General features: G+C 44.4%; 1 protein-coding gene across 4 annotated transcripts; it reads left to right on the top strand.

The window, feature by feature from the left end:
* Positions 1–26,628: 26,628 nt before the first annotated feature.
* LOC138648573 (4-galactosyl-N-acetylglucosaminide 3-alpha-L-fucosyltransferase FUT6-like) lies at positions 26,629–106,382 on the top strand. Of its 4 annotated transcripts, none has more exons than XM_069738353.1 (3): positions 26,695–26,738; positions 83,882–84,092; positions 103,965–106,382. In XM_069738353.1, the coding sequence occupies exon 3, from the start codon at positions 104,021–104,023 to the stop codon at positions 105,074–105,076; it is 1,056 nt and encodes a 351-aa protein (XP_069594454.1). In that variant the 5' UTR covers positions 26,695–26,738; positions 83,882–84,092; positions 103,965–104,020; the 3' UTR covers positions 105,077–106,382. The 4 variants fall into 4 exon arrangements, with proteins under 4 accessions (XP_069594453.1, XP_069594454.1, XP_069594457.1 ...); XM_069738356.1 differs by lacking the exons at positions 26,695–26,738; positions 83,882–84,092 and adding exons at positions 77,809–77,828; positions 85,620–86,336; XM_069738354.1 differs by lacking the exon at positions 26,695–26,738 and adding an exon at positions 78,615–78,692.
* The last annotated feature ends 37,797 nt before the right edge of the window (positions 106,383–144,179 follow it).

Genomic DNA, 144,179 nt, shown 5'->3' with positions numbered 1-144,179 from the left:
CCTTTTTTTAGAGCACTTCTTCCACTGTGGCAGAGGGTGAGCAGGAGCAGCGGGTTCACGGTCGGGTGGCAAGGCGTCAGTGTGTAAGTTTACCTGACTGACTGTTTACTGTATCCTCACTTTAGTATTCTTGAATGTTCCTTTCTTTACTTTCCTCTTTCTTTACATTTTTCTTCTGGACTCCTTTTTTATTTTGACTTTCATTATTCATGACATTTCTCAGCCTCTGTTTTTTTTCTTTTCCTTATGTTAATGTATCCAACATTAATGTGTTTGTTTATTTTTTAGGTTCCAGAACGGGATGAGGACCTCATTGACAACGATATCCTCATCTCCCTGGTCCATGAGCGAGTCCCGCTGTGGGACACCCGGGTTCCGCAGCACTTGGACAACGTACCGATCTGGCGGCTATGGAATAAGGTGGCCAAAGCGATGTGACATGGCTAGGACAACGCCCCGACTCGGGTCCAAAATGCATTTTGTAAGAATTGCAATGCAGTGTGATGCAGCAGAGACCTTGGCCCTGATCACTAAAACTGTGTGTGATGACAAAAACTCTCAGGAGTTTCACTCATCACACACAGTTGTGTGAGCACGGCCAAAAGTCCATTGTCTAACCCTTATTTTTTGTTTTTTCAACAGTGCTCAAAGTCAAAACACGTTGGCGTTCGATGAAGGACCGCTTCAACAAGGACCTGCGTCAAGAGAGCAGTGTTCCCAGTGGTTCTGGAGCAAGGATCCGAAAGTATAAATACCACCGCATTCTGGCATTTTTAAGACCGGTCCTTGCCCAGAGAAAGTAAGTATTTTTTCGGTGTATTAGGTTGAGTTGTATTGCCATAATCTGTATGTTTCTATTCAACAGGAGTTGGCGTTTTGTAATTTTTTGGCATTAATTTTTTGTTTCCTTTTTTCACAGCACATGGAGCAGCACTGTTGACCCAGGTTCTGGAGTGGTCCTTCATCAGACAGCCATGGACCCGTCCCAGCCATCCAGCAGTGCTGCAGCAAGTGGGCCTGCCACACTAACTGGAGACCAGGAAGCTGGTCCATCAGATGTTCCCCTTCCCCAGTCCTCTGCCTCTGCCCCTTTTTTTTGGGCTCCTCCCGGCAGCGGCAGAGGGCTTCGGACAGGTCACTCATGCCCGAGTTTTTGCACTTGAGCTCGGTTTTCACGATGGACTCAAGGCTTTGGATGACCGACTGGATACTGCCATTAGCCATATGAATACACGTATCCAGGAGGTCACCAAAAGCCTTGACCAAGTAAAAGCCGACCTCCAGAGGACAGCACATCATTTTTTAAATCAAATTGAACAGGGCATGTCGGAACACCTAACTCCTGATCTCCAGCTTAGTGTCATGCAGGCCTGCAATGCTGCTTACGTGCAGGCTATGCAGCAGAGTCGGTATTTTCAGCAAACAGTGGCAGCATATCCCCCTGTGCCTACACTATCATGCTTGACCTCAATGCCGACCTCTGCTGCATACCACTGCACGGCCACCTCCATTCCAAGCCCTGCCGGACACCACTACAGCACCACCACCATGCCGATTGCTGTAGGACAGCCCACCGCCACCACCATGACAACTGCTGCTCCTGCTTGGACCTCCTCCACTGCAGAAGTGGTGACGTGTTTCCATTATACTTTTCCTCTGATTGTTCCACTCCTGGTTTCGGCTTACAGATACTGAGGTAAAATACTGACCAAATACTGCTAGTGTAATGGCAGCCTAAGGGATCATTAGCAGCTTTCACCAGAATCATTCACACATGCACACACACTGATGTCATGATCTATACTAGCGCATGGCCATGTGGACGTGAGATCCTTTTAGGCTGCCGTCACACTAGCAGTATTTGGTCAGTATTTTACATCAGTATTTGTAAGCCAAAACCAGGAGTGGGTGATAAATACAGAAGTGGTGCATATGTTTCTATTATACTTTTCCTCTAATTGTTCCACTCCTGGTTTTGGCTACAAATACTGATGTAAAATATGGACCGAATACTGCTAGTGTGACGGCAGCCTTATGGATGTCAGCCTGCAAGGACCTTGCTAGTAAGCCAATCCGGAGTCACTTGAGGACCTGGGCATGTGACCTCCAACCACAAATGAGTGGTCTTCTCATGGGCATGCTCAGAAGGGCAAAAGCTGGACTTAGTCCCAGGAACGTCTGCTCACAGCTGCGTGTGCTGGTTGCTATAGCTGGACCTGTAGAGGCAGCAGCAACCAGACGCACAGCTTGAGACTGAGCAAGATGCTAAGACTGACTTCTTTGCTGAACAGAGTCCTCTGCAGCTGAGACAGAATGGGAGACCGCAGAAGACATGGCTTGGGATTCCCCCTGTGCAGCAGGAGAATCCTGACGCCTAACAAAGTGTACCTACCTAGCATTTCTGGATGATTAAATATTTTTACAGGGCTGGTTAAGTGTGGTAGCACTTTTTTATAAATTAAGTAAATGTTATACTTATGTCCAAAAAAGTATGTTGAATGGAAGAAAAACTGTCACTGGCAATGGACATGTGTGACGCTGAGTCACTTTAAAAATAGAAAGTCGAGCGGGCACCACTACAATATCATTTAGAATATACACCAGGTGCTACCAATGCGCCTATAGCAGCAGGTCTCAATAAAGCATTTTTCACATTTAATACCATGGCTGTGTGTGCACCTTTATTGCGCTTCTTTCCTCTTTTTCTATTGCACGCTGAGTCACTTCTCACAGACAAACTGTGAGTCGGGATAGTCAAGGAATCCGAGGTTAATAACCAGGAATTTACGTCATAAACAGAGAGAAGAGAAAACGGCATAGTAAGGTAACAGTCCAAGGTCAAAATACCAGGAGTGTAGCAGAGCAAAGGTGTTAACAGACAGGGGGTCAACAAAAGTCCAGACAATGGAAGATCATCACGCAAAATGCAAGGCACAGAGGAAACCAACTACACTTAGATGAAGCTACAGTTGACTGCTATCTGAGACTGCGAACTCAAATATCTGAGCACTCATAGGAACTCGGAGCACCAGACAAAAGCTCAGCACCTCCTTGTCTCAGATTGGACAGCCGAGCTGTCAATCAAAACAGACAGCTCACCACGCCCTTGTACCAGACTGGACAACTGAGCTGTCAATCACTGCACAGACAGCTCAGCCCTAAGGGGTGGAATTGTTATAACATGGAAATCCTACTCTGCCCTTATTCACACTGAGGTCATTTTTGACACATGGTAAGTAGTTTTGATAATAGAGAGAGTATAGGATCATCCCGATTTGTGTACAACTCGACGCAGTAGAATAGTGGTTATGCTTTTTTGATAAAAAAAACCTTGTTTTTCGAAGTGCTTTATGTTGTTTATATGCACTATTTCTTATTACTCACCGCAGGGTTTTTGTTCATTTTATTTCTATCTTAGTTTTTCAGTAGAGAGGAAGATGGAGAGCATAATGGAATATGTCACATCACTTGTCTCAGTAACAGCAGAATGATGTAACCTCTGACAGAATCACCCTCAGCTTGGATCAATGTTCTATACTGGATGATTCTGTGGTGGACAAGGCTTGGGAGCCAAATGGATACTGAAGTTGTGATGTCATTAGAGATTGAAGTTATTGGCCTTGTTAAAGGGAACCTGTCACCCCCAAAATCGACCGTGAACTAAGCCCACCAGCATCTGGAATGCTGTAGATAAGCCCCCGATGTATCCTAAAAGATGAGAAAAAGAGGTTTGATTATACTCACTCAGGGGTGGTCCCGGTCCCCGTCCGGTCCGATGGGTGTCACGGTCCGGTCCGGCACCTCCCATCTTCATCAGATGACGTCCTCTTCTTGTCTTCACGCTGCGGCTCTGGCGCAGGCGTACTTTGTCTGCCCTGTTGAGTGCAGGGCAAAGTACTGCAGTGCGAAAGCGCTGGGCCTCTCTGACCTTTCCCGGCGCCTGCTTACCATGTGGTAGCTCTTTTGCCTATTGCAAAACATTCGACAATGCTTTCCTAATTCTAGGTTTAAGCTTACAACAACCTGTTCTTCCAGCATAACAAAACCCACAAGGGACATTATAAAATATACCATGCTGGAGTCTTCACAGATAATATGGTTTGAAATTTCAAATTTCTTTTGAGAATATGATTGCAGGAACACTTTCCTAACAAATTTTGTTTTTCTTTTAAGCTCCTTCGTCTCTACATCCTTTACATTTCCCATAAGTAAAGAAACTTTTTACTCCAAATTGTGTTTTTTTTTTATATTGTCCCTCACATAACTTTGCCATGTATTTCAAATTTGATGTCCTGTGGAAAAGTTTCTGATGTGTCTAATAAAAAGTGACCAAAACTGGATCATTCTTTACTATAGTCCAGTGTTGTTCAATAATTTTCTTTACTTTTACTGCCTATTGTAAAAAGTTAGATACACAAAGAGGTTTTATCTGGTAATCCACATACATGGCTTTTCATTTTTGCTTCTGTAGTCTTAAATTCATTTTTAACTTCTATTGTTATTCCCTTGTTGTATCCTCTTTCTAAGAATCTCCGTTTTATTATTTCAATTTGATCTAGTAATACTTCTTCAATGATGCAATTATGTTTCAGTCTTTTGAATTTTTGCTTTGGGATATTATTAATCCGTGGGAGGTGTTGAAAACTATTATGCTTCATATAAGTATTCACATCAGTTTTTTTATTTCATTATCTTCAAGCCATATCTCAAAAACAAATATTGTTTTCATCTGCTTCATGTGTGAATATCCAGTTATACTTATAAATACACTTAACATTTCACTATTGCCACTCTATAATATGAAGCAATCATCCATCTCTGATATATTGTTGGATTTTTAAGAAAGGGATTTATGTCAGGAAAAATATTAATCTTCCAATTTTACATATAAAGGCTTGCAAAACTTAGGGAGGGGGCCAACTTTGCCCCCATTTTGGTCCCATTTTTTAACACAAAAATTGTCTCCAGACAAAATTTGATAACATTCCAAGATAAAGATGTTCTGTTTGTCTGTCAAATGTCCTGTGAAATCCTTTTATCTATTGCTTGATCTCCACCTCATCTGGATACTAGTATAAAGTAAAATGATATCACAAGTATAAAATAATATGGAGCCCACTGTCATGGATATTCACTAGGACTTTAATTATGTGCTGTTAGTGACACAAATAGGAGTTCAGTGACATTACTTATTTTTTAAAAAAATTGTGGGTTAACATAGCAGGAAGCTCCGTCTGCGGCAGTGGGTGTGCTGTGCTGTGTATTGTTCGTTGCCATCCTGGTGTTGTACCATACAATACACCATGATGGAGAAATCGGTGTTGACCAGCTCGGGGCAGATTTAGCTTTCTCAGTGGGTGCCCTTTCCCCCATATGCCATAGTACAGCTGAACCGGCTGCACCGGTGACGTCCATGGCTCAGTACATAAAAAAATGGTTATCTAAATTGCATTTTACCATATAAACCTGACATTGTAAATGCGCACATCCAAACTAAAAGACATTTACGAGTTTGGTTATATTTCTATAAGAAAGTAGAGAAAAAGACCAAGGTCATGTGCAGTGCAGTTGTGCAAAGTGTTTGCTTAATATTATGGACATTTTTAAAGCACATCCTTTGCAAGTTGTGCAAAAAGATAGAAGCATCAACAGTAATACTTTGAGTTACAATGTAGAGTGGCTTAAAGGCAAAATCTAGGAATTTTAAATTGATGGTCAACCCTTTAAGCAACATTTACACTATGAGATCAATGTAAATAATCATTGTTAAGAACACTCGTCTCATGATTGTTTTGCAATGTTCAAACCGCCAATCACCCAATGAATGAACTCTTGTTCATTGGATAAAATGACCTTTTACACATTTAAAAAAATAATCGTCCTCAACGGTGCATTGCCCCATGTAAATAAGACTATGGCAGCCTATGCGCTTAGTATAGACCAACTATGGTATAGATTGACTATAGTATAGATCGCTCAGTGCACATATTTACTTTGGACTGCCTGTTTTAATGGGTATTTAAACGACAGCAAATCGGTAAAAGTTTACAGATCAGCAATCGTATCATGCAGCTGGTCAGTCTTTGTAACAGACCTTTAGCAGAGGCCATCAATTTAACCCCTTTTTGACCTCGGACGGGATAGTACGTCCGAGGTCAGAAGCCCTGCTTTGATGCGGGCTCCGGCGGTGAACCCGCACCAAAGCCGGGACATGTCAGCTGTTTTGAACAGCTGACATGTGCCCGTAATAGGCGCGAGCAGAATCGCGATCTGCCCACGCCTATTAACTAGTTAAATGCCGCTGTCAAACGCAGACAGCGGCATTTAACTACCGCATCCGGCCGGGCGGCCGGAAATGACATCATCGCCGACCCCCGTCACATGATCGGAGGTCGGCGATGCTTCTCCATTGTAACCACAGAGGTCCTTGAGACCTCTATGGTTACTGATTGCCGGTAGCTGTGAGCGCCACCCTGTGGTCGGCGCTCACAGCACACCTGCAATTCTGCTACATAGCAGCGAACAAAATGTGAAAAAAATTAAAAAAAGATAAAAGTTTAAATCACCCCCCTTTCGCCCCAATCAAAATAAATCAATAAAAAAAAACAAATCTACACCTATTTGGTATCGCCGCGCTCAGAATCGCCCGATCTATCAATTAAAAAAAAGCATTAACCTGATCGCTAAACAGCGTAGCGAGAAAAAAATTTGAAACGCCAGAATTACGTTTTTTTGGTCGCTGCGACATTGCATTAAAATGCAATAACGGGCGATCAAAAGAACGTATCTGCACCAAAATGCTATAATTAAAAACGTCAGCTCGGCACGCAAAAAATAAGCCCTCAACCGACCCAAGATCATGAAAAATGGAGACGCTACGAGTATCGGAAAATGGCGCAAATTTTATTTATTTTTTTTAGCAAAGTTTGGAATTTTTTTTTCACCACTTAGGTAAAAAAGAACCTAGTCATGTTAGGTGTCTATGAACTCGTACTGACCTGGAGAATCATAATGTCAGGTCAGTTTTAGCATTTAGTGAACCTAGCAAAAAGGCCAAACAAAAAACAAGTGTGGGATTGCACTTTTTTTGCAATTTCACCGCACTTGGAATTCTTTTCCCGTTTTCTAGTACACGACATGCTAAAACGAATGATGTCGTTCAAAAGTACAACTCGTCCCGCAAAAAATAAGCCCTCACATGGCCAAATTGACAGAAAAATAAAAAAGTTATGGCTCTGGGAAGGAGGGGAGTGAAAAACGAACACGGAAAAACTAAAAATCCCAAGGTCATGAAGGGGTTAATTTCACTGTGGGGTCCAACTCACACAGATCATATATTTAAATAGGATTTAGGGTTCTGGCAACTTCATCACTCATTTTTTTTGCCAAGTATGTCCTGTAGTTTTAATCGTGTGCGTTTCCTGTTGTGCAACACGAAGCTTATCAATATGCCAGAAAATTAGATTATTTTCAGAATTAAATCTTTTGCAGAAAAATTTGACTTTTCGCAACTTAAAAGTAGCTGTGTAACCCTTGTCGTATAATTCACAAAATCCACAAAGATCTTACCTCATTCATGATATCTGAAGTGATAGATTTGCTAAAACAAATTTCATTTAAAAGAGGTTATATTAATAAACTTCAGGAGGATAAGTAATAAAAAGAAATATTATCGCTTAGTGTTTATTTACTGTTTATGTACTGTTTATAATTATTGCTTATTGTTCCATACTGTAAAAGTGACTAAGAATAAAGACATTTGCGCCTTTTCTGAAGTCTATTTCATGCGCTCCTCTATTTTATTTTGTTTTCCAATTTGCAGGTTTATTCTAGTAATTTCAGATGTTTTCGCCCAATTCATCGATTTCGACTTTTTAAAAAAATTGCAAAATTTGTCACAACTTCACTCCGGGTCCCCATGTGTATTTTTGAGTATGCCAGTATTTAAGTGTAATTTTTGCTACTTTTTTATTCCAAAAAGCCCATTTTAGACTTTGCACCAAATTTTTGAGTTGTGTGCATGATTTTGATTCAGTTGGCTCTAAAAATGGTAAGTAATAACACAAGACAACATGGGAAAGTGTTTTAAAAAATATGCAAATGATGAATCAGGGCTTATGTATTTATTTAAGAAGCAGTCAATGACCCCAAATCACCATTTGCATGTTTTTTAAGTCTTTTTTTTATCCTGTGGTATTACGGTATTTGTCGTTTTTGGAGATAAATTCATCAAAATGGCACCGACGATTCATGAGCTTGGCGCAAAGTCAGAAATGGGCTTTGTTCCTGTCTTGAACTGTGCTTTTTTTTTTGCATCGTTTAGTGGCAAAAGTTGCAATTTGGCACCAAAAGTTGCAAAAAAATACTGTTGCACTGAAAAATACACAAGAGGGGAACTGGAGCAAAATTGCACCAAATTTTGCAACCTTTAAAACATTGAATTTGCTGAATCAAGCAAAAATATCTACAATTGCTAGACTCAACCCGCAAATTGGAAAACAAAGCAAAACAAGAGAGTAGAAATTAAAATTAAATTGGTTTTAAAAAAAGCCACCAATAAAGTAATGAATTGGGTAAAAACAAAAAGAAGGTGCAAAAACACAGAAAAATAGACAAAAAACAGACACAGGCAATGACAAAATGGGGCTTAGAGAATAAGGGGAATATACTAAAGCCATTAAAAAATAGAGAAAATTACTCCAGAAAAGTGGAGAAGCATCAATGATGAATTGAGGCCTGAGCATCTAGATACACTGGCCCCGATTCATAGAATGTTAGAGTTAGGAGGGAAATCCTGGGTCATCTGGTCCAACCCCCTGCTCAAAGCAGGATTCACTAAATTATCCCAGACAGACGTCTGTCCAGCCTATGTTTGAAGACTTCCATTTCATTGCCTTTGTGCCTATTTTTGTCCAATTTTGAGTGTTTTGAGCCTTTTGTTTGCACACAATTCATTATTTTATTTGTACCTTTTTTAAAAATCTATTTCATATGTGCTCCCCTGTTTTGTTTGTTTGTGGGAGGAGTTTAGCCCTTCCTGATGTTTTTGTGGGATTCATCAATTGGCACTTTTTAAAAAGTAATACAATTTGGCACAACTTGACTCCAGTCCCCACCTAGTATAGTGCAATTTTTGCTACTTTTGGCACCAACTTGCGACTTGTCCCCTCTAATAGTGGTGAAAAAAAGTTTAAGAAGGGAAGTGAGCCAAATTCATGAATTATGTGTGCCATTTTCAAAAATGTATCACCTAAAACGACAACTAATGTAAGATAAAAAAGGAAAGAGACTTAAAGAAGCACTTCTCCCGTTAAAGTTTTTATCCTCTTAATATATTGCAGTCATCATATTATATAGCACTGTGTACTTACAATTGCTCATTTTCCCCTTGTACCCAGTTTATTCTTCCCTTTTCCATTAGGTCTGTGATATCACATGATTAAAAATTGGCGAGCTGAATCCTTCTAAGCGCTATGTAGAAACAGGAAGTACATTTTCTTTGCACAAGTCATGAGTCACTGCAAAAGTCTATAGCATATGGCAAGGGAGGAGGGATTCAGGTGTTGAAGAGCAGATTGATAAATGCAGGAACAAGAGACTTCTTGTTTCCACACAAACCGGAGAAAATAGAATAATTAACTGGGTAGCAAAGCAAAATGAACAATTGTTCATACACAGTGCTATATAATATGATGACTGCAATATATTAAGAAGGTAAAAACTTTGACGGGAGTGTGTCTTAAAAAACCCCACAGATGATGAATCGAGCCTTTGTCTACATATTACTAGATACACAGTCTGCATTTGTTTCAATCTGTTTTTATACTCAATAAAATGGGGCAAGGATAATCCAGGGGTAAGAAAATCCAGCTGTTTTTTGGATACAATTATTATTTTTTTAAATATTGATTGTGATGATTGTGGTAAATTTCTGCGCTGCTGAATCACTAGAATTCCAGAATTATTAGTACATGTGGCTTTATTATTCTACACGTTTCAGAGTTCAAGACTCCTTCACCAGGACCACCACAGGAACCTGTGGTGTTCCTGACAAAGGAGTCTTGAACTCTGAGGTTCCTGTGGTGTTTCTGATGAAGTAGTCTTGAACTCTGCGGTTCCTGTGGTGTTCCTGATGAAGGAGTCTTGAACTCTGAGGTTCCTGTGGTGTTCCTGATGGAGTCTTGAATTCTGAGGTTCCTGTGGTGTTCCTGATGAAGGAGTCTTGAACTCTGAGGTTCCTGTGGTGTACCTGATGAAGGATTCTTGAACTCTGAGGTTCCTGTGGTGTTCCTGATGAAGGAGTCTTGAGCTCTGAGGTTCCTGTGGTGTTCCTTATGAAGGAGTCTTGAACTCTGAGGTTCCTGTGGTGTTCCTGATGGAGTCTTGAATTCTGAGGTTCCTGTGGTGTTCCTGATGAAGGAGTCTTGAACTCTGAGGTTCCTGTGGTGTACCTGATGAAGGATTCTTGAACTCTGAGGTTCCTGTGGTGTTCCTGATGAAGGAGTCTTGAGCTCTGAGGTTCCTGTGGTGTTCCTTATGAAGGAGTCTTGAACTCTGAGGTTCCTGTGGTGTTCCTGATGAAGGAGTCTTGAGCTCTGAGGTTCCTGTGGTGTTCCTTATGAAGGAGTCTTGAACTCTGAGGTTCCTGTGGTGTTCCTGATGAAGGAGTCTTGAACTCTGAGGTTCCTGTGGTTTTCCTGATGAAGGAGTCTTGAATTCTGAAACGCGTAGAATATTAAAGTCACATGTACTAATAATTCTGGAATTCTAGTGATTCAGCAGTTCAGAAATTTACCACAATCATCCCTTTCTGTATCTAAGGGCTGTTCCTTCCTGGACTTGTGGATCTGCTGCAGCAAATCCTTTCAATGCTTCAACTCAACTACATCTGGTGAGTGCAATCCTATGGATTAACCTTTTAATCATCTCAGATAAGACACTATTTGTGCTCTTTCCTTCAACAGTTTTCTTAAAAAATAAAATTGTTAGAACTGAATAAAACAGAACGTTCCCAGTACTATAGAATTAACTATATAAATATTAAATGTTAAAATATAAATATTAAATATGTCTACAGCTGTGTGATTCCTCACAGATATATATATATGTGTATATATATATATATATATATATATATATTAGCTGTTTCCAGCCAACTAACGCTCGGCACGCTCATTGCTATCTAATTAGCGCTGCTGGTGATTAAACTAAAGTAAATAATGACAACATTTAATAGCGCTTACGCAGGTGGTAAATTAACTTAAAATGAAGTTAATAACGATAATAATCATTAAAAATCAGAATAATACTAATAATACATTTTATTCACAGTGTAAAATAAAAAACAAACTGTATTCAGTAAGATGTGCGTTTTTTATTCATTCCAGCATCTAAACAAATTTCATAACGAAACGTAAATTAACCCCTTAGCGACCGCCGATACGCCTTTTAACGGCGGCCGCTAAGGGTACTTAAGCCACAGCGCCGTTAATTAACGGCGCTGTGGAAAAAGTACATAGCGCCCCCCAGATGCCGATTTTCTCCGGGGTCTCGGCTGCCGGGGGTAGCCGAGACCCCAGAGAACATGATTCGGGTCGGTTTTCACCGACCCCGCTTTTGCGATCGCCGGTAATTAACCGTTTACCGGCGATCGCAAAAAAAAACAAAAAACGCGATTAGTATTGTGTTTCTCTCCCCTCTAATGTGATCGGACATTAGAGGAGAGAGAAATAGGGTCCCCCGAGCCCCCCACGGTACCTTATGTACCGGAGAAGGTGCCCCCCCGGTCCCCGACCCTCCTCCTTCCTGCCCGGGCTCCAAAATGGCGGGCGCATGTGCAGATGCGCCCGCCAAAGCCTAGCTTCCCCCGGTGTATTGGGGTCTGTTTTTACAGACCCCCTGGAGCGATCGCAGACCCCCTGGAGCGATCGCAATCCCGGGGGTCTTTACAGACCCCCGGGATTGTGATCGCTGCAAATAGTTTGTAAAAAAAAAAAAATGCTTTGCATTTCTCTCCCCTCTGATGTGATCGCACATCAGAGGGGAGAGAAATAGAGCCCCCGAGCCCCCCACCATACCGCCTGCTCCTGTCCCCGGTCCTCAGTAGTGGTCCCCGATCCTCAGTAGTGGTCCCCGGTCCCCAGCCCACTGCTCCTGGCCCCCCTTCTTCTTCTCTGCTGGAAGAAAATGGCGGGCGCATGCGCAGTGCGCCTGCCATGATCTGCCAGCAGAGACCCAGCAACCTATGAGAATTTTCTCATTGGCTGCTGGGTTTTGATTACTGTAATATGTCCAATTACAGTGATCAAAACCCCTAATATTTGATAAACATGGCAGCACTTGGGCTGTACCTTTCTCTTCTCTCCTTGTAGTTGTTCTAGGAGAGAAGAGAGAGAGACTACAGTTCAAGTGCTGCCCTGTCAGTGACAAAAAACATAATATCTGCCTCCGCCAGCATCCCATTTACCCACCCCCGTTCTCCGTAATCCCTGCATCACCAGCAGAGGATTATAAAAAAAAAGAAAAAAAAAATTATAATTTTTTTTTTTTATTTTTTTTAGGGTTAGGGGAGGAATTAGATAAAATGGCTCGCAGAACTTTTAGCGCGGAGCAAGCTTACAGCCTGCTTTGCTCCGGCAGCGAAACAGATTCTGCCCCTGAAGTTGAGCAGTTTTCAGACAGTGATGACGACTCTTCCTCCACGGGATCCCCCAGCCCGGTGGTAGCGGAGTCGGTCGTCACTGCTGAAGCTTCAGAGGCAGGACCAAGTACCGCAGTCCCCCCACCGCTGTGGTATAATGACACCTCATTTTCCCCTCAAATTCCCCCTTTTTCTGCAGTCCCTGGAATAAAAGTAGATGTCGCCAATTTTACCCCCATTGATTTTTTTGAAATTTTCATTAGCCCCGAAGTCCTGCAATTAATCGTCCACCAAACTAACCTATATGCCCGGCAATATATTTCCCAAAAACCCACTGCCTTTCATTCCCGTTCCTGGATCCCCACAAATGTCCCCGAAATTAAAACATTCTTAGGCCTCACCCTGAATATGGGTATAGTAAAAAAACCCACTCTCCGCTCTTACTGGGCAACAAAAGCTGTCCACTGCACCCCTGTATTTGCAGCCATCATGTCCCGAGCCCGTTACGAAGCCCTGATGAGATTCCTCCACTTCAGTGACAATGCCCAAGCTCTCCCAAGAACTGACCCCAACTACGATCGGCTAAATAAATTAAGACCCCTAATTTCCCTTCTAAAAACTTCCTTTCTAAATTCCTATACCCCAGAGCAAAATATGGCAGTCGACGAGTCCTTGATGAGCTACAAGGGCCGTCTTTCATTCCGCCAATTTATTCCCTCCAAGAGAGCCAAATACGGCGTAAAATTATATAAAGCTTGCGAGAGCTCATCAGGGTACACGTCCACCTTCCTAATTTACGAAGGTAGGGACCGCCAAATAAACCCCCCAAACTGCCCCCAGACAATTGGTATCCCAGGCAAAATTGTCTGGGAGCTAATGACGCCCTTTCTCAATCAAGGGTACCACGTGTACACAGATAATTATTACACGAGTATCCCCCTATACAAATCCCTCCATGCTGCAAGTACAGGGGCCTGTGGGACAGTGAGGAAAAACAGAGTGGGGTTTCCGTCACAGTTGGTGTCCAGACGTTTGGAGAGGGGGGCGTCATTTTCACTTGCAAGCGACCAACTTCTTGCAGTGAAGTGGAAAGACAGGAAGGACGTCTATATGCTTTCCACACTGCATACGGACACCACTGTGACGGTCAGAGAGAGGGGTGCCACCAGGGACAAAGAAAAACCTGTCTGCGTCACAGAATATAATAGACATATGGGTGGCGTAGACCTGTCAGACCAGGTTCTGCAACCATACCTGGTCAAGAGGAAGACCAGGGCGTGGTATAAAAAGGTGGGAATCTATCTAATTCAGACTGCCACCTACAACAGTTTTGTCCTATACAAAAAATCTCAAGGACCACTAACTTTCCTGCACTTTCAGGAAAAAGTAGTAGAGAGCCTCATATTTGAGTCCATGGCACCGGGGGAAGCCTTCGACTCTGAGGATTCCCGGAGACTGTCAGAACGCCATTTTCCTCACCCTGTCCCTGTCACTCCCACCCAAAGGTATCCTCAAAAAAGGTGCCGAGTTTGCAGAAAGCATGGCAGGCGGAGTGATTCCCGATTTTATTGCCCCACATGCCCATCCCAACCAGGCCTTTGTATCTCCCCCTGTTTTGAGACCTACCACACCACCTACAATTATTAGTTTGTTTTTTTTTCAATCATTTTTATTTTCTGCTTAGTGGCCCCGGTAGTACAATTTGGAACAATTGATAAATATTTTAATTAGTAGATCCCATTTTACCCCATTTCACAATTAATTCCAGAATTTGATCAATCCCATACCAAACTACTATTCCAACAAATTCTCGTCCACGTACCTATGTCAATAAGCGTTAGAATGTGGACCCCAGAAATGATCTTGAAAAGTGAGATTATCTGAAAATGAATTCTAGGACTTTATTACTCAAACATTTTTGACCATTTATCTAACTTTGACTGTTTTTATAACTGTCTTGCTACACAAAACTTTGGCTTCCATTTATATTACTTATATTTATGTTGATGATACGGGCATGATCATTTTATTGTAGGATTTCTAAAAAATGAGGAAGTTCCGTACTTATACACTATGGGCTTTACTTTATGGTTCTTGCCGAACCTCTGGTACCAGACAATACTTTCTATAGAGAACTGGTTGTTTTGTGCATATAGCGGTTCTGACCTTGGCGGGTGGGAGCTTGCTATGGTGTACCACGTCTATTGGCACATTCGTCTCTCATATAGGGATTGATGGAGCTAAAAGGGCGTTGTACAACCAGTCTCTGAAAGTGTCTGCCATTCTAGCCCTGATGGTGTTCTTTCATCTTTGGAACAAACTCCGCTTTGCCACATAGTTGGCTGCATTTTCCTACACATTTTGCCCTTCATTCCAGTACAGTTTATTCTTCCTGCTACAATATACGCAAATGCGGCGGGACAACTGTTTTGTTAGCAAGACCAATTTTATAGTCAGCCATTGTGTTTTAGGAGCATGCCTCCCTCTGTGAGTAATAATTCCTGGAAGGATTTTCTTTTTTGCTCAATGTCTCTAGAAGCTTTGAATGGGTCCTGGATCTTCAATTTCAAATAAAGCCAAATTTGTCACATTGTGCCCCTTTCTGTCCAAGCCCTGCCATTTGTCCAAAGAGAACTTTTTTACTACATATGGGATATTGCTGCACTCATAATAAAGTGGGTAACGAATTGTGGGGTCCACTTTTTGATGTTATATCTGAAAAATCGAGACATTCAGGTCTAAAACAAGATTCTCGTGGAAAAAAATGAATTTTTTCAATATGACAACCTAATGTTACCAAACTCTGTGTCATACATGTGGGTTCAAATTGCTCAATATACCCCTGATTAAAATCTTTGAGGGGTGTAGTTTCCAAAACGGGGTCAGTTGTGGGGGGTTTCTGCTGTTAGGCACATCTACAAACCCAAAATGACGTCCGCTCTCACAATTAAGAGATTAAAAAGTCAAACGGCGCGCCTTCCCTTCCAAGCTCCGCAGTGCGCCCAAACAGAGGTTTACCCCCACATACAGGGTATCGACATACTCAGGACAAATTGCACAACAACTTTTGGGGTCTATTTTGTCTTGCTACCCTTGGGAAAATAAAAAATTGGGGGGGAAAAGATCATTTTTGTGAAAAAAAAATGATTTTTAATTTTTTCGGCTCTACGTTATAAACTTGTGTGAAGCACTTGGGGGTTCAAAGTGTTGACCACACACCTAGATAAGTTCCTTAGGGGGTCTAGTTTCCAAAATGGTGTCACTTGTGGGGGGTTTCCACTGTTTAGGCACATCAGGGGCTCTCCAAACGCGACATGGTGTCCGATCTCAATTCCAGAGAATTCTATGTTGAAAAAGTCAAATGGCGCTCCTTCCCTTCTGAGCTCTACTGTGCACCCAAACAGAGGTTTACCCCCACATACGGGGTATCGACATACTCAGGACAAATTGCACAACAACTTTTGGGGTCTATTTTGTCTTGCTACCCTTGGGAAAATAAAAAATTGGGGGTGAAAAGATCATTTTTGTGAAAAAAAAATGATTTTTAATTTTTTCGGCTCTACGTTATAAACTTGTGTGAAGCACTTGGGGGTTCAAAGTGTTGACCACACACCTAGATAAGTTCCTTAGGGGGTCTAGTTTCCAAAATGGTGTCACTTGTGGGGGGTTTCCACTGTTTAGGCACATCAGGGGCTCTCCAAACGCGACATGGTGTCCGATCTCAATTCCAGAGAATTCTATGTTGAAAAAGTCAAATGGCGCTCCTTCCCTTCTGAGCTCTACTGTGCACCCAAACAGAGGTTTACCCCCACATACGGGGTATCGACATACTCAGGACAAATTGCACAACAACTTTTGGGGTCTATTTTGTCTTGCTACCCTTGGGAAAATAAAAAATTGGGGGTGAAAAGATCATTTTTGTGAAACAAAAATGATTTTTAATTTTTTCGGCTCTACGTTATAAACTTGTGTGAAGCACTTGGGGGTTCAAAGTGTTGACCACACACCTAGATAAGTTCCTTAGGGGGTCTAGTTTCCAAAATGATGTCACTTGTGGGGGGTTTCCACTGTTTAGGCACATCAGGGGCTCTCCAAACGCGACATGGTGTCCGATCTCAATTCCAGAGAATTCTATGTTGAAAAAGTCAAATGGCGCTCCTTCCCTTCTGAGCTCTACTGTGCACCCAAACAGAGGTTTACCCCCACATACGGGGTATCGACATACTCAGGACAAATTGCACAACAACTTTTGGGGTCTATTTTGTCTTGCTACCCTTGGGAAAATAAAAAATTGGGGGTGAAAAGATCATTTTTGTGAAAAAAAAAATGATTTTTAATTTTTTCGGCTCTACGTTATAAACTTGTGTGAAGCACTTGGGGGTTCAAAGTGTTGACCACACACCTAGATAAGTTCCTTAGGGGGTCTAGTTTCCAAAATGGTGTCACTTGTGGGGGGTTTCCACTGTTTAGGCACATCAGGGGCTCTCCAAACGCGACATGGTGTCCGATCTCAATTCCAGAGAATTCTATGTTGAAAAAGTCAAATGGCGCTCCTTCCCTTCTGAGCTCTACTGTGCACCCAAACAGAGGTTTACCCCCACATACGGGGTATCGACATACTCAGGACAAATTGCACAACAACTTTTGGGGTCTATTTTGTCTTGCTACCCTTGGGAAAATAAAAAATTGGGGGTGAAAAGATCATTTTTGTGAAAAAAAAATGATTTTTAATTTTTTCGGCTCTACGTTATAAACTTGTGTGAAGCACTTGGGGGTTCAAAGTGTTGACCACACACCTAGATAAGTTCCTTAGGGGGTCTAGTTTCCAAAATGGTGTCACTTGTGGGGGGTTTCCACTGTTTAGGCACATCAGGGGCTCTCCAAACGCGACATGGTGTCCGATCTCAATTCCAGGGAATTCTATGTTGAAAAAGCCAAATGGCGCTCCTTCCCTCCTGAGCTCTACTGTGCACCCAAATAGTGGTCCCTCCCCACATATGGGGTATTGGCATTCTCCGGACAAATTGCACAACAAATGATGTGGTTCATTTTCTTTTTTTACACATGTGAAAATAAAAAAAATTGATTCTGAAGTAAAATATTTGTGAAAAAAAGTAAAATGTTCATTTTTTCCTTCCACATTGCTTCAGTTCCTGTGCAGCAACTGAAGGGTTAATAAACTTCTTGAATGTGGTTTTGCGCACCTTGAGGGGTGCAGTTTTTAGAATGGTGTCAATTTTGGGCATTTTCTGCTACATAGACCCCTCAAACTGACTTCAAATGTGTGGTGGTCCCTAAAAAAAATGGTTTTGTAAATTTTGCTGTAAAAATAAGAAATTGCTGGTCAAATTTTAACCCTTATAACTCCCTAATAATTTTTTTTTTTTCCAAAATTGTGCTGATGTAAAGTAGACATATGGGAAATGTTATTTATTGACCATTTTGTGTGACATATCTCTCTGATGTAAGGGCATAAAAATTCAAAGTTTGAAAATTGCAAAATTTTCAAAATTTTCGCCATATTTCCGTTTTTTTAATAAATAAACGCAAGTAATATCGAAGAAATGTTACCACTAACATGAAGTGCAATATGTCACGAAAAAAACAATCTCAGAATCAGCGGGATCCGTTGAAGCGTTCCAGAGTTATAACCTCATAAAGTGACAGTGGTCAGAATTGTAAAAATTGGCCTGGTCATTAAGTACCAAATTGGCTCTGTCACTAAGGGGTTAAGTTAAAATTTCTCTGTAAATGTAGTCATTTTCAAAGATCTTTCCTTGACTTCTACCAGGTACAATTTAATGTGTGGGGACGGGATTGTGTGTGGTAATGTGGTGGGGGGCGGGATTATGTGTGGTAATGTGGTGGGGGGATTATGTGTGATAATGTGATGGGGGGCGGGTTTATGTGTGGTAATGTGGTAGGGGGGCAGGATTATGTGTGGTAATGTGGTGGGGGCAGGATTATGTGTGGTGATGTGGTGGGGCAGGATGTGTGGTAATGTGGTGGGAGGCGGGATTATGTGTGGTAATGTGGTGGGAGGTGGGATTATGTGTGGTAATGTGATGGGGGGATTATGTGTGCTAATATGGTGGGGGCCGGGATTATGTGTGGTGATGTTGGGGGGCGGAACTATGTTTGGTAATGTGGTGGGGGCGGGATTATGCGTGGTAATGTGGTGGGGGGCGGGATTATGTGTGGTAATGTGGTGGGGGGTGGGATTATGTGTGGTGATGTGGTGGGGCGGGATTATGTGAGGTAATATGGTGGGGGTGGGATTATGTGTGGTAATATGGGGGGCAGGATTATCTGTGGCAATGTCGTAGGGGGTTGGGTTATGTGTGGTAATGTGGTGGGGGGCGGGATTGTATGATAATGTGGTGGGGGTGCGGGATTATCTGTTGTGATGTGGGGCAGGATTATGCATGGTGATGTGGTGAGGGCGGGATTATGCATGGTGATGTGGTGGGGGGCGGGATTATGTGTGGTAATGGGGTGGGGGGCAGGATTATGTGTGGTGATGTGTTGGGGGGTGGGATTATGTGTGGTGATGGGGTGGGGGTGGGATTGTGTGTGGTGATTCGGTGGGGGGTGGAATTGTGTGGGGATGTGTTGGGGGCGGAATTATGTGGTGATGTGGTGAAGGGTGGGATTATGTGTGGTGATGTGGTGGGGCGGAGCTACTGTGCAGGGGGTGGGATAAGCGAGTGTGATGTGGGGGTGGGATTATGTGTGGTGATGTGGTGGGGGGCGGGATTATGTGTGGTGATGTGGTGGGGGGGCGGGATTATCTGTCGTAATATGTGGGGGGCAGGATTATGTGTGGTAATATGGTGGGGGGCGGGATTATCTGTGGTAATGTGGTGGGGGGTGGGATTATGTGTGGTGGGGGGTGGGATTATGTGTGGTGATGTGGTGGGGGGGTGGGATTATGTGTGGTGATGTGGTGGGGGGGTGGGATTATGTGTGGTAATGTGGTGGGGGCGGGATTATCTGTCATAATGTGTGGGGGGCGGGATTGTGTGGTAATGTAGTGGGGGCCAGGATTATCTGTGGTAATGGTTTTATGTGTGGTATTATGGTGGGGGGCAGGATTACGTGTGGTAATTGTTATGACCTGGTGGTCAGGACAATAATGGACCTGGTGGTTAAGAGCACACGGAATCACCTGATAGTTACTGATAATAAGGACGAGCTCTGGGACGTGGGAACTCTGCTGACCGCAATCCCTAAACCTATCAAACACACTAGAAATAGCCGTGGATTGCGCCTAACGCTCCCTATGCAACTCGGCACAGCCTAAGAAACTAGCTAGCCCTGAAGATAGAAAAATAAAGCCTACCTTGCCTCAGAGAAATTCCCCAAAGGAAAAGGCAGCCCCCCACATATAATGACTATGAGAAAAGATGAAAATACAAACACAGAGATGAAATAGATTTACATAGTAACATAGTTAGTAAGGCCGAAAAAAGACATTTGTCCATCCAGTTCAGCCTATATTCCATCATAATAAATCCCCAGATCTACGTCCTTCTACAGAACCATTTAGCAAAGTGAGGCCCGACTTACTGAACAGACCGAGGATAGGAAAGGTTACTTTGCGGTCAGCACAAAAACCTACAAAAAGACCACGCAGAGGGCGCAAAAAGACCCTCCGCACCGACTCACGGTGCGGAGGCGCTCCCTCTGCGTCCCAGAGCTTCCAGAAAACAAGACAACAAATTAAATAGCAAGCTGGACAGAAAAATAGCAAACCAAAGAAATACAAGCTGGAACTTAGCTTCTGATGGGAAGACAGGTCACAAGAACGATCCAGGAGTGAACAGACCAATACTGGAACATTGACAGGTGGCATGGAGCAAAGATCTAAGTGGAGTTAAATAGAGCAGCAGCTAACGAATTAACCTCATCACCTGTGAAACTCAGACACACCCACCAGAGGAAGTCCATGGACAGAAACAGCCGAAGTACCATTCATGACCACAGGAGGGAGCCCGACAACAGAATTCACAACAGGTAATATGGTGGGGGGTGGGATTATCTGTGGTAATGTGGTGGGGGGCGGGATTATGTGTGGTAATGTGGTGGGGGGAGGGATTGTGTGGTAATGTGGTGGGGGGCGGGATTATCTGTGGTAATGTGTTGGGGGTGGGATTATGTGTGGTGATGGGGTGGGGGTGCGATTGTGTGTGGTGATTCGGTGGGGGGCGGAATTATGTGTGGTGATGTGTTGGAGGGTGGAATTATGTGGTGATGTGGTGGGGCGGAGCTACTGTGGGGGGGATTATGTGTGGTGATGTGGTGGGGGGCGGGATTGTGTGGTAATGTGGTGGGGGCCAGGATTATCTGTGGTAATGGGGTGGGGGGCAGGATTATGTGTGGTAATATGGTGGGGGGCAGGATTATGTGTGGTAATATGGTGGGGGGCGGGATTATGTGTGGTAATATGGTGGGAGGCAGGATTATCTGTGGTAATGTGGTGGGGGGCGGGATTATGTGTGGTAATGTGGTGGGGGCGGGATTATCTGTCATAATGTGTGGGGGGGGGCGGGATTGTTTGGTAATGTGGTGGGGTCCGGGATTATCTGTGGTAATGGGGTGGGGGGGGATTATGTGTGGTATTATGGTGGGGGGCGGGATTATGTGTGGTAATATGGTGGGGGGTGGGATTATCTGTGGTAATGTGGTGGGGGGCGGGATTATGTGTGGTAATGTGGTGAGGGGAGGGATTGTGTGGTAATGTGGTGGGGGGCGGGATTATCTGTGGTAATGTGGTGGGGGGGTGGGATTATGCGTGGTGATGTGGTGGGGGACAGGATTATGCATGGTGATGTGTTGGGGGGGCGGAATTATGCGTTGTGATGGGTGGGGGGTGGGATTATGTGGTAATGGGGTGGGGGGCGGGATTATCTGTGGTAATATGGTGGGGGGTGGGATTATGTGTGGTAATATGGTGGGGGCAGGATTATCTGTCGTAATGTGTGGGTGGGGCGGGATTATGTGTGGTAATGTGGTGGGAGGCGGGATTGTGTGGTAATGTGGTGGGGGTGGGAATATCTGTGGTAATGGGGTGGGGGGCGGGATTATGTGTGGTAGTATGGTGGGGGGGCGGGATTATGTGTGGTAATATGGTGGGGGGGCGGGATTATGTGTGGTAATATGGTGGGGGGGCAGGATTATGTGTGGTAATATGGTGGGGGGCGGGATTATGTGTGGTAATATGGTGGGGGGCGGGATTATCTGTGGTAATGTGGTGGGGGCGGGATTATGTGTGGTATTATGGTGGGGGGCGGGATTATGTGTGGTAATATGGTGGGGGGTGGGATTATCTGTGGTAATGTGGTGGGGGGCGGGCTTATGTGTGGTAATGTGGTGGGGGAGGGATTGTGTGGTAATGTGGTGGAGGGAGGGATTATCTGTGGTAATGTGGGGGGGATTATGCGTGGTGATGTGGTGGGTGACAGGATTATGCATGGTGATGTGTTGGGGGGCGGAATTATGCGTTGTGATGGGTGGGGGGCGGGATTATGTGGTGATGTGGTGGGGGGGCGGGATTATCTGTGGTAATATGGTGGGGGGTGGGATTATGTGTGGTAATATGGTGGGGGCAGGATTATCTGTCGTAATGTGTGGGTGGGGCGGGATTATGTGTGGTAATGTGGTGGGAGGCGGGATTGTGTGGTAATGTGGTGGGGGTGGGAATATCTGTGGTAATGGGGTAGGGGATGGGATTATGTGTGGTAATATGGTGGGGGGCAGGATTATGTGTGGTAATATGGTGGGGGGCGGGATTCTCTGTGGTATTGTGGTGGGGGCGGGATTATGTGTGGTAATGTGGTGGGAGGCGGGATTGTGTGGTAATGTGGTGGGGGTGTGAATATCTGTGGTAATGTGGTGGGTCGGGATTATGCGTGGTGATGTGGTGGGGGGACAAGATTATGCGTGGTGTTGTGTTGGGGGGCGGAATTATGCATGGTGATGCAGTGGGGTGCGGGATTGTGTGTGGTGATGGGGTGGGGGGAATTGTGTGGTGATGTGTTGGGGGTCGGGATTATGTGGTGATGTGGTGGGGGACAGGATTATGCATGGTGATGTGTTGGGGGGCGGAATTATGCGTTGTGATGGGTGGGGGGCGGGATTATGTGGTGATGTGGTGGGGGGGAGGGATTATCTGTGGTAATATGGTGGGGGGTGGGATTATGTGTGGTAATATGGTGGGGGCAGGATTATCTGTCGTAATGTGTGGGGGGGCAGGATTATGTGTGGTAATGTGGTGGGAGGCGGGATTGTGTGGTAATGTGGTGGGGGTTGGAATATCTGTGGTAATGGGGTAGGGGATGGGATTATGTGTGGTAATATGGTGGGGGGCAGGATTATGTGTGGTAATATGGTGGGGGGCGGGATTCTCTGTGGTAATGTGGTGGGGGCGGGATTATGTGTGGTAATGTGGTGGGAGGCGGGATTGTGTGGTAATGTGGTGGGGGTGTGAATATCTGTGGTAATGTGGTGGGGCGGGATTATGCGTGGTGATGTGGTGGGGGGACAAGATTATGCGTGGTGATGTGTTGGGGGGCGGAATTATGCGTGGTGATGCAGTGGGGTGCGGGATTGTGTGTGGTGATGGGGTGGGGGGAATTGTGTGGTGATGTGTTGGGGGTCGGGATTATGTGGTGATGTGGTAGTGGGCGGGATTATGTGTGGTGATATGGTGGGGCGAAGCTACTGTGCAAGGGGCGGGATTAGTGAGAGTGATGTGGGGGCGGGATTATGTGTGGTGATATGGTGGGGGGGCGGGATTATGTGTGGTGATATGGTGGGGGGGCAGGATTATGTGTAGTAATGTGGTGGGGGGCGGGATTATGTGTTGTAATGTGGTTGGGGCGGGATTATGTGTAGTAATGTGGTGGGGGTGGGATTATGTGTGGTAATGGGGCCGGAGCGGGATTATGGGTGGTAATGGGGTGGGGGGCAGGATTATGGGTGGCGATGGAGCCGTGATATTGGGTGGTGATGGGGTGAGGGGGTGGGATTATGGGTGGGGGGTAAAATTATTGGTGGTGATGGGGTGGGGGGTGGTATTATGGGTGGTATTGGGGTGGGGGGTGGAATTATGGGTGGTAATGGGGTGGGGGGGTGGAATTATGGGTGGTGATGGGGTTGGGGTGGGATTATGGGTGGTGATGGGGTGGGGGGCGGGATTATGGGTGGTGATGTGTTGGGGGGGCGGGATTATGGGTGGTGATGGGGCTGGGGGGTGGGATTATGGGTGATGATGGGGGCGAGATTATGGGTGGTGATGGGGCCGGGATAATGGGTGGTGATGGGGTGAAAGTGGGATTATGGGTGATGATGTGGTGGGGGGGCGGGATTATGGGTGGTGATGGGGTAGGGTGGTGATTTTTCTATGGGTGGTGATGGGGTGGGGGGCAGTATTATGGGTGGTGATGGGGTGGGGGGGCGGGATTTTAGGTGGTGATGGGGTGGGGGGCGGGATTATGGGTGGTGATGGGGTGGGGGGACGGAATTATGGTTGGTGATGGGGTGGGGGGATGGGATTATGGGTGATGATGGGGCGGGATTATGGGTGGTGATGTGGTGGGATTATGGGTGGTGATGGGGCTGGGGGGTGGGATTATGGGTGGTGATGGGGGCGGGATTATGGGTGGTAATGGGGTGGGATTATGGGTGGTGATGGGGTGGGGGGCAGGATTATCGGTGGTGATGGGGTGGGATTATGGGTGGTGATGGGGCGGGGAGCGTGATTATGCGTGGTGATGTTTTTTATGGGTGGTGATGGGGCGGGGGGTGGGATTATGGGTGGTGATGGGGCGGGGGGCGGTATTATGGGTGGTGATGGGGCGGGGGGCGGGATTATTGGTGGTGATGGGGCGGGGGGCAGGATCATGGGTTTTGATGGGGTGGGGGCGCGGTATTATGTATGGTGATGGGGTGGGGGGCTGTTATGACCTGGTGGTTAAGAGGCCACACTGATATGACCTGGTGGCTAAAACGTAACATGGACGAGCTCTGAGAAGGTGGTATCTCTACTGACCGCAGTCCCTAATCCTAACAACACAACTAAAAATAGCTGTGGGATGTTCCTGACTCTGCCTAGACACCTCTTCACAGCCTAAGATATAACTACCCCTAAATAAGGAAATAGAAAGCTATCTTGCCTCAGAGAAACCCCCAAAAGGAAAGATAGCCCCCCACAAATATTGACTGTGAAAGGAGGGGAAAAGACGTACATAGAAATGAAATCAGAATTCAGCAAAGGGAGGCCAATACTAAACTAGATAGGCAGATAGAAAAGGATACTGTGCGGTCAGTATAAAAACTACAAAATCCACGCAGAGTTTACAAAAATGAACTCCACACCGACTCACGGTGTGGAGGGGCAAATCTGCTTTCCCAGAGCTTCCAGCTAGCCTGAATGAGACATAGTGACAAGCTGGACATAAAGAGACATAACTGCAGAGCAATGAAGTCCAAACAAATGGACAAACAAAAACTAGCAAAAACTTATCTTTTGCAGACCAGGACTGGCCATGTGAGAATTCCAAGGAGAGAACCAAATCCAACCAAGAACATTGACAGCAGGCATGAACTAAAGCCCAGAGCAGGTTTAAATAACAAACCCAGGCAAGGCGATTAGTGAAGGCAGCTGCTACAACTACCTAAAAGAGCAGCAGTTCCACTTGAAACCACCAGAGGGAGCCCAAGGGCAGAACTCACAAAAATACCATTAGGATGGGGGGCGGGATTATGAGTGTTGATGGGGAGGGAGGGTGGGATTATGGGTGGTGAGGGGGTGGGGGGCAGGATTGTGTGTGGTGATGTGGTGGGGGGCCGGATTGTGTGTGGTGATGTGGTGGGACGGGATTGTGTGTGGTAATGGGGTGGGGGGGCGGGATTGTGTGTGGTAATGGGGTGGGGGTGGGATTGTGTGTGGTAATTGGGTGGGGGGCAGGATTGTGTATGGTGATGGGATGGGGGCGGGATTGTGTGTGGTGATGTGGTGGGAGGCAGAGCTTCTGTGCAGGGGGCGGGATTAGCGAGTAATCATGATACCTCATATATATATATATATATATATATATATAGTATATAAATATATATCTATATATATATTTATATTGTATTTTTTTGTTTTCTGTAGTACTAGGAATGTTCTTTTTTTATTTAATCCTGCTGCCAATAAACCACAATTTAATTTTTTTTCATCCAAAAATCCCTACCTTTTTGTACATCTACCACTGAGCAAGAGTGTGTTTTTTTTAAATCCGAGATGAGGATTCGCCGGCTACTTCAACGTGGGTGAGATAGATCACACTCTCTTATTTATCGACACATTCTATTTTCAGGGGTACGTCCATAAACAGAAGTTCAACACTAGTACAGTATAAAAGACCGTCTACCAAAAAATGATTGATATGTATTTTTGAATTATTTAATTAAAGTCCAGATGTTAAAAGGATTTACAGGAACCTGTTTAAATGTCAACCTTCCTCTTGAACTGTTTTACAATAAAGAATAAAGTTTGCAAACGGCTTACGTACTTTTAACATTTTCGCCTCCATGGGTCCATGTCACTTTACCTCAACATCCTTCGCTACTGGCACCACCATGTCTTTGAGTTGAAATTCTTAAAAGAAAGCTGTTATTATGTTGGACTGATATCTTTGCTGTTCAGGATTGTCATACCAGTAGGGGATACATAGGGAATAATGGCGCATCTTCTCTGGTAGACAATGAAGTATTGGAGTCATCTGTATTATTACAGCGAAAGTATCATAATTCACTGACTTGCATAAAAGTTAAATGACCCATTCATTATTGCTACATTTAAAATGAACTAGATCCACTCCTTTTATAATCACAGTGCAAGTACTAACAGAGGAGAGACACAAGTTAATGATGGGGTGAATTATAGTGCAGTTCTGTAAAACTCTACAACCAATGTCGATAGGTTTCATCAGGCTTGGCTTAAATGTTAAACAGATTTTATTCAAGCGTTTCCTCCTTTAGGTCCTGCTGAGTTAGTTTCCACTTGATTACCTGTTTCATTACTCACACAGCTCCAGAGTCTGTCATCCAGGTATGTGCTCCTCTTATTAAAAACTGCATAGAAAATCACAATTTATCAATAAATCCTAAATCACCGGATTTTCCAAACACTACAATATTTAACTAATTTTATTTTATTTTTTTATCTTGGATTCTTTTGTATGTTAAGAATTTTATGTAATACAATATTAACATTGCTAATAACTAAAACTACAAATTAACTATGAATTGTTCTTTGCTTGACAAACGTTAAACTGTTGCATACGACTAGGAAAATAAACTCTGCTTTACTATTGCACCAAATTTGGAGCTCTCCTGGATGTCTCCTTTTATGGATTATTTTTTACAATTTTATACCTTTTGATAATAGTTATAAGTTTACATGTGATCAAGATCTTCTGGTGTCTCAGTCTGTGTTTAGTTTTGGATTTCAAATCAATAAAGTTATCATTTTTCCCGTATAATGTCAGAATTGAAAAGGTTTTCAGTAAACGTTAAGAATAATTATAACATTGTGATATTTTAAATTTAAATGATAGCCCTGGAGCGTTGTAATGTTAAAAAATGTATTTATATTTTTGAGTTTTAATTCAATTGTTAACATTATTTTTACTACTTATTAAACTGATTTTTTTTTTAAATCTGCTTTGTTTAAAATCAAGTACACTTACTACCTGCCATATCTAGACTTGGTGATGCTTTAGTTTCACAGTAACATCTAATAAATGCTCAGTGAACTGTAATTCTAATAAACTATTTCAGATATATCTGACAAAGTAGTTCTATAACCGAGCCCTGTGACAAATAGAGATCATAAGAGACCGTGAAAAATGATTGTTTGACTTGTCTGCCTCGACAACATAAAATCACTACACACTAAGCAACCCGCCCCACTTTTTCATGTCGTATGATAAGGAAAAGTTATTTTAAGTTATCAAAACTATACATATTAGAAGGGAATTGTATTTTGGTCTTTAGGTTAAAATAATTATTTTTTTTAGTTGTGTTTTTTTATCACGTTACTAATTTTAACAAATATGACCTAAGGAAAGAACACATCAAGAAAACAGAGTAATACCCCCAAACCAACTCCATATGAGAGAGAGAGAGAGAGAGCTAAAGAGATAAAGAAAGAAAAATAGATAGAGAAAAAGATAGAAAAAGAGAGAGACAGAGAGAAGGAGAGATAGAGACAGAGCATGAGAGAGAGAAAGAGAGATGAAGAGATGGAGAATGAGATAGAGGAAGATAAAGAAAGATAGAGAAAGAGAGAGACAGAGAGAAAGAGAGAGACAGAGCATGAGATAGAGAAAGAGAGATGAAGAGAGAGAATGAGATAGAGAAAGATAGAGAAAGAGAGAGACAAAGAGAAAGAGAGAGACAGAGCATGAGAGAGAAAGAGAGATGAAGAGGTAGAGAATGAGATAGAGAAAGAGACGGAGAAAGAGAGAGACAGAGAGAAAGAGAGAGACAGAGCATGAGAGAGAAAGAGAGATGAAGAGGTAGAGAATGAGATAGAGAAAGAGACAGGGAGAAAGAGAGAGACAGAGAGAAAGAGAGAGACAGAGCATGAGATAGAGAAAGAGAGATGAAGAGAGAGAATGAGATAGAGAAAGATAGAGAAAGAGAGAGACAAAGAGAAAGAGAGAGACAGAGCATGAGAGAGAAAGAGAGATGAAGAGATAGAGAATGAGATAGAGAAAGAGACAGGGAGAAAGAGAGAGAGACATAGCATGAGAGAGAGAAAGAGAGATGAAGAGATAGAGAATGAGATAGAGAAAGATAAAGAAAGAGAGAGACAGAGAGAAAGAGAGAGACAGAGCATGAGAGAGAAAGAGAGATGAAGAGATAGAGAATGAGATAGAGAAAGATAGAGAAAGAGAGAGACGTAGCGAAAGAGATAGAGACAGGGAATGAGAGAGAAAAAGAGAGATGAAGAGATAGAGAATGAGATAGAGAAAGAGAGAGACAGAGAAAGAGAGATAGAGACGGAATGAGAGAGAAAGATAAAGAAAGATAAAGAGAGACGGAGCGAAAGAGAGAGAGACAGCGAATGAGAGAGAGAGAAAGAAATAGAGAAAGAGAAAATGAGAGAGAAAGAGATGGACAGACAGAGAATATGAGGGAGAGACAAAAAGAAACAAAGATAAAGATACAGAGAGAAAGAGATCGAGCTAAAGAATGAGAGAGAGATAAAGAGAGACAGAACATTTATTGGGAATTAGGCAATAATTTTCTCATTATTTTTCTTCCAGAGGTTTTACACCTATATTAAGATTTCACTTTTATAATAACAAAACATGTAAAAAAACAGTGACAGAGAGAACAGACAGCAAACCGAGTGCTTGACTCATGTCCTGCGTGTTGTTCATACATGTACTGGCATATTAGCACTGTATAGACTTTTGTGTTACCAGTACATAGGACCTCTGGGAAGCCCCCCCTGCCTGTAGGCTGTCATCTGCCAGACCGCTCAGTGTAATGTATACTGTATGTAACGCTCACAGCTCTGCTTTATTTATACTCCATTGTCTTCTATTGCTGTACATTGCCAGACGTGCATGTGTCTAAGTTTTATATTGTGCAATCTTTTTGCTTGCTATTTCATGTTTTACTGATGTTATGTAATGCAATTATAATACCTATATGTCTACGTTCACATCAGCGTTGTGCAGGGCAGCGTCGGGGGCAGCCACGGCGATGCATGCGTCATGCGCCCCTATATTTAACATGGGGGGCGCATGGACATGCGTTGTCTTGCGTTTTGTGACGCATGTGTCATTTTGGCGCAACTGTCAGGGTGCAGAGGATGCTGCATGATGCAGTTTTTTCTGCGCCAAAAATCATGCAAAAATGAACGCATGCATCACAAAAAGCTGCGTTGTGCATGCGTTTTTGCATGCGTTGTGCGTTGCGTCACCGACGCTGGTCCGCACATCGCTAATGTGAACGTAGCCTAAGAGAAATGTTCAAATAATTTTGCTACAATTAATTTAAAATAGGAGGCAAGAATTCATTTTAAAAAAAATGTCAGAAATATACAAAACATGTGAATTGTTATCATGGAAGACAACAAGCAGATTAACCCAACTGTAGGGACAATTGAGCTTACTTGCTTATATTCCTCCATACAGAAAAATGCAATATTATTCCTAACTGCTGTGCTCCTATTTACTTAAAACCCTCTCCTAGAGCCAGCGCCGGAAAATACTGTGTTCACAGGATGTGAGGATTCACAAGTGTGCAGTCACATAGAGTGATGCCTTTCAGAAACTGCAACTCTTTGTCAGTGAATTTGCTACCATTGTGTGAAAAACAACCACCACACAATCACCTTGTGTGCAAAGGTCCGAAGGATATATTTACATATGTTTTCTTTTTTACCATTTTGACCCTTTTTACCCATAACCAAAGAAAGGAAAAACAATGACTCCTCTAAATATATCCTTACACCATTAACAGCATGCCTCTGCGATTACCTGCGTCATCATTCATTCCCTTGGCAGACCTCAGTAGATGCTGTTGGTCCTCTAGATCTACGATTCATGCTGAATATCAAGGGGGTCAAAAAGAGGGGCCATCTCTATCACCATTACGGACCCAAGAAGTCAAAAAATAAGAATGTTGCCTGCATGATAGCATGAAGAATTCTTTGTTAAAGGCAGTCAGTTATCCCAAACCAATAGTATAAAGTCTTGTAGGCAGTATAGGACCTCTAAAAATTGCACAAAATGGCCCTGAATCATTATTGTTTTTGTTCCTGTTTATTGTCTAGGGGTTTTAATCCATATCACAATGGCTGTATAATGATGGTATTAAAATGATCCTTTTATGAGCCCAGATAAAGAGTAAGAGACCTCATGACTCATGAGTCCAAGTGTTTTCAGTCTACAAACACCCACCCACCCATCCAGCCTGATTGACAGCTGCAGCTTATACTGAGCACTGTGAGATTTCAGCAGTATCATAGCAGAGGGTCACTGAGTAATTGTCAGTGTAGGTGGGTTTAAACTTTCAAAATGGATCATGCAACAGATTTTCACAATAAGGTAATGTTCACATGTTCGGCATTTGGTCAGTATTTCCATCAGTATTTGTAAGTCAAAACCAGGAGTGGGTGAAAAATGCAGATACGGTGACGGGTTCTATTATACTTTTCTTCTGACTCCTGGCTTTGGCTTATAAATACTGGTGTAAAATACTGACCAAACACTAAACAAGTGAACATGACCCAAGGCCTTATTCACACTTCAATATTTTGGTCAGCATTTTGCATCAGCGTCTGGAACGTCAGCGTTCCATCCCAGTTTGAACAGTCTTTAACTGATCCATTGCTAACAATCGATAAAAACAAATGTTCATACTGTCTACCTACCTGATAAAAAGGATGAGAATAGTAAATGAAAAAAACTAGGACAATACCTGAAAAAAAAAATTGGTCCATTTCTCTGGGATGGTAACACTCACATGGATGTGTAAATATAGCCTTATAGATGTAGAAAAGCCGCCACCATGTGTTTCTCAATGCAAGCAACAAATAGCCAGGTCTTTCACCGGGAAAGAACAACCACGGGAAGGGCAGCGTTCAAAAAGGAAAACCACCTATGCCAAAACATGGTATCCATCCACAGACAGCTGTTTCGGGGTATTTGCCCCTCATCAGTGTGGAGTAGGAAACTGGCTATTAGGAGCAATGCCTAGTAAAAGGACTATAAACATAAGGATGAATGACCTCTGGGAGATCAAAACATCCAACACCGCGGAGACACCATCACGGGTTTCTCAACGCAGTGATCCAGAACACTGCTCCCATCCCTTATGGGAAATATGCAAATGCATGTAGATAAGCCGTGGAGACACCATCACGTGTTTCTCAACGCAAGCAATAAATAGCCAGGTCTTTCACTGGGAAGGAACAACCACTGGAAGGGCAGCATCCAAAAAGGAAAACCACCTATGCCAAAACATGGTGTCCATCCACAGACAGCTGTTTCGGGGTATTTGCCCCTCATCAGTGTGGAGTAGGAAACTGGCTATTAGGAGCAGTGCCTAGTAAAAGGACTAGGGTTGAGCGAAACGGGTCGTTCATTTTCAAAAGTCGCCGACTTTTGGCAAAGTCGGGTTTCATGAAACCCGATCCGACCCCTGTGCGGGGTCGGCCATGCGGTACGCGACTTTCGCGCCAAAGTCGCGTTTCAATGACGCGAAAAGCGCCATTTCTCAGCCAATGAAGGTAAACGCAGAGTGTGGGCAGCGTGATGACATAGGTCCTGGTCCCCACCATCTTAGAGAAGGGCATTGCAGTGATTGGCTTGCTGTCTGCGGCGTCACAGGGGCTATAAAGGGGCGTTCCCGCCGACCGCCATGTTACTGCTGCTGATCTGAGCTTAGGGAGAGGTTGCTGCCGCTTCGTCAGAAGCAGGGATAGCGTTAGGCAGGGTCCATTAACCACCAAACCGCTTGTGCTGTAGCGATTTCCACTGCCCAACACCACCTTCGGTGTGCAGGGACAGTGGAAGCTACATTTTTTTTTTTCCCCCTCAGCGCTGTAGCTCATTGGGCTGCCCTAGAAGGCTCCCTGATAGCTGCATTGCTGTGTGTACGCCGCTGTGCAAACCAACTGCTTTTTTCAAAGCACAAATCCTCTTGTTCCTTCCTTTCTGCACAGCTATCTTTTTTGTTTGTACACACTTTTTATTTAATTTGTGCATCAGTCCACTCCTTATTGCTGCCTGCCATACCTGGCTGAGATTACTGCAGGAAGATAGTAATTGAAGGACACTCCCTGTTTTTTTTTTTTTGTGGGAGATTAAGATTGACATTTCTGCTAGAGTGCCATCCCTGTCTGTGTCATCTCTCACTCAGTGGGCCATAGAAAGCCTATTTATTTTTTTTGCTTGATTTGGGTTATAAAATCTACCTGAAAAAATCACTACATCAATCAGTGGGAGAAAAATATTGGCCTCAGGGCTTGTGTGCCACTCCTGACTCCTGTGTGCATCATCACTCACTCAGTGGGCCATAGAAAGCCCTTTTTTTTTTTTTTTTGCTTTATTTGGGTTCTAAATTCTACCTGAAAAAATCAATAATAATATCAGTGGGAGATTAATATTGGCCTTTGGGCTTGTGTGCCAGTCCTAAGCGTGCCATCTCTCTCTCTCAGATAGTGGGCCATAGAAAGCCTATTTATTTATTTTTTTATTGGGTTTATAAATTTTCCCTGGAACCAAAAAAAAAAAAGTGGGAGATTAATATTGGCCTCTGGGCTTGTGTGCCAGTCCTGAGCGTGCCATCTCTCTCACAAATAGTGGGCCATAGAAAGCCTATTTATTTTTTTGCTTGATTTGGGTTCTAAAATGTACCTGAAAAAATCACTACATCAATCAGTGGGAGAAAAATATTGGCCTCAGGGCTTGTGTGCCACTCCTGACTCCTGTGTGCATCATCACTCACTCAGTGGGCCATAGAAAGCCCATTTTTTTTTTTTGCTTTATTTGGGTTCTAAATTCTACCTGAAAAAATCAATAAATCAATCAGTGGGAGATTAATATTGGCCTTTGGGCTTGTGTGCCAGTCCTAAGCGTGCCATCTCTCTCTCTCAGATAGTGGGCCATAGAAAGCCTATTTATTTATTTATTTTTTTATTGGGTTTATAAATTTTCCCTGGAAAAAAAAAAAAAAGTGGGAGATTAATATTGGCCTCTGGGCTTGTGTGCCAGTCCTGAGCGTGCCATCTCTCTCACAAATAGTGGGCCATAGAAAGCCTATTTATTTATTTTTTTTTGGTTTGATAAATTCTCCCTTAAAAAAAAAAAAGGGAGATTAATATTGGCCTTTGGGCTTGTGTGCCAGTCCTAAGCGTGCCATCTCTCTCTGTCTCTCAGATAGTGGGCCATAGAAAGCCTATTTATTATTTTTTTTATTGGGTTTATAAATTTTCCCTGGAAGAAAAAAAAAAAAGTGGGAGATAAATATTGGCCTCTGGGCTTGTGTGCCACTCCTGACTCCTGTGTGCGTCATCTCTCACTCAGTGGGCCATAGAAAGCCTTTTTTTGTTTTATTTGGTTTCTAAATTCTTCCTGAAAAAATCATTTTATTCTATTATTTTTTTTTCCTAAAAAAAAAATCAGTGGGAGATTAATATTGCCCTTTCTGCTTGTGTGCCAGTCTTGACTCCTGGGTGTGCCATCTCTCTCTCTCTCTCCAATTGTGGGCCATAGAAAGCCTATTAATTTTTTAGCTTGATTTGGGTTCCAAAATCTACCTGAAAAAATCACTACATCAATCAGTGGGAGATAAATATTGGCCTCTGGGCTTGTGTGCCACTCCTGACTCCTGTGTGCGTCATCTCTCACTCAGTGGGCCATAGAAAGCCTTTTTTTGTTTTATTTGTTTTCTAAATTCTCCCTGAAAAAATCATTTTATTTTATTTGGTTTCTAAATTCTTCCTGAAAAAATCATTTTATTCTATTATTTTTTTTTCCTAAAGTCTCCCTGAAAAAAAAAAAAAAATCAAATCAGTGGGAGATTAATATTTACATTTGTGCTTCAGTGACAGTCCTGCGTGTGTGGCATCTCTCTCATTTGTTGCCACCAACAACAGAGTGTGTAACATTGTGCCTGATTTTCGTTGTGGTCTCGCTCACCTGTAAAGGGGTAGCTAAATCATACTGAAGTTATAGCTCACCGTGTAATTTGTGTGACAGCAACAAATACCGTTAGTTTGTTTACGTTTTTAAAACAATGAGGAAGTATGGTGGAAGAGGTCGTGGCCGGGGGCGTTCATTGTCAGCTGGTAATGAGGGTAGTGGTAGTGGTGGAGCATCAGCTGGTCGTGGGAAAAAAAATATTGCACCTAAGTCTGGAGCTGTGGAGCCAGGTTCGTCGTCAGGCTACACAAGGCCTTGAACGCTCCCTTTTCTGGGAGTAGGAAAACCGCTTTTAAAGCCGGAGCAGCAAGAGCAAGTTTTGGCTTATCTTGCTGACTCAGCCTCTAGCTCTTTTGCCTCCTCTCGTGAAACTGGTAAATGTCAAAGCAGCGCGTCGTTAGTGGATGTTCACGGTCAGGGACAAGTCGCTTCCTTGTCCTCTTCAGCAAAAACAACAACAGAGAAGAATGCAGCAGGCGACACAACGGGTTACTCCATGGAGCTCTTTACACATACCGTCCCTGGCTTAGAAAGTGAAGCAGTTAACAGTCAATGCCCTTTACAAGTTGAATCTGACATGGAATGCACTGATGCACAGCCACAGCCAGACTACTATGCTGGTCCTTTGACTCAGACCACAACATTGCCCTCGCAGGGTAATGATCAAGAATCAGACCCTGATGAGACTATGTTGCCCCATCACGAACGCTATACCACCGACCGACACGGTGACACAGACGAAGTTGCACACGAGCTACAAGAAGAGGTAATAGATGACCCAGTTCTTGACCCCGATTGGCAGCCATTGGGGGAACAGGGTGCAGGCGGCAGCAGTTCTGAAGCGGAGGAGGAGGGGCCGCAGCAGGCATCAACATCGCAACAGGTTCCATTTGCCGGGCCCGTATCTTGCCCAAAACGCGTGGCAAAGCCAAAACCTGTTGGAGGACAGCGTGGCCATCCGGTTAAAGCTCAGTCTGCAATGCCTGAAAAGGTATCCGATGCTAGAAAGAGTGCAGTCTGGCATTTTTTTAAACAACATCCAATTGATCAGCGCAAAGTCATCTGTCAAAAATGTTCAACTACCTTAAGCAGAGGACAGAATCTGAAAAGTCTCAATACAAGTTGCATGCATAGACATTTAACCACCATGCATTTGCAAGCCTGGACTAACTACCAAACGTCCCTTAAGGTTGTAGCACCCTCGGCCAATGAAGCTAGTCAGCAACGCAACATCCCTTCCGGCAGTGTAGGGCCACCATTTTCCGCACCACCTGCAGTATCTGTGCAGGTTTCTTTGCCAGGCCAAAGTAGTCAGGGTCGGGGAATCACCAGTTTCGCAGTAGGAAACACTGCATCTAGGGCACCGGCGGCAACAATACCATCTCCCACCGTCTCTCAGTCTGCCATGTCCACCGGCACCCCCGCTAGTTCCACGATCTCCAGCTCTCCAGTCCAGCTCACCCTACATGAGACTATGGTTAGAAAAAGGAAGTACTTAGCCTCGCATCCGCGTACACAGGGTTTGAACGCACACATAGCTAGACTAATCTCGTTAGAGATGATGCCCTACCGGTTAGTTGAAAGCGAAGCTTTCAAAGCCCTGATGGACTACGCTGTACCACGCTACGAGCTACCCAGTCGACACTTTTTTTCCAGAAAAGCCATCCCAGCCCTCCACCAGCATGTTAAAGAGCGCATCGTCCATGCACTCAGGCAATCTGTGAGCACAAAGGTGCACCTGACAACAGATGCATGGACCAGTAGGCATGGCCAGGGACGTTACGTGTCCATCACGGCACACTGGGTAAATGTGGTGGATGCAGGGTCCACAGGGGACAGCAAGTTTGGGACAGTTCTGCCTAGCCCACGGTCTAGGAAACAATTGGCTGTAGCCGTTCGCACCCCCTCCTCCTCCTCTTCGTCTTCCTGCAGAAGCGAGAGCTCGTCCACAGACCGCAGTCGCACAACCACTCCATCCGCAGCTGCCACTGTTGCACACCAGGTCTCCCATTATGGGGCAGCTACTGGCAAACGTCAGCAGGCTGTATTGGCTATGAATTGTTTGGGCGACAACAGACACACCGCGGAAGTTCTGTCCGAGTTCTTGCAGAAAGAAACGCAGTCGTGGCTGGGCACTGTAGATCTTGAGGCAGGCAAGGTAGTGAGTGATAACGGAAGGAATTTCATTGCTGCCATCTCCCTTTCCCAACTGAAATACATTCCTTGCCTGGCTCACACCTTAAACCTGGTGGTGCAGTGCTTCCTGAAAAGTTATCCGGGGTTATCCGACCTGCTCCTCAAAGTGCGTGGACTTTGCTCACATATCCGCCGTTCGCCCGTACACTCCAGCCGTATGCAGACCTATCAGCGTTCTTTGAACCTTCCCCAGCATCGCCTAATCATAGACGTTGCAACAAGGTGGAACTCAACACTGCACATGCTTCAGAGACTGTGCGAACAGAGGCAGGCTGTTATGTTTTTGTGGGAGGATACACATACACGGGCAGGCAGTAGGATGGCAGACATGGAGTTGTCAGGTGTGCAGTGGTCGAAGATTCAAGACATGTGTCAAGTCCTTCAGTGTTTTGAGGAATGCACACGGCTGGTTAGTGCAGACAACGCCATAATAAGCATGCGCATCCCCCTAATGCGTCTGCTGATGCAAAGTTTGACGCACATAAAGGATCAGGCGTCTGCAGCTGAGGAAGAGGAAAGCCTTGATGACAGTCAGCCATTGTCTGGCCAGGGCAGTGTACAGGACGAGTTAGCGGGCGAAGAGGAGGAGGAGGACGAGGAGGATGATGGGGATGATTATATTTTTAATGAGGAAGCTTTTCCGGGGCCACTGGAAATTGGTGGCGCGGCAAGGCCGGGTTCTGGTTTTTGGAGGGACACAAGTGACGTGGATTTGCCTGAAACTGCCCCTCAACCAAGCACAACCGCAGATTTGAGAACTGGAACTTTGGCCCACATGGCGGATTATGCCTTACGTATCCTCAAAAGGGACACACGCATAACTAAAATGATGAATGATGACGATTACTGGTTGGCCTGCCTCCTTGATCCTCGCTATAAAGGCAAATTGCAAAATATAATGCCACATGAGAACTTGGAACTAATATTAGCAACCAAACAATCAACTCTTGTTGACCGTTTGCTTCTGGCATTCCCTGCACACAGCGCCCGTGATCGTTCTCACACGAGCTGCAGGGGCCAGCAGACCAGAGGAGTTAGAGGGGCAGAAATCAGAAGTGGCGTTGGCCAGAGGGGTATTCTGACCAGGTTGTGGAGTGATTTTGCTATGACCGCAGACAGGACAGGTACTGCAGCATCAATTCAAAGTGACAGGAGACAACATTTGTCCAGTATGGTTACAAACTATTTTTCATCCCTTATCGATGTTCTCCCTCAACCGTCATTCCCATTTGATTACTGGTCATCAAAGTTAGACACCTGGCCAGAATTGGCAGAATATGCATTGCAGGAGCTTGCTTGCCCGGCAGCTAGTGTCCTATCAGAAAGAGTATTCAGTGCTGCAGGTTCAATACTAACTGAAAAAAGGACTCGTCTGGCTACCCAAAATGTAGATGATCTAACCTTCATTAAAATGAACCACAACTGGATTTCGAAATCTTTTGCCCCACCTTGCCCGGCTGACACCTAGCTTTCCTATGAAAAGGTCTTGCCTGTGGACTATTCTGAATGCCTTTTCCAATCTCGTAATTTTCTGCACCTGATTGTCCAGCATACGACATGTTTACACCTCACTAAATGGCCAAACTCCCCACACGGGGCCGTGGTATCGACACTTGGCGACAGCACCCGTGAGAGTGCAGTTTCTCTGAAGAGGTGGGTGTGCCCGCTTTTGGTCGACGGCACTGCCACTGGGTCCCTCATAGTACAATAAAGTGTCTCTGGCGGTGGTGGTGCGCACCCAACGTCAGACACACCGTTGTAATATGAGGGGCCCTGTGCCTGTACCGCCGGCCACAAGACAGTTCCCCCCCCCAGCTCAAACAGTGCTCTACCACTTGCAAAATTATCTCACAGCTCCACCAATGTTTAGTCTATGCGCTGACATCCTTCAATGCCTGCCACTGACAATACCATTGTATTGACATTTTTGTTATGTTAGGCCTTCGATGCCTGTCTGTGGTCACTCCTTCCACTAGGCCTCCACTGACCACACCACTGCTGCCCGTGTACCCCTGGAACCAATTTAAAATTGCCTACAGCCATGTGTTATTATTTTAGGCCTTCGATGCCTGTCTGCGGTCACTCCTTCCACTAGGCCTCCACTGACCACACCACTGCTGCCCGTGTACCCCTGGAACCAATGTAAAATTGCCTACAGCCATGTGTTATTATTTTAGGCCTTCGATGCCTGTCTGCGGTCACTCCTTCCACTAGGCCTCCACTGACCACACCACTGCTGCCCGTGTACCCCTGGAACCAATGTAAAATTGCCTACAGCCATGTGTTATTATTTTAGGCCTTCGATGCCTGTCTGCGGTCACTCCTTCCACTAGGCCTCCACTGACCACACCACTGCTGCCCGTGTACCCCTGGAACCAATTTAAAATTGCCTACAGCCATGTGTTATTATTTTAGGCCTTCGATGCCTGTCTGCGGTCACTCCTTCCACTAGGCCTCCACTGACCACACCACTGCTGCCCGTGTACCCCTGTAACCAATTTAAAATTGCCTACAGCCATGTGTTATTATTTTAGGCCTTCGATGCCTGTCTGCGGTCACTCCTTCCACTAGGCCTCCACTGACCACACCACTGCTGCCCGTGTACCCCTGTAACCAATTTAAAATTGCCTACAGCCATGTGTTATTATTTTAGGCCTTCGATGCCTGTCTGCGGTCACTCCTTCCACTAGGCCTCCACTGACCACACCACTGCTGCCCGTGTACCCCTGGAACCAATTTAAAATTGCCTACAGCCATGTGTTATTATTTTAGGCCTTCGATGCCTGTCTGCGGTCACTCCTTCCACTAGGCCTCCACTGACCACACCACTGCTGCCCGTGTACCCCTGTAACCAATTTAAAATTGCCTACAGCCATGTGTTATTATTTTAGGCCTTCGATGCCTGTCTGCGGTCACTCCTTCCACTAGGCCTCCACTGACCACACCACTGCTGCCCGTGTACCCCTGGAACCAATTTAAAATTGCCTACAGCCATGTGTTATTATTTTAGGCCTTCGATGCCTGTCTGCGGTCACTCCTTCCACTAGGCCTCCACTGACCACACCACTGCTGCCCGTGTACCCCTGGAACCAATTTAAAATTGCCTACAGCCATGTGTTATTATTTTAGGCCTTCGATGCCTGTCTGCGGTCACTCCTTCCACTAGGCCTCCACTGACCACACCACTGCTGCCCGTGTACCCCTGGAACCAATTTAAAATTGCCTACAGCCATGTGTTATTATTTTAGGCCTTCGATGCCTGTCTGCGGTCACTCCTTCCACTAGGCCTCCACTGACCACACCACTGCTGCCCGTGTACCCCTGGAACCAATTTAAAATTGCCTACAGCCATGTGTTATTATTTTAGGCCTTCGATGCCTGTCTGCGGTCACTCCTTCCACTAGGCCTCCACTGACCACACCACTGCTGCCCGTGTACCCCTGTAACCAATGTAAAATTGCCTACAGCCATGTGTTATTATTTTAGGCCTTCGATGCCTGTCTGCGGTCACTCCTTCCACTAGGCCTCCAGTGACCACACCACTGCTGCCCGTGTACCCCTGTAACCAATTTAAAATTGCCTACAGCCATGTGTTATTATTTTAGGCCTTCGATGCCTGTCTGCGGTCACTCCTTCCACTAGGCCTCCACTGACCACACCACTGCTGCCCGTGTACCCCTGGAACCAATTTAAAATTGCCTACAGCCATGTGTTATTATTTTAGGCCTTCGATGCCTGTCTGCGGTCACTCCTTCCACTAGGCCTCCACTGACCACACCACTGCTGCCCGCGTACCCCTGTAACCAATTTAAAATTGCCTACAGCCATGTGTTATTATTTTAGGCCTTCGATGCCTGTCTGCGGTCACTCCTTCCACTAGGCCTCCACTGACCACACCACTGCTGCCCGTGTACCCCTGGAACCAATTTAAAATTGCCTACAGCCATGTGTTATTATTTTTAGGCCTTCGATGCCTGTCTGCGGTCACTCCTTCCACTAGGCCTCCACTGACCACACCACTGCTGCCCGTGTACCCCTGTAACCAATTTAAAATTGCCTACAGCCATGTGTTATTATTTTAGGCCTTCGATGCCTGTCTGCGGTCACTCCTTCCACTAGGCCTCCACTGACCACACCACTGCTGCCCGTGTACCCCTGGAACCAATTTAAAATTGCCTACAGCCATGTGTTATTATTTTAGGCCTTCGATGCCTGTCTGCGGTCACTCCTTCCACTAGGCCTCCACTGACCACACCACTGCTGCCCGTGTACCCCTGGAACCAATTTAAAATTGCCTACAGCCATGTGTTATTATTTTAGGCCTTCGATGCCTGTCTGCGGTCACTCCTTCCACTAGGCCTCCACTGACCACACCACTGCTGCCCGTGTACCCCTGGAACCAATTTAAAATTGCCTACAGCCATGTGTTATTATTTTAGGCCTTCGATGCCTGTCTGCGGTCACTCCTTCCACTAGGCCTCCACTGACCACACCACTGCTGCCCGTGTACCCCTGGAACCAATTTAAAATTGCCTACAGCCATGTGTTATTATTTTAGGCCTTCGATGCCTGTCTGCGGTCACTCCTTCCACTAGGCCTCCACTGACCACACCACTGCTGCCCGTGTACCCCTGGAACCAATTTAAAATTGCCTACAGCCATGTGTTATTATTTTAGGCCTTCGATGCCTGTCTGCGGTCACTCCTTCCACTAGGCCTCCACTGACCACACCACTGCTGCCCGTGTACCCCTGTAACCAATTTAAAATTGCCTACAGCCATGTTATTATTTTAGACCTTCGATGCCTGTCTGCGGTCACTCCTTCCACTAGGCCTCCACTGACCACACCACTGCTGCCCGTGTACCTCTGTAACCAATTTAAAATTGCCTACAGCCATGTGTTATTATTTTAGACCTTCGATGCCTGTCTGCGGTCACTCCTTCCACTAGGCCTCCACTGACCACACCACTGCTGCCCGTGTACCTCTGTAACCAATTTAAAATTGCCTACAGCCATGTGTTATTATTTTAGGCCTTCGATGCCTGTCTGCGGTCACTCCTTCCACTAGGCCTCCACTGACCACACCACTGCTGCCCGTGTACCCCTGTAACCAATTTAAAATTGCCTACAGCCATGTGTTATTATTTTAGGCCTTCGATGCCTGTCTGCGGTCACTCCTTGCACTATGCCTCCACTGACCACACCACTGCTGCCCGTGTACCCCTGTAACCAATTTAAAATTGCCTACAGCCATGTGTTATTATTTTAGGCCTTCGATGCCTGTCTGCGGTCACTCCTTCCACTAGGCCTCCACTGACCATACCACTGCTGCCCGTGTACCCCTGTAACCAATTTAAAATTGCCTACAGCCATGTGTTATTATTTTAGGCCTTCGATGCCTGTCTGCGGTCACTCCTTCCACTAGGCCTCCACTGACCACACCACTGCTGCCCGTGTACCCCTGGAACCAATTTAAAATTGTCTACAGCCATGTGTTATTATTTTAGGCCTTCGATGCCTGTCTGCGGTCACTCCTTCCACTAGGCCTCCACTGACCACACCACTGCTGCCCGTGTACCCCTGGAACCAATTTAAAATTGCCTACAGCCATGTGTTATTATTTTAGGCCTTCGATGCCTGTCTGCGGTCACTCCTTCCACTAGGCCTCCACTGACCACACCACTGCTGCCCGTGTACCCCTGGAACCAACATCAGAAAATATAAAAATAAGTATTTTGCTTATAAAAAAGAAAATACTGGAGAGATATCAAATGCAGACATTTTAACATTAAAAACAAACACATACAACAAAAATCTGGTACAGTACTAAAAATGGCCACCAGCTACAATAACTTTCTCCTGCAAGTAGTTAACTGAAAGGTTTTTTCAATTTTAAACACAGATATGGCATCCACCGAGTGTTGTCCTGTCGCGTCTTCTTTATATTATTGCCAAGAAGATGCAAAACAATGAAAATAATAAAATCATTATTTACCAAAAAAATAGAGTAAGTCAAAACCACATTGCAAATAAACATTCATTACAAATAAAGAAGCAGGGCGCGTCCGAGGGTGAGTATATACCTAATAAGAATATAATCACCCTCGGACGCGCCCTGCTTCTTTCCGACAGCCTTCCTTCCTAAGAATCAGCCCTTCCGTGGTGTAGAGAGAGGGTTAGTTACACTCCAAGGTGTTCCCCAGGTTGCCTTTCCTGAGCTTCGATCTTCTGGCTCTCGTTTAGTAGTTGTTGGAAACTACGCTGCATTAGGCCTATAAATTGGGTATGGGGTGTAGAGAGATGGTGTGTTTCACTCCAAGGTGTTCTCTAGGTTGCCTTTCCTGAGCTTCGATCTTCCGGCTCTCGTTTAGTAGTTGTTGGAAACTACGCTGCATTAGGCCTACAAATTGGGTATGGGGTGTAGAGAGATGGTGTGTTCCACTCCAAGGTGTTCCCCAGGTTTCCTCGCCAATGCTTCGATCATCATGCTCTCGTTTAGTAGTTGTTGGAAACTACGCTGCATTGGGCCTACAAATTGGGTATGGGGTGTAGAGAGATGGTGTGTTCCACTCCAAGGTGTTCCCCAGGTTGCCTTTCCTGAGCTTCGATCTTCCGGCTCTCGTTTAGTAGTTGTTGGAAACTACGCTGCATTAGGCCTACAAATTGGGTATGGGGTGTAGAGAGATGGTGTGTTCCACTCCAAGGTGTTCTCCAGGTTGCCTTTCCTGAGCTTCGACCTTCCAGCTCTCGTTTAGTAGTTGTTGGAAACTACGCTGCATTAGGCCTACAAATTGGGTATGGGGTGTAGAGAGATGGTGTGTTCCACTGTAGAGAGATGGTGTGTTCCACTCCAAGGTGTTCCCCAGGTTTCCTCGCCAATGCTTCGATCATCATGCTCTCGTTTAGTAGTTGTTGGAAACTACGCTGCATTAGGCCTACAAATTGGGTATGGGGTGTAGAGAGATGGTGTGTTCCACTCCAAGGTGTTCTCCAGGTTGCCTTTCCTGAGCTTCGATCTTCCGGCTCTCGTTTAGTAGTTGTTGGAAACTACGCTGCATTAGGCCTACAAATTGGGTATGGGGTGTAGAGAGATGGTGTGTTCCACTCCAAGGTGTTCTCCAGGTTGCCTTTCCTCAGCTTCGATCTTCCGGCTCTCGTTTAGTAGTTGTTGGAAACTACGCTTCATTAGGCCTACAAATTGGGTATGGGGTGTAGAGAGATGGTGTGTTCCACTCCAAGGTGTTCCCCAGGTTTCCTCGCCAATGCTTCGATCATCATGCTCTCGTTTAGTAGTTGTTGGAAACTACGCTGCATTGGGCCTACAAATTGGGTATGGGGTGTAGAGAGATGGTGTGTTCCACTCCAAGGTGTTCCCCAGGTTGCCTTTCCTGAGCTTCGATCTTCCGGCTCTCGTTTAGTAGTTGTTGGAAACTACGCTGCATTAGGCCTACAAATTGGGTATGGGGTGTAGAGAGATGGTGTGTTCCACTCCAAGGTGTTCTCCAGGTTGCCTTTCCTGAGCTTCGATCTTCCGGCTCTCGTTTAGTAGTAGTTGGAAACTACGCTGCATTAGGCCTACAAATTGGGTATGGGGTGTAGAGAGATGGTGTGTTCCACTGTAGAGAGATGGTGTGTTCCACTCCAAGGTGTTCCCCAGGTTTCCTCGCCAATGCTTCGATCATCATGCTCTCGTTTAGTAGTTGTTGGAAACTACGCTGCATTAGGCCTACAAATTGGGTATGGGGTGTAGAGAGATGGTGTGTTCCACTCCAAGGTGTTCCCCAGGTTTCCTCGCCAATGCTTCGATCATCATGCCCTCGTTTAGTAGTTGTTGGAAACTACGCTGCATTGGGCCTACAAATTGGGTATGGGGTGTAGAGAGATGGTGTGTTCCACTCCAAGGTGTTCCCCAGGTTGCCTTTCCTGAGCTTCGATCTTCCGGCTCTCGTTTAGTAGTTGTTGGAAACTACGCTGCATTAGGCCTACAAATTGGGTATGGGGTGTAGAGAGATGGTGTGTTCCACTCCAAGGTGTTCTCCAGGTTGCCTTTCCTGAGCTTCGATCTTCCGGCTCTCGTTTAGTAGTTGTTGGAAACTACGCTGCATTAGGCCTACAAATTGGGTATGGGGTGTAGAGAGATGGTGTGTTCCACTGTAGAGAGATGGTGTGTTCCACTCCAAGGTGTTCCCCAGGTTTCCTCGCCAATGCTTCGATCATCATGCTCTCGTTTAGTAGTTGTTGGAAACTACGCTGCATTAGGCCTACAAATTGGGTATGGGGTGTAGAGAGATGGTGTGTTCCACTCCAAGGTGTTCTCCAGGTTGCCTTTCCTGAGCTTCGATCTTCCGGCTCTCGTTTAGTAGTTCTTGGAAACTACACTGCATTAGGCCTACAAATTGGGTATGGGGTGTAGAGAGATGGTGTGTTCCACTCCAAGGTGTTCCCCAGGTTTCCTCGCCAACGCTTCGATCATCATGCTCTCGTTTAGTAGTTGTTGGAAACTACGCTGCATTAGGCCAACAAAATGGGTATGGGGTGTAGAGAGATGGTGTGTTCCACTCCAAGGTGTTCTCCAGGTTGCCTTTCCTCAGCTTCGATCTTCCGGCTCTCGTTTAGTAGTTGTTGGAAACTACGCTTCATTAGGCCTACAAATTGGGTATGGGGTGTAGAGAGATGGTGTGTTCCACTCCAAGGTGTTCCCCAGGTTTCCTCGCCAATGCTTCGATCATCATGCTCTCGTTTAGTAGTTGTTGGAAACTACGCTGCATTGGGCCTACAAATTGGGTATGGGGTGTAGAGAGATGGTGTGTTCCACTCCAACGTGTTCCCCAGGTTGCCTTTCCTGAGCTTCGATCTTCCGGCTCTCGTTTAGTAGTTGTTGGAAACTACGCTGCATTAGGCCTACAAATTGGGTATGGGGTGTAGAGAGATGGTGTGTTCCACTCCAAGGTGTTCTCCAGGTTGCCTTTCCTGAGCTTCGATCTTCCGGCTCTCGTTTAGTAGTTGTTGGAAACTACGCTGCATTAGGCCTACAAATTGGGTATGGGGTGTAGAGAGATGGTGTGTTCCACTGTAGAGAGATAGTGTGTTCCACTCCAAGGTGTTCCCCAGGTTTCCTCACCAATGCTTCGATCATCATGCTCTCGTTTAGTAGTTGTTGGAAACTACGCTTCATTAGGCCTACAAATTGGGTATGGGGTGTAGAGAGATGGTGTGTTCCACTCCAAGGTGTTCCCCAGGTTTCCTCGCCAATGCTTCGATCATCATGCTCTCGTTTAGTAGTTGCTGGAAACTACGCTGCATTGGGCCTACAAATTGGGTATGGGGTGTAGAGAGATGGTGTGTTCCACTCCAAGGTGTTCCCCAGGTTGCCTTTCCTGAGCTTCGATCTTCCGGCTCTCGTTTAGTAGTTGTTGGAAACTACGCTGCATTAGGCCTACAAATTGGGTATGGGGTGTAGAGAGATGGTGTGTTCCACTCCAAGGTGTTCTCCAGGTTGCCTTTCCTGAGCTTCGATCTTCCGGCTCTCGTTTAGTAGTTGTTGGAAACTACGCTGCATTAGGCCTACAAATTGGGTATGGGGTGTAGAGAGATGGTGTGTTCCACTGTAGAGAGATGGTGTGTTCCACTCCAAGGTGTTCCCCAGGTTTCCTCGCCAATGCTTCGATCATCATGCTCTCGTTTAGTAGTTGTTGGAAACTACGCTGCATTAGGCCTACAAATTGGGTATGGGGTGTAGAGAGATGGTGTGTTCCACTCCAAGGTGTTCTCCAGGTTGCCTTTCCTGAGCTTCGATCTTCCGGCTCTCGTTTAGTAGTTCTTGGAAACTACACTGCATTAGGCCTACAAATTGGGTATGGGGTGTAGAGAGATGGTGTGTTCCACTCCAAGGTGTTCCCCAGGTTTCCTCGCCAATGCTTCGATCATCATGCTCTCGTTTAGTAGTTGTTGGAAACTACGCTGCATTAGGCCAACAAATTGGGTATGGGGTGTAGAGAGATGGTGTGTTCCACTCCAAGGTGTTCTCCAGGTTGCCTTTCCTGAGCTTCGATCTTCCGGCTCTCGTTTAGTAGTTCTTGGAAACTACACTGCATTAGGCCTACAAATTGGGTATGGGGTGTAGAGAGATGGTGTGTTCCACTCCAAGGTGTTCTCCAGGTTGCCTTTCCTGAGCTTCGATCTTCCGGCTCTCGTTTAGTAGTTCTTGGAAACTACACTGCATTAGGCCTACAAATTGGGTATGGGGTGTAGAGAGATGGTGTGTTCCACTCCAAGGTGTTCCCCAGGTTGCCTTTCCTGAGCTTCGATCTTCCGGCTCTCGTTTAGTAGTTGTTGGAAACTACGCTGCATTAGGCCTACAAATTGGGTATGGGGTGTAGAGAGATGGTGTGTTCCACTCCAAGGTGTTCTCCAGGTTGCCTTTCCTGAACTTCTATCTTCAGGCTCTCATTAAATTGTGGTTAAACGGAACAACTGCATTTGGCGTACTAGTTGGTTTGGGGCCTACTATCGGTGTCTGCCACTCCTTGCTGTTCTCCTGGTTTCCTGTCCTGAAATTCCGTTTTCAGGCGCTCGTTAATTAGTTGTTAATGTTAGACTGCATTTGGCCTACTAGTTGGGTTGGGGCCTACTATCGGTGTCTGCCACTCCTTGCTGTTCTCCTCCACTGAACAAAGCTGTGCCGCCTGTTTACTACGGTTGCCAATTTTGAACTGCATTTCGACTACTTACTGATTTGGGCCTACTCTCTGTGTCAGCCTCTCATTCCAGTTGTCCTCCACTGCAATGCCCCCTGGTTATTCCTGTGTTACCAATTTTGAACTGCATTTAGCCAACTTTATTCTTTGGGCCTATATCTGTGTTTCCTCCTCATCCTGCCCATTGCCCAGCCAGTGATAGATGAGTCTGCTGGTACATTGACCCATAACGCAACATTCCCCGTGCACGCTACACAACAACATTGTGACCCTGCTGAAAGTCAGGTTGCTCTTCCCGCATACCATACCACCTTACACGGGGACAAAGAGGAAGGTGCAGATGAAAGTGCAGGTTCCTTCATCAGGTGGGGGGAGGAATACTAGTTGGCGACGTCACTGGCACAGAGCCTCTCATAGTACGCAAAAGTGTTGCTGCCGGTGGGAGGCGCCCCCGCCGTGCAAACACACCGCTGTACTTTGAGGGGCCCTGTGCCAGTGCCAATGCCAACGAGTGGGCCCCCCCTGCTTGCTCAGGTTCACAGCACTTGCAAAGTTGAAATACTTACCTCTCCCTGCTCCACTGCCGTGACGTGGTCCAGATTTCTTGGGCCCACTAATTACTTGAACCAGCCCTACCCACCACAACTTTAGCCAAATGAACCCCAATTTCAAATGCCTTCCAATTATTATAAGGTAAATTACGCTTGACAAGCTTCATTAAGAAGAATGGATGGTTTTGACATTAAAATGGGCACTCTAGGTGTTTTCCTGGCCCCCACTCACTGCCGACTATGCTGCCCCATTGACTTGCATTGGGTTTCGTGTTTCGGTCGATCCCGACTTTACGTCATAATCGGCCGATTTCACTCGACCCGACTTTTGAGATAGTCGGGTTTCGCGAAACCCGGCTCGACTCTAAAAAGGTCAAGGTCGCTCAACTCTAAAAAGGACTATAAACATTAGGATGAATGACCTTGGGGAGATCAAAACATCCAACACCGCAGAGACACCATCACGTGTTTCTCAACGCAGTGATCCAGAACACTGCCCCCATCCCTTATGGGAAATATATAAATATAGCCTTAGATTGTGAGTCCCTCTGGGGACAGACACGGATGTGGAAAGTTGACAACCCATGTACAACACTGCAGGAAAAGTTAGTGCTTTAATGCCAAAGTAATTAAAAAAAGCAACCTTTTTCATCAGCTTTAAAAGTTTCCATATCAAGTTTGACATATAGCACTAAAGAAATATTGTAAAACATTATATATATTTTCATATGAGCTGGATATTTCACCGCAGTCTGAGCAATAGCATTTCTGTTAGGTGATATGTTACGTCAATATATACTTTGCTGGAAGTGATCCTCTAAATTCACTTCTCCTTCCTTCTCTGCACCAGAGACACATACACACCATACAACCTACATACATTCTGCTGATGTCTTTTAAAACTTACTAGTTCTCTTCATTTTTTTCTATCTCCGATCAAAACTACAGATGCTAGCAGAAGTTCTGATATTACTTGTGTCAACACCCCAGCCTCCCCCTTCAGGCAGCCTCCCATAGGTGTGTAAGATGTGAGAGCATTAATGGCTTAATAAAAAAAGGTGTAGTAGGGTTATGGATAAAATGTAACTTTTAATATAATTCTTAGGATCCAAGAAGTATCGTTTCTCCTTGTGGAGAGTGACATGATAAGCATGTTGAGATGAGGAGACTTAAAGCTGCAATGCTCCTCTGGGAAATATGCAAATTGTCTCTTCAGAGAGGAAGAAGACTAGAACTCTAGTGCCACCTATTGGAAGTAGCAATCCTAACAGTCAATGTCGACCCTTTGCAAAGTGGAGATCTGGTTTGGCTGATTACTCTCCACAAGGAGAAACGATACTTCTTGGATCCCGGTCAGACGCCTCTCAATCAGCCAAACCAGATCTCCACTTTGCACTGACGAGGGGCAGTACCCCGAAACACAGTGTCTGCAAATTGAGATTCTGGTTTGGCTATTATCCTAACTCATGTGACAAGGCTCGTTAAAGGGTCAACATTGACTGTTAGGATTGCTGCTTCCAATAGGTGGCACTAGAGTTACAGTCTTCTTCGTCTCTGAAGAGACAATTTGCATATTTCCCAGAGGAGTATTGCGGCTTTAAGTCTCCTCACCTCGACATGCTTATCATGTCACTCTCCACAAGGAGAAACAATACTTCTTGGATCCCGGTCAGACGCCTCTCAATCAGCCAAACCAGATCTCCACTTTGCACTGACGAGGGGCAGTACCCCGAAACACAGTGTCTGCAAATTGAGATTCTGGTTTGGCTATTATCCTAAGTCATGTGACAAGGCTCGTTAAAGGGTCGTCGACATTGACTGTTAGGATTGCTACTTCCAATAGGTGGCACTAGAGTTCTAGTCTTCTTCCTCTCTGAAGAGACAATTTGCAATATAATTCTTAAAAAGCTATGATCAAAGCAACAAACACATAACCCCCCAAAAAGGAAAGAAAGAACTCACTTAATCAAAGTGCAAGGTGCATAGGTCAAACAATACTAAAAAAGCTATGGCGTGCATATATAGCGTTATAGCCATGCGGTACTATATTGGACACTAATCTGCCCTTAGTGTCTTATCAAAGCATTACCCACAACTTTGAGTGAGTAAAATCCACTACTATGCTTGATTCAATAGAGCAGTACCAATACTGCCGTCTTGTCTATTTTATGTACTCTCCATGTCATGCTTGTAGTCACAGATCATATCAGGTCCACTATTCTCATGCCTGTGTATATCGTACTGCCAAAGAAATCATGTCCATACGTACATTGTGGCTATTATTTTTGCGGAATACTGAAACACCATTCTGCCCATCCAATTGCCACAAATAAGATCCTCTACTGCATGTAACACATGGTGGAATCACAATGTCAGCAGTAGCACACCCTGGGTGGTATCACTTATTGATGCATCACAAACTTTTTACCATTGCATCCTCTTCAATATGACTATCTCACCTCTCCCCTGAATTCCGAGGGGGGCTGCTACATACTCTATAGACGGCATACTAAATAAATCAGAAAGATCTCACCCGCATCATTTGTAGTCGGAAAGACGACTCCTATCCAGGTTCAGCGGGGGGATACTTTCCCCCTTAACCCCGACGGGTTTTGATATTCTCATCAGGGGATGACTTGGGGCCAATGTAGTCATGCCAGCAGAAGCGACGCTGTCATTGCGCGTGGCCGCACTCGTATCGCTCGGCCTTTTATTTGCGCCTTGCAGTGAGAATACCTCACTTCCGGTTTCGGTCTCACCTGGGTCCCGGATCACGTGTGAAGGTGAACATCCGCTCAGTGAAATGCATATTGCTTCCGGATGTTCCGCTCGAGCTACCCATGGTTACCGTGGAACGCAAACGCTCAATAGTGCACATGTGCCTTTGTACCATATTCCTCCTAAAAGTCCTACGCAGATTCACTGCTGGAAAAAAGAGGAGGGGGAAATACGATCTACATTGCATCTACCCTACCAGTGTTCAAAATATTCCAATATCTGTTGTGCGTTGATTCCAATTACACCCGAAGGATCATAAATCAGGGCCTCTCAGGGTACCACTTAAAATATGTACATGTTCCTCATCACGCACTATACCAAATGATATCTACTAGGCCGCATAGTGCAGACGGAGAAAGGATAGTAAACTTACAGAAAGAAAAATTTATTAAACATCCATCTTAGGAATGTTAACCAATATGTACAAAAGCTGAGTATTGGAAACAGAAGATTGAAGGAAAGATGACTTTATTTTTTATTAATATTGCAGTAGGGATCTTATATATACAAAAATTACTGTATCTAGAGTTTGTTTCAATGGGGCGTATGCATACATTAATACCTCCCGAGATTATTAAAATAAAGAAGACTAGGGATATTTCCTGCCAGAAGGGGAAAAGGGGGTGTATGTGAAGGATAGGAACATCCCTTTGAATAAACTCACATGCGCACACTTAAAGACCTCCCAATATACCTGGACTGCAGGACAAAAGAGATAAGATGGGAAATGTAAATACAAATTTTGGGCCTAGGGTCACCCTAGGATACCTATACTAACTCAACACTACCTCACGCGGAGGTTGGCACCCTAAAACCTTTGCAATGGCGCCCCCATTCGTCGATGGCTGTCCCTTCCTAATGTCTCCAGTTTGTCTTGCACTACAGGAAGGAAGAAAAGGAAAGTTGGTCATTCAAACTTTTTGGATGTACCGTCTGTAGCCAAAAGATCCATTTGCATTCTTTTTGAAGGATCATTTGGTCCCAATCTCCTCCCCGAATAATAATCCTATCGATCCCTACAAATGTGATCTTCTTGTGATTACCTTGATGGGGTCTGTTAATATGATTCGCTATCGACGTATCTCTTTTATTGGCTATATCACAGACATGTTTGCCTATCCTTCTACAAAATTCTCTTCTTGTTTTCCCTACATATTCTAGACCACATTCACACGTGGCTTTGTATACAACTCCTTTAGTATGACAGTTTATGAATTGTCTAATTTGATATACCCTGCCTGTGTTGTTACTCTTGAATACTTTACTAGGTTGAATGGATCCACATGCTTTACATCTTCCACACTTGTAACATCCTACGGGATGTGATCCTAACCAGGATTGATTACTTGAGCTCTGGTAATGGCTGTGGACTAATCTGTCTTTCAAGGATCTGCATAAAATGGACAAGACGGCAGTATTGGTACTGCTCTATTGAATCAAGCATAGTAGTGGATTTTACTCACTCAAAGTTGTGGGTAATGCTTTGATAAGACACTAAGGGCAGATTAGTGTCCAATATAGTACCGCATGTCTATAACTCTATATATGCACGCCATAGCTTTTTTAGTATTGTTTGACCTATGCACCTTGCACTTTGATTAAGTGAGTTCTTTTCTTTCCTTTTTTTGGGGTTATGTGTTTGTTGTTTTGATCATAGCTTTTTAAGAATTATATTGAAAGTTACATTTTATCCATAACGCTACTACATATTATATTGGTTGGATATACCACTGGCTAAATTCACTTAATGAAAAAAGGAAAAATATAATCACTGATACCCCAAATCTATCAGAAGCATCAAATTAGGATAAAGATTTAATTTAAGCATTTTATATGGCTTGCCCATATTAATATTATTATTATTACTTTTAACGTGTGTTAAAAGGGTTTGTCTCAGCATCAATAAGCAAAATGCAAAAGCACTTTAAAAATAATCGACTCTGCAATTTTATTCGTATTAAATATCCTCCTCATTCAGAAGAAAGAAAGGATTTTTACTGTAGGTTTATTGTTTAAAGGGAACCTGTCACCTGAATTTGGCAGGACTGGTTTTGGGTCATATGGGCGGAGTTTTTGGGTGTTTGATTCACCCTTTCCTTACCCGCTGGCTGCATGCTGGCTGCAATATTGGATTGAAGTTCATTCTCTGTCCTCCATAGTACACGCCTGCACAAGGCAAGATTGCTTTGCGCAGGCGTGTACTATGGAGGACAGAGAATGAACTTCAATCCAATATTGCAGCCAGCATGCAGCCAGCGGGTAAGGAAAGGGTGAATCAAACACCTGAAAACTCCGCCCATATGACCCAAAACCAGTCCCGCCAAATTCAGGTGACAGGTTCCCTTTAATGCTCATTGTTTAGTTACCTGCCATCGCGTGAGAACAACCTTTTATGCTACATTCCCACTCTATGAATTGCTGGTGAGTTTTTTACGCTGTGTTTTTTTTTTTGAAAAAATGCAAGTAATTTATTTTACTTAATGGGTGCAGAAAATCTTCAACATCAGAAACTCACCAAAAGCTTATCATGGGAACATAGCCTAAGTTCATGTCCTGTAGTGGCTGCTGCACGCAATGTTCATCGTAAACAGATCAAGCAACTGACAGAATCTATGGATGGAAGGCTGCTGAGTGTCATCATAAAGAAAGGTGGATATATTGGTCACTCATTTTTTGGGGTTTTGTTTTTGCATGTCAGAAATGTTTATTTCTAAATTTTGTGCAGTTATATTGGTTTACCTGGTGAAAATAAACAAGTGAGATGGGATTATATTTGGTTTTTATTAAGTTGCCTAATAATTCTGCACAGTAATAGTTACCTGCGCAAACAGATATCCTCCTAAGATAGCCAAATCTAAAAAAACCCCACCCAACTTCCAATAATATTAAGCTTTGATATTTATGAGTCTTTTGGGTTGATTGAGAACATAGTTGTTGATCAATAATAAAAATAATCCTCTAAAATACAACTTGCCTAATAATCCTGCACACAGTGTAGTTAAATAGTCTCAATACACCAACTTTCTAAGGTGGCATGCTACAAAAACTTTTGAAAGTGACGTCATCCACTTTTACCTTAGTGTTAATCATGTGCTGATTTGCTTCTTAGTAATAAATAAATTATAAAACAGATATTAGAAGAATTTATCATTCTTTATGTGCCAGAAAACTACTGTCACAAGATTTGCTGTAAATGGTGTTTTGTACAAAATTCAGCAGTTTTTTTGCAGCAACCTTCAGATATTTTTTTTTTTTTAAAAAGTGGATTGGTTGTTGCAAAAGTCATGTGGTCTGTTGCACTGTGACAAATTGACTCTAATATTCACCTGAAAACTGCTGTACATTATTGTTGGCATCTACACCAGATGTCATAAGATGCGCCAAATTTCTTAAAAGGAATTCACATGTTAATAAATTTGATGCCCCTCATTCTAGTGGGCTTTGGGTTCAAGACTGGAGTGCAAAGCACCAATCTTCTTGATTATTTCCCTCATTGTCACCAAAGTTTTTGATGTTTTTATAGTATTGTTTTTGTCCTTTTTGATAATTTAGCCAAAGAAAGATGATATTGTTTGTGAATAAGCAGACATTTTTTTAAATGTATTTGAGCTTTGCTGTACTTCAACAGAAAAATTGTATTTTTTTTTTCAATTCTTATTAAATAACATGCCTGAGTTTTAATCCTATCTTCAAAATCAATTGACCATTCCATTGTGAAATGAATGTTGCTATGTTTAGATTTACTGGAAACTTCTTACAATATTCTTTTAGACTGTTAAAGAAGAGGGTTCAAGGTGATGAATATATTAAGACCTCAATTTTATCAAACACCGTATTTTTCGCTTTATAAGACACTCCGGATTACAAGACGCACCCCAAATTTTGTGGAGAAAAATAGGAATTTTTTGATTTAATAAAATGGTGGTGCTTCTTATAATCCATGCGTCTTTTGGAAGTGCATTGAACAGCAACGTGGATTGCTGCTGAGGGGAAAAAGAAAAAAAAATCTCTCTAAATCTTCAGCTTAGCGAGTGTGAGCAAGCTGAGTGTGACCTGAGCGTAAGTGGGAACGGCTGTAAGTGTGACTTGTGAGTCAGTGACTTTGGATTCAGGGAGTTTCCAAGGAAGGAATTACTGAATTGCTGTCTGTATTTTATTAATACTTTGCATTTATTTTTTATATAACTTTTCTGAGCATTTGGAAGCCCAGATTCTGAATCTAAATGTGCAGCTGGCAACACTGAGATCCATTGACAATATGGAGAGGAGTCTTCTGCTCACTGAACAGACACTCAATGGGACAGATGAGGGGGGATGGTAGGATGGAGCTGCAGGACGGTGAAGCAGCAAGCTGGGTGACAGTTAGAAGGCCGGGTAGAGGGAAGAGTGCCAGGGAGGCTAGTCCTGATCTGGCACACCCCAATAAGTTTGCTAAGTTGGCAGATGAGGGGGGTGCCAGTACAGGGGTAGCACTGCTGCAGCCAGGCATGTCCTCTGAAAGCCGGAGGAGTGACTGCTCCAGTAAGGAGGGAAATAGGAGAGCAGGGCAGGCCAGACAGGTGCTGGTAGTGGGTGACTCAATTATTAGGGGAACAGATAGGGCAATCTGTCACAAAGACAGGGATCGTCAAACTGTGTGCTGCCTTCCTGGCGCTCGAGTCCGACACATCGCTGATCGGATGGACAGATTACTGGGAGGGGCTGGTGAGGACCCAGCGGTCATAGTGCACATTGGCACAAATGACAAAGTTAGAGGTAGGTGGAAGGTCCTTAAAAACGATTTCAGGGAATTAGACTGCAAGCTGAAAGCAAGGACCTCCAACGTGGTATTTTCCGAAATACTGCCTGTACCACGTGCCATGCTAGAGAGGCAACGGGAGATTAGGGAGGTTAATAAGTGGCTCAAGAATTGGTGTAGGAAGGAGGGGTTTGGGTTCCTGGAGAACTAGGCCGACTTCTCAGTTGGCTACAGGTTCTACGCTAGGGACGCGCTGCACCTCAATGGGGAAGGTGCAGCTGTGCTGGGGGAGAAAATGGCTAGAAGGTTGGAGGAGTGTTTAAAACTAGGGATTGGGTGGAAGGTATTGATTTTATAGGAGGGGAAGATAGTGCAGACAGAGACCTGGGCACAAATAAGGAAGTTGGGGGTGGCGGTGGCATGGAGGGTGGGGTTAGAACAATTAATAATTTAAGAAAGAATAGAGGTGCAGAAAGGAACATCAAGTGCATGTATACTAATGCCAGAAGCCTCGCCAACAAAATGGACGAATTAGAATTAAAGTTGTTGGAGCATAATTATGACATGGTGGGGATATCTGAGACATGGCTGGATGAGAGCCATGACTGGGCTGTTAACTTGCAGGGCTATAGTCTGTTCAGAAATGACCGTACAGATAAGCGAGGGGGAGGGGTGTGTCTATATGTAAAATCATCCTTAAAACCCATCCGGCGTGATAATATAGGTGAATCTAATGAAAATGTAGAGTCCCTGTGGGTGGAAATAAGGGGAGGGGGAAAAAATAATAAATTACTGAGAGGGATTTGTTATAAGTCTCCAAAAATAATGGAAGCAATGGAGAATATCCTCATAAAGCAAATAGATGAAGCTGCGACTCAAGAAGTCATTATTATGGGGGACTTCAACTACCCTGAAATAGATTGGGGAACAGAAACCTGCAGTTCCAGCAAAGGTAATCGGTTTTTGACAACTATGAGAGACAATTACCTTTCACAACTGGTTCAGGACCCAACAAGAAAGGGGGCACTGCTAGACCTAATATTAACCAACAGGCCAGACCGCATAGCAAATATAAGAGTTTGGGGTCACTTGGGGACAGGGGCTGACTGGCAAATTTTGGCCTGGAGGGCAAGCACACAGCAGTGGCCCATGAGGAGCGGCTCATCCTTAAAGGGGTTGTCGGATCTTATGCTACATGTCTACAATCACTATGTGTGAATCCTCATATCGTGCGCACTGTGCGCTGTGAAGATTCTCTGGTGCCGGCAACAGGTGGTCTTGTGACCACAATCATGCAATATATATATTCCCAGCCACATTTCAACTAGACTGTTTTGGGCCTTGTTCAATACATTTGCGTTCGCCATGCAAGTCTTGTCGGCATGTGACCGCATGTATGCAAATCACAAACTTGCAGCCAGACACCCGCCAAATAACCACAGCTCTGCGAGCAATGTGAGATGCACAAGTCTGCAGTCACATAGAATGACACAGAGTGAATGCACCAATGACACATACACACACAGCCCCACTGTATAATGACAGACACACGCACAGCCCCACTGCATAATTACACACACGAACAGCCCCACTGTATAATGACACACACCGGTCACCTGACCGCTCATGTGACCGCGACGTCATTGAAGGTCCTTCACTCACCGTATTCTCAGGAACGGAGGGAGACGATAGCAGCGCTGTGAGCCAGGGCCCGTCCGAGGGTGAGTATATCCATGTTTTTTATTTTTATTCTTTATTTTTTACATGAATATGGATCCCAGGGCCTAAAGGAGAGTCTCCTCTCCTCCAGACCCTGGGAACCACACGCCGAAATGCAGGATCGCTCCCTTCACACACCGTACCCGGCGTATAAGACGACCCCCGACTTTTGGGACAATTTTTAGGGGTCAAAAAGTCGTCTTATACGCCGGAATATACGGTAGGTAGAGATGAGGCATTAAATAAATACAGAAAATTAAATAAATTCAGTAAAAAGCAAATCAAGGCAGCAAAAATTGAGACAGAGAGACTCATTGCCAGAGAGAGTAAAAATAATCCCAAAATATTCTTTAACTACGTAAATAGTAAGAAACTAAAAAATGATAGTGCTGGCCCCCTTAAAAATAGTCTAGGTGAAATGGTGGATGAGGATGAGGAAAAAGCCAATCTGCTAAATGACTTTTTTTTCATCAGTAATTACACAAGAAAATTCCATGGCAGACAATATGATTAGAGATAACAAAAATTCCCCATTAAATGTCATCTGCTTAACCCAGCAGGAAGTACGGTGGCATCTAAAAATCACTAAAATTGCCAAATCTACGGGCCCGGATGGGATACTGTTATGGCTGGCAATCAGGCAACACAGCGTGCAGTAATCAGCGCACATACAGACATCTGGCAATAACCAAAAACAATAGGACGAGCTCTGAGACGTGGAATCTCTGTAGACTGCAGTACCTGATCTATCCTCACACAACTATAAGCAGCAGTGGATTGCGCCTATCACTACCTATGCAACTCGGCACTGCCTGAGGAGCTGACTAGCCTGAAGATAGAAATACAAGCCTGACTTACCTCAGAGAAATACCCCAAAGGAATAGGCAGCCCTCCACATATAATGACTGTTAGCAAGATGAAAAGACAAACGTAGGAATGAAATAGATTCAGCAAAGTGAGGCCCGATATTCTAGACAGAGCGAGGATAGCAAAGAGAACTATGCAGTCCACAAAAAACCCTAAAACGAAAACCACGCAAAGGGGCAAAAAGACCCACCGTGCCGAACTAACAGCACGGTGGTGCACCCCTTTGCTTCTCAGAGCTTCCAGCAAAAGTTAATAGCAAGCTGGACAGAAAAAACAGAAAACAAACTAGAAGCACTTATCTAGCAGAGCAGCAGGCCCAAGGAAAGATGCAGTAGCTCAGATCCAACACTGGAACATTGACAAGGAGCAAGGAAGACAGACTCAGGTGGAGCTAAATAGCAAGGCAGCCAACGAGCTCACCAAAACACCTGAGGGAGGAAGCCCAGAGACTGCAATACCACTTGTGACCACAGAAGTGAACTCAGCCACAGAATTCACAACAGTACCCCCCCCTTGAGGAGGGGTCACCGAACCCTCACCAGAACCCCCAGGCCGACCAGGATGAGCCACATGAAAGGCACGAACAAGATCTGGGGCATGGACATCAGAGGCAAAAACCCAGGAATTATCTTCCTGAGCATAACCCTTCCATTTGACCAGATACTGGAGTTTCCGTCTAGAGACACGAGAATCCAAAATCTTCTCCACAATATACTCCAATTCCCCCTCCACCAAAACAGGGGCAGGAGGCTCCACAGATGGAACCATAGGTGCCACGTATCTCCTCAACAACGACCTATGGAATACATTATGTATGGAAAAGGAGTCTGGGAGGGTCAGACGAAAAGACACCGGAATGAGAATCTCAGAAATCCTATACGGACCAATAAAACGAGGTTTAAATTTAGGAGAGGAAACCTTCATAGGAATATGACGAGAAGATAACCAAACCAGATCCCCAACACGAAGTCGGGGTCCCACACGGCGTCTGCGATTAGCGAAAAGCTGAGCCTTCTCCTGGGACAAGGTCAAATTGTCCACTACCTGAGTCCAGATCTGCTGCAACCTGTCCACCACAGAATCCACACCAGGACAGTCCGAAGACTCAACCTGTCCTGAAGAGAAACGAGGATGGAACCCAGAATTGCAGAAAAATGGAGAGACCAAGGTAGCCGAGCTGGCCCGATTATTAAGGGCGAACTCAGCCAACGGCAAAAATGACACCCAATCATCCTGGTCAGCGGAAACAAAACATCTCAGATATGTTTCCAAGGTCTGATTGGTTCGTTCGGTCTGGCCATTAGTCTGAGGATGGAAGGCCGAGGAGAAAGATAGGTCAATGCCCATCCTACCACAAAAGGCTCGCCAGAACCTCGAGACAAACTGGGAACCTCTGTCAGAAACAATATTATCAGGAATGCCATGTAAACGAACCACATGCTGGAAGAACAAAGGCACCAAATCAGAGGAGGAAGGCAATTTAACCAAGGGCACCAGATGGACCATTTTAGAAAAGCGATCACAGACCACCCAAATGACCGACATCTTTTGAGAAACGGGAAGGTCAGAAATGAAATCCATCGAAATATGTGTCCAAGGCCTCTTCAGGACCGGCAAGGGCAAAAGCAACCCACTGGCACGTGAACAGCAGGGCTTAGCCCTAGCACAAATACAATTCCTATGCGGAGGTAGGGCATCAGACTTGGACTCTTCAAATACATCCTGAAAGTCCGACAAGAACTCTGGGATGTCAGAAGGAATGGATGACGAAATAGACAAAAATGGAACATCACCATGTACTCCCTGACAACCCCAGCTGGTTACCGACATAGAGTTCCAATCCAATACTGGATTATGGGTTTGTAGCCATGGCAACCCCAACACGACCACATCATGCAAATTATGCAGTACCAGAAAGTGAATAACTTCCTGATGTGCAGGAGCCATGCACATGGTCAGCTGGGCCCAGTACTGAGGCTTATTCTTGGCCAAAGGTGTAGCATCAATTCCTCTCAACGGAATAGGACACCGCAAAGGCTCCAAGAAAAATCCACAACGTTTAGCATAATCCAAATCCATCAGATTCAGGGCAGCGCCTGAATCCACAAACGCCATGACAGAATACGATGACAAAGAGCACATTAAGGTAATGGACAAAAGGAATTTGGACTGTACAGTACCAATAACGGCAGAGCTATCGAACCGCCTAGTGCGTTTAGGACAATTAGAAATAGCATGAGTAGAATCACCACAATAGAAACACAGTCTGTTCAGACGTCTGTGTTCTTGCCGTTCTACTTTAGTCATAGTCCTGTCGCACTGCATAGGCTCAGGTTTACTCTCAGACAATACCGCCAGATGGTGCACAGATTTACGCTCGCGCAAGCGACGACTGATCTGAATGGCCAAGGACATAGACTCATTCAAACCAGCAGGCATAGGAAATCCCACCATTACATCCTTAAGAGCTTCAGAGAGACCCTTTCTGAACAAAGCCGCTAGTGCAGATTCATTCCACAGAGTGAGTACTGACCACTTCCTAAATTTCTGACAATATACTTCTACATCATCCTGACCCTGGCATAAAGCCAGCAGATTTTTCTCAGCCTGATCCACTGAATTAGGCTCATCGTAAAGCAATCCCAGCGCCTGGAAAAATGCATCAACATTACTCAATGCAGAATCTCCTGGTGCAAGAGAAAACGCCCAGTCCTGTGGGTCGCTGCGCAAAAAAGAAATAATAATCAAAACCTGTTGAATAGGATTACCAGAAGAATGAGGTTTCAAGGCCAAAAATAGCTTACAATTATTTCTGAAGCTCAGGAACTTAGTTCTGTCACCAAAAAACAAATCAGGAATCGGAATTCTTGGTTCTAGCATCGATTTCTGATCAATAGTATCTTGAATCTTTTGTACATTTACAACGAGATTATCCATTGAGGAGCACAGAGCCTGAATATCCATGTCCACAGCTGTGTCCTGAAGCACTCTAATATCTAGGGGAAAAAAAAGACTGAAGACAGAGCTAAGAAAAAAAAATGATGTCAGGATTTCTTTTTTCCCTCTATTGGGAATCATTGGTGGGGCTCCTTGTACTGTTATGGCTGGCAATCAGGCAACACAGCGTGCAGTAATCAGCGCACATACAGACATCTGGCAATAACCAAAAACAATAGGACGAGCTCTGAGACGTGGAATCTCTGTAGACTGCAGTACCTGATCTATCCTCACACAACTATAAGCAGCAGTGGATTGCGCCTATCACTACCTATGCAACTCGGCACTGCCTGAGGAGCTGACTAGCCTGAAGATAGAAATACAAGCCTGACTTACCTCAGAGAAATACCCCAAAGGAATAGGCAGCCCCCCACATATAATGACTGTTAGCAAGATGAAAAGACAAACGTAGGAATGAAATAGATTCAGCAAAGTGAGGCCCGATATTCTAGACAGAGCGAGGATAGCAAAGAGAACTATGCAGTCCACAAAAAACCCTAAAACGAAAACCACGCAAAGGGGCAAAAAGACCCACCGTGCCGAACTAACAGCACGGTGGTGCACCCCTTTGCTTCTCAGAGCTTCCAGCAAAAGTTAATAGCAAGCTGGACAGAAAAAACAGAAAACAAACTAGAAGCACTTATCTAGCAGAGCAGCAGGCCCAAGGAAAGATGCAGTAGCTCAGATCCAACACTGGAACATTGACAAGGAGCAAGGAAGACAGACTCAGGTGGAGCTAAATAGCAAGGCAGCCAACGAGCTCACCAAAACACCTGAGGGGGGAAGCCCAGAGACTGCAATACCACTTGTGACCACAGAAGTGAACTCAGCCACAGAATTCACAACAGGATACACCCCCGAGTACTGCAGGAATTAAGTTAATTTTTAATCTTTTAATCTTTTAAGACTCCATAATAACAGGGTCTGTACCACAGGACTGGCGTATAGCAAATGTGGTGCCAATATTCAAAAAGGGGACAAAAATTATAGGCCAGTAAGCTTAACCTCTACTGTGGGTAAAATCCTGGAGGGCATTCTAAGGGTATGTGTCCACGTTCAGGAAACGCTGCGTGTTTGATGCTGCATAGAGACGCAGCGTCAAACACGCAGCGTCCAGATGTTACAGCATAGTGGAGGGGATTTAATGAAATCCCATCTCCACTATGCGTGGTAACACGCACCCGGCGGCCCTGCGACTCCGGACATGCAGTGCGTCTTTTAAGATTGCTGCATGTCCGTATACCTTACGGCGACGCTGCGTCTCCACAAGGTATAACACAGGGCCCTATGTGTGGGGTGCGATGATCCCGGATGTGTGCTATGAACACATCCGGCATCATCGCATCACAGAAGGGGCGGAGCTTAGTGCAGAGCGGGTTTGCCTCTCCGACCAAACCGCTGGCTATCCTGAAGGTGGACACGTACCCTAAGGGATGCTATACTGGAGTATCTGAGGGGGAATAATCTCATGACCCAATACCAACATGGGTTTACTAGGGACCGTGCCTGTCAGACAAATCTGATCAATTTTTATGAAGAGGTAAGTTTCGGACTGGACCAAGGGAACACAGTGGACGTAGTGTATATGGACTTTTCAAAAGCCTTTGATACGGTGCCACACAAACGGTTGATACATAAAATGAGAATAATGGGGATAGGGGGAAATATGTGTAAGTGGGTTGAGAGCTGGCTCAGGGATAGGAAACAAAGGGTGGTTTTAATGGAGCACACGCGGACTGGGTCGCGGTTAGCAGTGGGGTACCAGAGGGATCAGTATTGGGCCCTCTTCTTTTTAACATATTTATTAATGATCTTGTAGGGGGCATATAGAGCAGAATTTCAATATTTGCAGATGACACTAAACTCTGCAGGGTAATCAATACAGGGGAGGACAATTTTATATTACAGGATGATTTATGTAAACTAGAAGCTTGGGCTGACAAATGGCAAATGAGCTTTAATGGGGATAAATGTAAGGTCATGCACTTGGGTAGAAGTAATAAGATGTATAACTATGTGCTTAATTCTAAAACTCTGGGCAAAACCGTCAATGAAAAAGACCTGGGTGTATGGGTGGATGACAAACTCACATTTAGTGGCCAGTGTCAGGCAGCTGCTACAAAGGTAAATAAAATAATGGGATGCATTAAAAGAGGCATAGATGCTCATGAGGAGAACATAATTTTACCTCTATACAAGTCACTAGTTCGACCACACTTAGAATACTGTGCACAGTTCTGGTCTCCGGTGTATAAGAAAGACATAGCTGAACTAGAGCGGGTGCAGAGAAGAGCGACCAAGGTTATTAGAGGACTGGGGGGTCTGCAATACCAAGATAGGTTATTACACTTGGGGCTATTTAGTTTGGAAAAACGAAGACTAAGGGGTGATCTTATTTTAATGTATAAATATATGAGGGGACAGTACAAAAACCTTTCTGATGATCTTTTTAATCATAGACCTGAGACAGGGACAAGGGGGCATCCTCTACGTCTGGAGGAAAGAAGGTTTAAGCATAATAACAGACGCGGATTCTTTACTGTAAGAGCAGTGAGACTATGGCACTCTCTGCCGTATTATGTTGTACTAATGAGTGATTCATTACTTAAATTTAAGAGGGGACTGGATACCTTTCTTGAAAAGTATAATGTTACAGGGTATATATACTAGATTCCTTGATAGGGCTTTGATCCAGGGAACTAGTCTGATTGCCGTCTGTGGAGTTGGGAAGGAATTTTTTTCCCCAGTGTGGAGTTTACTCTTTGCCACATGTTTTTTTTTGCCTTCTTCTGGATCAACATGTTAGGGCATGTTAGGTTAGGCTATGGGTTGAACTAGATGGACTTAAAGTCTTCCTTCAACCTTAATAACTATGTTACTATGTTACTGTGTTATTGTTTACCGTGGGTGGTGGCTGCGGTGAATCGGGGACCCAGGGTCGCTGCTGGAGGATGCAGGACAGAGGGGTGATGCTGCAGGCCGCAAGCTGAGATGAGGAGGTGTTCCGCTGTGCGGCACACTGATGCGGGTGTCTGGTGCTGCTGCTGTGTACAGTGCTGAAGTCTCATCTCTGGAGATCTTGGTACTGAGATTTGCATCTGCGCATGTGCCGGCCCCGGTGGCCATTTTCCCAGAGTCCACCGTACAGGAAACCATGGAACCGGAAACACCCACAGCAGCACCAGCAGCACCGCCGGACACCCCCGCAGTGCCGGACACACCCATAACACTGCCGGGCACCCGCAGCACCGCCGGACACCCCCTCATGCCAGCCCTAGGCCTACAGCAACGGAACTAGTAAGGTATATACGCTTTATAAGATGCACCCCCATTTCCCCCCAATCTTGGGTTATAAAAAGTGTGTCTTATAATCTGAAAAATACGGTAAGTAAGAAGTGGAGGACCAGGGAGTCAATTTTTAAGTTGTGTTGAATTGCTGGAATAAATGATTACATTTCATTCTCCAAAATTTAAATTTTACATTTATTGGGTTGCTGGTAGCTAAAATGACCCTTCTGTAAATCTCCACTACCCTTTTCTAAAAGTGACAAAGCAATAGTAAAGGGAACAATGTCACAAATTTTTCTCAGGTGTGTACCATGATTTAAGGCTTGTGTGCCTTAATGTTTCTATCATCTGAAAATAATTTCTAAGGACACTTTCATTTTTACCTTCGTGCATGGTTATTTTATTTTTCAGGGTGTGGTTTGACATGGGGGAGGAAGGGGATTTATTCAAATAAACTTTTTTATGAGTATTCCCTATGTATTGCACTCACTAGAAGGACCATACAATGAGGACAATATAAATGGAGAGGATATTTCTGCAATAATAACCTTAGATTCCATTTGCATTTAGTTACAATTTTTTACAAGCCTGGTTTAATAAACTAATATCCTAAACACAGACTCTATAAATTATAATTATATGCTTCATTAAAAGGGCAACTATGTGATGAAGGCTATTAACTGGCCGAAACGTCATTTGCTGTCATTTGCCTGTCGCTTCAACAACCACTATAAATAAACCCTCACTTGAAGCATATTTTTTCAACTTGTATGTGTGAAGTGATTTCATGAACTACTATTCTATAAATTATAAAACAGACAGACCATAAAACTCCCACCCTAGATGCCAGACCCCATAAACCGCATTCCAAATTCTTATGCAAATGCTATTTTTCTATGATTTTCCTAAATGTTTGAGGCAAATGAGTCAGTACAATGATCACATCATCAACCATCAGACTATAAATCAAATGTTACTGGACAAACCTCCCAATGATTACAGTAGTTTTTCAATACAAAAAAAAACTGAAAATGCACAGATCCTAATTATTATGCATGACAGAGTTTCCAAACATTTAATAGGTTGTAAAGACGTGAAAATGGTCATTTTTTAAGTTTGTAGAATTAAAAGATCACATTTACTGAAATCAAAAACATCCTAACAGGCCAAGTTACATGATAATATAGAGCCCCTTCTCTGCTGCCCGACTAATCCACCTGTCCCCCCGCTATACCCCCGGCCTCTCCCCTCTGTCAATCCCTTCACTGGCTCCCCATTGCCCAGAGACTCCACTACAAAACCCTAACCATGACGTACAAAGCCATCCACAACCTGTCTCCTCCATACATCTGTGACCTCGTCTCCCGGTACTTTCCTGCACGCAACCTCCGATCCTCACAAGATCTCCTTATCTACTCCCCTCTTATCTCCTCTTCCCACAGTCGTATACAAGATTTCTCTCGCGTATCACCCCTACTCTGGAACTCTCTACCCCAACATATCTGACTCTCGCCTACCATCGAAACCTTCAAAAAGAACCTGAAGACCCACCTCTTCCGACAAGCCTACAACCTGCAGTAACCACCGATCGACCAAACCGCTGCATGACCAGAGACTTTACTTGCAGTAATATATGTAAACCAGACCAGCTCCACCCTCGCCTACTGTATTCTTACCCATTCCCTGTAGATTGTGAGCCCTCGCGGGCAGGGTCCTCACTCCTCCTGTACCAGTTATGACTTGTATTGTTTAAGATTATTGTACTTGTTTTTATTATGTATACCCCTCCTCACATGTAAAGCGCCATGGAATAAATGACGCTATAACAATAAATAATAATAATAATATAACCTTCACAATTCTTGCAGCCATTGAACTGGTGAGTTTTTTTGAATATTTTCTGCTTGTATTTCTTTGCATGAAGTCAGAATAGCCTCCCAGAGCTACTGTTTTCGTGTGAACTCCCTACCACCCTCATATATATTTATCACACTTAACCCCTTCCCTCGAAGCCTCTTTTCACCTTCTGGACACTACCAATTTTTTTCAATTCTAATCAGTGTCAATTTATGAGGTAATAACTGCAATGCTTCAACAAGTGACATTTTAAAGGGACCCCATTTTGGAAACTAGACCACTCAGGTAATTTAGCTAGATGTGTGGTGAGCACCTTAAACTCACAGATGCTTCACAGAATTATACAATGTTGAAGCACAAAAAAAAAAAAAATTAGATTTTTTTTCCACAAAAATGTTGCTTCTTCATTTTCACAAGTGTAGCAGGAGAAAATGGACTCCAAAATTTGTTGTGCAATTTCTCCTGAGTAATGTGGTGGGAAACTAGTGTTTGGACACACGGTTGAACTCCAAAAGGATGGAGCGATGTTTTGGAGCGTAGACTTTGATGGAACGGTCTGCGGTCACCAAGTTGCGTTTGGAGAGCCTCTGATGTGCCTAAATAGTGGAAACTCCCCACAAGTGACCCCATTTTTGGAAACTACATCCATTACGGAATTTGAAGACACAAAAGAGAATAGTAAAACCAAAAACACTGAGTTTGAAAAAATGTTGCAGTAATCCGCAAGTGCTAGTAAAAGATGTAAAAAACAGGGTATTTGGTTGATACGTTTTTTGCAAAAAATGTATACTAAGCTGCTCTACCAATCTTCACGGTATACCCTTATCAGAGCAGTCCTAACTAATGTATGCAATCCCTATCTGATGTATTTAAAAACCTGATCATCTGTATATAACCTGTGTGAACAGGGTTCAGAGAGGAAAAATCCATGTGTGCATACAGGGTAGAACAGCTTTTGTGCAGATAGCCCAAGAGGAGTGGTGGAACTCCCCAGTCTTGTAGACACAAGAGAACAATTATGGAAACAGGAACACATGGGCTACTTGCACAGTGAACAAGTCTGTATGATCATGTTCACACACCACCAAGAAACCTGAAGACACAAAAGAGAATAGTAAAACCAAAAACACTCAGTTTGAAAAAATGTTGCAGTAATCCGCAAGTGCTAGTAAAAGATGTAAAAAACAGGGTATTTGGTTGATACGTTTTTTGCAAAAAATGTATACTAAGCTGCTCTACCAATCTTCACGGTATACCCTTATCAGAGCAGTCCTAACTAATGTATGCAATCCCTATCTGATGTATTTAAAAACCTGATCATCTGTATATAACCTGTGTGAACAGGGTTCAGAGAGGAAAAATCCATGTGTGCATACAGGGTAGAACAGCTTTTGTGCAGATAGCCCAAGAGGAGTGGTGGAACTCCCCAGTCTTGTAGACACAAGAGAACAATTATGGAAACAGGAACACATGGGCTACTTGCACAGTGAACAAGTCTGTATGATCATGTTCACACACCACCAAGAAACCTGAAGACACAAAAGAGAATAGTAAAACCAAAAACACTCAGTTTGAAAAAATGTTGCAGTAATCCGCAAGTGCTAGTAAAAGATGTAAAAAACAGGGTATTTGGTTGATACGTTTTTTGCAAAAAATGTATACTAAGCTGCTCTACCAATCTTCACGGTATACCCTTATCAGAGCAGTCCTAACTAATGTATGCAATCCCTATCTGATGTATTTAAAAACCTGATCATCTGTATATAACCTGTGTGAACAGGGTTCAGAGAGGAAAAATCCATGTGTGCATACAGGGTAGAACAGCTTTTGTGCAGATAGCCCAAGAGGAGTGGTGGAACTCCCCAGTCTTGTAGACACAAGAGAACAATTATGGAAACAGGAACACATGGGCTACTTGCACAGTGAACAAGTCTGTATGATCATGTTCACACACCACCAAGAAACCTGAAGACACAAAAGAGAATAGTAAAACCAAAAACACTCAGTTTGAAAAAATGTTGCAGTAATCCGCAAGTGCTAGTAAAAGATGTAAAAAACAGGGTATTTGGTTGATACGTTTTTTGCAAAAAATGTATACTAAGCTGCTCTACCAATCTTCACGGTATACCCTTATCAGAGCAGTCCTAACTAATGTATGCAATCCCTATCTGATGTATTTACAAACCTGATCATCTGTATATAACCTGTGTGAACAGGGTTCAGAGAGGAAAAATCCATGTGTGCATACAGGGTAGAACAGCTTTTGTGCAGATAGCCCAAGAGGAGTGGTGCAACTCCCCAGTCTTGTAGACACAAGAGAACAATTATGGAAACAGGAACACATGGGCTACTTGCACAGTGAACAAGTCATACTTAGCGGATTACTGCAACATTTTTTCAAACTGAGTGTTTTTGGTTTTACTATTCTCTTTTGTGTCTTCAGGTTTCTTGGTGGTGTGTGAACATGATCATACAGACTTGTTCACTGTGCAAGTTATTATCTGGAGACCTAGTTATAGCAATGCTAACAATGTTTTTAGATTTACTGGTGTAGCTTTTAGATAGACTGGTGTATGAATTTATTATGTGTTGGTAGTGTAAGTTGTACAGACTACTGTATATCAGATTATAAAAGTGTGTTGTGTCAACAGGGAAAAAGCAAACTTTATTTATTGACAGAAGTGTGGAATGTATTGAAACAATCCTTAATGCAAAGGCCATGTTTCTTAGGGTATGTTTCACTATGTCAAATTGTGACCTTTCATGTTCCCTTCTTAGAGCATACGCTGCACCTTTTTTGTGTTCTTTACTTCTTCGCAGTTTGGGGAACCTCACCAGGAAAATGTTGACCTGGTACGATACACACACCATAATTTTCAGAACTATCTTCTTGACTACCATACATTAGGGCCTTGATGACTGCCTCCTTAAACTGAAGGAAGGTCCTGATATTGTCCGCACATCGAAACAGAACAATAGCATTGTAGAGACTCATCCGTACAATGTGCACTGACAACTTTTTGTACCTTAGTTTAGCTTTTTGCATGGCACTGTATGGTTTGAGGACCTGATCTGAGAGATCTACACCCCCATGAATTTATAATCCAGAAAAAAATCTGGTTTTGGGACTTCTGTTGTGGTACCTCGAACAGTGACAAGGGAGTTGTTGTCACAGTGTATGGTGGTCAGGATAAGGACTTCCCCCTTGTCCTTATACTTGACCACTAGCATGTTGCTGCTGTATTTGGCTGTGCTGTTGACTTTTCTCAGCAGTTTCCCAATTACCGGCTTAGGGAGGTCTCTTCGATTTCTTTGCACAGTGCCCACATGCAACAGTACCTCTGGCAGATATTGTCTTGAAGAGTGGGATGTGGATATAAAAATTATCTACATAGAGGTGATAACCTTTATCCAGCAGGGTGTGCAGCAATTCCCACACCATTTTCCCACTTAGCCCCAAAACATGGAGGCATTCAGGGAGTTCAATTTGGGTGTCCCTTCCTTCATTGACCCTAAATCTGTGAGTGTACACTGAGGTACTCTCACACAGCTTGCAGAGTTTAATGCTGTCACTATAATGCAAACATTTTTTGATTGCTTCAAATCGTGCCCTTGCCATGGCTATACAAAAAATGGGGTTCCGAATAGTATATCAGTACTGCTGAAGCTCTGTTTTTTTCACTCTGCTCTTATGCAGTACAATGACCTAAAATTTCATCATTTCTGCTGCATTTTGCAGGAGTCAGTCTGGGGTATGATGATGTGGGATTTTGGCTCAAAAAATTGATGGGCATGCAAATTTATTTTGTCCACCATAAGATGTACTATATTGTCGCTGAAAAAGAATTTGAAAAAGCCAATTTCAGCAAGGCCTGTAATGTCAAATTGGATTCCTGAAATCTTGAATAACAGGCCAATAATTTTTTTTGGGAGTGGGTGGAGTCCATAGGGGATCGATTGCTGAAGAGTTTGCCTCGGTCCCAGGGTGCCTTGCTGTGGGTCCCTCCTCACTAAATAAGGAGGAGAAAGAAAAATGGAGGAATGTGGGGATCTTCATTTCCCTCTCCGTGGGTGGAACCATAATAACACCCTGGCGGCAGGCGCGTTGTCTGGGTATTATGTTTGACTCCATTCTCTCTCGCCCTGATCTACTCCTGCCTGGACTACTGCAACGCTCTATTAATTGGCCTCACCGTTACTCAACTTTCCCCTCTCCAGTCTTTCCTTAATGCAGCTGCCAGGGTTGTCCATCTAGCTAATCGGTATTCAGACGTGTCTGCTCTTCCCAAGTAATTACACTGGCTGCCCATTCATTATAAAATCCAATTCAAAGTACTTGTTCTCACCCACAAAGCTCTCCACAGTGCGGCACCCCATTACATCTCCTCCCTCATTTCTGTCTATCGGACTTACCGACCACTGCACTCTGCAAACGACTTTTGACTAACCTCTGCACTAATTCGTACCTCCCACTCCCAACTCCAAGACTTCTCCCATGCTGAGCCAATCTTCTGGAATGCTCTACCCCAAGATATTAGGACCATCCACAATTTGCATAGTATTAGGCACTCCCTCAAAACACATTTGTTCAGAGCGGCCTATCACATTCCCTAATCAAAGACATTTTATGTTTGTGTGTGTAGCCCATTGACTATCTCCATCTATCCCCCACCCCCTGAAGAGGGCTGGACCATCACTGTAAATACACACCTGTACCTTGTATCTCATCCAACTCATTGTAGATTGTAAGCTCTCACGAGCAGGGTCATATTATTTTGCTTTAATTACCGTATTGTTCACCACAGACACTTGGACAAGTAGACATGGACAGGTACGTTACATGTCAGTGACTGGGTACTGGGTAACTACGGTGACATCAGGAGAAGGGGCTGCTGTCCAAGGCTTGCCGTTCCCACGAGTTGCTCATCGATCCTCTGTATCTAGAGGTTCCTCCACTGCTTCTGCCTCCTCAACCTCCTCTCGGTCCTCCACCTGCACCCAAAGCCTGTCTGGTAATGCCACCCGCATTGTAACTGCGCAGAAGGAATACTACACACATCCTCACTATGCTGTCACCAGGACTCAACGGCATCAGGCAGTGTTTACATTGAAATGTCTGGGAAATGTGAGTCACACAGCTGAAGAGTTGTGGTCAGCTCTGGAGACCGAGTTCCATCAATGGTTGTCTCCACTCAACCTGCAGCCATGGAAGGCTGTGTGCGACAATGCTGCAAACCTGGGTGCGGCCCTTCGCCGGGGCAATGTCACACACGTGCCTTGTATGGCTCACGTTTTGAACCTGGTTGTCCAGCAATTTTTATCCCACTATCCCGGACTAGATGGGCTTCTGCAGAGGGCACGGTCGCTGTGTGCTCACTTCCGCCATTCGCATCCCGCAGCTCAACGACTTACATCTCTACAGAAGTCGTTGGGTCTGCCAGTTCACCGGCTGAAATTCGATGTGCCCACACGGTGGAATTCAACTCTGGACATGTTGCAGCAACTGTGGCAGCAACGACGAGCCCTGGTGCAATATGTTATGGCGTATAGCCTGGGCCAACGAGATCAAGAGGTGGGGCAAATCATGCTGCAGGAGTGGTCTCAGATCAGGGACCTATGCACCCTTCTGCATAGTTTTGAAATAGCAATAAACATGTTTAGTGCTGACGATGCCATTATCAGCATGACCATTTCGGTGATTTACATGCTGGAGCACACCTTACACAGTGTTCGGAGTCAGGTGGTGGTACAAGAAGAGGAGGAGGAACAGGAGGAGTCATATGCGGAAGGGATAATATCTTCAAGGTCAAGAAAGTTGGCAGCACCAAGGCGGCTGGCATTGGAGGCTGGGGGAGAGGGATTACCGAGGGCGCATGGTAGCAGCCAAACTGTTGAGGAAGGTGCAGGAGGTGAGGAAGAAGTGGAGGACGAACTGGCGCTGGGCATGGAAGACTCATCAGATGAGGGAGACCTTGATCAAATTTATGTTGTGCGAGGTTGGGGGGAGAGGGCAGATGAAAGAAGCATGATTCTCGCCACCACCAAGACAACAAAAACTTGGTCCTCCTGGATGCGCAAGACACATGAGTGCCTTCTTGCTACACTACCTGCAACATGACCCTCAGATTGTCAGAATCCAAATTAATGCCGACTAATGGGTTGCCACACTTTAGATCCCCGGTACAAAAGCAAATTTGGCGAAATAATTCCTGCCATAGAAAGGGATTCACGCATGCAGGAGTATCAGCAGAGACTGTTACAGAATCTAACATCTGCTATTCCACAAAACACCAGTGGTGCACGTAGTAAATCTCTGAGTTCTAACTTGCCAACCGTGGGACTATCGAGTCATCACTCAAACCGTAACAGTAACATCGTATCTGGTGGTAACAGCAATTTTTTACAATCGTTTCAAGATTTTTTTAGACCATCCTTTGCAAGGCCACAGGAGACAAGAAGTCTGATGCACAGCCAATGCCTAGAGAGGATGGTACAAGAGTATCTCCAAGTTAACATCGATGCCATGACTGTGGAACTGGACCCTTGCTCATTTTGGGCTTCCAATCTTGAAAAATGGCCTGAGCTCGCCACTCATGCCTTGGAGATCTTGTCGTGCCCAGTAGCCAGCGTTCTCTCTGAACGTGTGTTCAGCGCTGCTGTGGTGTGCTGATAGATAAGCGCACACGGCTGTCCAGTGACAATGTAGACAGACTAACGTTCATCAAGATGAACAAATCCTGGATCCACAAGGACTTTTCTACCCCTGTGTCATCTTGGGGAGACAAAAAGCTTGATGATTTTTTAAAATCACCTCACCAACCTTTTTAAAAAACTCTGCCAAAATTGATGCCACTTAAGTAGTGTCTGTGGCCGAATTTTTGGAAAAAATGGAGACTCTTTATTTAGTCCCCTTGCTGAGTTTTACATGACGTTGCCATCGTCAATTCCAGGTGGGTGGGGTAGTCTGCAGAGTTGTTTACTCATACTATGGCCTGGGATTCAGAGGTCTGCTCCAAAGCTTCATTGTCTGCTAGTCAGCAGAGTAGCCCAGCCACCCACCACCTGTTTACCTAAGTACTATTTTTAACGGCATCTAGCCCAGGAAATCCTTTTGGGCCTAGTAGAATTTAGTGCTACTCAGCAGTGTACCCCACCCATGAAGCAAGCTACACCGCCTGTTTACCTAACTACTATTTTGTAACGGCATCTAGCCCAGGAAATCCTTTTGGGCCTAGTAGAATTTAGTGCTACTCAGCAGCGTATCCCACCCATGAAGCAAGCTACACCGCCTGTTTACCTTTCTACTATTTTGTAACAGCATCTAGCCCAGGAAATCCTTTTGGGCCTAGTAGAATTTAGTGCTATATCTGCAGCGTACCCCAACCATGAAGCAAGCTACACCACCTGTTTACCTAAGTACTATTTTGTAACGGCATCTAGCCCAGGAAATCCTTTTGGGCCTAGTAGAATTTGGTGCTACTCAGCAGCGTACTTCACCCATGAAGCAAGCTACACCGCCTTCTTTCTTTCTCAATCTAACCCCTTGGCTCTGGGGTGTCCACTCTCCCTCCAGCTCTCTCCTTCTCACAGGTGAGCTACCGCGTGTTTTCACACTGTGGCGAATTTTTTGGGCCCAGGCATAAGAAGTCGTCGAGGTAATGGATAATATGTGCCGCCTTACAAACGTCCATGACAACACATTCAAGGAAGCAACTAAACGCCTCAAATAGTGAGCAGGATATGGAGCACCCCATGGGCAAACAGCGATCTATGTAGTATGCTCCTTCACAGAAGCAGCCCAATGGGAGGACACTATTCGGAGGCACAGGTGTTAACCGGTACGCCCCCTCAATGTCTGTTTTGACCATTAGGGTGCCCCTTACCAACTTCTTGACCCGCCTGATTGCCTCATCAAAGGAGGTACAGCACATAGTACTGTACTTGGTTCCACGTCGATGTTGTCGTTTACTGACCTGCCCCTTTGGATATGACAATTGATGGATTAGTCTGAATGTATTGGGTTCATTTTTTGGCACAACTCCCATCGGGGGTACCACTACGTCTTCTAAGGAAAGTGTTCTGAATGGACCCGCCGCCATTCTATCTAAAGATATTTATTTATTTATTTTTTTTGTCAAGACCTCTGGGTGTTGGTAGAGTGAGTTTAGATTTTTACTCCAGTCTTTCTTGATTTTAGAAGGGCATGACATGCCTATATCTGTGTCTCCTCCTCCTTTTACTCCTCCACCTCTTTTCTTTTCGCATGACTATATGTAGTTGTGACTTTTCCATGTGTTTGTGTTGTGTCTTCTGAGCAGTTTGTCAGCTTTTAGACACCTTTTAAGGTGTTTTCTATGTGTTTGTGTTTGCCTGCCATTGGTTTCAATGGGGTTCGACGGTGTTTGTCGAACGTTCGAAGAACATTCATCGAACACGTCCCAGTTCGACGAACCGAACCGAACCCGAACACTAGGGAGGTGGCTCAACACTAGTGTTCAATAGTTATTTCACCCGCTGTACATTAAGTTCCCTCCAAATGCTGTTGAGGGATTGTTCCTGGAAAGAAAATGGCTGGTATTGCTCTTTAACAAATGTGTTGTATACCAATATAAGACACAAATTGAAATTAGGTATACAATACCATACAATATTCCTTACAGTGAATCTGTCATCAGGCTTTTGCTACCACACCTGAGAGCAGCTTGATTTGTGGGCAGAGATCATGATTAGAGCAATGTGTACCTATAAATGGTGCCAAACTTACTGACTGTGCACGTGTTCTGGCAAGAATGTGTGGATTCAATATCATTAGTGTGGCTTACCTCCTCATGAGGAAAGAATCTGTGCTGAAGAAACCTTTAATCCAAACACACCACACAGAAGTGACCCTTGGATAAAAAAAAAGATACATATATCCATGCCAGGCATACACAGCTATGGGGGTCAAGCAGGCTCCATCATTGTTTTTACTTTGTCAAGGGAACACAACTTTGCTGCCTCCAGTCATCAGCAGAATTACAATTATGTTTATACAAGGCCATTACACACCGACTGCAGGTAGCGTATGGCTTCAGGGGTACGGTGTACAGAGCAAGAGGAACAGAGCTATTAAATTTTACATTTACTCCAGAAAGAAAGGCAGTGTTTATAAACAATGTAAAAGATAATACATAATGGGAACAAAACAGTACAATACATACAATATACAGCTCTGGCAAAAATTAACCCAATCTCCAGACCTGCACCACATTGAAAACCTCTGGAATGTAATCAAGAGGATTATGGATAGTCACAAGCCATCAAACAAAGAAGAACTGCTTACATTTTTGCGCCAGGAACAAAAACAATTTACATTTTGCTCAAAATTATACCTATGAAGAGAAAAATCAGACAAACTGAACATTTTGAAGTGGTCTCTCAATTTTTGCCAGCGCTGTGTATACAAATACATAAAATAAAAGGGCTAACAAAAGAAACTTACTAAACCTGGTCATAGAAATGGATCAGAGCTTAGCGGAGAGAAGCACAATTGATTTGGAAAATGGACATTCACACAACTATGTCTTCCCAGAATGACAAAGACCCAAACCCAGTTTCTGATTTTTATGAGCTCTAAGTTACAACCACACATCTCCCCTTGATAACCTCATGTGGGGTCTATGGGAAGAGCTCGGCCTTAAAAAATGTTATGAGATCCCCAACTTAGAGGATATCTTTGCCCCTGGGGATTCCACGAGGGAGATATCGTTGTCATATTTTTTATCCTGATTTTACCTTTACATAGAGACTAAATGTAACCTGGTTTGCATAATCTATCCGACCTTTATGAAAGGAAGCTCTAGGCCTAAGAAAGCATACTTCTCCTCCTGGTTGTCATTTTAAAAGAACAGATCTTCCTGTTTAATTACATGGCCACTGCAAGAGGTCTCTGCCTCAGAAGAGGCTAAAGTGTTATCGCTTTCCCCATTTTCCTTTTTTTATTTAGTTTTTCTCGCGAAGTAGACCTTCACATATGTTCAATGTGAAGGTCTACTTCATGAGATTGAATTGTCAGCTCTTCACCTTTCTCTTTCATTTCATTTTTCTCTCTATAACAATCGATGAAACAAAAACTAAGAAATAAGCACAGATAGGTATTAGTGACAAACCAATCTTTTCAAATTCAAAGTTATCAACTTTGGCATATTTTTTTAAAATTTGATTTGCAGTAAAATGATTTGCCATGAATCACACAATTACAAAGCCTCCAAAATGTATAACACTCTGAGATCTCCTAGGACTTTACTAAACACTTTTCAGTCCAAAAATTATCCCTTTTAGTTTTTTGTGATCAGGCAGACCATTCTATCACTGCCTAAAAGTCCTAGAGCAAGACTATATAGAACTGAGAGTCATCAGTGGTTGTTAACTTTTAATGGTACAAAGCACTACGGACTCTCAGTTCTAAATACTTTTCTATCTATTGGCTAACATGGTACCAAGATATATATTTTTCCTAGTGCAAGACTAAAAATTCCAGGAAAAGGGACTTATGAAGAAGTCCATGCCAATCTTGATTGACCATGCATTCTATAAATGATATAAGCATAGTCTTGGATTTGATGACAACCACCAATTCTTGTGTCACTGACACTGTGTGTCCTATCAACCTACTTTCTGTGCCTAACACAGTGTTCAGACCATGGGAACCATGTGAGTTTGTGACAAAAAAAAATTACCTTACAACAGCCTTTTATGTTCTCAGTCCTGGAAACAGGCCGGATCCTGTGCAGGGTTCTACTGGGAAATTTCACGCCAGTTGAAATAAACATTTTTTTTGCGAAAAATGAATTTGATTAAAGAAATTTGCAGTCTTGCCAGACCAAGAATTTTTGGTCATGATTCATCAAAGTAATTTCGGCAATTGCTTTGAAAAGTCGCAAAATGTTGCCAAAACAGACTTTTTTGTGTCTCATGATATTTTCAGGACAGTTTCTTTTAGCTCCACCAAAAATGGACATAGCTGGGGAGGTACGGTGGCGTGACACCACAGTTGCGGCATTCCTTACTACAGAAATCTTTCTCCAGTTAGGGACTGATATAAGACTTGTGGTGTGGTGCACGGACCCACCCGCCAATTATCAGACACTCCTGATTCATGAATTGCCGATCTTGATGAATCGGGGACTTCATATTTGTAATGTTGTAATTTGTGATGAGGAAATATACCTGGCTACAATTGTACAGTCAGGCTCCGATTCATCCTGTCCGTGGTTTTGGCAGCATCAACCAGCTGTCTGGCCAGCATGAATTATATGACAGGTTCCCTTTAATGGAAATGTTTTCTTTTGATTTGTTTTGCATGTTTATCTTGCTGCGGTCGATGTACACTCTTGTAAATTCAACTGCACTATACCTTATTAAAATAGCCAAATGAAGTTTTCATTGCTGCCTAAGTCTTTAGAAACTAAGAATTTTTATGACTTTTTAAAGGGAATCTGCAGGAAGATCAACCCTCCTAAGCCATCTATATGGGCATGTAGGTCATAGAAAGTTTAAAATGTCTGTGATAATTGGTCTGATGTCGGATCCCTGTGTACGGACTGGTAACACAGCTCCTCACCAGAGCATGACAGCTTCATGGAAATATATGAAGTAGTCACGCTCGGGTCAGGAGATGTGCGGCCATTCCATGTATTGGTTTACAACATCGGACCGATTATCACGGACATTTGAAAGGGCCGTAAAAAGATCATACCTTGATACCTGCAATCCGATGTTTTATTCCAAAGAAAGCCACACAGGTAATAACCACTTTCAATTAAAATAAACTCTGGAGGCAGATTCTCAGGGAGATCTATATCAGACCCATAGATATTAATAGCTCATTTACATTTTAATAAAATTTCTTTTTAACTAAGTATTTATTTAACTGAAATAAGACATCAGATCACAGATAGCAAAGTATCAGTTTATTAAACTTTCTGCACGCCTGTATAGGTTTGATCCTACTGACAGATTCCTTTTACGGCTAGCTAGTCATACAAGTGAGATAACAATCAGGTGAATGCTTAATTAACTTTCTGCTATTTGTTCTGGTTCTAACATAAATATGCACACCTTGCTTGAGGTTTCCAAGTTCAGCTATTGTGTCATGTACAGTCGTGGCCAAAAGTTTTGAGACTAAGAATTACTGCCTTACTGCTGTAGAAAATAAGTTAAAAAATGAAGGTAAATAAATAAATTGGACAGTTCGTGTGAGCCCAACAGCCAGCGACAAGGCGTAAATCTTGGCCAATTTATGCTCTAAGTTCATTTTTTAACTTATTTTCTACAGTAGTAATGCAATTCCACTTTCATATATTTAATGTTTACATGCTATAGCGTGCAGCTTTAATTTGTTAATTAATTTAATAATTTAATATGCTTTGCTTACATAGCGCTATCTTATTCCGCAGCGCTTTACAGAAATTATCATCATTGTCCACAATGGGGCTCACAATCTAAATTCCTTATCAGTATGTCTTTTGAGCTCGGGAGAATACCGGAGAACCAGGAGAAAACCCACGCAAACACGGGGAGAACATACAAATTCCTTGTTAGTTACATATAGCGTGTCTTTCTTAGCTTGCACCTGTTCACATTTGTCTTTCTGTTTGGAAGTGATGGTCAGTATTCTGAGAAAAGTTTTGAGACTGACACAATGTTTGGATTTCACAAACTTTTGCTGCTTCAGTGGTTTTAGATCTTTTAGTCAGATGTTTCTATGCTTATTGAAGTACAATTATCAGCATTTCTTAAGTTTTTAAACTTTTGATGACAAGTACAGTGACAATCGAAAGGGTTACAATGTTTTGAACTTTTGACTTTCAGGCTCCATATCTCACCATCCATTACTTCTTTGAATGTGAGACCACCATTATTTTATAGACAATCATCTTGACTATCTCATACATGCATTTGACTTGAAACTATGCAGCATATAATTAGTTATGCAGATTCCTGTCATGTCACTGCATTGCAGTTTTGCTCCTGGTGGTGGAAAAATAATAGCTCAGTGTGTTATTAGGTTGATTCTCAAGCGGAAGGTCACTGGTTTGAATCAAGGAGCAGCCATGAAGAAGATTTCCCATCAAAAGAGAAACAGCGTCATGATTCATGTGAGTGCCATGACAGTTGGAAGAATACGAAATGAAGGACATCCGTCCATTCAAAAGGTGAATCTCCAGGCAAAATATCAGAGTCAACAAGTTGCAAAATGATCTGGAAGAAACAAGGGAAAAGAGGATAATGGATCGAGAAATTAAAGGAACTGTCAAGATCGGTGGAGGAAGCCTGATGATAGGAGGTTGTTTCAAAGCCAAAGGTGTTGGATATGTGACCAGGATTGATTGTGGTCTCAATGCTGATCTACATGTGATTATCCTACAAGACCAGTTATTATTATTATTATTATACATTTTTATAGCGCCATTTATTCCATGGCGCTTTACATGTGAATACGGGCAAATATAGACAAATACATTAAACATGAGCAGATAACAAGGCACACGAGTACATAAGGAGGGAGGACCCTGCCCGCGAGGGCTCACAGTCTGCAGGGGATGGATGAGGATACACTAGGAGAGGGAAGAGCTGGCTGTACGGCTGTTCAGTAGGTAGGCCAGTTACTTCGTACACTCGAGTACAACCCCTGGCAAAAATTATGGAATCACCGGCCTTGGAGGATGTTCATTCAGTTGTTTAATTTTGTAGAAAAAAAGCAGATCACAGACATGGCACCAAACTAAAGTCATTTCAAATGGCAACTTTCTGGCTTTAAGAAACACTAAAAGAAATCAAGAACAAAAAATGTGGTAGTCAGTAATGGTTACTTTTTTTAACCAAGCATAGGGGATAAATTATGGAATCACTCAATGCTGAGGAAAATATTATGGATTCATGAAAAACAAACAAACAAACAAAAAAACACTCCAATGCATCACTAGTATTTTGTTGCAGCACCTCTGGTTTTTATTGCAGCTTGCAGTCTCTGAGGCATGGACTTACTGAGTGTAAACAGTCTCTTCATCTATCTGGCTCCAACTTTCTCTGATTGCTGTTGCCAGATCAGCTTTGCAGGTTGGATTCTTGTCATGGACCATTTTCTTCAACTTCCACCAAAGATTTTCAATTGGATTGAGATCCGGACTATTTGCAGGCCATGACATTGACCTTATGTGTCTTTTTTCAAGGAATGTTTTCACAGATTTTGCTCTATGGCAGGATGCATTATCATCTTGAAAAATTATTTCATCATCCCCAAACATCCTTTCAATTGATGGAATAAGAAAAGTGTCCAAAATATCAACATAAACTTGTGCATTTATTGAAGATGTAATAACAGCTATCTCCCCAGTGCCTCTACCTGACATGCAGCCCCATATCATCAATGACTGAGGAAATTTGCATGTTCTCTTCAGACAGTCATCTTTATAAATTTCATTAGAACGGCACCAAACAAAAGTTCCAGCATCACCACCTTGCCCAATGCAGATTCGCGATTCATCACTGAATAAGACTTGCATCCAGTCATCCACAGTCCACGATTGCTTTTCCTTAGCCCATTGTAACCTTGTTTTTTCTGTTCAGGTGTTAATGATGGCTTTCGTTTAGCTTTTCTGTATGTAAATCCCATTTCCTTTTGCAGTTTCTTATAGTTCGGTCACAGAGGTTGACTCAAGTTTCCACACATTCGTTACTCATATGTTTTATTGTGCATTTCCTGTTTTGGAGACATATTGCTTTAAGTTTCCGGTCTTGACACTTTGATGTCTTCCTTGGTCTACCAGTATGTTTGCCTTCAACAACCTTCCCATGTTGTTTGTATTTGGTGCAGATTTTAGACACAGCTGACTGTGAATAACCAACATCTTTTGCAACATTTCGTGATGATTTGCCCTATTTTAAGAGTTTGATAATCCTCTCCTTTGCTTCAATTGACATCTCTCATGTTGGAGCCATGATTCATGTCAGTCCACTTGGTGCAACAGCTCTCCAAGGTGTGATCACTTTTTTTTAGATGCAGACTAATGAGCAGATCTAATTTGATGCAGGTGTTGTTTTGAGGTATGAAAATTTACAGGGTGATTCCATAATTTTTTCCTCAGAATTGAGTGATTCCATAATTTTTCCCCTATGCTTGGTTAAAAAAGTAACCAATACTGACGACCACATTTTTTGTTCTTGATATCTTTTGGTGTTTCTTAAAGCCAGAAAGTTGCCATTTGAAATGACTTTAGTTTTGTGCCATGTCTGTGATCGGCTTTTTTTCTACAAAATTAAACAACTGAATGAACATCCTCCAAGGCAGGAGATTGCATAATTTTTGCCAGGGGTTGTGCTATGGGTATGAAAAGAACGACATATTGTTCCACAGGACAACAACCCAAAGCATACATTGAGATTGGCAGATAAATGGTTCGATGAAGTAGAGGCTCTGGATTGGTCCCCAGATCACAACCCAATCGAAAACTTTTGGGTAGAGTTGAAGAAAAAACTCTACATACCCAAGTGAATCGATCAGTATGCACCAACTTTTGGAGTGTGTAGTAGACACATGAGATCAGATTTTGGTCAAAACATGCTTGAATCTGATCGAGAGCATGCCCAGAAGTATCAGGCAGTGCTGAAAGCCAAAGGCGGATTTACAAAATACTAATAAACTTATTTAAAAAAATTGATTTTTATGAGCAAAACAGTAATAATGCAGTGATTTGACAAGAATCTGCATAACTAATCATGTGCTAAATAGTTGCAAGTCAAATTTATGTTTGAGATAGCCAAGATGATTGTATATGAAATGATGGTAGTTTCAATTTCGAAGCAGTAGTGGATGGTGATATATGGAGCCTGAAAGTCAAAAGTTCAAAACATTGTTACCCTTTTGCTTGTCACTGTCAATCAAGTTTATGCAAATACGGTATATACTCGAGTATAAGCCGACCCGAGTATAAGCTGACCCCCCTAATTTTGCCACAAAAAACTGGGAAAACTTATTGACTCGAGTATAAACCTAGGGTGGAAAATGCAGCAGCTACCGGTGAATTTCAAAAATAAAAATAGATGCTCCATACCGTTCATTATGGCCCCATAGCTGTGCCATATAGTGCTCTGCACCGTTCATTATTGCCCCATAGATGTACCATAGAAAGCTGTGCCATATAGTGCTCTGCACCGTTCATTATTGCCCCATAGCTGTGCCATATAGTGCTCTGCGCCGTTCATTATTGCCCCATAGATGTGCCATATAGTGCTCTGCACCGTTTATTATTTCCCCATAGCTGTGCCATATAGTGCCCTGTGCCGTTCATTATTGCCCCATAGCTGCCATATAGTGCTCTGCGCCATTCATTATTGCCCCATAGCTGCCATATAGTGCTCTGCGCCGTTCATTATTGCCCCATAGCTGCCATATAGTGCTCTGCACCGTTCATTATTGCCCCATAGCTGTGCCATAGAAAGCTGTGCCATTGCTGCTGCTGCTGCAATAAAAAAAAAATGCCATACTCGCCTCTCTTGCTTGCAGCTCCCAGCGTCCGGTCCCGGCGTCTCTCCGCACTGACTGATCAGGCAGAGGGCGCCGCACACACTATATGCATCATCGCGCCCTCTGACCTGAACAGTCAGAGCAAGAGGACGCGAAGACAGAGCGGCACCCGGCGTGTGGAACGTGGACAGGTGAATATTACATACTTACCTGCTCTCGGCGTCCCGCTCCCTCTGCCTGTCACACGGTCTTCGGTGCCGCAGCCTCTTCCTCTATCAGCGGTCACCGGCACCGCTGATTAGAGAAGTGAATATGCGGCTCCACCCCTATGGGAGGTGGAGCCGCATATTCATTTCTCTTATGAGCGGTCCCACGTGACCGCTGAACAGGGGAAGAGCTGCAGCACCGAAGACCGTGTGACAGGCAGAGGGAGCTTCAGGATCGCCGGGACTAGGTAAGTATACCTCAGCGCCCTCACCCCCTCACCCGCCGACCCTGCCAGCCACCGTGACTCAAGTATAAGCCGAGAGGGGCACTTTCAGCCCAAAATTTTGGGCTGAAAATCTCGGCTTATACTCGAGTATATACGGTACTTAATAATTACAGTGTTGTTGAACCTTATTTTTCAAAACTGCTGCAATTGTCCTTGACATTCTGGATATCAGTTTCTACCTATTAGTTTTTGTAGTTTATAGCAATTTTTCTGTCCAGCCACTGTTTGAGGATTTACTACAAATTCTTAATTAGTATGAGATTTGGGGAGTTTTCTGGCCATAGAACAAAAATGTCAATGTTTTTTTCATTGAACCACTTGGTTATCAATTTTGCCATGTGGCATGGTCTCCATCAGGCTGGAAAAAAAGCATGGTTCATCACCAAATTGCCCTTGGATCATTGGGAGAAGTTGGTCTTGGAGGATAATTAGATTCCATTCTTCATTCATGGCAGTGTTCTTAAGCAAAATTATGAATGAGCCTTCTCCATGGATGAAAAGCCCCCACACCTGAATAGTCTCAGGTTCGTTTCATGTTAGCATGACATTGGACCCACATTTTCTTCTCCAGACAATCATTCTTCCACTGTAAATGTTGAATCGTTACATAAACTGGATGCACTTTTTAACAAAAGTTTAAAGACTTATGAAATGTTTAGAATTGTACTTCAATAACAATAGAAACATCTGACTAAAAGAGCTTAAACATTGAAAAACAAAATTGATGTCATGACTGTATATATGCTTAAAGGGTTATTCTCAAGTTCTTTAATGAGAAAAATTGCAAAGTGTTTGTAAAACCAATGAAATTTACTTATATCCGCTTTACTCTCAAGAATTTGGGAAGCACAGGGCCCAATGGGATGATGATACACCTGTCCAGCAACTCAATTTAAAAAATGGAGGAATAGGGAACCGTTGGCTCTGTGTACTACCATCAAGCCTGAGTGTAGCAGTTGTGATAACGTCACTAGATCATTCCTACCGCATGGCGGTTCAGTCCACACACAGCACAGACCAGAGAAGCACATCGGTGGCATGGTTGAGGTGAGCAGTTTTTTTTCATCATTAGTACTTGGGGAAACTATGAGTTTCATCATATTTTGTTTCTTGCTGAAGGAGCATAAAACTATGTGGGATGCTGTGGGGATATCATGCAGTATGAAAAGCTATGCCATCATACTGTGTGGGGAGCTGAGGTAACATCATACTCTATGTGGAAAGCTGTGGTAACATATTGTCTGGGGAGCTGTGGGGACATAATACTAAGTGAGGTGCTGTGGCATCATGCTGTGTTAGGAGCTCTGGGGGTGTAATACTATATGTGGGGAGCTGTGGGGTTATACAGTATGGGGAGCTGTGGCATCACACTGTGTGGGGAACTGTGAGGACATCATACTATATGGGGACTGTGTGGGATTATACTGTGTGTGAGCTATAATGACCATCATTCTGTTCAAGGGATCATGGGGCATCATACTCTTTGGTGGAGCTGTTGGAGCATTATACTGTGTGTGTGTGTGTGTGTGTGTGTGTGTGTGAGAGAGCTGTGAAAACATCATTGTGGGTGGGTGCGATGTTGATCAAGGTGCAAGGACTGAATAACAGGAACAGTACAATATACAGCTGTATATAAACTTTACAAAAAGCAGTAAATCGTGTAGTTGTGATTGGTTGCTTTAGATAAGAATACATGTTATAATAAACCCTAACTTAACTTGTACTAGCAGTAGCAGTGAGACATCATACTTCATTTTGCTTAATATTAAGCTTTAAAATTGATATTAATATAAAATAATAAGATAATATTAATATTGAGCAGAATTAATTACAGCCTATAAGTTCAGCCCCCCCCCCCCCACAATAGAAATTGTCTCTCACTTGGTTCCCGATGAAAATGAATCACCCCCTGCTGTAGAGGAAGTGATGCAACAATGCCGCTTAGACGAACTGTCAATCATTCAGGAGCTCACTGCCTCTCAAGCAAGCAGTAACCCTGGAGGTTGGGGAGCCTTGCCCCCCTAAATATTAAACATGAAAATAACCTTTTAAGTAACAATTGTTTAGGAGATTGCTATCTGGCGCCTCTTGGATCTGCTGAATATCTGAAGGATTAAAGAGCATATGTTATAATTTCTTATAAAGCCTAAATGAAATTTTATGAGATCATTTAAATGGCCTTTATTCACATCCTTTGGCAGGTTTTCCAAACCCAATATTCCCTGTCAGGGTATGGACAACCTAATATATGCCTATGATTCTTTTGAGTTTAGGTCAAGAAATCCACGCATCACATACATACTTGGTTCACGAATGTTGGATGTGTAAAAACAGCCTTATGTTTTCTTCACTTATGTAAAAAACTCCAGGAGCCATCATATAAAGTACGCAACTGGACCCCGTCGAACTACATTGCGGTAAACTGATAGATTCTGCTGATGTGTCTGCTGTTTTTATTGGAACAATAATGCATTGCCATCAAACTTGAAATATGAAAATATTAATATATGTAATATAGCCAAAAAGCCACAGATATAAACATAGCTTCATTTTGTGTTATTATGGAACCCGTAGGAGGACCTATGAGGACTAAGAATCTAAGAGTACTTCAACCTACTCAAATCAATGATCACCCAAGATGTAGCAACGACACCATAAGTCAATAGAATAGCTATGGGCAAATCAACAATGAAGTCACTGGACAAGGTCTTCAAATCAAGGAACATTTCACTGGCGATGAAGACATGGCTCATACATAGTTTGGCCTTTTCTGTGGCAATATACGGATGCGAAATCTGGACGATAAAGAAACAAGACAGAAGAAGAATCAAAATGTGGTGTTGGGAAAGCATGTTATCAATATCCATGAATGGCAAGAAAAACAAACAAATACATTTTTGAAAAAATGAAGCCAGACATGTCGCTGGAAGCAAGGATCACCAAGCCATGACTTGCCTACTTTGGACATATCATAAGAACAGAGCAATCACTGGAGAAGAACATCATGGTTGGAAGAATTGAAGGAGCCAGCAACCCGATGGCTTGATATAATTAAAATAATGGTGGAGAAAACCCCTGTGGACCTATCTAGGCCTGCACAAGATCCATCTTTCTACAGTTCGTCCATCCCTCAAGTTGTCATGGCTCCAAATCGAGCGAAAAGTTGTTTAAGAAAAATAAAATAAAAAAGATCTAAAGTAGTATGTATCATAACAAGAAATATCACAGTATGTTGATGGCAAATGGTTCACAGATGAAACTATTTGAATTTGCAGAAAGGCTGATTAAAAGGTTTTTTTTAACACTGATAACAATAGATTTTTAGATAATTTACATGTTCCTATTAAACTATTGATTCTGACACGTCACATGCACCTTAAACAATAGGCGACTGTAACTTTTTCATCTACAATGCTTTTTTGAATAGAACACAACACAATGAATGTTTCTTAAGTCCCGTAAAGAATATTATGACCTATTGTTTAATTTTCAGGTGACACTTAAAAACTAAGGTAAATCTATCTGTAGTGACATTATACAGTAAAAAAAAAATGAGTTATTGCTACCATCCGTGCTTAACCTGGAACTTGAAACAGTATTGTTGACTGAAAAATTCCGCCGCTGCTGTGTGAGACCGGAATCGTGGGCAGAAAGCAGGATGTATCCCTGCAGCTCCGCTCTACTGCCATTTTCTCTTGCAGGCAGCAGAGCTGCAAGGATTGCTTCCTGCCCGCCGCACACGAGGGCAATCTGGCCATGGGCCTCGCAGAGCCTCAGGGTCGGATAAACTGGCCAGATTATTCTCATTATTTGCCACCCTGCAGGGGCTTCCTGGAGCCTCCGGGCTCCGATGCAGCCACATTGGTTGAACAGGCGGTATGTCTGCCCATGTATAGGAAGCTACTGTGGAACAAAAAATTCTGCCATATTGCCTATGAGTCTATGACACTATATTAAGAGAACATGTCTTTCATAAGGTGTTGTATGGGGGCACTACACATTTCATACCAAGTGTCTATGGCTCTGCAGTATGGTGTTGCAAAGGTTTCATGTGTCTGTAAGATTTAGGTGCTGGTTTGTAGGATGGAGTTGAATGGTAGACGGTCACAATGGCCCAATAAAACTTAGCTTAAAAATGTAAAGACTCTGCGGTTGCATCAATAATATGTTTCCAACCAGCAGAATTGTAAGGCTACAGTCTATCAGTATGAGGATGCATATTACTTGAATAGTTTCTCATTTGCTTGCTGCCAGGACAAGATATGAGGTTCAGTGTTCAGTACAAGGCAACTGTTCTGCAGTAAGCAAGGCACTTTACTCATACGGATACTCCGTAGAGGCTCAGTGTTTAGTAGCAGTGTGGAGAACCAGGTCACATCCAGTCCAGAGCTACATATGGTGCACACATTATCAACAACATTCTGCTACAGGGGTATTTGCTTCGATCCAGCTTTGCCTTCTAAAAGCTTGCACTCTAATGCCAAGGTCTACTTCACAGCTGCTCCAGGTTGTGGCAACGACAGGTCCAGACTGGATACCTTCAGAATCTGAAACCATTGCAGTATTCACAGTCATCTCCTTGTCACTACAGTCATGATGGCCACTACTCTTCATCGCTACTTGGAGACATCAGTTCTCTTGGTGGTTTGCCTTTGATCTACTCTCCTGATGAAGTGACTAGTCTCTCACAGTCTCATGAACATCATACTGCTGCCAGTGGCAGGGTCATTACAAAAGTAGATGCAGAAACTGCAGTTGCACCTGGTCCCTGAAGCTAAGTGGGGCCCAAAAGGTCTCTTTCACCTATACGTGAGGGTCATTTCTATCAAAGGGGTTGTTTGTTCTAAAATGATAAGTCTGCAGCGAGGCTGCACCCACTAGACAGGTTATGCCTGAGAGTATGCATATTGCAAACCTGGCCACCATTCCCGGGGCAAAGAACTGCAAATCCTTGCTGTACACTGTGCGTGCACTGGGAGGATACCCATGTCTGTGTTAGGGTGATCCAGGGCAGTAGTCATAGCTGAGAGCAATCCCTGTATCACACCCTGGCCTCGCCTCACAATAATGTCTTTCCTTCGGTGTACCTGTGTCCTGTGTCTCTGCGCTGTAAGGGTCCACCTTGGGCTTCCGTAGGCTCCTTATAGATGGTACCGCACAAAGGGAGACACAGTCTAGCTCAACTTTAACAACAACAGCTTTACTTGGTTCTGTACGCAGCACATCCATATTCTTTACAGCATGAACATCAGGTCTCACAGTACACGATTCTGTCTCTTTCCCTGCGTTCTTGTTCCTGTCACTAAGCTAGCTTCCGGGATGAACCATACCATCCAGTTCCTCAGTGTCCTTCCTGAAGACACAAAAGAGAATGGTAAAACCAAAAACACTCAGTTTGAAAAAATGTTTGCAGTAATCCGCAAGTGCTAGTAAAAGATGTAAATCTCTTTTGTGTCTTCAGGTTTCTTGGTGGTGTGTGAACATGTTCTTACAGACTTGTTCACTGTGCAAGTAGCCCATGTGTTCCTGTTTCCATGATTGTTCTCTTGTGTCTACAAGACTGGGGAGTTCCACCACTCCTCTTGGGCTAGCTGCACAAAAGCTGTTCTGCCCTGTATGCACACATGGATTTTTCCTCTCTGAACCCTGTTCACACAGGTAATATACAGATGATCAGGTTTTTAAATACATCAGATAGGGATTGCATACATTAGTTAGGACTGCTCTGATATGGGTATACCGTGAAGATTGGTAGAGCAGCTTAGTATACATTTTTTGCAAAAAACGTATCAACCAAATACCCTGTTATTTACATCTTTTACTAGCACTTGCGGATTACTGCAAACATTTTTTCAAACTGAGTGTTTTTGGTTTTACCATTCTCTTTTGTGTCTTCAGGTTTCTTGGTGGTGTGTGAACATGTTCTTACAGACTTGTTCACTGTGCAAGTAGCCCATGTGTTCCTGTTTCCATGATTGTTCTCTTGTGTCTACAAGACTGGGGAGTTCCACCACTCCTCTTGGGCTAGCTGCACAAAAGCTGTTCTGCCCTGTATGCACACATGGATTTTTCCTCTCTGAACCCTGTTCACACAGGTAATATACAGATGATCAGGTTTTTAAATACATCAGATAGGGATTGCATACATTAGTTAGGACTGCTCTGATATGGGTATACCGTGAAGATTGGTAGAGCAGCTTAGTATACATTTTTTGCAAAAAACGTATCAACCAAATACCCTGTTATTTACATCTTTTACTAGCACTTGCGGATTACTGCAAACATTTTTTCAAACTGAGTGTTTTTGGTTTTACCATTCTCTTTTGTGTCTTCAGGTTTCTTGGTGGTGTGTGAACATGTTCTTACAGACTTGTTCACTGTGCAAGTAGCCCATGTGTTCCTGTTTCCATGATTGTTCTCTTGTGTCTACAAGACTGGGGAGTTCCACCACTCCTCTTGGGCTAGCTGCACAAAAGCTGTTCTGCCCTGTATGCACACATGGATTTTTCCTCTCTGAACCCTGTTCACACAGGTAATATACAGATGATCAGGTTTTTAAATACATCAGATAGGGATTGCATACATTAGTTAGGACTGCTCTGATATGGGTATACCGTGAAGATTGGTAGAGCAGCTTAGTATACATTTTTTGCAAAAAACGTATCAACCAAATACCCTGTTATTTACATCTTTTACTAGCACTTGCGGATTACTGCAAACATTTTTTCAAACTGAGTGTTTTTGGTTTTACCATTCTCTTTTGTGTCTTCAGGTTTCTTGGTGGTGTGTGAACATGTTCTTACAGACTTGTTCACTGTGCAAGTAGCCCATGTGTTCCTGTTTCCATGATTGTTCTCTTGTGTCTACAAGACTGGGGAGTTCCACCACTCCTCTTGGGCTAGCTGCACAAAAGCTGTTCTGCCCTGTATGCACACATGGATTTTTCCTCTCTGAACCCTGTTCACACAGGTAATATACAGATGATCAGGTTTTTAAATACATCAGATAGGGATTGCATACATTAGTTAGGATTGCTCTGATATGGGTATACCGTGAAGATTGGTAGAGCAGCTTAGTATACATTTTTTGCAAAAAACGTATCAACCAAATACCCTGTTATTTACATCTTTTACTAGCACTTGCGGATTACTGCAAACATTTTTTCAAACTGAGTGTTTTTGGTTTTACCATTCTCTTTTGTGTCTTCAGGTTTCTTGGTGGTGTGTGAACATGTTCTTACAGACTTGTTCACTGTGCAAGTAGCCCATGTGTTCCTGTTTCCATGATTGTTCTCTTGTGTCTACAAGACTGGGGAGTTCCACCACTCCTCTTGGGCTAGCTGCACAAAAGCTGTTCTGCCCTGTATGCACACATGGATTTTTCCTCTCTGAACCCTGTTCACACAGGTAATATACAGATGATCAGGTTTTTAAATACATCAGATAGGGATTGCATACATTAGTTAGGACTGCTCTGATATGGGTATACCGTGAAGATTGGTAGAGCAGCTTAGTATACATTTTTTGCAAAAAACGTATCAACCAAATACCCTGTTATTTACATCTTTTACTAGCACTTGCGGATTACTGCAAACATTTTTTCAAACTGAGTGTTTTTGGTTTTACCATTCTCTTTTGTGTCTTCAGGTTTCTTGGTGGTGTGTGAACATGTTCTTACAGACTTGTTCACTGTGCAAGTAGCCCATGTGTTCCTGTTTCCATGATTGTTCTCTTGTGTCTACAAGACTGGGGAGTTCCACCACTCCTCTTGGGCTAGCTGCACAAAAGCTGTTCTGCCCTGTATGCACACATGGATTTTTCCTCTCTGAACCCTGTTCACACAGGTAATATACAGATGATCAGGTTTTTAAATACATCAGATAGGGATTGCATACATTAGTTAGGACTGCTCTGATATGGGTATACCGTGAAGATTGGTAGAGCAGCTTAGTATACATTTTTTGCAAAAAACGTATCAACCAAATACCCTGTTATTTACATCTTTTACTAGCACTTGCGGATTACTGCAAACATTTTTTCAAACTGAGTGTTTTTGGTTTTACCATTCTCTTTTGTGTCTTCAGGTTTCTTGGTGGTGTGTGAACATGTTCTTACAGACTTGTTCACTGTGCAAGTAGCCCATGTGTTCCTGTTTCCATGATTGTTCTCTTGTGTCTACAAGACTGGGGAGTTCCACCACTCCTCTTGGGCTAGCTGCACAAAAGCTGTTCTGCCCTGTATGCACACATGGATTTTTCCTCTCTGAACCCTGTTCACACAGGTAATATACAGATGATCAGGTTTTTAAATACATCAGATAGGGATTGCATACATTAGTTAGGACTGCTCTGATATGGGTATACCGTGAAGATTGGTAGAGCAGCTTAGTATACATTTTTTGCAAAAAACGTATCAACCAAATACCCTGTTATTTACATCTTTTACTAGCACTTGCGGATTACTGCAAACATTTTTTCAAACTGAGTGTTTTTGGTTTTACCATTCTCTTTTGTGTCTTCAGGTTTCTTGGTGGTGTGTGAACATGTTCTTACAGACTTGTTCACTGTGCAAGTAGCCCATGTGTTCCTGTTTCCATGAGTGTCCTTCCTGGCCAAGCTCACATTGTTCTGGAATTCCCTCAGTCATTTCGCTCTGGTTCTGAGGGCATCTGCCCATGCCATAATCCACCACATAATGAGTGGCCTGCCCCTACTGCTTAGTCTTCCTGTAGCAACTGCAGTCCTACTTATACTGCACCGCTAACACTGCTGTACTGTTTCCACTGCTGATGTATCACCCACAGAATAGATGGCCGGGCCCTTTTCTTGTGGCAAACGTTACGTGACAAGGTGTTGCCTAGGGGTTATAGAGCCCTTCTGCGCTCAACGGGCACACTGACCCTCTCTGACTCTATCAGGAAGTCTTTCCTGCCTTATCCACCATGTCCCTCCTATGTTAACCACTTACAATCCAAAGAATGGAACTAGAAAGTACCCCATCTTGTAGCTAAGTTTGGGTACTACTCTTTCTTTCGCCCCTGGAAGCATTCCTGACTCCTAGTTCACAGCTGTAAACATTCTTTTCCGAGATTCATATCTCTCTCTCTCCATTTTTTAGCAAATTTGCCGAATTGTGCCAGAAACAAAAAACCTGATGTGTGAAAGTAGCCTAAACCTTAATGTTTTACAATGACAAACAACAAACATATAGAGGCTTAGAACTGTTTGTGAAGTGAATAAACAAACATTTCTCAAGATTGTGTCACTATGATCATTGTCTGTCACATCTGTGAATGTTTTACAAGAAATGCAGCTATGTGATTGCCTGAATGCATTCGGTATACAGTATTTTAATCTGGATTCCAAATTGCCATTTGTATATTCACCATTTGTACATTTGAGGCAGCCTAAGTTATGGCTCTCAAGGAGAGAAACTAATATAGTCTACAAAGAAATATTTGCAATGAACAACTGAGCCAGCATTGCTTTATCAAATGTATATGAAGTGTATTGTGTCCAATGTGAGCAACCAGGCAACACAAAAAGGAGCTTTTCAAGTGAGCTCTTTAAGGTACACAAATGTTATGAAGTCTTTGCCAACAAGGATGTGGTTTCAGCAATGGGGGGTGCCTTTTTTAAAAATATACTATTGCCATCACAGCCCCCCTTGCTCAAAATTCTGGGGTCTATAAAAGTACAGAATACGTTCACCCAGGTCATGTTGGAGATAAGGAAGAGACGATGCAGGAAACAAAGTTAAGAAGTAGGCCCAATGTAATGTCATTCCCAATTCCCCAATGTGGGGTCCTTTCTTTACTAAATAAAATAGTGCCATCACAGCCCCCTTGCCCAAAATGCACCGTACAAAGCACGTTCACCCTGGTGATCTAGTGGCAGTTAAAGGACACATTGCAGGAAACAGAATTAAGAAGTAGGCCCAATGTAATGTCATGCCCAATTTTCCAATGTGGGGTCCTTTTTTTTTACAAAATAAAACAGTGCCATCACAGCCCCCTTGCCCAAAATGAGGAGGTTCCTAGCCTTGGTCTACCGGGTTCACCCTAGGAGTTCCGCTAATCCTTACAAAAACCTAGTCCCAATGTAAAGGATTGTGTCTCCTACACTTGTAATGCCCATACATTAAGTGTATAGGCTGACAAACATTTCCCCAAGGGGGATACATTTATTAAAAACATAGTATGGCCATCCTAGACACACTTGCCCAAAAATTGACTGTCTGTAACAGCACAGAACACATGAACCCTGGTGATCTAGTGGTGGAAAATGATGAGAGGTGGAGTAAGGCCTCATTAAAAAGTAGGCCCAATGTCAATGAGCGCGCCTCCTTGACTTGTAATGCCCATTCACTAAGTGCATGGGCTGTCAAACATTTCCCCATGGGGGGGTTATTAAAAAAAAAATATTTAGGGTCATCATAAACACCTTGCAAGACTGTAAAGTGGTTTCCTACACAGTTGCTGCTGGGAAGGAGCATTTTTTTGTTTAAAAAAATGGCGGACGAATCGTTGGATGAAGTGATCAGGAAAAGGGGCATGGTGATGACAGGAATGGAAGCGTACATGATTAATAACAGCAGTGGCTATGGGAGGTATGAGATCCAGGATACAGCCTACAATGATTATTCGTTTATCCACCACCAATTACAAGAATGTGTTTCCTGCCCATCAGAAGATCGGTGTAACAGATGCGTGTGTTTGACTCGGCCTAAGAAATGCCTGTCACAAATATGTTGCCAAAGACGCACGTGTCTGTCTAAAGGGCAAAGTGCAACATGTTTGTGAGATGCTGAGTTATAGAAAGCAGATCAATGTTGGAGGAAAACCAAACAAACTGGTGGATGCTTGTGATAAAATAAGTTGAAAGAGGACTGCACCGTCCGTAACTATAAACACACCCGTGGCACAAGCTTCTTCATCTTCACCCATACATATGATATTACCAATAACATCCAAATGTCACAGTTGAAAATTATTTGTTATAGTGTGATGAACACTGTTAAAGGAATGCCACTAAACATAGATTACCACTATCCTGGGAAACGCCAGATTTCCTCTTTACAAGATATGGACGATGATGGTATTGATGAAGACTTTGAAATTTACAGCATCCACACCAAGAAAATGAAGATCACAGCTTCAAAACGTGCAAAAAAGGCCGGGAATGTCTGGAAAAACATTTTGTCTTGGGCAAACTTTCCCTCTTACTAAAGTGGTACCGAATGATGCATACACAGCTTTCATGTCTATTTAGCGTGAGATGGTTGAAAGATGATGTATTCTGTTTTGTCCATGTCCACTTTTTGAAAGCAAGCAGAAAAGAAGGATGAAATAGCGTGAAGACTTGTGATTTTGGTCACTAAGGAGGTGATGTCAGGTACAGATAGGTAGATCTGTGTGTCATCGGCGTACAGATGATATAGCAAACCGTGACATTACATCAGCTGTCCCAGGCAGAAGGTGTAGTTGGAGAAGAGTAGGGGTCCTAGAATTGATCCTTGGGGAACACCGAAAGACCGGGGTCAAAGGGAGGAGGTGGTGTGGGAGAGGGAGACACTGAATGTCCCTGTAACAGCCTGGTTGTTTTTTAAAGACTGTGCAGATAAACCCAAAAAGGCAATTTGCACCACTGGCCATGCCCGCAACAGTAGCAAAAATCCCATCCTAACCACCACAAGCATGGTCAGGCACATGGCAGCAAAGCACCTGACTTTGTTGGTTGAACACAAGGCTCCATGAACAGTGTATGCGGGTGATAACACTGCTTCTTCCGATGTTGTGTCGTGCAAGCCAATCCACTGTCCATGGTGCATTTTAAGATTCCTCATGCCTTGCATCTGCAGTTGCACACAAACTGAAATAGCACCATCAACAAGCACGTCCACGTCCTTATCCCACGGCAGCTTTCAATTGTCCATACCCCAGTCCTTGGAATGCAAGCCGAAATACGCAGCCAACGCCACAGTACTTAGTTCACACATTTGTTGTCTGCTTGTGCTGGAAATGTTGAATTTTAGGCCTGTGCGAGATGTAACCTTTCCGCAACCAGATGACGGTGACCATCACAAGGTACTCGGTACCCAGCCGCCACAATTTTTCCTGGTCTATAGTCACAATATCACACAAGCAAGCACGTGTCCGACAACATTACCCGTGCCCTCCACAATGCTGTTATTGGGAACGTCCACCAAACCACTGACATGTGGATAAGTGCTTGTGGTCAGGGACTGTACATATCACTATTGGCACACTGGATTAACATAGTGGAAGCCGGGATCCAGTCCGACCTTGGGATGGTGCACATCTTCCAAACCCCGAGTATTGCAGGCCTTACGTCAATCTGGGTTGCCCACACAGTCTACAGCTCCTGCACCTCCTCCTTCTTCGCGTCCTCTTCAGCCTCCATCTCCAAAAGTAACACATCAGTCACAAGCTGGAAGCACTGCAGTACTGCCTCAGCCAAGCGGCAACAGGCTGTGCTGAAGGGAATATGTTGTGCACAATGATGAAAAGTTGTGGACAGCTCTGAAAGAGCAGGCAGATCTGTGGCTGACACCGCTCAACCTACAGCCAGGCATGGTCATGTGTGACAATGGCTGGAACCTGGTGGCTGCTCTGTGTCAAGGCAAGCTCACACACGGGCCATGCCTGGCCCATGTGCTTAACCTCATTGTTGAATGTTTTGAGAAAAGCAACACGGAAGTGCCAGATCTGCTAGGAAAAGTACGAGGCTCTGCGTACCCATTTTAGAAAGTCAGCTAGAGCTTCATCTGCCCTTGCCGTGATTCTGCAGCCCTTGCAGCTTCTGGCTGATGTGTCATGTCCTCCCCATGCATTTAAACTCTTCACTGCATATTTTGGAAAGGATTTGTGAGCAGAAGAAGGCATTTCTAGACTACCAGCATCAGCAAGGCCTTTGGTATTCAGTTCTGACTTCACACATAAGATCTCAGGAGTGGATATGGATGTCAGACATATGTACCATCCTCCAAAACTTTGAGTTGTTCTAATATTAATATTTATAGTTATTTACATAGTGTCAGCAAAAAAAGGGGTACACCGGCCTACAATGATCAAACTTGGAGCACGCAGATATATGAGGACTGTCACAGAAATACCACAGTGGCAAATATGTGGCCTTTTTTTATTTTGTTATGCTAAATAGTGCTGTATATAATTAGAGTAACAGACAGCAAAAAAAGGGGTACACCGGCCTACAATGATCAAACTTGGAGCACGCAGATATATGAGGGCTCTCGCGGAAATTCCACACTGGCAAATATGTGGCCTTTTTATATTTTGTTATGCTAAATAGGGCTGTATATAATTTGACAAAAATTAGCTATGGCGTGCACTAAGCCACGCCGTATATATACCCTCAGGGTTGATAATCAGAAATAGCTATGGAGGATATCCACTAGATAAAACATAACCTTTAATGTAAATAAGTTAAAATCTTGGATCTCAACAAAAACACATACATAAACCAAAGAAAACGTGCTCAAGTGAACCAGTGCTCAAGATAAAAAATTGGAACAGTCTTACCAATCTAGACGGACGTATCAACAGAGGTGGTGGTTCCAGAGTCAAGGGCAAAGGGTGGCGGTAGGTATACTGCCACTATCTTTCCTGTAGCACCCTTGAAAAGCTCCTCTCCTGACAAGGACAGGCCCCAAGTGAGCCCTACTATGGACACCCACCATCCAATATGTGAACCCAAATGTCTCTCTTCTCCCTACTCGTTTCAACTCCAATATAGGAGAATCGTCAGGGAGTTTTAAAATAAATAGGTGCCAATGGGCCCAGTTGTTAATCCAACAATGAAGTTCATATCAGTCCATATTAGTCCGTAAAAGTCCGTACAGGTTGGGTCCCGCAGTGGCTGGGCACCCAAAAATCAGCAAGGCTAGCAGTATTTGCAGCTTAGGGTAAGTCCTCATTGCCATAAGAAAGGTCCCCTCCTTTTAAAGTTTGCCCAATGATATAGAGCCACCCCCCAGCCATGACGTCATACCTGTAATACTCCATACAGGGTTACTGGATATGTATCCGCTGTACGCTGCAACTGGCATGCCGCCGGGCTGCCATGTGACTGAGGCGGCTGGAGCGCACACTACCGGAAGTGCCGGCGCCATTTTGGATGCGTCACTTCCGCCCGCCATCCAAAAGGAGTACAGCATGCCAGGGCAGGTTACCAGAGACATCGGCACCATTTTGTGTGTGCCATTATAGTCACTATGCAAAGAGGCAACACACGCAAAGCCTGCGTGCTGCTGGCACTGATAGCAAGATAACCGCATAAATCCAGAGGTAATGGATATGCGGTACTAAGTGCAGTAGGTGCTGAAACTCAATGGTGGCGAAGAAAGTCATAATTTATATGATCATGACTGTGGGCATAATGCTGACCTACGGATATATGATCATATTAGAGGTACATAGACATGCTATAGTAGAGCATACATTTAGAGGTTAAATATGCTATGCCAAATCTAGTAATAAAGGGGTACCTTTTTAGGGGACACACTAAGCGGCATAAAAGTTAGGTTCCAAGAGAAAAAGACCCTTCAAAACTATAACTGGGGTTTAACTCTCACCTAGAGTCCTCATTATGTACTTATATTGAAGGCTGTCCTAGGAAAAGGCAATGGCGCTTTTACTGTCAGATAGAGCTAATCAAATCCGATTTATTTTGTTTTCTCTGGCTGTTCCTATAGCTAAATACCCCTATCAGAGGCCAGGTTTAATCACAGAAATAACTACACGCTAAAGATAGCACATAGTTCAATAAAGCAATAAGAGAAAGGGAGTAATGCTGAACCAGTGGATACTTATATAGGATGACCGAGGAGGATGGGGAGACAGGGAGGAAAGGGGTGGGGGGGGGGGGGAGAGAGAAGTTATTGGAAGAGACTTCCCTCTTATAGAAAACATCCATAATTGATCTGGTCATTGAGACCTCGAGGCTGGCATGTGTCTAGCGCGAAAATCCAACTGGCCTCTCTTTGAAGCAGCAGCCTATTGAGGTCACCACCCCTACTTGGCATGTCAATTTTATCGATTCCCATGAATCGTATGACTCCGATATCTCCCCCATGCAGGCCATTAACATGCTTGGCAATTGGAGTATCCCTCCGGTTTCGTATGTCACCCAGGTGTTCGCCCACTCTCCTCCTGAACTCTCTTATTGTCTTCCCGACGTAGGTGATACCACATTCACAAGCAGCTCTATAGATAACACCTGTGGTTCTACAAGTTATAAACTTACCGTATTCAGCTTAAAGGTCTGTTGTGTGTTATCATTAAAAAACTCCTTTCCAGTACGTATCGATTCGCACGCTATACAGCTGCCACTTGGAGCACGCAGATATACGAGGGCTGTCACGAAAATACCACATGGCAAATACGTGGCCTTTTTATATTTTTTTAATGCTAAATAGTGCTGTATATAATTACAGTAACAGACAGCAAAAAAAGTGGTCCTCCGGCCTACAATGACCAAACTTGGAGCACGCAGATGTTTGAGGCCTGTCACGGAAATACCACACTGGCAAATATGCGGCCTGTTTTTCTTTAAAATGCCAAATAGTGCCGTATAAAATTAGAGTAACAGACAGCAAAAAAAGTGGCAAAACGGCCTAGAATGCAAAAACTTGGAGCACGCAGATATATGAGGCCTTTATTCTTGAATTTAAAACACACGCAAAAAAAAGAAGTGGCACAAGGCTAGCACACACAACTATGCTACGTATGCCTGACAAGCTATGATTTTTAAACAGGCCTCAGTCTGGCCTGCAGGCCTTGCACTGGTGTGGATATGCCATGACCTGACTATCTAGCGCTGCAATCTCGGGACCCACAAATTAGCCCTAAAAAGGACTGTTGGTTTCTGAGGAGTTGTGGATTTAATGACCGCCAATAACTGACCTGAGATATAAGAGAATAGCCTCCCCATACAGGTGACAATCCAGTAGCTGCCGGCTGTACACTATAGCTGACAACTTGCTGTATCAGCCACGATCAGTGTTTGCACCGTCCACATCTGTTTAACCCCTTAGATGCTGCTGTCAATAGTGACTACATCATTATAAATGGTTAACAGAGTGTGGGGGCTTCCTATTTAACCAAATTGGTGCCCTCAGATCTTGATTTTGTTGTCCTGATATTTGCCATGGCAATTCAAGACCAATCAGTGGCCTTAGAGTCTGACGGCTGTAGTAATCTGTTCAGAAGTTAGAGACATTTAGGTGATAAAAATACACATTTTCATTTCTGTCATGCCACTTTGCATTAATTCCTGAAAATCACCTGAAGGGTTAATAAACTACCTGACTGCAGTCTTCAATATGTCTGGGGGTGCTGTTTTTAAAATGGTATCACTTTTGGGGGTTTCCCAATATATGGGACCCCTAAAGGCATTTCAAACATGGTATAGATCCCTATGAAAGTAAATTTTGCAAATTTCCTTGAAAAAATGAAAAATAACTGCTACATTTTAAAAACCTCCTAAAAGGCTAACAAAATATAAGAACAATTTGCAAATGGTGCTGATGTAAAGCAGACATGAGGGAAATGTTATTTATTAATGTTTTGCTGTGGTGTGACCATCTGGATTAAAGGGATAATCATTCAAAGTTTGAAAATTGCAAATTTTTTAACATTTTTCTCAAATTTCAGATATTTTTTTTTTATAAATAAACACAAAATATATCGACCTAAATTTACCATTATCATAAAGTATAATGTGTCACAAAAAACAGTCTCAGAGTCACTGGGATTTGTTGAAGCGCTCCAGAGTTATTACCACATAAAGTGACACTGGTCAGATTTCAAAAATTTGGCTCCGTCACTAAGGGGTTAAGAGTTGCAGACCTACACTAACTCTAAAAACCACGATTCTGACCCTATCTCGGCAGCAGCTCTCCCTATACTCGCTGAATCCGGAGTAGAATGCGGCGAGCAGGGCGGCGCCAGGTCTCTTATACCCGGGATGATGCTGTACGGCCAAGCCAATCACTGCACGACCACAACAATGATGGCTGCGGCGTGTCTTGGCCTGGCAGACAATCCTTGCACCGTGATTGGGTCTCTAAAGTCCGCCAAAAATGCTGGGTGGAGACACCAGTTCCTCGCTGAATAATCCCGGACATGCTCGGTGCTCGCCGAGTACACCGAGCATAGTGATACTCGGACGAGTAACGAGTAGTGGCGAGCACGTTCGCTCATCACTAGTCAACATCTTGTACACCCTCTCAGAATTATTCCTGCTTGTAAGGGCTGCAGTCATCACTATTAGCATTGCTGAGGTGGTTAGGAGTGGTTAAGGTGGAGACACCTTACATGTATTTGTACAGGTTCCGTGGTGTGCACGATTCTTAAAGGGAATCTGTCAGCAAGTTTCTGCTGTGTAGAGCAGTGTAATGTAGCAATGTAATGTGTCACTTACTATGCTGTGTGCTGTAGTTTCAATACAATCAGTGTTTTATCAGCAGGAGATTATCACTGCAGGACTCATGTACAAGCCAGTCAGCCTAATCTGTGAAACCCCGCCCCCACCACTGATTTACATATTGCTAGCAATGCACAGTGTGCACAGGAAGCTGCCAATCAGTGCTGTGGGCTGTGGGCAGGGTTATACACAGCTTAGCATTCTGAGCACTGCTAAATCTACAGTAGAAAAACAGGGATTCTATCAAAACTACACCAAGCAACCCAGTAAGGCTACGTTCACATTAGCGTTGCGCGCCGCTGCGTCGGCGACGCAACGCACGACGCACGCAAAAACGCGTGCAAACGCACGCAAAAACGCTGCGTTTTGCGACGCGTGCGTCGTTTTTTGACGAAAATCGGACGCAAGAAAAATGCAACTTGTTGCATTTTCTTGCGTCCGACGCTAGCGTCAAAAACGACGCACATGTCGGAAAACGCAACGCGAAAAACGCATGCGTCCCCCATGTTAAACATAGGGGCGCATGACGCGTGCGTCGCCGCTGCGTTTCCCGACGCTGCGTCGGTAAACGCTAATGTGAACGTAGCCTAAGTGTCACATCCCTGGAATCAGTGTCTCTGCCCCTATATAATGTAGCTCTCAGATTATGTGGAAAAGCCTGCTGACGGATTCCCTTTAATTGGAGGCTACTGGGTATTCTTTCTGGAGAAGAGGAGTTAGTTGAAGACTTTAGATTTTGGAAGAAAAACTACACCTAGGTCCATCCCCATATATCATATACAGAATAAATATGGCCATTGTTCAGCTACAAGCAAATATAACATTATTCTCTTTCCGAAGTTTATATAATACATTGGGTAGTTTGCTAAATGAATGATGCAATGCTGCTTCTGTCTGTGCATAGTGAATCAAGTGTATTTTGCCAATTACTGCTCATATAACGGGGTAAGTGGCCCATTCCTGCACAGGACCCCATTGGGGAAGTCACTTATTCCCCTGTAGATCAGTCCGATCCTGACAGATGATCTGTTTCAATCGTTTGGTCCAGGTTCATCAGAGAGTGACTGTACTTTAGTGGCTCCAAACTATGTCTGAAAGAGAAAATCAGCAATAGATATGGAGCGCCCCCAGACACAGGGTTACGCGTTTCGGTACCGGGCCTCTCTGGTTCGGTTCTGAGGCTGTCACGGTGGCTGGACTCGGTCGTGACCCTGCTAAGGGGCGTCCAATAAAGGTGGTGATAGAGTCTGTCAGGGGTTCGTGACGCCACCTGTGGTGTTCGGTCAGGGTGACCGACGCTGCTGTGGGGTCCGCTGGGGTGATGGAATGGCAGCTGGATGGTATACCTTCCCACAGGTGAAGTATGTCCCCAGGGCTTCCCAGTAAGGTGGATGGTGATGGTGTGAGGTGCAGACAATAACAAGGACACAGGGTTGCAGTCTCTTTACCTCTTTACTGAAAATTTCAGGATCCTCAATCCAGAGCACGTTTAACAGGGCTATCAGAGACCGGCCGGTCCGATGGGCACATCCAGAGTTTCCTTCGCAGATGGAAATCGTTGCCTACCAATAGCGTCTGTGTGTTGTAGTCCTACCCTGCTGAGCATTCGGAATAGTCCTCACAACTGCTGTCCTCATTCGTTCGTTCTCTACAGCTCTCTCTCTCTTTTGTTCCAGATGTTACTAGTTTCTCGTCCCCCAGTATGTTTTGGCTAGGACGCACCCGTATGACGGGAAGGCTTGGAGGTCTTCCGGGACCCTAGAGACGCCCCTCTCCCAATGTTGCCCCCTATGTCTGCTTAGGAAATTTATGGTAGCAAGCCAACCTATAATTGACTGTCCGGCGGAGTTTGAAGTAAGGCTTGAAGTCAGTTACTCCTGCGGTGTTCCGGCCACCGACTATGCGCCTCAGTAAGATGTTGCCTCTCTCTCTCTCGGCACGACTCTTACTGGCTCTCCTTTGTGCTTGATCTCGTTTACACTGTTCCACAATATCCTTCCCTTCATGTCTCTCTCCTGGATCCTGCCGCAGGGTGTGCAGGCGCGGTTCCGTTACGTTCTGTTCTGTTCGCTAGGCACCTGCCAGGTTCCCACGCCTGACAGGGACCCCCCTGTGCCTTCTCCCTGCAACACCCCCTGCCACGGGATGTTGCCTGGTTCCAACCCAGTCAGCTTCTGACTAACTTTCTCCCCAGCCCCTAGTTTTACCAATGTGAGGAGTGGCCCAATAAATAAAGCCTTTTTCTCCCCCTAGTGGCCGGAGTGTGAAGTGTAATGTGTTCTGGTGATACCTGGTCAGGAGAACTCCTTAGTGCCATCAGACGTACCACCACTCCCCTTAGCGGCAGAGTGCCATATTGCAACGACCAGGTCTCTGGGGCGCTGCAGATATATATCTCTAATCATAAAAGATAGTGTAGTAATTCTCCTGGAAAGTGAGTGATATATATCTCCTGTACAGGGAAGAATGGAAGACCATTTGGGAATTGTGAAGACCAAAAAGAGGTAAACCAAACATATGGTGAAAGAACAAATAGGACAATAGAATTAAGGCTAAAATACCTTTATTAGTGGCACTACATGCATAAAGAGGATCAAGCACCCTAGCGAAGGACACGTTCTGAAACATGCATCGTGATGTGCGTTGCGCCAGGACCGTGAACCATCTATTCTGTCCATACCCGCAGTATTCCATCCTTCCCTGGATAATTGTACCCCACAGGTTGTGCATCTCCTCCTTCTACCTACTTGCCCTATCAAAATATTGCAATTATAACAACTTTTTTTGTAGGTCTTGCATCTCCTGGCTGCTTCTATACACTTGCTCTCCTTTACTTTGGACAAACTATACAACTTCATAGTGACGTATTGTTTGTACCTTTACATGAAAGTACATCCCTGTGGTGTCTATTTTCCTTCATTGTATATAGCACAGTTACTGTTTCCTCTGATACTCTTACATCCCGATGACTGTCCTATTTCACACATACGGTGACGGTGAGTCATTGTCGGTTACAATTATACTGTGAGATATCTTTTCTTGTGGGCCTTGTTGTTTCTTATAAGTTGCTAATTAATCTGCTATTTATGCTGATATATTTATATATTATCTTCCCATCCATTACCTTATGGTTTGTTTTTTAATGTATTTTTATTGTTATGTATAATCATATTTCATTTCCTCTTTTATTAACTTGTGCGGGCTCCTCTTTATGCATGTAGTGCTACTTCTATTGTCATACTCTTTGTTCTTTGACCATATGTTCAGTTTCCTTCTTTTTGGTCTATGGCTGAAAGAGAGGATCCCGAGCAGGGGTCCTCCTATATAACATATACATGCACCAATGAAACACAAAGGGGGTTATCAAGATGAGATAAATCTCTAGTATAAAAAGAAGCTGAACCTTCTAAAATTATTTTATTGTGACATAAATATATTTTGTGTTTCTCCGACAGGTATGATTCAGTTTCATCTCCAGATACAAGCTCTTCCATTGATTCTGCCTAAATAAATGGAGCACCAAGGGAAAACTCTGACATACAGGAATGCTTTTATCATTTTCATTGCACAACTGTTCCTCTCAACCATTTTCTTTTCACTCTATAACTATGGAAATCGCTCATTGGTTAGCAGTATGTTTTCATATACAAGTATCCCCCAGGAAACAGCTAACAATACTAAGATCATCCTTGTTTGGACGTGGCCATTTGGTGGTGTATTTCCACTTAATGAATGTCCCCCATACATTGATTTTTCTGGATGCTTTTATACAGCTAACAGATCATTATATTCTTCCGCAGATGCAATTGTTATGCATCACAGAGATGTTTGTAATTCCAGAGAACAATTACCCCAGATGCCAAGACCACCAAATCAGTACTGGGTTTGGTTTAACTTGGAGTCTCCATCACATAGCCCAAATTTGCATTTTATGGATGATCTTATCAACCTCACAATGTCTTACAGAGCTGACTCAGATATTTTCTCACCTTATGGTTGGTTAGATCCAAATAAAGAAGAAGATACCTTCCAAATTCCTCCAAAGACCAAGCTGGTGGCCTGGGCAATAAGTAACTGGAATCCAGGTTCTAAAAGAGTACGCTATTATCAGGAACTAAAGAAATTTCTATCTGTAGACGTTTATGGAAGGCAGCATTTACCTCTGCCAAAAAATAAACATGAACAAACGTTGGCACAGTACAAGTTTTATCTCGCCTTTGAAAACTCTATTCATGAAGACTATATTACAGAGAAACTTTGGAAGAACGCATTGTCGTTTGGATGCGTACCAGTTGTTCTTGGTCCTACTCGTAAAAACTATGAACGCTTTATTCCAAAAGACTCTTTTATCCACGTAGATGACTTCTCCACAGCTGAAGAGCTCGCTAAATATATCTTGAAGTTAGACGGTGATGAGAAAGCTTACCAACAGTATTTTTCATGGAGATCCAGACTTCATCCGATTGGAAATACTGATTGGCGGACTCATTACTGCAAGGTGTGTAAAGCACTAAAAGAGGCTCCGCCAAACAAAACTATTTCAAAACTTGGAGCATGGTACAAATGATTGTAGAAGTTGTTGTTTTTTTCTTTTAAAGGGAACCTGTCAGCAGATTTTGCCGCTGTAAGATGTGGCCACTGTCTTTCAGGGCTTATCTACAGGATTCTATAATGCTGTAGATAAGTCCCTAACCCGACCTGAAAGAACTGAAAAATAAGTTTTATTATACTCACCCGTGGGGTGGTCCGGTCCGATGTGTGTCACTGGTTGGGTCCGGCGCCTCACATCTTCTTGAGACACCGCCCTCATGCTTCTTTATCGCTCCCCAGCATAGGTGCTCCTGCGTAGGCATACTTATCTGCCCTGTTGAGGGCTGTTAGAGAAGGGATTTCCAACCTACTCAGGTGTTATGTCTTTTAGGTACCTAAGCGATGAAGCAATAATCAGAGAAACACACGCTCGTTGTCTGTCCAAGTAGTCCCATGCTCTTTATCTTCAGGGCTGGGGTTTTAAAGCCCTAAGATCAAAAGGAAATGTAGAGTTACATAATAAATTGGCAATGGGTTATCAGACACATCCTAGTATACAAGATAAATTAGGTGAAGGAATGCGCGTGTCTGTGGTTTTATGAGATTCTTGCTGAGCATTCAACATTTTTGGGTGTTTTCGAACAAAACAGAATCTGGACAACAACAACTAGACGCCATTGACAGTTCCTGGGAATTATTGACCACCGCTATGTAGATATCCGGGAAATCGTGCTAAATGAGACTCAGATGATAACATTGTGCAAGACTTGTTTTTCTGATATTTTTCTGATATTAAAAAGATGAAGATTAACCATTTCTTTAACAATTCCTCTCTTTTTATCATCTTATCTACCTTGCCCTAGCTGATCCCTTCCTGTTACTCAGGTCTGCAAGATAACCCTACTTCACGAAATATATGGCTTATCCAGTGTATATCATGGGATACCGACATGCTGTGTATCCATTCAAATTATACTTGTGGGTCAGACCTTCTGTTCCGTCTAACCCTATTTCTATTGAGGGATTATTATAAGTGGATGATATAGATACATTTTTATGACATAGAAATATAGACATTTATATTAATATATTAAAATATGTGTTAGAAAATAGAATATAATTTTTGTTTGTTAGCATAATTCATAGAGTCCATATTGTCAATGAGTCTTTGTAAGTTCTCTGTGGGCTCTTTGTCTTTTATCAGACCTTTGGTCTTCTGAAATACAATCCGCCAAGTCTCCTGAAGTTTGCTTGTTGCAGAATACGCATTCAGGTTGGAGTGCAGTTATTGAGGTAGTCATCACTTGGGTTTGCTTTATATCAAAGTCAGTATGGATTTTTGCTTTACGTTTACCTGGAAAACATTTACAATTAGAACTGAGAATTTTCTTTATTGCATAACAAATAACTTTATCATCCCTGCAATGATTAGTGTCACTAAAGCTGCTTGAATTAGAACATGAATTACACCCGATATCCATCCACCTATTCCTTTGAACAGGTTCACGGGGTTTAACAATAAGAGCCATTCAGGGAGGGGTAAATCATCCAGTGAATTAGCTTTTCGCACCCCTTCCCTTTATCATTTCAAGTTATTCTATATCATGAGTAATTCTCATTAGTCCGGAAGGATCTATATAGCGGCAACAGGCAGGTCCTACCACCTGACAGAAATTCCTTGAGAGGCTGTGAGATAATTATGTACTATAGAATGATGATTAATAATAACTATAAGCTGTTTCATGTAGGCTGATTCAACATTTAGAGCATAAAAAAAATAATCAGTTATACTATAAAAAATGTCACCTAGTCGATACATACCAACACATATTCATAGATGCCTACTAGGGTTGAGCGACCTTGACCTTTTTAGAGTCGAGTCGTGTTTCGCGAAACCCGACTATCTTAGAAGTCGAGTCGAGTGGAATCGGCCGATTATGGCGAAAAGTCGGGTATCGCCCGAAACACGAAACCCAATGCAAGTCAATGGGGGAGCATAGTCGGCAGTGAGTGGAGGCCAGGAAAACACCTACACTGCCCATTTTAATGGCAAAAACATCCATTCTTGTTACAGAAGCTTGTCAATCATAATTTAGCTTATAATAATTGGAAGGCATTTGAAATTGGGGGTCATTTGGCTAAAGTTGTGGGGGGTAGGGCTGGTTCAAGTAATTAGTGGGCCCAGGAAATCTGGACCACGTCACGGCAGTGGAGCAGGGAGAGGTAAGTATTTCAACTTTGCAAGTGCTGTGATCCTGAGCAAGCAGGGGGGGCCCACTCGTTGGCATTGGCACTGGCACAGGGCCCCTCAAAGTACAGCGGTGTGTTTGCACGGCGGGGGCGCCTCCCACCGGCAGCAACACTTTTGCGTACTATGAGAGGCCCTGTGCCAGTGACGTCGCCAACTAGTATTCCTCCCCCCACCTGATGAAGGAACCTGCACTTTCATCTGCACCTTCCTCTTTGTCCCCGTGTAAGGTGGTATGGTATGCGGGAAGAGGAACCTGACTTTCAGCAGGGTCACAATCTTGCTGTGTAGCGTGCACGGGGAATTTTGCGTTATGGGTCAATGTACCAGCAGACTCATCTATCACTGGCTGGGCAATGGGCAGGATAAGGAGGAAACACAGATAGAGGCCCAAAGAATAAAGTTGGCTAAATGCAGTTCAAAATTGGTAACACAGGACTAACCAGGGGGCATTGCAGTGGAGGACAACTGGAATGAGAGGCTGACACAGAGAGTAGGCCCAAATCAGTAAGTAGTCGAAATGCAGTTCAAAATTGGCAACCGTAGTAAACAGGTGGCACAGCTTTGTTCAGTGGAGGAGAACAGCAAGGAGTGGCAGACACTGATAGTAGGCCCCAACCCAACTAGTAGGCCAAATGCAGTCTAACATTAACAACTACTTAACGAGAGCCTGAAAATGGAATTTCAGGACAGGAAACCAGGAGAACAGCAAGGAGTGGCAGACACCGATAGTAGGCCCCAAACCAACTAGTACGCCAAATGCAGTTGTTCCATTTAACCACAATTTAATGAGAGCCTGAAGATAGAAGTTCAGGAAAGGCAACCTGGAGAACACCTTGGAGTGTAACACACCATCTCTCTACACCCCATACCCAATTTGTAGGCCTAATGCAGTGTAGTTTTCAACAACTACTAAACGAGAGTCGGAAGATCGAAGCAATGTGGACGAAACCTGGGGAACACCTTGGAGTGTAACACACCGTCTCTCTACACCCCATACCCAATTTGTAGGCCTAATACAGTGTAGTTTTCTACAACTACTAAACGAGAGTCGGAAGACCGAAGCAATGTGGACGAAACCTGGGGAACACCTTGGAGTGGAACACACCATCTCTCTACACCCCATACCCAATTTGTAGGCCTAATGCAGTGTAGTTTCCAACAACTACTAAACGAGAGCCGGAAGATCGAAGCTCAGGAAAGGCAACCTGGAGAACACCTTGGAGTGGAACACACCATCTCTCTACACCCCATACCCAATTTGTAGGCCTAATGCAGTGTAGTTTCCAACAACTACTAAACGAGAGCCGGAAGATCGAAGCTCAGGAAAGGCAACCTGGAGAACACCTTGGAGTGGAACACACCATCTCTCTACACCCCATACCCAATTTATAGGCCTAATGCAGTGTAGTTTCCAACAACTACTAAACGAGAGCATGAAGATCGAAGCATTGGCGAGGAAACCTGGGGAACACCTTGGAGTGGAACACACCATCTCTCTACACCCCATACCCAATTTGTAGGCCTAATGCAGTGTAGTTTCCAACAACTACTAAACGAGAGCATGAAGATCGAAGCATTGGCGAGGAAACCTGGGGAACACCTTGGAGTGGAACACACCATCTCTCTACACCCCATACCCAATTTGTAGGCCTAATGCAGTGTAGTTTCCAACAACTAGTAAACGAGAGCATGAAGATCGAAGCAATGGAGAGGAAACCTGGGGAACACCTTGGAGTGTAACACACCATCTCTCTACACCCCATACCCAATTTGTAGGCCTAATGCAGTGTAGTTTCCAACAACTACTAAACGAGAGCATGAAGATTGAAGCAATGGAGAGGAAACCTGGGGAACACCTTGGAGTGGAACACACCATCTCTCTACACCCCATACCCAATTTGTAGGCCTAATGCAGTGTAGTTTCCAACAACTACTAAACGAGAGCATGAAGATCGAAGCAATGGAGAGGAAACCTGGGGAACACCTTGGAGTGGAACACACCATCTCTCTACACCCCATACCCAATTTGTAGGCCTAATGCAGTGTAGTTTCCAACAACTACTAAACGAGAGCATTAAGATCGAAGCAATGGCGAGGAAACCTGGGGCACACCTTGGGGAGGCAGACACCGTTAGTAGGCCCTACCAAAGTTGTACTCCCAATGCAGTTTTAAAATTCCTAGAGGCTGAAAACAAGACTATTGACGCTCAGCTTTTTTCAAAGGAACACAGCTGAATTGAGTGGCGCAGACAGACACAGGTAGTAGGACTTAAACCAAAAATGTGGCTCACTGCAGCTTAAAAAAGTTACAGGGGTACACAAGCAGCAGTGCTCTGGGCAGTGGAGGACAATTTCAATAGTGGACCGCAGACAGACTTTGTACGCCTACTATTAAAAAAAGGATGCTCTATGCAATTAAAAATAGGTTCCAGGGGTCCACGGGCAGCAGTGGTGTGGTCAGTGGACGAGTATTGGAAGGAGGGACCGCAGACAGGCGTAGTAGGCCTAACATAACAAAATTAGGCTGTAGACACTGTAAAATTGGTTCCAGGGGTACACGGGCAGCAGTGGTGTGGTCATCGGAGGAAAATTGGAATTAGGGACTGCAGACAGACTTTGTAGGCTGTCCCCTGTGGACCATGCATCCAACACATTAACCCAGTGCGCCGTAATGGACACGTAACTTTTTGTGGACATGCCTACTGGTCCATGCGTCTCTTGTCAGGTGCACCTTTCTACTGTTTGATTGCCTGAGTGCTATGACAATGCAGACTTTTTCATGCCGCTGGAGGGCTGGGATGGCTTTTCTCGCAAAAGAAATGTCGACTGGGTAGCTTGAACCGTTGCACAGCGTAGTTCATCTGGGCTTTCTAAATATAAAACAAAGAAAAAAAGGAGGCTACATGCACTTTCAGCTGGGTTCCAGGGGTACACGGCCAGCATTGGTCTGGTCAGTGGAGAACTATTGGAAGGAAGGACCGCAGACAGGCTTCGAAGGCCTAACATAATAACAGATGGCTGTAGGCAATTTTAAATTGGTTCCAGGGGTACACGGGCAGCAGTGGTGTGGTCAGTGGAGGCCTAGTGGAAGGAGTGACCGCAGACAGGCATCGGAGGCCTAACATAATAACAGATGGCTGTAGGCAATTTTAAATTGGTTCCAGGGGTACACGGGCAGCAGTGGTGTGGTCAGTGGAGGCCTAGTGGAAGGAGTGACCGCAGACAGGCATCGAAGGCCTAACATAATACCAGATGGCTGTAGGCAATTTTAAATTGGTTCCATGGGTACACGGGCAGCAGTGGTGTGGTCAATGGAGGCCTAGTGGAAGGAGTGACCGCAGACTTTTTCATGCCGCTGGAGGGCTGGGATGGCTTTTCTCGCAAAAGAAATGTCAACTGGGTAGCTTGAACCGTTGCACAGCGTAGTTCATCTGGGCTTTCTAAATATAAAACAAAGAAAAAAAGGAGGCTACATGCACTTTCAGCTGGGTTCCAGGGGTACACGGCCAGCATTGGTCTGGTCAGTGGAGAACTATTGGAAGGAAGGACCGCAGACAGGCTTCGAAGGCCTAACATAATAACAGATGGCTGTAGGCAATTTTAAATTGGTTCCAGGGGTACACGGGCAGCAGTGGTGTGGTCAGTGGAGGCCTAGTGGAAGAAGTGACCGCAGACAGGCATCGAAGGCCTAACATAATAACACATGGCTGTAGGCAATTTTAAATTGGTTCCAGGGGAACACGGGCAGCAGTGGCCTGGTCAGTGTAGTAGTAGTAGAAAGAACGGACCGCAGACAGGCTTCGAAGGCCTAACATAATAAAATTGGGCTGGCTGTCGGCAATTTTAAATTGGTTCCAGGGGTACACGGGCAGCAGTGGTGTGGTCAGTGGAGGCCTAGTGGAAGGAGTGACCGCAAACAGGCATCGAAGGCCTAACATAATAACAGATGGCTGTAGGCAATTTTAAATTGGTTCCAGGGGAACACGGGCAGCAGTGGCCTGGTCAGTGTAGTAGTAGTAGAAAGAACGGACCGCAGACAGGCTTCGAAGGCCTAACATAATAAAATTGGGCTGGCTGTCGGCAATTTTAAATTGGTTCCAGGGGTACACGGGCAGCAGTGGTGTGGTCAGTGGAGGCCTAGTGGAAGGAGGGACCGCAGACAGGCTTCAAAGGCCTAACATAAAAAAATAGGGCTGTTGGCAATTTAAAATTGGTTCCAGTGGTACAAGGGCAGTAGTACAATGGTCAGTGGAGGCCTAGTGGAAGGAGGGACCGCAGACAGGCTTCGAAGGCCTAACATAACAAAATAGGGCTGTTGGCAATTTAAAATTGGTTCCAGGGGTACACGGGCAGCAGTACAATGGTCAGTGGATGCCCAGTAATCAAATGGGAATGACTGTTGAGGGAGAACGTCGATAAGGGATGAAAAATAGTTTGTAACCATACTAGACAAATGTTGTCTCCTGTCACTTTGAATTGATGCTGCAGTACCTGTCCTGTCTGCGGTCATAGCAAAATCACTCCACAACCTGGTCAGAAAACCCCTCTGGCCAACGCCACTTCTGATTTCTGCCCCTCTAACACCTCTGGTCTGCTGGCCCCTGCAGCTCGTGTGAGAACGATCACGGGCGCTGTGTGCAGGGAATGCCAGAAGCAAACGGTCAACAAGAGTTGATTGTTTGGTTGCTAATATTATTTCCAAGTTGTCATGTGGCATTATATTTTGCAATTTGCCTTTATAGCGAGGATCAAGGAGGCAGGCCAACCAGTAATCGTCATCGTTCATCATTTTAGTAATGCGTGTGTCCCTTTTGAGGATACGTAAGGCATAATCCGCCATGTGGGCCAAAGTTCCAGTTCTCAAATCTGCGGTTGTGCTTGGTTGAGGGGCAGTTTCAGGCAAATCCACGTCACTTGTGTCCCTCCAAAAACCAAAACCCGGCCTTGCCGCGCCAACAATTTCCAGTGGCCCCGGAAAAGCTTCCTCATTAAAAATATAATCATCCCCATCATCCTCCTGGTCCTCCTCCTCCTCTTTGCCCGCTACCTCGTCCTGTACACTGCCCTGGCCAGACAATGGCTAACTGTCATCAAGGCTTTCCTCTTCCTCAGCTGCAGACGCCTGATCCTTTATGTGTGTCAAACTTTGCATCAGCAGACGCATTAGGGGGATGCTCATGCTTATTATGGCGTTGTCTGCACTAACCAGCCGTGTGCATTCCTCAAAACACTGAAGGATTTGACACATGTCTTGAATCTTCGACCACTGCACACCTGACAACTCCATGTCTGCCATCCTACTGCCTGCCCGTGTATGTGTATCCTCCCACAAAAACATAACAGCCCGCCTCTGTTCGCACAGTCTCTGAAGCATGTGCAGTGTTGTGTTCCACCTTGTTGCAACGTCTATGATTAGGCGATGCTGGGGAAGGTTCAAAGAACGCTGATAGGTCTGCATACGGCTGGAGTGTACGGGCGAACGGCGGATATGTGAGCAAAGTCCACGCACTTTGAGGAGCAGGTCGGATAACCCCGGATAACTTTTCAGGAAGCACTGCACCACCAGGTTTAAGGTGTGAGCCAGGCAAGGAATGTGTTTCAGTTGGGAAAGGGAGATGGCAGCCATGAAATTCCTTCCGTTATCACTCACTACCTTGCCTGCCTCAAGATCTACAGTGCCCAGCCACGACTGCGTTTCTTTCTGCAAGAACTCGGACAGAACTTCCGCGGTGTATCTGTTGTCGCCCAAACACTTCATAGCCAATACAGCCTGCTGACGTTTGCCAGTAGCTGCCCCATAATGGGAGACCTGGTGTGCAACAGTGGCAGCTGCGGATGGAGTGGTTGTGCGACTGCGGTCTGTGGACGAGCTCTCGCTTCTGCAGGAGGACGAGGAGGAGGAGGAGGGGGTGCGAACGGCTACAGCCAACTGTTTCCTAGACCGTGGGCTAGGCAGAACTGTCCCAAACTTGCTGTCCCCTGTGGACCCTGCATCCACAACATTCACCCAGTGTGCCGTGATGGACACGTAACGTCCCTGGCCATGCCTACTGGTCCATGCATCTGTTGTCAGGTGCATCTTTGTGCTCACAGATTGCCTGAGTGCATGGACGATGCGCTCTTTAACATGCTGGTGGAGGGCTGGGATGGCTTTTCTGGAAAAAAAGTGTTGACTGGGTAGCTCGTAGCGTGGTACAGCGTAGTCCATCAGGGCTTTGAAAGCTTTGCTTTCAACTAACCGGTAGGGCATCATCTCTAACGAGATTAGTCTAGCTATGTGGGCGTTCAAACCCTGTGTACGCAGATGCGAGGCTAAGTACTTCCTTTTTCTAACCATAGTCTCATGTAGGGTGAGCTGGACTGGAGAGCTGGAGATCGTGGAACTAGCGGGGATGCCGGTGGACATGGCAGACTGAGAGACGGTGGGAGATGGTATTGTTGCCGCCGGTGCCCTAGATGCAGTGTTTCCTACTACGAAACTGGTGATTCCCTGACCCTGACTGCTTTGGCCTGGCAAAGAAACCTGCACAGATACTGCTGGTGGTGAGGAAAATGGTGGCCCTACACTGCCGGAAGGGATGTTGCGTTGCTGACTAGCTTCATTGGCCGAGGGTGCTACAACCTTAAGGGACGTTTGGTAGTTAGTCCAAGCTTGCAAATGCATGGTGGTTAAATGTCTATGCATGCAACTTGTATTGAAACTTTTCAGATTCTGTCCTCTGCTTAAGGTAGTTGAACATTTTTGACAGATGACTTTGCGCTGATCAATTGGATGTTGTTTAAAAAAATGCCAGACTGCACTCTTTCTAGCATCGGATACCTTTTCAGGCATTGCAGACTGAGCTTTAACCGGATGGCCACGCTGTCCTCCAACAGGTTTTGGCTTTGCCACGCGTTTTGGGCAAGATACGGGCCCGGCAGATGGAACCTGTTGCGATGTTGATGCCTGCTGCGGCCCCTCCTCCTCCGCTTCAGAACTGCTGCTGCCTGCACCCTGTTCCCCCAATGGCTGCCAATCGGGGTCAAGAACTGGGTCATCTATTACCTCTTCTTGTAGCTCGTGTGCAACTTCGTCTGTGTCACCGTGTCGGTCGGTGGTATAGCGTTCGTGATGGGGCAGCATAGTCTCATCAGGGTCTGATTCTTGATCATTACCCTGCGAGGGCAATGTTGTGGTCTGAGTCAAAGGACCAGCATAGTAGTCTGGCTGTGGCTGTGCATCAGTGCACTGCATGTCAGATTCAACTTGTAATGGGCATGGACTGTTAACTGCTTCACTTTCTAAGCCAGGGACGGTATGTGTAAAGAGCTCCATGGAGTAACCCGTTGTGTCGCCTGCTGCATTCTTCTCTGTTGTTGTTTTTGCTGAAGAGGACAAGGAAGCGACTTGTCCCTGACCGTGAACATCCACTAACGACGCGCTGCTTTTACATTTACCAGTTTCACGAGAGGAGGCAAAAGAGCTAGAGGCTGAGTCAGCAAGATAAGCCAAAACTTGCTCTTGCTGCTCCGGCTTTAAAAGCGGTTTTCCTACTCCCAGAAAAGGGAGCGTTCGAGGCCTTGTGTAGCCAGACGACGAACCTGGCTCCACAGCTCCAGACTTAGGTGCAATATTTTTTTTCCCACGACCACCTGATGCTCCACCACTACCACTACCCTCATTACCAGCTGACAATGAACGCCCCCGGCCACGACCTCTTCCACCAGACTTCCTCATTGTTTTAAAAACGTAACCAAACTAACGGTATTTGTTGCTGTCACACAAGTTACACGGTGAGCTATAACTTCAGTATGATTTAGCTACCCCTTTACAGGTGGGTGAGACCACAACGAAAATCAGGCACAATGTTACACACTCTGTTTTTGGTGGCACCAAATGAGAGAGATGCCACACACGCAGGACTGTCACTGAAGCACAAATGTTAATATTAATCTCCCACTGTTTTTTTTTATTTTTTATTTTTTTTTTCAGGGAGACTTTAGAAACAAAATAAAATAAAATGATTTTTTCAGGAAGAATTTAGAAACCAAATAACATAAAATGATTTTTCCAATGACAATTTAGAAACCAAATAAAAAAAAAAAAAAAAAAAAAAAAAGGCTTTCTATGCCCCACTGAGTGAGAGATGCCACACACAGGAGTCAGGAGTGGCACACAAGCCCAGAGGCCAATATTTTTCTCCCAATGATTGATGTAGTGATTTTTTCAGGTAGATTTTGGAACCCAAATCAAGCAAAAAAAATAATAGGCTTTCTATGGCCCACAATTGGAGAGAGAGAGAGAGATGGCACACCCAGGAGTCAAGACTGGCACACAAGCAGAATGGGCAATATTAATCTCCCACTGATTTTTTTTTTTTTTTTTCAGGGAGACTTTAGAAAAAAAAAATAATAGAATAAAATGATTTTTTCAGGAAGAATTTAGAAACCAAATAAAATAAAATGATTTTTTCAGGGAGAATTTAGAAAACAAATAAAACAAAAAATAGGCTTTCTATGGCCCACTGAGTGAGAGATGACGCACACAGGAGTCAGGAGTGGCACACAAGCCCAGAGGCCAATATTGTTCTCCCAATGATTGATGTAGTGATTTTTTCAGGTAGATTTTGGAACCCAAATCAAGCTAAAAAAATTATAGGCTTTCTATGGCCCACAATTGGAGAGAGAGAGAGAGATGGCACACCCAGGAGTCAAGACTGGCACACAAGCAGAAAGGGCAATATTAATCTCCCACTGATTTTTTTTTTTTTTCAGGGAGACTTTAGAAAAAAAAAATAATAAAAAAAATGATTTTTTTCAGGAAGAATTTAGAAACCAAATAAAATAAAATGATTTCTTCAGGGAGAATTTAGAAAACAAATAAAACAAAAAATAGGCTTTCTATGGCCCACTGAGTGAGAGATGACGCACACAGGAGTCAGGAGAGGCACACAAGCCCAGAGGCCAATATTAATCTCCCACTTTTTTTTTTTTTTTTCAGGGAAAATTTATAAACCCAATAAAAAAAATTATAAATAGGCTTTCTATGGCCCACTATCTGAGAGAGAGAGATGGCACGCTTAGGACTGGCACACAAGCCCAAAGGCCAATATTAATCTCCCTTTTTTTTTCAGGGAGAATTTATAAAACCAAAAAAATAAATAAATAGGCTTTCTATGGCCCACTATTTGTGAGAGAGATGGCACGCTCAGGGCTGGCACACAAGCCCAGAGGCCAATATTAATCTCCCACTTTTTTTTTTTTTTTTTCAGGGAAAATTTATAAACCCAATAAAAAAAATAATAAATAGGCTTTCTATGGCCCACTATCTGAGAGAGAGAGATGGCATGCTTAGGACTGGCACACAAGCCCAAAGGCCAATATTAATCTCCCTTTTTTTTTCAGGGAGAATTTATAAAACCAAAAAAAAATAAATAAATAGGCTTTCTATGGCCCACTATTTGTGAGAGAGATGGCACGCTTAGGACTGGCACACAAGCCCAAAGGCCAATATTAATCTCCCACTGATTGATTTATTGATTTTTTCAGGTAGAATTTAGAACCCAAATAAAGCAAAAAAAAAAAATAGGCTTTCTATGGCCCACTGAGTGAGTGATGATGCACACAGGAGTCAGGAGTGGCACACAAGCCTTGAGGCCAATATTTTTCTCCCACTGATTGATGTAGTGATTTTTTCAGGTAGATTTTGGAACCCAAATCAAGCAAAAAAATAAATAGGCTTTCTATGGCCCACTGACTGAGAGATGGCACACACAGGAGTCAGGAGTGGCACACAAGCCCTGAGGCCAATATTTTTCTCCCACTGATTGATGTAGTGATTTTTTCAGGTAGATTTTAGAACCCAAATCAAGCAAAAAAATAAATAGGCTTTCTATGGCCCACTGAGTGAGAGATGGCACAGACAGGGATGGCACTCTAGCAGAAATGCCAATCTTAATCTCCCACAAAAAAAAAAAAAAAAAAAAAAGGAACTGTCCTTCAATTACTATCTCCCTGCAGTAATCTCAGCCAGGTATGGCAGGCAGCAATAAGGAGTGGACTGATGCACAAATTAAATAAAAAGTGTGGACAAACAAACAAGATAGCTGTGCAGAAAGGAAGGAACAAGAGGATTTGTGCTTTGAAAAAAGCAGTTGGTTTGCACAGCGGCGTACACACAGCAATGCAGCTATCAGGGAGCCTTCTAGGGCAGCCCAATGAGCTACAGCGCTGAGAAAAAAAAATGTAGCTTCCACTGTCCCTGCACACCGAAGGTGGTGTTGGACAGTGCAAATCGCTACAGCACAAGCGGTTTGGTGGTTAATGGACCCTGCCTAACGCTATCCCTGCTTCTGACGAAGCGGCAGCAACCTCTCCCTAAGCTCAGATCAGCAGCAGTAACATGGCGCCCCTTTATAGCCCCTGTGACGCCGCAGACAGCAAGCCAATCACTGCAATGCCCTTCTCTAAGATGGTGGGGACCAGGACCTATGTAATCACGCTGCCCACACTCTGCGTTTACCTTCATTGGCTGAGAAATGGCGCTTTTCGCGTCATTGAAACGCGACTTTGGCGCGAAAGTCGCGTACCGCATGGCCGACCCCGCACAGGGGTCGGATCGGGTTTCATTAAACCCGACTTTGCCAAAAGTCGGCGACTTTTGAAAATGAACGACCCGTTTCGCTCAACCCTAATGCCTACCTCTAGAAGCTGTATGAAATTAATTTGAGGTAGCTGGAGCAGGTACAATGGTCAGGCGGTGCACCTTTCCCACATTTAGGCATACACAGACTACGCATCACTATACAAATCTAGCAGCAGCACAATGGAATTCTGGGGTCACCCAATTAGCTTTTACCTTACTTACCATTGCGTCTTTGGACTGATGGGATAGTCCATGAGAGAGAGCGCACATCATGGGGAACAGTGCCCTAGGAAGGCAGTACTTACTATCCATTTTCCACAAACCATCATTTTCCGCAAACCATCATCTTCCTTCCCACAGGAGCGCCATTGCCAATCTTCTTTTTCCGGTGCAGAGGCCTGAGCTTGCAGGCTCTAAAGTAGTTGTAAGTCCATCCCCCGGACACCTGCACCGTGTATATTTCTGCGGGGAGAGGTAGCAGCGCAGCAGCTTTTGCTGCAAGGTCAGCTCTGCTGTTGCCTTCGGCTTCCCTAGTGCGCTCTCTAGTATGAGCCTGCACCTTGATTATTGCAACTTTCTTTGGCAGTTCTAGCGCCTTGAGTAGCTGAGCAAGAAAGTCTGCATTTTTAACGGGCTTACCAGAAGAACCAATAAACCTTCTCCTCTTCCATATGGGACCGCAATCATGGAAAATGCCGAATGCGTGGCACTATCAGTAAATGCTCCGCCATTATACATGCCTCAGCGAGTGCTTTCAATTCAGCTTCCTGAGCAGACATCCTAGAAGGTATAGCTTTACTTTTTACCACCTCATGTCGATCAACTATTGCACAACCTCTGAGGTGCTATATCTTTGAGAAAAAACAAACAAACTGTGATCCATTTACATAAAGCTCTAGATTTACATTAGAGATTGGTGTCTCTTGCATATTGGCAAGTATTTGTGTTAAAACAGTACACCCATAACATGTCCCCCCGAATTTATGACAGTACAAACGGAAAGGGAGGTCATAACTTGGGATTCCTAGTGCTGGGGCTGAGAGAATGGCTTCCTTCCGGTCCCTAAACCCCTCTTTTGCTTCTGTGCTCAGTTGGTATGGCTGACCCTTGTTTCACATTGACAACACATCAAATAGAGGGTGCGTGATTTGTGATGCAGAGGGAATCCATTCTCTACAGTAGCCGATCAGCCCTAGGAATGTTCTCAGTGTATTTATAGAAGTGGGCACAATTGCTTAGCTTATGGCCTTTTACCCTTTCTGGTGTTGTGTTTCAGCTGAGGTGAAATTCAGCGACCTTTTTCCTCCTTTTTTTTTTTTAACATTTTTTTTTGTCAATTTGCAGGTTTTCATCATCTAGCTAAGTTAGCGACACCATAGGGTACCATCACACTAAAACGACGCTGCAGCAATATGACAACGATGTCGATCGCTGCAGCGTCGCTGTTTGGTCGCTGGAGAGCTGTCACACAGACAGCTCTCCAGCGACCAATGATCCCAAAGTCCCCGGTAACCAGGGTAAACATCGGGTTATTAAGTGCAGGGCTGCGCTTAGTAACCTGATGTTTACCTTGGTTACCAGCGTAAACATAAAAAAAAAACAAAACACTACATACTTACATTCCTGTCGCGTCCCTCGGCGCTGTGCTTCTCTGCACTGACAGTGAGCGCCGGAAAGCAGAGCGGTGACGTCACCGCTGTACTTTACGGCTGGCCGGCGCTCACCAGTCAGTGCGGGAAGCTGAAGGCGAGGGACATGACCAGACACCGGGAATGTAAGTATGTAGTGTTTTTTTTTTTACGTTTACACTGGTAACCAGGGTAAATATCGGGTTACTAAGCGCGGCCCTGCGCTTAGTAACCCGATGTTTACCCTGGTTACCAGTGAAGACATCGCTGAATCGGCATCACACACGCCGATTCAGCGATGTCAGCGGGATATCCAGTGACGAAATAAAGTTTCAAACGATCTGCTATGACGTACGATTCTCAGCGGGGTCCCTGATCGCAGTAGCGTGTCAGACACAGCGAGATCGTAAGGATATCACTGGAACGTCACGGATCGTGCCGTCCTAGCGACCAAAGTGCCACTGTGTGACGGTACCCATAGTGGAGAGGGTTTCTCCAGACAATGGGCCTGTAACAGTAATACTTTTCTTCCAAACAAGAAGGACAAGGACATTTATCTGAGACCAGCAATTGGGCACACAAGTCTGTGGTACATGCTATTCACACATTCTTGGGTTCTGTTTCATGCAGGGGATAGACTGCCCCATCTGTCCCTACACCCTGGACTGTTTTCCCTGTCATGAATCGTTGTGGCATATCCATTTTCTTATATCAGTACGACTCGCCCATGTATCAATCAGGCATTTTAATTGTGTGAAAGTGATAGTTATCCTGATGGGGACCACTATTTTTGTTTACTCTTCTCTGGTGAACAATCCCATCTTTCCTTTTCTTCTCACCACCTGTTTCCCTGTGACATATACCTGTCCCCTGCACCGTAGTTTTCACAGCATTATTAAATACATTTGGAGGTATATTCACCATAACATGAGTTAGCTTTTGTTGCTTCTTTTGCTTTCCTACTGTTATTCTGGTCCTCTATCCTCCTAAACATGGGAAGGGACTGATCGAGTGTAGCTTAGATACATTGTGAACTTGCCATGGCGAATAGCTTCCCAGACCCGTACAAAAAATCCCTTTGGGTTTTATAAAGCCATGAAGGGTACAGCTGATAGCTAAGATGCTGCGTGGCCTCACTCTTCTCTTATCCTGTCAGCAACATATTTTTAAGAAACCTAGCTTTCCTAGGATTTTTCAGGTCATAATCATGATCTTTGAACACTGCTGTACATTTAGCATAAAATCTGTCCATAGGCTCCTCTGAACCCTAAAATACTTCTGGTAATTCTGAAGCTAAGTCCTCTGTCTGCTTTTTGGCAACTTACAAGTAATCTAGACATTGCTGTCCCGACTCCCTAGTTTTCTTGTCTGCTGGTATCTCCTGTGTTATTATGGCATTCACCTGAACTGCTTTTATTTTCTCAGCTAGCGGCACCCCGGCAGAGATGCAGCATAATGGTTCCAAGTCATTCCACGCAGCATCATAGCTATCAGCTGTACCCTTCATGGCTTTATAAAATCCAAGGGGATTTTTATACAGGTCTGGGAAGCTATTCGCCATGGCAAGTTGCTCAGATCTGCTCCATGGTTTATACCAATCAGTGGTATCTATCTTTGCGTTTTCCTCTCCAGTCTCCTGTGGTCTGCTGGTGGTCTGTGTTATTACAGGGAGAGCTATTGCAGTGTCACCACTCTCAGCCATAGCACAGAAGTCACATTGGGTTTTTCCTTTATCTTGTGGCTTGTTACATTTATTACAGAACCAGGTAGTGGATCCCATGGCTCTTTTATCCCTCTGCCTTCTTGCTGACTGGCAGTATGCTCTAGGGGCTGTAAGTGTGTGAGACTGCTTTCTGGAGCCTCAGCTACCTCTCGTCCCTCAAGGTCCTTTCGTACACACTTCCATTCATTATCCACTCTATTCAAAACCAACCTTTTAACCACCCTATTGTCACTCGGAGGAGGGGTAGGGGTCGTCTGTAACTGAAACCTATCTTCACTCTGTTCCGTGAGGACCTCCTGCTGCTGGGGACTATTTATTGGAGTCGAAAAACTATCCGGGGATCCTAGGGTATTGGTTTGTAGCTGAATACCCCGGGGTCAATCAACCAAATAAACAACTATATGTGTGGTCGTGTATCTGTATAAATACATAACACCTATAAATATGAAACAACAACCAATGATTTAAGATTAAAATATAAATCTACTATATAAAGCTGAATGTGTGTATGTGTGTGTGTGTGTGTGTATGTGTGTGTGTGTGTATGTCCGGGATTGGCATCTGCACCGTCGCACCTACAGCCACAAAATTTTGCACAGTCACACGTCTGGACCCCGAGAGCGTCATAGGCTATGTTGTGAGGCGAAATTTTAACCCCGCGCGTTCCAATTCACCAAACAATTTTGCCCCTATCTACATAATGGGGAAAAAAGTGAAAGGAAAAGTGTTGGAAGCGTCGCAGCTACAGCAACAAAATTTTGCACAGTCACACGTCTGGACCCTGAGAGCGTCATAGGCTACGTTGTGAGGTGAAATTTTAACCCCGCGCTTTCCAATTCACCAAACAATTTTGCCCCTATCTACATAATGGGGAAAAAAGTGAAAGGAAAAGTGTTGGAGGCGTCGCAGCTACAGCCACAAAATTTTGCACAGTCACACGTCTGGACCCTGAGAGCGTCATAGGCTACGTTGTGAGGTGAAATTTTAACCCCGCGCTTTCCAATTCACCAAACTATTTTGCCCCTATCTACATAATGGGAAAAAATGAAAGGAAAAGTGTAGGAGGCAAATTGACAGCTGCCATATGTGAACAAGGGGGACTTAAAGAATGAGAGCGATGGCGCCAAAGAGTATATACCGTACAGTTGCTAAGGTGGGGCCCCGACATGGGATACTCACCACACACGGGGATATGAACACACAAAATGCGCCACACACTACCATGTGCTTGAACACATATTACCCTCAGGACACATTTCACCACACATACACCAACCTCGCCACATAAAAGTCGAAACACAAAAGTCGCCACTCAAACCTCGCCACGCGCATACTTTATACAGGAGGAGATGACACACAGGTATATACTATATACAGGAGGAGATGACATACAGGTATATACTATATATAGAAGGAGATGACATACAGGTATATACTATATATAGAAGGAGATGACATACAGGTATATACTATATACAGGGGAGATGACACACAGCAGGTATATTATATATACAGGGGAGATGACATACAGGTATATACTATATACAGGAGATGACATACAGGTGTATACTATATATAAGGGAGATGACCAACATGTATATACTGAGGTGAAAATGAAAAGGTGTGAGTGCAAAATGAGAGGAGTGAGGGAAAATAGTGGAGTGATCGGAAAATGACAGATGTGAGGTCAAAATGACGAGTGTTTGGGGGGAATGAGAGGAGTGAGGGAGAAAATGAGAGGTGTAAGGGAGAAAATGAGAGATATGAGGGGGAAAATGAAAGATGTGATTGGGAAAATGAGAGGCGTGATGGGAAAATAAGAGAAGTGAGGTGCTATAACTAACCACAGATATTTACTATGCCCAGGCAACGCCGGGCTCTTCAGCTAGTTTTATTATAAACACAATAATAACAATTTAAAATTCAGGAAAGGACCACCAGGTGGCAGTAGAATGCAGGTTATCATACAGGGGCATGTCAATAAATAATTAATTTCTAAGGAAATCAGATAATGTAACGAGCATGGAAATCTCACCATAAGTGATCAAAAATTGAGGTAATTTTGCTTATATTGTACTGTTCACATTTCATAGTATATTCCATATGGAAAAGTAAGGGATTAACATAATACTTGTAGCAGAGTTAATATTACAAATAACTATTAAAAAAATAAATGCAGTGACAAAATAATCAAAATTACCAAGGAAAGTCTAAATAAATAAATAAATAATAAACTACCTCTAAAGTGCACCAAATAAATCACATTGCACTGCGTGTTAATAATTCAGTATAAGGTGCATATATCAGGAAAGTATCCATTTAAAGTGAACGCTGTGCATGAGTAAGCTATATAGATAATATACCCCCAAAATAGATATAATAAAGTGCCGTGCACAGTAAATAAAGGGGGGAAAAACAAGGATATAAATAAAATCAAATAGTTACAAAGGTCTCCCTCGTCAAAGCTGAAGCGAAACACGTGTTGGACCGTGCGGGCTTATCATCAGGGTATGTCTGACCATGGAAATATTTCACATGATTACACTTTGGTGCAATTTGTAACCATTACCAACAAGAGGTAAAAAGTTTGCCATAGAAAAATTTACCTTTTTCCGAATTCTGTCCAAAAAACGAAATTGACTATGTTGCCACAAAAGTCTGGGAATGATTTCAGAGAAAACAAGGCTACTGAACGGAAAAATCTGTTTAAAAAAAAATAATGTCAGACCGCATAGTAGCCAAAAGATTCAAAGTTTTTACTTTTCCTAAATCATTCCCAGAGATATGTAAAATGATTAAATCCAGATAAGGGAATTTTTCTGTTATGAACAGGTAATTCAGAACCACAATGGACCTTGAAGTTCAGAGCACACAAGGTGACCTGACATTTACCAAAAACATAGGACAAGCTCTGAGACGTGGAAACTCTGCTGACCGCAATCCCTAATCCTAACACACCACACTAGAGGTAGCCGTGGATTGCGCCTAACGCTCCCTATTCAACTCGGCACAGCCTGAGAAACTAACTAGCCTTGAAGATAGAAAAATAAGCCTACCTTGCCTCAGAGAAATTCCCCAAAGGAAAAGGCAGCCCCCCACATATAATGACTGTGAGTAAAGATGAAATACAAACACAGAGATGAAATAGATTTAGCAAAGTGAGGCCCGACTTACTGAATAGACCGAGGATAGGAAAGATAGCTTTGCGGTCAACACAAAAACCTACAAACAACCACGCAGAGGGGCAAAAAGACCCTCCGCACCGACTAACGGTACGGAGGTGCTCCCTCTGCGTCTCAGAGCTTCCAGCAAGCAAGAAAAAACCAATATAGCAAGCTGGACAGAAAATATAGCAAACAAAAATAACACAAGCAGAACTTAGCTTATGCAGGATAGACAGGCCACAGGAACGATCCAGGAGGAAGCAAGACCAATACTAGAACATTGACTGGAGGCCAGGATCAAAGCACCAGGTGGAGTTAAATAGAGCAGCACCTAACGACTTAACCTCATCACCTGAGGAAGGAAACTCAGAAGCCGCAGTACCACTATCATCCACCAAAGGAAGCTTATAGACAGAACCAGCCGCAGTACCACTCACGACCACAGGAGGGAGCTTGGCCACAGAATTCACAACAGTACCCCCCCTTGAGGAGGGGTCACCGAACCCTCACCAGAGCCCCCAGGCCGACCAGGATGAGCCACATGAAAGGCACGAACCAGATCGGTAGCATGGACATCAGAGGCAAAGACCCAGGAATTATCTTCCTGACCATAACCTTTCCACTTAACCAGATACTGGAGTTTCCGTCTCGAAACACGAGAATCCAAAATCTTCTCCACAATATACTCCAATTCCCCTTCAACCAAAACCGGAGCAGGAGGATCAATAGATGGAACCACAGGTGCCACGTATCTCCGCAACAATGACCTATGGAACACGTTATGGATGGAAAAAGAAGCCGGAAGAGTCAAACGAAAAGACACAGGATTAAGAACCTCAGAAATCCTATATGGACCAATGAAACGAGGCTTAAATTTAGGAGAGGAAACCTTCATAGGAATATAACGAGATGACAACCAAACCAAATCCCCAACACGAAGTCGGGGACCCACACAGCGCTTGCGGTTAGCGAAACGTTGAGCCTTCTCCTGGGACAAAGTCAAATTGTCCACCACATGAGTCCAAATCTGCTGCAACCTATCCACCACAGTATCCACACCAGGACAGTCCGAAGACTCAACCTGCCCTGAAGAGAAACGAGGGTGGAACCCAGAATTGCAGAAAAACTGCGAAACCAAAGTAGCCGAGCTGGCCCGATTATTAAGGGCGAACTCAGCCAAAGGCAAAAAGGACACCCAATCATCCTGATCAGCAGAAACAAAACATCTCAGATATGTTTCCAAGGTCTGATTGGTTCGTTCAGTCTGGCCATTTGTCTGAGGATAGAAAGCCGAGAAAAAAGACAAATCAATGCCCATCCTAGCACAAAAGGCTCGCCAAAACCTCGAAACAAACTGGGAACCTCTGTCAGAAACGATGTTCTCTGGAATGCCATGTAAACGAACCACATGCTGAAAAAACAATGGCACCAAATCAGAGGAGGAAGGCAATTTAGACAAGGGCACCAAATGGACCATCTTAAGGTACCTTCACACATAACGATATTGTTAACGATATCGTTGCTATTTGTGACATAGCAACGATATCGTTAATGAAATCATTATGTGTGACAGCGACCAACGATCAGGCCCCTGCTGGGAGATCGTTGGTCGCTGAAGAAAGTCCAGAACTTTATTTCGTCGCTGGACTCCTGCTGACATCGCTGGATCGGCGTGTGTGACACCGATCCAGCGATGTCTTCACTGGTAACCAGGGTAAACATCGGGTAACTAAGCGCAGGGCCGCGCTTAGTAACCCGATGTTTACCCTGGTTACCATGCTAAAAGTAAAAAAAAACAAACACTAGATACTTACCTACAGCCGTCTGTCCTCCAGCGCTGTGCTCTGCACTCCTCCTGTACTGGCTGTGAGCCGGAAAGCAGAGCGGTGACGTCACCGCTCTGCTTTCCGGCTCACAGCCAGTACAGGAGGAGAGCAGAGAAGCAGAGCGCAGCGCTGGAGGACAGACAGCGGTAGGTAAGTATCTAGTGTTTGTTTTTTTTTACTTTTAGCATGGTAACCAGGGTAAACATCGGGTTACTAAGCGCGGCCCTGCGCTTAGTTACCCGATGTTTACCCTGGTTACCGGCATCGTTGGTCGCTGGAGAGCGGTCTGTGTGACAGCTCTCCAGCGACCAAACAGCGACGCTGCAGCGATCCGGATCGTTGTCGGTATCGCTGCAGCGTCGCTTAATGTGAAGGGGCCTTTAGAGAAGCGATCACAAACCACCCAAATGACCGACATTCTTTGAGAGACGGGGAGATCCGAAATAAAATCCATAGAGATATGTGTCCAAGGCCTCTTCGGGACCGGCAAGGGCAAAAGCAACCCACTGGCACGAGAACAGCAGGGCTTAGCCCGAGCACAAATCCCACAGGACTGCACAAAAGAACGCACATCCCGCGACAGAGATGGCCACCAAAAGGATCTAGCCACCAAATCTCTGGTACCAAAGATTCCAGGATGACCAGCCAACACTGAACAATGAACCTCAGAGATAACCTTATTCGTCCAACTATCAGGGACAAACAGTTTCTCCGCTGGGCAACGGTCAGGTCTATTAGCCTGAAATTTTTGCAGCACCCGCCGCAAATCAGGGGAGATGGCAGACAAAATTACCCCCTCTTTGAGAATACCCGCCGGCTCAGACAAACCCAGAGAATCGGGCACAAAACTCCTAGACAGGGCATCCGCCTTCACATTTTTAGAGCCCGGAAGGTACAAAACCACAAAGTCAAAACGGGAGAAAAACAGCGACCAACGAGCCTGTCTAGGATTCAACCGTTTGGCAGACTCGAGATAAGTCAAGTTTTTGTGATCAGTCAAGACCACCACGCGATGCTTAGCTCCTTCAAGCCAATGACGCCACTCCTCGAATGCCCACTTCATGGCTAGCAACTCTCGATTGCCAACATCATAATTTCGCTCAGCAGGCGAAAATTTCCTGGAAAAGAAGGCGCATGGTTTCATCACCGAGCAATCAGAACTTCTCTGCGACAAAACAGCCCCTGCTCCAATTTCGGAAGCATCAACCTCGACCTGGAACGGAAGCGAAACATCTGGTTGGCACAACACAGGGGCAGAAGAAAAACGACACTTCAACTCCTGAAAAGCTTCCACAGCAGCAGAAGACCAATTGACCACATCAGCACCCTTCTTGGTCAAATCAGTCAACGGTTTAGCAATGCTAGAAAAATTAGCGATGAAGCGACGATAAAAATTAGCAAAGCCCAGGAACTTCTGCAGACTCTTCAGAGATGTTGGCTGAGTCCAATTATAAATGGCCTGAACTTTAACAGGGTCCATCTCGATAGTAGAAGGAGAAAAAATGAACCCCAAAAATGAAATCTTTTGAACACCAAAGAGACACTTTGACCCCTTCACAAACAAAGAATTAGCACGCAGGACCTGGAACACCATTCTGACCTGCTTCACATGAGACTCCCAATCATCCGAGAAGACCAAAATATCATCCAAGTATACAATCAGGAATTTATCCAGGTACTCTCGGAAGATGTCATGCATAAAGGACTGAAACACTGATGGAGCATTAGAAAGTCCGAATGGCATAACCAGGTACTCAAAATGGCCTTCGGGCGTATTAAATGCTGTTTTCCATTCATCGCCCCGTTTGATACGCACAAGATTATACGCACCACGAAGATCTATCTTGGTGAACCAACTAGCCCCCTTAATCCGAGCAAACAAATCAGACAGCAGCGGCAAGGGGTACTGAAATTTGACCGTAATTTTATTTAGAAGGCGGTAATCAATACAAGGTCTCAGCGAACCATACTTCTTGGCCACAAAAAAGAAACCCGCTCCCAATGGCGACGATGACGGGCGAATATGACCCTTCTCGAAAGACTCCTTCACGTAACTCCGCATAGCGGCGTGCTCAGGTACAGATTTACGCTCGCGCAAGCGTCGACCGATCTGAATGGCCAAAGACATAGACTCATTCAGACCAGCAGGCATAGGAAATCCCACCATGACATCCTTAAGGGCTTCAGAGAGACCCTTTCTGAAAATAGCTGCCAGCGCACATTCATTCCATTGAGTGAGCACGGACCACTTTCTAAACTTCTGACAATAAATCTCTATCTCATCCTGACCCTGACAGAGAGCCAGCAAATTTTTCTCTGCCTGATCCACTGAATTAGGTTCGTCGTACAGCAATCCGAGCGCCAGAAAAAACACATCAATATTACATAATGCAGGATCTCCTGGCGCAAGGGAAAATGCCCAGTCTTGAGGGTCGCCACGTAATAAAGAAATAATGATTTTAACTTGTTGAACTGGGTCACCAGAGGAGCGGGGTTTCAAAGCCAGAAACAGTTTACAATTATTTTTAAAATTCAAAAACTTAGCTCTATCTCCAGAAAATAACTCAGGAATAGGAATTTTAGGTTCTAACATAGGATTCTGAACCACTAAATCTTGAATGTTCTGTACTCTTATAGTGAGATTATCCATCAAAGAGGACAGACCCTGAATATCCATGTCCACACCTGTGTTCTGAACCACCCTGATGTAAAGGGGAAAAGAAAGACAGAACACAGTGCAAAGAAAAAAAAATGGTCTCAGAACTTCTCTTTTCCCTCTATTGAGAAGCATTAGTACTTTGAGCCTCCAGTACTGTTATGAACAGGTAATTCAGAACCACAATGGACCTTGAAGTTCAGAGCACACAAGGTGACCTGACATTTACCAAAAACATAGGACAAGCTCTGAGACGTGGAAACTCTGCTGACCGCAATCCCTAATCCTAACACACCACACTAGAGGTAGCCGTGGATTGCGCCTAACGCTCCCTATGCAACTCGGCACAACCTGAGAAACTAACTAGCCCTGAAGATAGAAAAATAAGCCTACCTTGCCTCAGAGAAATTCCCCAAAGGAAAAGGCAGCCCCCCACATATAATGACTGTGAGTAAAGATGAAATACAAACACAGAGATGAAATAGATTTAGCAAAGTGAGGCCCGACTTACTGAATAGACCGAGGATAGGAAAGATAGCTTTGCGGTCAACACAAAAACCTACAAACAACCACGCAGAGGGGCAAAAAGACCCTCTGCACCGACTAACGGTACGGAGGTGCTCCCTCTGCGTCTCAGAGCTTCCAGCAAGCAAGAAAAAACCAATATAGCAAGCTGGACAGAAAATATAGCAAACAAAAATAACACAAGCAGAACTTAGCTTATGCAGGATAGACAGGCCACAGGAACGATCCAGGAGGAAGCAAGACCAATACTAGAACATTGACTGGAGGCCAGGATCAAAGCACCAGGTGGAGTTAAATAGAGCAGCACCTAACGACTTAACCTCATCACCTGAGGAAGGAAACTCAGAAGCCGCAGTACCACTATCATCCACCAAAGGAAGCTTATAGACAGAACCAGCCGCAGTACCACTCACGACCACAGGAGGGAGCTTGGCCACAGAATTCACAACAGTACCCCCCCTTGAGGAGGGGTCACCGAACCCTCACCAGAGCCCCCAGGCCGACCAGGATGAGCCACATGAAAGGCACGAACCAGATCGGCAGCATGGACATCAGAGGCAAAGACCCAGGAATTATCTTCCTGACCATAACCTTTCCACTTAACCAGATACTGGAGTTTCCGTCTCGAAACACGAGAATCCAAAATCTTCTCCACAATATACTCCAATTCCCCTTCAACCAAAACCGGAGCAGGAGGATCAATAGATGGAACCACAGGTGCCACGTATCTCCGCAACAATGACCTATGGAACACGTTATGGATGGAAAAAGAAGCCGGAAGAGTCAAACGAAAAGACACAGGATTAAGAACCTCAGAAATCCTATATGGACCAATGAAACGAGGCTTAAATTTAGGAGAGGAAACCTTCATAGGAATATAACGAGATGACAACCAAACCAAATCCCCAACACGAAGTCGGGGACCCACACAGCGCTTGCGGTTAGCGAAACGTTGAGCCTTCTCCTGGGACAAAGTCAAATTGTCCACCACATGAGTCCAAATCTGCTGCAACCTATCCACCACAGTATCCACACCAGGACAGTCCGAAGACTCAACCTGCCCTGAAGAGAAACGAGGGTGGAACCCAGAATTGCAGAAAAACTGCGAAACCAAAGTAGCCGAGCTGGCCCGATTATTAAGGGCGAACTCAGCCAAAGGCAAAAAGGACACCCAATCATCCTGATCAGCAGAAACAAAACATCTCAGATATGTTTCCAAGGTCTGATTGGTTCGTTCAGTCTGGCCATTTGTCTGAGGATAGAAAGCCGAGGAAAAAGACAAATCAATGCCCATCCTAGCACAAAAGGCTCGCCAAAACCTCGAAACAAACTGGGAACCTCTGTCAGAAACGATGTTCTCTGGAATGCCATGTAAACGAACCACATGCTGAAAAAACAATGGCACCAAATCAGAGGAGGAAGGCAATTTAGACAAGGGCACCAAATGGACCATCTTAAGGTACCTTCACACATAACGATATTGTTAACGATATCGTTGCTATTTGTGACATAGCAACGATATCGTTAATGAAATCATTATGTGTGACAGCGACCAACGATCAGGCCCCTGCTGGGAGATCGTTGGTCGCTGAAGAAAGTCCAGAACTTTATTTCGTCGCTGGACTCCTGCTGACATCGCTGGATCGGCGTGTGTGACACCGATCCAGCGATGTCTTCACTGGTAACCAGGGTAAACATCGGGTAACTAAGCGCAGGGCCGCGCTTAGTAACCCGATGTTTACCCTGGTTACCATGCTAAAAGTAAAAAAAAACAAACACTAGATACTTACCTACAGCCGTCTGTCCTCCAGCGCTGTGCTCTGCACTCCTCCTGTACTGGCTGTGAGCCGGAAAGCAGAGCGGTGACGTCACCGCTCTGCTTTCCGGCTCACAGCCAGTACAGGAGGAGAGCAGAGAAGCAGAGCGCAGCGCTGGAGGACAGACAGCGGTAGGTAAGTATCTAGTGTTTGTTTTTTTTTACTTTTAGCATGGTAACCAGGGTAAACATCGGGTTACTAAGCGCGGCCCTGCGCTTAGTTACCCGATGTTTACCCTGGTTACCGGCATCGTTGGTCGCTGGAGAGCGGTCTGTGTGACAGCTCTCCAGCGACCAAACAGCGACGCTGCAGCGATCCGGATCGTTGTCGGTATCGCTGCAGCGTCGCTTAATGTGAAGGGGCCTTTAGAGAAGCGATCACAAACCACCCAAATGACCGACATTCTTTGAGAGTCGGGGAGATCCGAAATAAAATCCATAGAGATATGTGTCCAAGGCCTCTTCGGGACCGGCAAGGGCAAAAGCAACCCACTGGCACGAGAACAGCAGGGCTTAGCCCGAGCACAAATCCCACAGGACTGCACAAAAGAACGCACATCCCGCGACAGAGATGGCCACCAAAAGGATCTAGCCACCAAATCTCTGGTACCAAAGATTCCAGGATGACCAGCCAACACTGAACAATGAACCTCAGAGATAACCTTATTCGTCCACCTATCAGGGACAAACAGTTTCTCCGCTGGGCAACGGTCAGGTCTATTAGCCTGAAATTTTTGCAGCACCCGCCGCAAATCAGGGGAGATGGCAGACAAAATTACCCCCTCTTTGAGAATACCCGCCGGCTCAGACAAACCCGGAGAATCGGGCACAAAACTCCTAGACAGGGCATCCGCCTTCACATTTTTAGAGCCCGGAAGGTACGAAACCACAAAGTCAAAACGGGAGAAAAACAGCGACCAACGAGCCTGTCTAGGATTCAACCGTTTGGCAGACTCGAGATAAGTCAAGTTTTTGTGATCAGTCAAGACCACCACGCGATGCTTAGCTCCTTCAAGCCAATGACGCCACTCCTCGAATGCCCACTTCATGGCTAGCAACTCTCGATTGCCAACATCATAATTTCGCTCAGCAGGCGAAAATTTCCTGGAAAAGAAGGCGCATGGTTTCATCACCGAGCAATCAGAACTTCTCTGCGACAAAACAGCCCCTGCTCCAATTTCGGAAGCATCAACCTCGACCTGGAACGGAAGCGAAACATCTGGTTGGCACAACACAGGGGCAGAAGAAAAACGACACTTCAACTCCTGAAAAGCTTCCACAGCAGCAGAAGACCAATTGACCACATCAGCACCCTTCTTGGTCAAATCAGTCAACGGTTTAGCAATGCTAGAAAAATTAGCGATGAAGCGACGATAAAAATTAGCAAAGCCCAGGAACTTCTGCAGACTCTTCAGAGATGTTGGCTGAGTCCAATTATAAATGGCCTGAACTTTAACAGGGTCCATCTCGATAGTAGAAGGAGAAAAAATGAACCCCAAAAATGAAATCTTTTGAACACCAAAGAGACACTTTGACCCCTTCACAAACAAAGAATTAGCACGCAGGACCTGGAACACCATTCTGACCTGCTTCACATGAGACTCCCAATCATCCGAGAAGACCAAAATATCATCCAAGTATACAATCAGGAATTTATCCAGGTACTCTCGGAAGATGTCATGCATAAAGGACTGAAACACTGATGGAGCATTAGAAAGTCCGAATGGCATAACCAGGTACTCAAAATGGCCTTCGGGCGTATTAAATGCTGTTTTCCATTCATCGCCCCGTTTGATACGCACAAGATTATACGCACCACGAAGATCTATCTTGGTGAACCAACTAGCCCCCTTAATCCGAGCAAACAAATCAGACAGCAGCGGCAAGGGGTACTGAAATTTGACCGTAATTTTATTTAGAAGGCGGTAATCAATACAAGGTCTCAGCGAACCATACTTCTTGGCCACAAAAAAGAAACCCGCTCCCAATGGCGACGATGACGGGCGAATATGACCCTTCTCGAAAGACTCCTTCACGTAACTCCGCATAGCGGCGTGCTCAGGTACAGATTTACGCTCGCGCAAGCGTCGACCGATCTGAATGGCCAAAGACATAGACTCATTCAGACCAGCAGGCATAGGAAATCCCACCATGACATCCTTAAGGGCTTCAGAGAGACCCTTTCTGAAAATAGCTGCCAGCGCACATTCATTCCATTGAGTGAGCACGGACCACTTTCTAAACTTCTGACAATAAATCTCTATCTCATCCTGACCCTGACAGAGAGCCAGCAAATTTTTCTCTGCCTGATCCACTGAATTAGGTTCGTCGTACAGCAATCCGAGCGCCAGAAAAAACACATCAATATTACATAATGCAGGATCTCCTGGCGCAAGGGAAAATGCCCAGTCTTGAGGGTCGCCACGTAATAAAGAAATAATGATTTTAACTTGTTGAACTGGGTCACCAGAGGAGCGGGGTTTCAAAGCCAGAAACAGTTTACAATTATTTTTAAAATTCAAAAACTTAGCTCTATCTCCAGAAAATAACTCAGGAATAGGAATTTTAGGTTCTAACATAGGATTCTGAACCACTAAATCTTGAATGTTCTGTACTCTTATAGTGAGATTATCCATCAAAGAGGACAGACCCTGAATATCCATGTCCACACCTGTGTTCTGAACCACCCTGATGTAAAGGGGAAAAGAAAGACAGAACACAGTGCAAAGAAAAAAAAATGGTCTCAGAACTTCTCTTTTCCCTCTATTGAGAAGCATTAGTACTTTGAGCCTCCAGTACTGTTATGAACAGGTAATTCAGAACCACAATGGACCTTGAAGTTCAGAGCACACAAGGTGACCTGACATTTACCAAAAACATAGGACAAGCTCTGAGACGTGGAAACTCTGCTGACCGCAATCCCTAATCCTAACACACCACACTAGAGGTAGCCGTGGATTGCGCCTAACGCTCCCTATGCAACTCGGCACAACCTGAGAAACTAACTAGCCCTGAAGATAGAAAAATAAGCCTACCTTGCCTCAGAGAAATTCCCCAAAGGAAAAGGCAGCCCCCCACATATAATGACTGTGAGTAAAGATGAAATACAAACACAGAGATGAAATAGATTTAGCAAAGTGAGGCCCGACTTACTGAATAGACCGAGGATAGGAAAGATAGCTTTGCGGTCAACACAAAAACCTACAAACAACCACGCAGAGGGGCAAAAAGACCCTCCGCACCGACTAACGGTACGGAGGTGCTCCCTCTGCGTCTCAGAGCTTCCAGCAAGCAAGAAAAAACCAATATAGCAAGCTGGACAGAAAATATAGCAAACAAAAATAACACAAGCAGAACTTAGCTTATGCAGGATAGACAGGCCACAGGAACGATCCAGGAGGAAGCAAGACCAATACTAGAACATTGACTGGAGGCCAGGATCAAAGCACCAGGTGGAGTTAAATAGAGCAGCACCTAACGACTTAACCTCATCACCTGAGGAAGGAAACTCAGAAGCCACAGTACCACTCTCATCCACCAAAGGAAGCTTATAGACAGAACCAGCCGCAGTACCACTCACGACCACAGGAGGGAGCTTGGCCACAGAATTCACAACATTTTTCCATACAATTCTTTAATTCATAAACCAGAGAAGACCATCTCATTCCCCTAATACTGTGCCAAAAAACCTGTTAGGGTTAAAAGATAAATTTTCCGAATACGGACGTTGGCTGGCCCTCTTGTGGGCCCAGAATACAAATGAATGCCCAATGATCCAAATAATTGTTGGACCTAAAGAGATTCATCTCTGTGTAAAAATAAAGAGCCCTGAACAGCAGGCCTTATACTAATCCATTTGGACAGGTTAACCACCGGGCAGATGCTTGGGTCAGAAAACGAATTCAAACAAAGCTCGGATCCTCTACCAAGCTGATCAGTTTTGGACATCCTTATAAACAAAAGAATGAAAGAATCAAAAATTTTAACATCAGCAATACCGAGCCCGGAAAGCTGAGATGTCTTTAACCCTGCTGCTTTGTTCGCATTTACTATACACTTGTAGTGGTCCGGGTCACTATGACCCGGCTTATTAAACCTTGATTTTAGACACTCTAACTCCATTTTGTTTATACTTTTTGCTTACTAGACTGTGAACATGTTTGGTAGTAAAAAAAAAATAAATAAAAATGAACTAGAAATCTTTTTTTTTTGTTTTTATTCTGAAAAAACAGATCCATCCAATGAGCAAAACGAAAATAGAAAACTACACATATTTTGTAAAAAAAAAACAAAAAAAAAAACAATCAAATCAAACATTTTGTGATAAAAAATTAAAGATAATAAACATTACAATGTGAATATATTTACATGATCATATAAATTTACGGATTCTTGCATGAAAAACAATACACATGATTTTTGCATAGAAATGTTTTACAGCCAGAACATGTTATACTCGTCTTGTTGTCACAAGTAGAAGGGCAATAGCTGCATCTTTTTCTTTTGATGCCGGAAGAGGCCATGGGGGTAGAAGCACACAGCTGCTCTCCAAAGAAACTGAAAGGTAACATGTCTGGGCTAGCATATGTGTACTGATAAGAGCAGAGAAGATAAGAACCCTTCTGAAAACAAGCAGATAAGCCAGGAAGACAGACTTACTTAGCAAAAAAAATTATTTGCAAGACTTTACAGCTCACCTTTACAAAAAAAACGTCTTAGACAGCGCGTTCTGAGCAGTCCGTTCTGCGCATAATATACACGTGTAGTGCACACCTAGTGATCTCTCCGGATGCACTCTACATTTTAGAATAGACTGCGCACCAAAAATAATCAATATAAAGCCATTTTTATGGTGTGCAGATCTCAATGCATACCCCCGGTAGAGCGCGTGTACGACCCCATTGAAATAATTTAGGAAATAAATCAATTGATATACAATAGTAGATGCAATAAATAGACCCAACTGAGGTTATATAACTCCTTTATTTCACTGAAAATATGGCCTCACAGCTGTAAAAAACGATGTCGGGTCACTATGACCCGAACACAACAAGTGTAACTTTTTGCGTGTAGCAAAAAATAACCAAAAAAAAAAAAAAACTCATAGGTAGGTCCCCCCAAATGAGGAAAAATCAAGGAGTCTCAAGTTTTATAGACTTACAGAAAAAAATCTACAGGGCCGCAAAAAGTCTGTTCGGGTCACTATGACCCGAACAGAACAGCAGGGTTAAGGAGACCACCTCGCTAACCCTAAGAGCCCCGAAAAAGGAAAGACAAAATATTGATCTAAATAAAACTGCCTCTTCTGAGTTTAGACAGATATGAACCAGGGCTGAAGAAATGCTTTTTAACAATGAAAGAGAAATAGGGCGTCTGGAATCTGGTAAGAATTTGTTCCACTTAAGACCTTTTAGGAATTGTTTAACTAGAAAAAATTCTGTCAAAGCAATTCCCCCGTGTAATTTCAAAAAGAAAGAAACTTCTGTGAAGTATTTTGCTATCGCAGAGTAAGACAGGTTCTTCTCCACAAAGATTCTGCAAATTTCAAAGCCGTGACAGAATCGGAAACTGTCGCATGAAGCACAGAAAAGTCAATCCATTTTTTCCATGCAGCTGAATAGTCAGCCCATGATCTTTTAGATAAAGAATTCTGTATAAAATAGGGGATTAGGCTGAGATTAGATCCCAAACAGAAGGGGGGCAAGAGGTTGCTTCCTTGTCGGCCAATGGCACCTGTTGATAAAAATTGAGCCACTGACGATTCAATAGAAATTCAGATAAAAATTGAAATTTACTGACACCTGAATTTGCTTTCAGCCAAATATTACACTTCAGGCATTCTAAAACTAGCTGTCTCAAAATCCTAGCTGTGCACATGTTTTCGAGGATAGAGTATTGAGATTCGTAGAGGTTAGTATTGGGTTCGTAGAGGTTAGCAAAATTCTAGAAATTTGCAACCTATGTCCCCATAAATAAATGCCCCAAAAAATTGAAAAAAGTTCGATGACTAGAGAATTCTTATTTAGTTTCTCTAAAACCCACTTATCAGGCCATTGAAGAGATACCCAATGCGACGCAAACAAAACACTAACTCCCAAAGAGACATCCGTCAAAAAAACAAAAGGAATGGAATCCACCGTAACAAAAGGAGATTGAATTATTGATCTGCCATTAAAATCTGATAGAAAGGAAAGCCAAACTTTAGCATCCTCCTTTAAATCAGAACAGACTCTAATGTGAGCATTGGGAGATGAAAAACCTTTAGTGGCCTCATATAGGCTTCTGGAAAAAACATGGCCAATTGGTATAACCCGTAGAGCAAAATTCAGCAATCCAAGCAAAGCTTGCAACTCTTTAAGTGTAATTTTGGTCTTAGACAAAAAATTGTAAAGGGAACTACGCAGCTTAGCGATTTTATCCTCGGGGAGGATAAACTCCATCTTTAAAGAATCAATGGTAATACCCAAAAATTCAATGCGGTTTGATGGACCAACCGTCTTCTCATGAGCAATTGGGACACCAAAGTGAGCACATAACCGTAAAAAACTGACAAGAGTGTTTTCACAGGATGGGGACTGAGATGGGGCCAACAAAAAGGAAGTCATCTAGGTAATGGAGAATACCGACATCTTTGGAGTTGGATTCCAAAACCCAATGTAAAAAACAAGAAAAAGTCTCAAAATAAAAGCATGATAAAGAAAAACCCATAGGCAAACATTTGTCAAAAAAGAGGCAACCATCAAAATAAAAACCAAGGGAATTGAAACCCTCTGGGTGAACTGGCAGAAGTCTGAAAGCAGATTTGATGTCAGATTTAGCCATCAAATCATTAGGGCCACATTTCCTTAACATCTCCAAAGCACAATCAAAAGAAGAATAGGTGACAGAGCATAATGTCTTGTCTACCTCGTCATTCAGTGATTGGCCCTCAGGGTATGACAAGTGATGAATCAGATGAAACGACCCGGACTCTTTTTTTGGAACAATACCCAGGGGGGAAATGCGAAAATTTACAAACGGAGGAGAAGAAAATGGGCCGGCAACCCTGCCTAACTCTAATTCATTGAGGATTTTAGCTCTAGCAACTTCAGGAAAATCAGATAAAGAAGGTAAATTCCTAACTATATGACAACCACTCCCCTTGAAATGTGGCACATAAAAACCAAAAGAAAAACCCTCAAATAAAAGCTTACTGCTCTCCGTGTCTGGGTATCTGTTTAACCAGCATACAATTCGTTCCAGAATCACCGGAGTCTGAGCCTTTTCCGTTAGAATCCTTAAGGGAAGATTGATGAGCTGCCTGCTTCTTGAAGCATTTGGACATAGGGTGAGGGTTACCGCAGAAGGAACATTCGTGCCTGAACGTACATTTGTCATTCCATTTACAAAAGGATTCATTAAAGGAGAAACATACACCTTTTTTGGGAAAGGCATTGGCTGGCTGCCTATTGGTAGTATGCCTCATAGGCAGCATGAGGTTAATCCAAAGACCGATGTCTTTGGAACCCCAATGAACATCTGGGTGAACCATGGGCGGACATACCGCCGGTTCAACCGGTGCAGCTGCATCGGGGCCCGGAGGCTCTGGGGGGCCCCTGCAGGGCAGCCAGGGACGCTGCTACCATTAGGCGATTTGACTATTTGAGCCCTTTGGCTCAGGCGGCAGAAGAGAGAGGGCGGCAGACTACTGGATTTGCGCTGCTAGGTTTTTTTTTTTAATAAAACTCCGGGGTCAAGTGCCCGCCCCCCTCTCCTGCCCGCCCCCCCTCCTCCCTCCCTCCTGCCCGCCCCCCCTCCTCTCTCCCTCCTTTGCGCCCCACCTCCCTGAAGACGTAATACTCACCTTCCTCCAGCGGTGGCTGCAACTGCGTCTCAGCGCCGGCAGCGCGTCCTGTCTTCAGCGGTCACATGGTACCGCTCATTTAAGGTCATGAATATGCGCATATTCATGACCTTAATTAGCGCTATCATGTGACCGCTGAAGACCGGAAGGAAGACGCTGCAGAAGAGATGCCAGGAAGTTCTGTTCTGTGCCGCGCGGTGAGAGGAAAAGGATGGGGAGCCATGCACACAGGGAAAAGGATGGGGAGCCATGCACACAGGGGAGAAGGATGGGGGAGCCATGCACACAGGGGAGAAGGATGGGGGAGGCATGCACGCAGGGTGGGAGGATAGGGGAGGCATGCACGCAGGGGAGAAGGATGGGGGAGCCGTGAACGCAAGGGAGAAGGATGGGGAGCCGTGAACACAGGGAAGAAGGATGGGGGGGCTGTGAACGCAGGGGAGAAGGATGGGGGAGCCGTGAACGCAGGGGAGAAGGATGGGGGAGCCCAGCACGCAGGGGAGAAGGATGGGGGAGCCATGCACGCAGAGTGGGAGGATAGGGGAGGCATGCACGCAGGGGAGAAGGATGGGGGAGCCGTGAACGCAGGGGAGAAGGATGGGGGAGCCGTGAACGCAGGGGAGAAGGATGGGGGAGCCGTGAACGCAGGGGAGGAGGATGGGGGAGCCGTGAACGCAGGGGAGAAGGATGGGGGAGCCGTGAACGCAGGGGAGAAGGATGGGGGAGCCGTGAACGCAGGGGAGAAGGATGGGGGAGCCGTGAACGCAGGGGAGAAGGATGGGGGAGCCGTGAACGCAGGGGAGGAGGATGGGGGAGCCGTGAACGCAGGGGAGAAGGATGGGGGAGCCGTGAACGCAGGGGAGAAGGATGGGGGAGCCGTGAACGCAGGGGAGAAGGATGGGGGAGCCGTGAACGCAGGGGAGAAGGATGGGGGAGCCCAGCATGCAGGGGAGAAGGATGGGGGAGCCCAGCACGCAGGGGAGAAGGATGGGGGAGCCGTGAACGCAGGGGAGAAGGATGGGGGAGCCGTGAACGCAGGGGAGAAGGATGGGGGAGCCGTGAACGCAGGGGAGAAGGATGGCGGAGCCCAGCACGCAGGGGAGAAGGATGGGGGAGCCCAGCACGCAGGGGAGAAGGATGGGGGAGCCGTGAACGCAGGGGAGAAGGATGGGGGAGCCGTGAACGCAGGGGAGAAGGAATTACGGGAGCCGTGAACGCAGGGGAGAAGGATGGGGGAGCCATGCACACAGGGTGGGAGGATGGAGTATAAATATGGAGTATAAATACTAGGCCCTATAGGGGGGACACAGTGTGAGAGGACAGTGTGAAGAGGGGGCCGGTATAGAAAGGAGAGGTCAGTGTGAAGAGTATGTACCATAAGAGGGACAGTGTGGGGGTCATATTTTGTGCAGACAATATAGTGAGGGGCAATTTTTTATTCCGGAGCATTATAATGACACTTGTATCTTTAAGGGCGTCATGTGGAGACTTTCTGCAAAAGAGCGGAAAAGATGGAAGTCTGCAGAGACGCTGTGGCTGAGAAAACTCATCATGGGGTCTGGACAAGATGAAGAAAAGAAGAACGGCTCCAGAGTCAACGCCATCTATAAGGTACCTGGATGTAAATGTTATTTGTGATACTAACTAATTCTCATGTTTTTATTTATGTTATGAGATTTAAAGGGGATGTCCAGGTTTGTAATGAGTCTGCAGTCATTCTTTGTGACTGCAGACTTCTGACTTCTCACAGTGCGCACTGCACGCTGTCAGGATTCTCTTGTGCTGGTGATTTACATACATGCGGTCATGTGCTGACTAGACATGTGTAGCCTCCGTCATTGAAAATGAACTAAGCGAGGCCGGGCACGTCTAGGCGGAATGTGGTCAGAAGTAAAGAAATCACATGCTTGTGCTGACATGACCGTCCACCGGCAAGGGAGAATCCTAGTAGTGTGCAGTGCATGCGTTGTGAGAATTCAGAAGCTGCGATCTCAGGATTCAGCTCTGCAGGTTCCAGTAGTCGTCACATGGACACTTCACTCATATGCGACTTTCATACTTATGGTCCTGTGACAACGAGCTTCTCTTCTGCGTCTCTCAGTTTATCACTGAACATTGAGAGCATTAGGGAGAGGAGCTCATGGGCACATGACTGAGTGTGCAAATCGCATATGTCCTTGGTGGAGGGGGGGCACCAAAATGAATTCTTGTCCCTGGTTTCAGAAACCCTAGATACACCTCTGCTGGTATGCTACTGCGAGCGGCGATTACGGGGTCCGGTGGAGGGATGTGTGTGCACAGGCAGTGAGGCAGGGACTGTGGGGGGGCGCCATTTTTCCGTTCGCCTCAGGCAGCAGAGAGGCTAGGTTCACCCCTCAGGGCGGCTAATATAGAGGGCAATCTGGCCAGTCTATCCGGCCCCGAGGCTCCGGGGGCCCCCTGGCCAGATTGCCCTCATGTGCGGCAGGCAGGGAGCAATCCCTGTAGCTCCGCTGCCTGCAAGAGAAAATGGCAACGGATCTGCAGGGAATAGATGCTTCCTGCTTCCTTTCTCACACAGACAGCAGCGGCTCAGCTGAATGACAGCATCATTCCGCGCTGCGGCTGTGCGAGACAGGAAGCTGCCGGCGTGCAGCTTCAGGATAGTAATCGTGCGCAGAGGTCTTCTTCACGGCTGCTCCTCCTCCCGGCTCGTCCTGTCTGGCACCTTCTCCCTGCACACACTTCCAGCCTGTGCAGAACGGCGTCTGCACACTCATGCCTGGAAGGAAGCTGCAGCTGTGCAGGACCTCAATCACCCCCTGAACAGGAGGTAAAGAACGGTCTGAATGTGACGGATTGTTTAGAGAGTTAAGAGAGGAGGCAGGTGCTGCAGTCAGAGACTAGAAGCAGTGATTTACTGACTGTGACCCCCGGAGCTTTGTGTTCTCTGGTCAGTGCAGGATTTTCATCCACACACAGCAGGGACCAGAGAGCTCAGAACTTGGGAACACAGTCACTAAATCACTGGGTCTATTCTCTGACGGGACTCCAGTCATAACTGCAGTATCAGATCCAGGCTGGGACTGACCCCTGAGCCCATCCCCCAGTGAAGACTTTTTCACATATACTGTATCTGTTGCATTAAACACACAGGTACAATACATAGACACATATAAGTGTATGTTTCCACTGTCAGTAAACTCTGCGGATTGGATGCTGTGTACATCTGCAGCATCCAGTCCGCAGCGTCCTGATGTTACAGCATAGTGCATGAGATTTCAAGGAATCCAATGTCCACTATGTATGCAGCGGCACCCGCAGCTTCCCTGCAGAGACGGACATGCGGCACATCTTTCTAGACCGTAGCATGTCTATTTATCTTGCGGAGATGCTCAGTCTCCACAAGATAAATATCACAGTCCAATGTATAGGATGCGGTGATTCCGCATGTGTTCAATGAACACATGCGGAAGCATCACTCGTACAAAAGCTGGAAGCGCTTTGGACCGAGCGGACATGTGCTGCATCCAAAGCGCTGCCGATTCCTGACCATAGAACCATACTCTTATACATTAATGTATACTATGTCACATATGCAGTAGAGACAGGTGTTTATTATACATGGGCATATTCTACAGATATATATATATATATATATATATATATATGTAGCTTTGTCGCCTTTAAATAAGGGGGGGCCCAGACACATTTCCTGCACAGGGGCCCCAAGCTGTCTGTGTCCGCCCCTGGGGTGAACAGATAACTTATGCCTAAATGCCTCATCATAGTTGATCCATGCAGAACCACCAAAATTCCTGTATGCCTCTAAGATAATATCCACATGTTGAAAAAGACTGCTGCAAAGGCTAGGTGATTTTTCACTCAGTACAGCCGTGTAGATGGAAAAGGCCTAAATCCAGTTGTGAAAAGATTTAATGTTCCGTTTCGTGTCATCTGACTCACACTTGTCATCTTTCTTATCAGTCTTAGGGAGTTGATCCCTAAGGGGGAGTAAAGAAAAGAGGTCAACATAATGGTTGTTCCAAATAAGCTCCTTAACAGAGGAGCTTAGATGGAAGCCCAGAGGAGAAAGCTCACAGGTCAGAGCCTCTTTAAAAGGATTGACAGGAATGGAACTAAGTAAAGGACCTTCTGTTATATGAGAAGCTACTGTTGGGGAAGAGTTAACCACTTCTCCCAGAGCTTCTGCTACAATATTTTTAATCAGGTCTCTCAAATGGTTGTGTGGGACAGACACAGGCACATGAAAGGTCTCACCAGATCGGTCGTCTTGTCCTCGTTCTCCTGCAGCACCTGCACTCAAGCCCTCAGGATTGGGCAAGCGCAGATGCGCGGCTGAGCTTGCTGGAAGATCCTCTTCCTCGTCCGAAGAATGGTGAGGGAAGACTGGAACCGATCCAGCGCCTCCAGCTGAGGATGCAGAAGCCGCCCGGGAGCCAGTGGAAGAGGGCACCGCAGCGCTTTTATGGCCGCGACCCTCACCGGTTTTTCCAGCAGATTCGGATGACGTCGCGGGCACTTCCTGGTGACGGCGGCTGAAGTCTCGCGCCGGGCTGCAGGACTTCGCTGAAGAATGGCGTCAGGACTTCCCAGTCGCTTCGCTGGCACTGCGCTTGGATCGTGTGGGTGAGGCAGAAGGGGAGAAAGTCTTCCTCTGTTTCCTAGACCTTGCCCCGGAGATGGCTTCCTGCGTAACCTGAGATACTTGACACGAAGATGGGGTAAGGACCTCCGATTCAAGAGGAGGAGGGATGGCTTCAGAAGGTGCTGTTAGAGGTTTCATAGCTAAGCAGCTCTCCAGCCAATCCACTCCATCCTCCCCGCCGGCCCTGGCTAGTAGCTCTTGAAGCAATTTCTCCATACCACGGCAGGTTCTCTTCTTTCTTCGTGCGCCCGCAGAATGAGGGAACAACAGCCAAATACAGGTTTATATATTAGTAAAAAGACCGCCAAAAACCAATCAAAATGCGTCAAAAAAGGCGCACAAAACCGGTCAGAACTGGATTGAACCATCTCTAAAATAAGATTCCAACGCTGCAGTGACCTCTGAATGACCCCCATAATAATAATATGACATAAGA

The sequence above is a fragment of the Ranitomeya imitator genome, chromosome 9, assembly GCF_032444005.1.
Source record: "Ranitomeya imitator isolate aRanImi1 chromosome 9, aRanImi1.pri, whole genome shotgun sequence".
NCBI lineage: Eukaryota > Metazoa > Chordata > Amphibia > Anura > Dendrobatidae > Ranitomeya > Ranitomeya imitator.
The sequence above is the reverse complement of the archived record's forward strand: the minus strand, read 5'-3'. Positions and strand labels throughout refer to the sequence as shown.

Excerpts from the sequence above, each read along its gene's own strand:
- LOC138648573 (XM_069738352.1), top strand. The coding sequence starts at position 104,021 with ATGGAGCACCAAGGGAAAACTCTGACATACAGGAATGCTTTTATCATT.